The 118,399-nt window shown below is 41.6% G+C and overlaps 21 protein-coding genes across 21 annotated transcripts; 9 read left to right on the top strand and 12 right to left on the bottom strand.

Annotated features, from left to right (window-relative positions):
• Positions 1-197: 197 nt before the first annotated feature.
• On the top strand, positions 198-2,407 carry MELLADRAFT_85402 (uncharacterized protein; the record flags this gene model as incomplete). Its single annotated transcript, XM_007409094.1, has 5 exons — positions 198-631; positions 716-795; positions 878-1,245; positions 1,433-1,739; positions 1,809-2,407. 5 exons carry the CDS (start codon positions 198-200, stop codon positions 2,405-2,407), a joined length of 1,788 nt encoding a protein of 595 aa, XP_007409156.1.
• Positions 2,408-10,145: 7,738 nt separating this feature from the next.
• MELLADRAFT_62323 (uncharacterized protein) lies at positions 10,146-11,125 on the bottom strand (the record flags this gene model as incomplete). The annotated part of the gene is made up of 2 exons (XM_007408849.1): positions 10,146-10,765; positions 10,816-11,125. The coding sequence occupies 2 exons, from the start codon at positions 11,123-11,125 to the stop codon at positions 10,146-10,148; spliced, it is 930 nt and encodes a 309-aa protein (XP_007408911.1).
• An 833-nt stretch (positions 11,126-11,958) lies between these two features.
• On the bottom strand, positions 11,959-13,113 carry MELLADRAFT_105537 (uncharacterized protein; the record flags this gene model as incomplete). Its single annotated transcript, XM_007408848.1, has 5 exons — positions 11,959-12,026; positions 12,093-12,227; positions 12,306-12,482; positions 12,578-12,715; positions 12,765-13,113. The coding sequence occupies 5 exons, from the start codon at positions 13,111-13,113 to the stop codon at positions 11,959-11,961; spliced, it is 867 nt and encodes a 288-aa protein (XP_007408910.1).
• Positions 13,114-13,311: 198 nt separating this feature from the next.
• MELLADRAFT_71610 (uncharacterized protein) lies at positions 13,312-14,309 on the bottom strand (the record flags this gene model as incomplete). Its single annotated transcript, XM_007408847.1, has 3 exons — positions 13,312-13,769; positions 13,838-14,106; positions 14,163-14,309. The coding sequence occupies 3 exons, from the start codon at positions 14,268-14,270 to the stop codon at positions 13,643-13,645; spliced, it is 504 nt and encodes a 167-aa protein (XP_007408909.1).
• Positions 14,310-15,780: 1,471 nt separating this feature from the next.
• On the top strand, positions 15,781-16,615 carry MELLADRAFT_71609 (uncharacterized protein; the record flags this gene model as incomplete). The annotated part of the gene is made up of 2 exons (XM_007409095.1): positions 15,781-16,125; positions 16,270-16,615. 2 exons carry the CDS (start codon positions 15,967-15,969, stop codon positions 16,381-16,383), a joined length of 273 nt encoding a protein of 90 aa, XP_007409157.1.
• A 3,075-nt stretch (positions 16,616-19,690) lies between these two features.
• MELLADRAFT_71608 (uncharacterized protein) lies at positions 19,691-22,330 on the bottom strand (the record flags this gene model as incomplete). The annotated part of the gene is made up of 6 exons (XM_007408846.1): positions 19,691-20,207; positions 20,274-21,029; positions 21,112-21,264; positions 21,349-21,702; positions 21,784-22,071; positions 22,140-22,330. The coding sequence occupies 5 exons, from the start codon at positions 21,895-21,897 to the stop codon at positions 19,938-19,940; spliced, it is 1,647 nt and encodes a 548-aa protein (XP_007408908.1).
• Positions 22,331-27,018: 4,688 nt separating this feature from the next.
• On the top strand, positions 27,019-28,201 carry MELLADRAFT_85397 (uncharacterized protein; the record flags this gene model as incomplete). Its single annotated transcript, XM_007409096.1, has 3 exons — positions 27,019-27,466; positions 27,530-27,692; positions 27,850-28,201. The coding sequence occupies 3 exons, from the start codon at positions 27,019-27,021 to the stop codon at positions 28,199-28,201; spliced, it is 963 nt and encodes a 320-aa protein (XP_007409158.1).
• A 1,560-nt stretch (positions 28,202-29,761) lies between these two features.
• On the bottom strand, positions 29,762-30,666 carry MELLADRAFT_105533 (uncharacterized protein; the record flags this gene model as incomplete). The annotated part of the gene is made up of 4 exons (XM_007408845.1): positions 29,762-29,791; positions 29,880-30,032; positions 30,086-30,475; positions 30,568-30,666. 4 exons carry the CDS (start codon positions 30,664-30,666, stop codon positions 29,762-29,764), a joined length of 672 nt encoding a protein of 223 aa, XP_007408907.1.
• A 405-nt stretch (positions 30,667-31,071) lies between these two features.
• On the bottom strand, positions 31,072-33,443 carry MELLADRAFT_62318 (uncharacterized protein; the record flags this gene model as incomplete). Its single annotated transcript, XM_007408844.1, has 6 exons — positions 31,072-31,416; positions 31,503-31,985; positions 32,061-32,213; positions 32,301-32,678; positions 32,873-33,193; positions 33,288-33,443. 6 exons carry the CDS (start codon positions 33,441-33,443, stop codon positions 31,072-31,074), a joined length of 1,836 nt encoding a protein of 611 aa, XP_007408906.1.
• Positions 33,444-35,257: 1,814 nt separating this feature from the next.
• On the bottom strand, positions 35,258-39,748 carry MELLADRAFT_85394 (uncharacterized protein; the record flags this gene model as incomplete). Its single annotated transcript, XM_007408843.1, has 10 exons — positions 35,258-35,685; positions 35,758-35,807; positions 35,868-35,993; positions 36,071-36,293; positions 36,376-36,783; positions 36,878-37,859; positions 37,934-38,158; positions 38,252-38,999; positions 39,103-39,588; positions 39,669-39,748. The coding sequence occupies 10 exons, from the start codon at positions 39,746-39,748 to the stop codon at positions 35,258-35,260; spliced, it is 3,756 nt and encodes a 1,251-aa protein (XP_007408905.1).
• A 3,547-nt stretch (positions 39,749-43,295) lies between these two features.
• MELLADRAFT_85393 (uncharacterized protein) lies at positions 43,296-46,533 on the bottom strand (the record flags this gene model as incomplete). Its single annotated transcript, XM_007408842.1, has 7 exons — positions 43,296-43,828; positions 43,904-44,312; positions 44,401-44,646; positions 44,717-45,659; positions 45,743-46,061; positions 46,134-46,307; positions 46,374-46,533. 7 exons carry the CDS (start codon positions 46,531-46,533, stop codon positions 43,296-43,298), a joined length of 2,784 nt encoding a protein of 927 aa, XP_007408904.1.
• Positions 46,534-48,205: 1,672 nt separating this feature from the next.
• MELLADRAFT_71607 (uncharacterized protein) lies at positions 48,206-49,561 on the bottom strand (the record flags this gene model as incomplete). The annotated part of the gene is made up of 1 exon (XM_007408841.1): positions 48,206-49,561. One exon carries the CDS (start codon positions 49,428-49,430, stop codon positions 49,086-49,088), a length of 345 nt encoding a protein of 114 aa, XP_007408903.1.
• Positions 49,562-50,418: 857 nt separating this feature from the next.
• MELLADRAFT_35435 (uncharacterized protein) lies at positions 50,419-51,392 on the top strand (the record flags this gene model as incomplete). Its single annotated transcript, XM_007409097.1, has 3 exons — positions 50,419-50,516; positions 50,600-50,722; positions 50,810-51,392. 3 exons carry the CDS (start codon positions 50,419-50,421, stop codon positions 51,390-51,392), a joined length of 804 nt encoding a protein of 267 aa, XP_007409159.1.
• Positions 51,393-59,421: 8,029 nt separating this feature from the next.
• Positions 59,422-60,268, top strand: MELLADRAFT_85390 (uncharacterized protein; the record flags this gene model as incomplete). Its single annotated transcript, XM_007409098.1, has 2 exons — positions 59,422-59,805; positions 60,203-60,268. 2 exons carry the CDS (start codon positions 59,422-59,424, stop codon positions 60,266-60,268), a joined length of 450 nt encoding a protein of 149 aa, XP_007409160.1.
• Positions 60,269-64,548: 4,280 nt separating this feature from the next.
• On the bottom strand, positions 64,549-64,957 carry MELLADRAFT_85389 (uncharacterized protein; the record flags this gene model as incomplete). The annotated part of the gene is made up of 2 exons (XM_007408840.1): positions 64,549-64,721; positions 64,876-64,957. The coding sequence occupies 2 exons, from the start codon at positions 64,955-64,957 to the stop codon at positions 64,549-64,551; spliced, it is 255 nt and encodes an 84-aa protein (XP_007408902.1).
• An 11,521-nt stretch (positions 64,958-76,478) lies between these two features.
• MELLADRAFT_85388 (uncharacterized protein) lies at positions 76,479-76,954 on the bottom strand (the record flags this gene model as incomplete). Its single annotated transcript, XM_007408839.1, has 4 exons — positions 76,479-76,514; positions 76,628-76,672; positions 76,759-76,793; positions 76,873-76,954. 4 exons carry the CDS (start codon positions 76,952-76,954, stop codon positions 76,479-76,481), a joined length of 198 nt encoding a protein of 65 aa, XP_007408901.1.
• Positions 76,955-91,466: 14,512 nt separating this feature from the next.
• On the bottom strand, positions 91,467-94,781 carry MELLADRAFT_47978 (gamma-tubulin complex; the record flags this gene model as incomplete). The annotated part of the gene is made up of 7 exons (XM_007408838.1): positions 91,467-91,796; positions 91,891-91,918; positions 92,005-92,226; positions 92,326-92,747; positions 92,968-94,288; positions 94,359-94,504; positions 94,604-94,781. The coding sequence occupies 7 exons, from the start codon at positions 94,704-94,706 to the stop codon at positions 91,750-91,752; spliced, it is 2,289 nt and encodes a 762-aa protein (XP_007408900.1).
• Positions 94,782-101,354: 6,573 nt separating this feature from the next.
• MELLADRAFT_85386 (uncharacterized protein) lies at positions 101,355-102,685 on the top strand (the record flags this gene model as incomplete). Its single annotated transcript, XM_007409099.1, has 2 exons — positions 101,355-102,584; positions 102,647-102,685. The coding sequence occupies 2 exons, from the start codon at positions 101,355-101,357 to the stop codon at positions 102,683-102,685; spliced, it is 1,269 nt and encodes a 422-aa protein (XP_007409161.1).
• A 2,186-nt stretch (positions 102,686-104,871) lies between these two features.
• On the top strand, positions 104,872-106,010 carry MELLADRAFT_85385 (uncharacterized protein; the record flags this gene model as incomplete). Its single annotated transcript, XM_007409100.1, has 4 exons — positions 104,872-105,300; positions 105,370-105,522; positions 105,578-105,687; positions 105,752-106,010. The coding sequence occupies 4 exons, from the start codon at positions 104,872-104,874 to the stop codon at positions 106,008-106,010; spliced, it is 951 nt and encodes a 316-aa protein (XP_007409162.1).
• Positions 106,011-114,483: 8,473 nt separating this feature from the next.
• On the top strand, positions 114,484-115,029 carry MELLADRAFT_85384 (uncharacterized protein; the record flags this gene model as incomplete). Its single annotated transcript, XM_007409101.1, has 1 exon — positions 114,484-115,029. One exon carries the CDS (start codon positions 114,484-114,486, stop codon positions 115,027-115,029), a length of 546 nt encoding a protein of 181 aa, XP_007409163.1.
• A 1,099-nt stretch (positions 115,030-116,128) lies between these two features.
• On the top strand, positions 116,129-117,586 carry MELLADRAFT_85383 (uncharacterized protein; the record flags this gene model as incomplete). Its single annotated transcript, XM_007409102.1, has 5 exons — positions 116,129-116,178; positions 116,245-116,324; positions 116,543-116,748; positions 116,818-117,133; positions 117,198-117,586. The coding sequence occupies 5 exons, from the start codon at positions 116,129-116,131 to the stop codon at positions 117,584-117,586; spliced, it is 1,041 nt and encodes a 346-aa protein (XP_007409164.1).
• Positions 117,587-118,399: the final 813 nt, after the last annotated feature.

Genomic DNA, 118,399 nt, shown 5'->3' with positions numbered 1-118,399 from the left:
TACTCAGGTTTCAGTATTCCATTCCACCTTTCTGGTTATTCTCGTTGTTCTTCTTTTTTACTCGTTAGTGAGTTCAAGATCATACGTACATAGTGGTTTCCAGTTTTCCAATCCACCTTTGCGGTTATTTCAAGTTCTCATCGTCATTTATTTTTCCTTGTTAGTTCAAGTCCTTACGTACATCGCTAGCGCCCTCCATGCCCGTCAATACTCGAAGCCGCAAAAAGACCCCACCTGGAGTAATCAACCTCCGCGGACTCAAACGGCGTCAGCAGCTGGAAGCTGAACGAGATCAAGCTGACACTCGCCGCCGTAGGCTAGAGACTCAAACTTCAAATCAAACTCAACCGAACAACCAATCATCCAATCAGCCCCAAAATCAGTCCCAACAATCACCTTCAGAAGCGCTTGAATTGGAAGAAATTACTGTCCATAACTATGGAGATCAGAAGAAATTCTGGACGTTGCAACAAATTGAGGAGCAATTGAAGTCACAGACCGCTGATAATAACTCTCGTCCTAATCCCCTCATCCTGGCCGAAGCAAAAGCGCTTCACGATGCTTTTCAACACTCGCTTCACATGCTTGCAATGATTGGACAAATTCACCTCAACACACTGAAATCACATCTGTAAGTACATCATTTGCAACATCTTCATTCATCACTTTTTCATCATTTAAACTTTTGTATCTGTTGTATCATCTATCTTGATAGCGGTATCGCAGGCAGAACTCGGGCTACGCATCCATGGAATCGATTCCTAGCCTTTGCAAAGTTGGCTTACAAAAACCCTAGTAAGTCCGAGCTCAATTTAGCACTGAATGTACATATGATTGTTTAAAAGTAACTAATTACTGGATAATTCTTTCTTTCCAGTGCCCCTGCGGGGCGCTCCTGACGCAGGTCCGGTTCTAGCCATGCGAAACCAAGCCAACCGTAAAGCATACGACAAGTTGAACGATGACGAATACGCCATATTCACTTCGCGCATCTTCCACGCCTTGGGAGGCTATCCCGACTATTCAGCAATCAATGTAGAAGATCATGAGACTGCCGGGGACTGCGAAGTCCTGATCCCCGAGGTGCCCGCGCTTTCACCGGAAGAGGAAGCGCTGTATCGTCCTATATACGACAAGCTAGTCGATTCGGCAAAAGTTGCAAAAGATCGGGAAAGATTCAAGGCTGATTCACCCGAAAAAAAAGAAAGGCTCTCCCTCCGAGCGTTCAAGAAGAGGGTTCAACAGGTATGTCTCATTTGAAACTCTTTGACCTAGACCATTTATGCTCTTTATCTTCAATCTCTCTCCTCTTTCTGATTCATCTCATGTTACTTGTCGTCCGGATTATCTTCTATTTATCTGATTTATAATATCAAACAACAAATCTGACACGTCTTTGACTGACTATGTCTTCATTTACCATTTCACAAAGCTTCACCATGATGCCGCTCTCGCCGACTTCGACTACTACGCAATTGGGTGTAGCAAGACCTTGGGAACCGGTTGGTGTGAAGAATTCACCTCTTTACCTGAGATCAGCACCTGGATGGACGAGCGAATCAAATTTCAGACAATCTTTCCAATCTACTCCCAAGCCAGACCCAAAATCAAGGAAATTGAAGCGGCTGGCGCAGCTGCCGCGGCAGGCAACAACACCAATACCAACAAATTCACTCGTCCTCCAAATAAGTCAGACCGCGAAAGTACTGAGCTCACAAGTTTGTTGCTAGCACAGACCAGTCAGTTGAACGATATCAGATGATACTACTTTTTAATTTTGACTGACACAACCTTTTTTAACTTTTTAGAGGCACTTGACATTACTCTCCCTACTAGAGGTTTTCCACGAGGTCCAGATCTACCGGCTGTGTTTGATAAACATAAAATTAATCTCAAATTTCTCCGCCATACACAATCAGCGATGTCTATCAGCGAGTTCATGCTAGGATTTGATGGCATGAAAACTCTTGGTCGGCGACATTGGCTTCAGGACATCAAGGATCAGAAATTTATGATGGTCACAAAGGACTCTCCTGTGAATGAGCCTTGGTCGGTCCTGGGAGGCGAAATTCAAGAGGGTGATGATGGTAATGGAGGTAATGGAGCTGCACCTGGTGGCGATGGTGGCGATGTTGGAACTGGTGGAGGAGTTGGCTCCGGTGGTGATAGCAATGGAGTTGGAGCTGGTGGAGGAGTCGGACCCGGCGATGGTGGCGATGTTGGAACTGGTGGTGGAGTTGGATCCGGTGGTGATAGCAATGGAGTTGGAACTGGTGGTGGAGTCGGACCCGGTGGTGATAGTGATGGAGTTGGAACTGGTGGTGGAGTCGGACCCGGTGGTGATAGTGATGGAGTTGGAACTGGTGGTGGTGATGGTGAAATAGGTGATCAATGTGTTCACTTATAACTTCCTCTTATGTTGTTTCTTCTTTCTCTTGAATTGCAACACAATATACACAGTATATTACAAAGTAAACTGATGTCATAAAAAGAGCTCAAGTGAGTAGTGTATTCTGGAGCGTAGCATATCGGATTGATCTGACAACCTATCCAGATACATCTGGGTAAATTAACTACATATACCAGATGGATCTGGATAGATGGCTCAAAAGGGCCATTCAACCTGAGTAGTGTATTCTGGAACGTACCATATCAGATGAATCTGAGTAGAGGCATCACATATAGATATGATTAGTTGAATTACATGCATCTGATAGTCTGATACCTCCTTCATAAGACCAAAATCAATCGTTTTTTTATTTTCACTTTTTTTCACAAAGATACGATACGTAGAGATATATGCTAAGAATTGTATCAATTATAAAAAGTTAATCAATTACAACGTAATATATGGACAAAGTACTCAATTGACAAGGATGACCACCACCTCGAAATAAACAGATCGTATGTCAAACTTAACAAGCTTGTCAGATCTTTCTTTGATTGATCGCTCAATTTAAATTGAAATATTTTCCTTTCTTTTCTTTTTAACGACTTGTTCTTCTTCCGTTGAATCTTGAAGTGGAACGGGGTATACAAATTGAAGAGATTTCTGGCAGTTGTGTATCTCATCTCACGTACTCATCTATCAAGTTGTATTACAGAATGCGAGTTCTTTGTTTTTGTTGAATCTTGAAGTGAAGGTGTTATATACAAATTGAACATGTGTAAACTTCGGGCAGTGATCTCATCTCAGTTATCTCATCTAAGCCATTTAGTTCGCATTTAGTTCGAAGGTCTTCGATTTAGTTTTTGTGAATTATATACTGATCTCTATTCAGCTCTTTGTTTTTTTAATTCATTTAAATTTCTTATTAACATCGATTCACACCTATTCTTATCCAAGTTTCAAGGAAAATCTTATTTTTTGATAACATCAACATAGCAAGAGGCAGGCAAAATGGTTCACAGAAAACCTGTCTTTGCCAAATGTATCAATTTAACAAACAGTTTGTCCGAGACGTCCGAGAGGTGCTTTGTCAAGTCAGCAAAACATATTGAATTCAAGCAAAGAGCATCAAAGGTATTTGATGAGAAGCCAGATGAATGTTGAGATTGGAGGGAAGGATGAGCAGATGTGTATCTCATGTTGAGGAGCGTTGGTTTGCATATGCATCTGTCTCACACGGATGCCGTGGAGGACACGAAAATTCTGTGGAGATGAGTCAGATACATCTGTGGTTCATTGCTTTGAAGTTGATAGTGTGTAGAGAACGTTGCCAGATGCATCTGGATAACTTTAGATCAGGTGAAGCAGATCAATCCAGATGCATCTGGTGTTGTAGTGTGCAGTGTGTGTAGAGAATCAGGTGCATCTGGTTGAATTCAGATGAGGCGTGCCGATGTAACCAGATGTGTCTGGTTAGTTTGACCTCGAATGTGTTGTTGTGTAGGCCGACGTGTCTGGTGTAGTGCGTACATACCCAGATCCATCGGGCATTGCACTTGTCATGTACATAGTGTGAAAACACAGATGAATCTGCTGGTGGAGATTCATCTGTGTTTGGGATCAGATGAGTCCGATTGTGAAGATGTGCATAAGTACATATCCAGATTCATCTGGTATTGTACTTGCTGTGCAGTGTACACATACAGATGAATCTGGTTGTGAAGATGTGTATATGGCGTGTAAAGTCAGATGCATCTGCCTCTGCATCTGAATTTTGGCGCTTGGATCCTGAAATCTTTCAACTGAACGTAAAACATGTTTCCCGCATACTTGAGTGGTTCAAAATCAGAAAATAGACGAATTTGAGAGTGAGAAACAAAAATCTAAAAGTACAACTTGATGTTGTGCCTTTAAGGTGATCGTCTGACTCGCCTGCAAGCATCTGGCAGGTTTCATCGGCAACTAGCCGACCGTACAGTATACGGTTAGGGTCGGCTACATACCGAAGCATCTGTACTTCTCAGGTGGCCCTCAATATGAGCGATGACTACTGAGATAGCTGCATAGGTCTCAGCAGCGGTTGGAACTGGGGCCGGTTCAGGTTCATTCATTTCGGGTTCATTCGGTTCATTGAATTGATCGAGGATGTCTTCAGCAGATGGCTGCTGAGATAAATGGGATGGAGTTTCATCTTCCGGATTGAGGAGTTCAGAGAGCGACATTCGATTTCTGGATGACAGAAGCCCAACATCTTGAAGACGTTGCAGTTGGCCTTCGAGATCCAAACCATCTGGAATCGGAAGGTTATGTCGATCGATCTCGGCCATCCTATGTACAGATGATAACAAAGGTTAGTGTCAGTCAGCACACTTGCAAAAAATAAGCAACAGACCACTTACACAACATCATCTTTGAAATTGATTATACCAGCGTGCCTCCAACAGTTCTTGATCGATTCGGGACTGACACTCTCCCAAGCCCATTTCGCAAGGCGCATAGCAGTAAGGATATCGATGTCATAGACGTTGCTAGCCTTATCATCGGCATTCAGAAGTCGAAAGGCGCGGTTGAGATAACGTTTGCGATAATGACATTTGAAGGCGTGGATTATTCCAGCATCAAGTGGTTGGACATGAGCTGTAAGGTTTGGCCGAAAGAAGTGGAGTCTGATGTTGGTAATTAAGTTGGCTGGGACTGTGTGACCAGCAAAGTTGTCAAGTAACAAGAGGATTTTCCTCCCTTTTGTTCGAAGTTCTCGATCCCAAGAAGAAAGCCACATCTCAAAGATGACAGAAGTCATCCATGAGGTAGCGTTGCTGTAGTAATCAATTCCAAGTTGAGTTGTGGTCTTCTTATTGAAGGCTCGAGGGGATTTCCATCGGCCAATGAAGGAAAGATGTCTTCGATCGGTCCCATTGGCGTTTGTAACGCACACCACAGTTAATCGAGCCTTACTTCCTTTCACACCAGCAGTGCTGGAGGTCGCTAAGCCACGGTCTGGGGGCATCCTGAATCAAATTGTTGTACATACAGAAAGTTTCAATACCAAATTGGTGTAAAAGAAAAGGCAAAGACTAGACCTACGCATAGAAAAGTCCGGTCTCGTCCATATTGTAGACATCAGCTGGTTCAAACTCAGCAGTGATTTCAAGGACACGCTTCCTCTCGTCTTGAACCGTCTCAGGTTTTGCTGAAGCAGCCTCACCATGCCGTTTCATTTCCCGGAGGTTGTGTCTGATTTTAAATGAGTCGAGCCATCCGTTAGTAAGACTAAGCCATTCGGAGCTTTTGATGTTTTCTAGTCGTGCAAAATCTTTCCATTTTTGAATAATTTGATCTCCATCAATAAACCGACCACCCTTCTCGCACGCTCGGATCCAAGTAACAAGTAATTCTTCAATCTTAGGAAATTTAACTTCGGCAATTCGTTTTGTTTGACTACTGACGGTTAAGGCTTTCTCTTTAATATTTGCTTCGTCTTTGACCCATCGACTGATGTTTGGCTGACTAATTGCCAAGTTGGGGTACAGAGCAGAGAAATGGCGAAAGGTTGCTGATTGACTTTTGCTGTTGGCGTGGTACCATTCAATGACTTCGAGTCGTTGGTTATAAGTGAGACTTTGCTTGGAAGATGAGTTCTTGCGTTTGGTTCTTTTGGAATCAACCGGTTTTGAGAGGGAAGGGCAAAATTTCTTTCCAGAAGTGAGGGAATCTTGTGAGTTATCATTATGGCGTTTTTTTTTCAGACATTTTTTTTTCAGAAGCTGCAGTGAGTTCAGACTGATAGGATTGAATCATAGATTGGAAGGAATCAAAGTAGTCTGATTCAAGTTTGTAAGGATAATTGTCTTCAAGTTCGAGAAGGGTGTCAATGAGAAGTTGTTCCGTGATCAAGTTTCCGCCGTTATCAAGCCACTCATCGTCCTCTGCAGACAGTGTTTGTCCAAGATCTCGAAGGGATTCAAGCTGGTCTTTACGTGCCTGATAATCCTTTTTAAGTTTTTCAAGTCCTTTCTCCAATTGATGTAGTTCGTGCTCTTCGGAAGCAATGTGTGGTGGTAAAAGGGTTGGTTTGAGGTCTGAAGCTGCAAGGTATATGATATTTCCGATCCGTGTGGCATGAATAGGATTAGAGTTGTCAAAACTAAGGGCAACCACACCCAAAGAAGGTATTAAAGCGGGCATGATGCTGATTGAGTTGAGCAATGATAGAATGGACCCAAAAACAAACAGTTTGGCTTTCAGAGCCCCAAGATCCCGGGGCCGGCCCCGGGGCTCTATGCATTATTGCCACCAAGATCCGCTTTTTTTCTCTAAGGGCTATGCATTATTCAATTATGCAATAATTTCAAATATGGCCTGCACCGGCTTGGTGGAACCCACACCCTATGCAATTTGGCCAATTATGCATTTGCGCGGGTATGCATTTGCGCGGGTTTGACTGTAACTACTTAAGGAATGTAGTTCCCAGGCTGTTTTCGTACAAATGAAATTTAGATACACACCGCATACGTGTGACATTCTCTCACATACAGACACCCTTCCCAATTGATCTATGCCTATGCCGTCCCTTATATTTAGTACCTCTACTACATGACATGACAAATAAAAATAAAAAAAGTAAAGTTGATCAGATTCAGATCAAATCATTACACCTCACCAATACTCCTCACCAACCATACTAACTATCAATGCGCTTATCCGACATACTTGAGCAGTTATCCAACTTCCCGTCAGTAATGGCATCTGTTGATGCCGACGACGTGTTTCGATTTGTCACGGTCGCCAGTCACTTCGTAAATATCAATCAAGGATCCATACAAATTGATGAGAACAACGCGCCGTATGATTATCTCAACGCTGCACTACCTCAACCAGCAGTACCTGGCACATGGGAGGTTCTATGGAACGTGTTGTACCCAACACTCTCATCATCATACGTCGAACCGGCAGCCCTCATTTGAGACAAAGGCCTCAGTCGCCAAGCGGGCGCGCCGCTGATTCCAGAACGCATTTTCTGGCCACCGTACGAAGACGAATGTCCAAACGACACGTGCAGGGAATCTGGACGGCGAGTTCTGGAAAGAAGACCGGCACTAAGCGGCTATCTTTTCAACCTAGACAGGGTCCGGTCGATTCGTCACCATACAACATATTGCCGACGTGAGCAATTTTTACATATTATCGTCGCATCAAATCAACTTATTAAATCATTGAACATTTTTAGAATGTAAGACCAGTTATAGAGCCACGTACTTTTCGAAGAAGAAAGGACCTCGCACCTACTATTTGGACACGGTTCGAAAAGATGCAGACTGCATTCAGGTTAATATACATTATTTCATGACTATTCGACTCCTTGAGTATTTCAACCATACCCAATCCCTAGCTCAGTACGTGACAGTCGCAGATTGAAGAATACCGAAGTTGAAAGCTGACTCACCATGACGCTTTGTTATCGCTCATCAGTGTTTCCATATATAACTTGGTAACTATATACAACAGTAGCCACAAGCTTTCAGCCGAGGCCCCCAATCATTATTACGCGGAGTCATTCAAGCCAGCCCTATCAGACCACTGTTGCAATACGGCGTTGGATGTACATCGACTTCTACGCCAGTTCAATCTCCGCAATCGCATGATGATTGTCTCCAACACTGGAGGTTCTTGCCACAGGTTCCGAGAACCAAAAATGACTGTCATGACATGGACTGAACTCAAAGGCAGTCCTTACATCGATCATATGTGCTCAGAATGCACAGAAATAATCGACGACCCTAATGTGGAAGGCGGAGGTTTGGGTAAGCCATCGAGAAAACAATTAATAATAAATACTGACTCATTTCCTATACAAACAGCGATTCGTGCAATCGCCATGGATGGCATAACCATTGGACATCCACGATGTAGTGCTACAAAAGACCAACTCGTCTCACTCAACCCCTCGGATAACAACCCCCCACCGTGCACTGTCATGCTGGAAACACCCAAGGACCGCTACTGTCCAGTCCACACTCCGTTGCTTGGCAAACTTTGCCATGCACAGCCATGCACACGAGATGCCATAGGTAAAACTAAGGCCTGCGACTTACCCGAGCACCAAGAGGCCATACAAATACGATCCGAGAAGACACGCCGATCACTGGCTGCGCTCGCGTTCAATCAGAGGACGGGTGCCAAATTGCCAGAGGATCCGACTGCTGCACTGAATGCCGACACCGACGATTTCAACGTGGAAGCTTTGATCGAGGTAGATGAGACTGATCGGGCGCACGAAGCTGGACAAGACGGAGAAGAGGCCTCTCGACCAGCTGGCAAAAAACCTTTCTGCTCAAACGCGAAAACGCACAACAACATGCTGTTCGTTGCTACATGTGGTATAACGCTGGCTAGAGAGACAATGTATCGTGCGGAGTCCGTAATTTTGGTCAGAGTAAGTTCGCCAAAATACTCATTACACGAATATTCATTTAATCCATTGATCTCCCTTTGGCCAAACAGGAAATATTAGAAAGAAAATTCCCTGTCCTTCCACCTGTGCAATTCTTCGATAATTCATGCACTTTTGACAAATCTCTCAGAAAGGATCTAGCCGCGGCGGAACGGCTCCATGGGACAATAAGACCGGTGGACCCTTTTCATATGCGAACCCACTCAGAAAAAGATGCTCACTGTCGCACTTACAATGATCCAAAGCGATGGCCATTCCTCAAGAAGGCCGATGGAACTTGGCGATTTAATGGTTCAGCCGCCAAGATTACCAACGCATGGTATGGAGGATTTCTCTCAATATGTCGTGGAATGCATGAAATAAACTACAGATTTTTTTTGGAGGAGATGATACGGGTGAGAAATGAATCACTCCTCACAAAGCTTGTACGGAAAACCCATTTCTGCTGTAATATACCTTCACACCTTGCTCCCCAAAGTCCCTTTCCCCTCATCTAGTGTTATATCTTTGCCTCAATTATGTTTGTAGTCCTAATTAATAATGGAGCTTTGTTATATTTTCAAGTCTTTGATTTTGTAAACTCAAATTAAATAGAAATGCAATCGTTCTATTTGGAGTCATGTTCTGATAAAAAATTAATGGTAAGATGAGTCGCAAACCTCACGCGAAGCAATGAAAATACAAACCACTACCAAACCAACACTAACATGACATGTGAGGATTGAAGAGAGACAAACGGAAGCTGTGGATACAAGGAATATAACACATAACGAACGTGTAATCAATATTAAAAACTTTGAAGTTCACCTAATCAAATTGACATCAAGGGCTCCTACATCATATTGTAAATGATTCACAAAGTCAAAGGTACAAGTCCAATCTCTCGGCAAATTTGGTTACAGCCACCGGCATGCCCCCCCCTAAAATCAAAAAATGGCTGATCCATTCCGTCGCTGTTCTCCAAGTAGTACGATCTGTGCACAAATAATATGTTACATTTATTTGATGGAATGACGGTAAGGTAAAATTTGTAGTAAAGTAATATGACATACGATTTATTAAAGCACAAAACGTTAGATATTGTACCCCAATGATCACAGTCTATTTGACCGATAAGAGTAACACCCCCACTCTGTTGGTAAACGTAATGTAAAAAAGCAAATATCAGATCCTTCCAAGGATCTGAAAGCGGCATGGTGTCCCTGAAGAACGATGCATAAATGTATTGATGACTGCTGGCGTCGCGGGCGGTTTCACATAAGACCCATCGAGGAACATCATCGTCAAGTGACCCAATGGTTTGCATCAAATAAACACGAGGCACCTGAGGAAATCACGGAGCAAGCAGTCAGTTCTCCATGTATATATATACATATCCAAAGAAAGAAACATTAGAATTACATGTAATGCAGCTGCACTTAAAAACCAATCACAGAACTCCATAGCTAATACGCCATCTGGCAACTTTTGCTGCTGCCACAACTTGAGTAACCTATCTTTGAATAATTGAAGCATGCTTGACACGTACGAGTGAGCGTTGACAACTTCAACCGCCCTCTCTCTACCGGACCTAGCCATAGACAACCATGACATGTGAAACCTCGCTATACCTCGAAAAGGGAGGTCAACACCGTCACCTTGCAACTCCCGAACTTGCCATTCATTGATATCTCTTGTTTTTGATAAATCAACTTTGCGACCCATTTCGTAGATTACAACGGACTCCGAGAAACCAGAGCTGTTCTCCGGACAGTATGTCGGTTTGGAACCGTGCTCGTAGAAGCCATCCAGGCGGTAAAGAAATGCCGCTCTTTTGGATGGTAAGTCTATACGTAAGGACGAGACACGATTCGGAATGGTTACACATATAACACTCCCTGCATCACCATTCTCGACTTCAAACGTACGAACACATCGATAAACATCTATTCAAATAATATTACCAATGATATTTGAAGATGAGATCATTGTGTACCTTCAGACGGGGCGTGTCTCACAGCCGGGCGAGCTCTGAGTTTGTAGATTGCACGTGGATTTTGATTTGATTGACCTGCTTTGGTAGCTGCTCGTTCGGTTTCGTTAGAAGGTTTAACCGCGGGTTCAACAGAACCCTGGCCAGATAACGTTCCACGTGAAGAGCTTCTGGTCGTTGGGATTTCAACCAAAGAGCTGGTTGATGTCGATCTTGGTGATGTTATGGCAGAAGGGCTATCACCACTAGGAGTAACTTCAGATAGGGATAGGGTAACATCATCCGACTTGTCTACGTTGGTGCGTGATGGCATAATATATAATAATAAAATGATTATTGTTTGTAGTCAAACAAAGCAAGTGATGCAAAATAGTTTGTTTGACTTAATTTGAAAGAGGACTATACAACGAACTCGAAATGTTAGTTAGTCATTGATGAAGAAGCCATTCTTATATATTTAATATCGCCAATTGTGACACACAGAAAACTACCAGCAATTAAATCAATTACTGGAAGATAGCATCAACGCAAGCAATCGCGTGCGTTGATATAATATAATGTATATCTCAAAAAATGATTTGATTATTTATTGGTCATTAGGAAGCGTGAATTACTTATAAATAATTAACATTGATCAACTTAGCACGGAGTCAGGAGATATATACTACATTGAGGACCCCAACTAGATATCACTCCATGCCCTGTCACTGCCGATTATCTTCGATCAGTGCCGATCACCTTCGATCGCAGCCGATCATCTTCAATCACGAACATTATCTTCAATCATGAACATTGTCTTCAACCTACATAAATGTAGCAAGAGACCGGTTTCGCGCGAATTCGTCTTATCATATACTGAAGCCAATCTAAGTATATTATTGAAAGCAAGTTGTGATATTTACCATGCCTGTTGTAAAACATGTATCTAACATGATGTTGTAAGTGTATGATGGTTTAGACATTTAAAAAATACATGGGAAATATTCAACAGAGGCAAAGATTCAACATAGGTAAAACTGACAGTCAACTCGATTTTCTATGGGAAGGGAAGGCCATTTAATTATACCACACTAAACGACCAAATCTTGTTACTTTATATATGCAAGTAGCTCTGAACTGAGTAGGCTAATTGATGTATCTACGCATTCAACGTCTTTCGCTCGACGCCTTTCGCTTGCAAATGGAAGTTTTCAAGATACTTGCGCGTTTCGCACCTAGAAAAGGCAAAGACCAAATGTCAGATGATACATAAGTTATTAAACCAGCATCGTAATACTGACCAGATAACGACCAAGCGCGGCCTTTGGCAAAGCCCCTGTTGAAACAATGATAGCATGTATTACCTGCGTTGTGTTTATGCCTAGGAGCCGCTCCTTGGTCGCCATTGGCCGATTTGTTTGGGTTTACAACCAGGCCTAATGTCAAAGTCACATATATCCATCAATACAAACGTGAAACCAAAATAGTAAGTATGGATTTCATAAAATACTTACTACCTCCGACCCGTTCCACGTTGGAGGTACCTTCATGTTGATCCTCACTAGCTTTTCTGTCAATCTGTTCTAATATGGGACACATACTTAGTTGTGATCTTAACCTCAGATGGAGGCACATATTATCTACCTTCAACTTGGACCGAGGAGGAGGTGGGTTCAAGAAATTTGACACCACTTTGATCCGCACCAGCATAGTTGGTATCTAATATATTACAGCGTGATCAATTGCCATTGGAATAAGTGATTCGGTGAAGTCGTAAGTGACTTACCAGCTAAATGTTCGACAATTTCCACATTACCTTGACCTTCACTGGCGGACGAAGCTGCAGCTTTTTCAATGGCGTCCAATTTAGACACGTCTTCATCAGTCAAGATGAAAGATGTTACATCGTCATTGTCGTTTTCATCTAAAATATCAAACATGTCATGTGTGAGCGTTGTTAAAGTTTCACAAACTTGATAAGTTAGCGTATAGTATACCAGGCTCAAATTGAGAATTTGCGGTGGCCAGTGCTTCATCGGTCAGATTAAACATATCCATACTGTAAGAAATGCCATTAGTCGCGCGTCGCCAATGTTGGAACGCCATCGCGCCTATTTTGACTTTGCATGAGTTGTAACGGTGTCCGAACTTGCCACAAAGGAAACATTGATCCAAACCTGCCCTCACGCAAGGATGAGCACGGTCCGTGATAACCCAATTGAATACCTCCGACTGAGAGCGGAGATCGAGACTATTGAACCACGCTAAGTCTGCGGCGCTGGGAATCGGATTATTTCTGAACTCGCTAATGTTAGGAGCCATTATGAGTTTTCACAAAAGATAGTTAGACGTGGAGATTTAGACAGATGAAAAAACAAATCACTACAAATGATTAATGGATTGACTGTCCTACACATTAACTAAGGCGAGCTTATATAGTGTGACGCTCAACTCACCAACGTTGGTTACGCCAAATAAGTGTGATACGTTGTGAATCTTATTCATATCTCATGATATCCTAAGTTGAGAAAAAGGAAATAACATTACGTTCCTTTTGGATATGGTCTACATGCATAACCTATGTTGTTATTTGTTTAGGAAACAAATAAGAGGCTGTAGGTAAATATCTACCTACACCCAACACACTATACACAGAAGGAAAATCACAACAAAGGTTGGGTTCGACAAACTATAAAGGATAACATTTTAAACATTGATCGTGTGCATGCCGATCATTTGATAAATATGCTGAGTTCATTAACAATATCGATAATATCTGTAGGGTAGCAATACTTATACTACCCAATAAACAATGGCTACTATAAAGCGGAAAAACATTGGCACCTTGCTATCACATCTTAACGTTTCCAAGCAGTTCACAAATATCATTGCAAACGTGTTGCTCCGCAAACAATTTGAAGGCACATTCAACTATACCTGCCATTTCCGCATTATTTCGGCTGTGGTATGGCGGGCTACTGTGTTTGTATGATGTATTAGCTGTAGCTACCGCTTACGACATCCGTGCAGTGGAGTTCAAACTTACTTTCTAACATAGCAGGTCACGTTGCTAATTTTACCGTGATCGTCACAATCCAGGTTGGAAATTAAAGTTTGGTCTCCACTAAGGTCGTATGTATAGTGAATGAACGCGTGTATGAGTCGAGTCCAGGCATTATGTTCTTTTGGAGGTTTGTTGAAGTTAGTTTCGGTAACAAAGGAGTGGCTGTTATCGGTTGCGGCCTCAAATATCATCCACCGAGGTTCCCCCTCATAAGGAGTACCAGCTGACTGCAGGACGTAACATGGCTGAATCTATATGATAACAACAAAGTTATTATCATTAATACTGGCATATTAAAAAAACTCACCACCATTGAGCACGAATCCGTGTACCATTGTTGATACACCGGCTGAAGCGGGCCTGTATCATTTCTTCCTTTAATGAATAACGAGTGTTGAAAATGTTTCAATGCCATGGCAGAGTGTCGACTGCTTTCCGCGCGGGCAAAGCAGTGTGCCCTCCCTTGAGAGGCCAAATCGTGCCAAGAATGGTGGAATTTGATAAAGTAAAAACCGCGAATAAAACCACGTAGTTGCTTGTGATCGACATAGATCCTGCAAACACTCCAGCCTTTGGGAATCGACTCCATATTGACTAGTTGATAGCTCACGTATGTGATGTGGTCATTGTAGTATTCAACATCATCGTCTTGATTGTACGTCGCTTCATAATGCATATTTCGAAAACCCTTTGCCTTCAACCGGTAAAGGCATCCCTCTTCTTTACGGCCTAGATTTTCAATCAATTCGTAGTACGGGGTACCTAAAACTGTGTGTGGGCTTGATTGTTCGGGTGAAGATTTGTTATCTGGAAAGTTGGATCATCCGAGCATTTATGAGATTATAGCATCTTCAACAACAAGGTGATTATCACTTTACCTGCATGATTGGACATATTGTCCTCTGGCTGTCCAAACCATGTTGAATGGGTCTGATACCGCAGTGCGTCATCGATGAAATAGATGCGGGTGTTTCTTGGTGTTCTTCTACTTCATTCATATTGCTATCCAAATCAATGATCATTTGATGAGACATCAGTGTGAAGAAAGTTGAACAAGTTACAATATAAAGGAGCACTTTGTATCGCAATAGATGTGAATCAAATGATTAAATATATAATATGTTTGAGTTACTGAAGTAATGTAAGATTCCTTACCTTGTGCTGATCGTGTCAATTTGTCAGAATGACATCATCAAACGATGCCACGAGTAATTACGATGAGTCATATTCATTATATGCAAGGGCTTAAAGTTGGCGGAGCTGCCAATTGTGACGGTATGACCGTGGTTAATATAATAAGGATGCGTGTTATCATTCACTTACCAAGATAGTCAAAACCCACTTAATGGTGGGTACTTCGATTTTTTTGATCCAAGTTTGGTCCAACAATCAATACAAAAAATCTTTTTAAAATTACTTGAATGAGTGTGCAGAAATCATTATTACTATATATATCAAGGTGGTGTAAAATTAGATAGATTTGTAAGAAGTAGAGGAAAAACTATAAACAACTGTTTAAAAATACTTGAATGAGTGTGCTGAATTGAATAAATCTAACAAGGTAGTGTGAAATCAGGTGGATTTGTAAGGAGTAGAGGAAAAACTATAAACAACCGTTTGAATTTACTTGAATGAGTGTGCTGAATGGAATAAAACTATAACAAGGTAGTGTGAAATCTAAGAATAAGGAAACTGAAAGTATAGCAAAACTATAATCATTCAAGTTAAAGGTAAACCGTGTTCGGCGGCAAAACTTGATTAAACTGTCAATCCCTACTACAATTTCAGGGTTTACACGTCCTAACCATTGGATTTTACTCTCACGTGTTTCAGAATTCACCATCACCTACCATCAATACTTCACTTTCCTCATGATCATCAAGGACCCTTGGACCCACATACTTTGTCTTCTCAACTATGGCAGTTCTCGACTTGATAGTAGAGTTGCTACTCACCAGTGCGGCCATCAGTACCATCAACCTTCTTTCCAGCAATCCACAAAATCAACCAATCTTCAGTCCGGCAATTCATCAAATCATCCGATCCTCAGTCTTACAACAACCTCAAGCAGACCATCTTATGGTAATGCCTGATTTAATCCAAATAGACAGATGATTCACACAAGACGATACATGGTAATTAGAAGACGCTGCTGTATATATCAGGCTATTATCATTTTACTCGATATCATCAAGGTGCTAGAGAAAGCTGAAGGAGCTACAGATACCAATTGTGCCACTGAAAAACGCTTGATAATCAAAATCTATTGTGTACGTCTTGATCTTTGTCTCAATATAACCATGACTCCTCTGCAATCTTATTTTGATCGATCGTATCTCTCAGACTGATTGTATGTGTGATTGTCCCTTTTTGTTTGTGACCTGTCCCTTGACATATCATATGCATCTTAAAAGGCTTACACTACCTTACAAAACTACTACTTTCCCGAGTTCCAATGTACCATGAAGTTATCTCATTCAGCTGACCCTACAGCACATCCAAAACCATCCATCAAGATCTGTTTATAAGTCAAGTTCTTACCACCCGATATCACTCCTGGACAATGATACTCCCTTTTTCGACCTTTCGGACTGATCTACGGTGTCGCTTTAAATTATATACGCCCTGAGACCAAACCACCCGCCTTTTTGGTACGGCTCTGATCACATACAACAATAAAAACTAGGCTCCTTTGACTCAAATCAAGATGCATTGTAGGGATCTACTGAATCATACAATCGCAGTAGAATAGTACAATAATAAGAGGATCGGAATGGGCAAGCTACTGCTTTGATAAACATTTCACCTTCTGGTCTTGCATCTCAGTGGGCACAAGCCACTCCATTCATACCTGTCTCCAATTTCTTCTAAGTCCTTGGCTGATCAACTTCTAATTCCATCTTGATAGTGTCAGGTAAGTTGTACATTCTGTTGGAAACCAAGAGACAAGTAACATCAATGTTTATCGAGTAAATTCTCACTACTCGAGCTCAAGATCACTACTCCCGTTCTTCTAGGCACCATTGTCAATTTTACATCGGATCAAATACTGTGCGATCATGGTTTGCTGTTATCTCTTCTGATCATCACCAGACAGAATTGAGATGGAGAACAAGGTGAGAAGCTGTCACCTGGAAATATTATCACAATGACAGTCGTACTGATTGTTTTTCTTAGAATATATATATGTAGATTATTGTCCCCCTTTGAACCTGATCGATCAGTGAGGTTTAATCATGATGAGGTGATGTGCATTATAGAATTGAAATCTCCTTGTAACTAAATTGCTCACCGAAATTGGGATGTTTTAACAGTTTTACAAGCTCATTTGAATCATAACCTAAAAACGAGTTCATCTGATTATCCTTGATCTAATCCAAATCAAATAACATAATGGCACATGTTGATTCTGCTCAAGGATATTCAGATTTCACAATCATATTCAAATATCATCAGAAAAAGGTGTCAATCATTCTAGAACAACTGAATTTGATTGAATCATTTGATCACTACACTTTGAATTCAGAGATCTACCACGAACCACCTTTAATTGATTTTCAGTATCTTTGCTTCCACAAATTCAATGGTGACATCAAGTGTTGACCAAATCACCATCACATCCAATCAAGTTGTCTGATAAGTGAATCAACATGTAAATCAAGTGAAATGCATTCAATTACTGATAATACTTCCACTGTATTCAATACTCCCAGAGCACTATGCAAATTCCACGGTCCATTCAACATGTTCACTTATTCACAACTTATTGATCAAAGCCTCCTTGAAACTGATATATGAATTTATTAGGAAAAATTCTGGATCTGAAAAAAACTCAGCTGATTGCTACACCAGGGGAACAATATTGTTTTAATATCTTTGATTACAATTTCCCACTATGTTGGAGTAGTTTTGATTGCAATTAAATTCTGAGAAAAAACAATGAATCTGTTTGAAAACTCACTTTCTGAGTTCTTGATTCTCTCACATTGGGTGTTTTCTGAGTGGACACATTACCATTGTATATAGATAGATTTTGATGTTTTGGAGATACCTTGGGATCTGTCAGACTATGAAATCATTTTGCTCCTCAATTAATACACAGACTAAGTTGATCCTCTTTTCCACCTTGCTCTCTTATAATGACAAGAGTGTGTTTGTACAAACTCAAGATCAAAGCTCCAATTTTCTTTAGAGTTGCCATCAGGGGGTATATCCAAATGTTTCTTTTTGTCAAGATCACCTGAAATTGGATCTATCCTTCACCCTCAATCTTGGTCTCAAGTCATCAGCATCATGATTTTGAGTAAATAATCACAAGATTATCAAACTACATGTTTATTTGGTCTTGTGAATATTGAACAATCAATTGAACCACCAATCTTTTCCTCTGGAGCGCATAAATTTGAAGTTGTACATAAGTGGTACACAAATTTGAAAACCACATGAAAAACCCACATGAAACCGCATGGTTTTTTTGGCTTTCCCTGCAAAAACCAGAAAATCCATGCGGTTTTTTCATACAGTTTTCTCATGCAGTTTTCAATTTTGTGTACCACTATAGATGATTTTGTTGGTATTTTCCCCAAGTTTTTTTGCAAGTTTGAGTGATTACATGCTTACGTCTAGGAAAACTGCATCTTGGTGCCTTCTTTCTCCGGATTGACAGGTTGGTTTTGTGTCATTCTGAGCAGATTCATATCAATCAGTTTCCATCCTTGTGGATTTGTGTATAATTTATAGTTTCCTCCTTGAATCACAGGGCTATCAAGTGGAATGCTTCATCATAGGCAGATTGATTATCAGTCTTTGATAGAGAAAGGTACTTCTGTATGTGAAGACAGATTGAAAGCTCTTCCAGATCCTTCATCAGCTTGCAAGCAATCAGTTATAACACCTTATTGACAATGATATCAGTGCAACAGTTGAGAACATTGAAGTTGTACACTCTTTTTACAACACAATCATGTGAGGCAAATTCATTTTTAAGCTTGACTTTCTGAAAGAAAGATCAGAACACCAGATCAGAGCATATGTATTCTAGGAGTATATCAAACCTATCCTACTTCAAACTCTGGAAAAGGTAAATGTGTGTTCCAAATGGTTGGACTTCAAATAATGATTGATCTAGGATGAACAAGGTACCTTGACAATAAAACAAGATCAAACAGGCAATACAATATGTTATACTTAATCCATAAAAGAAAACTAAATGAATAATTGAAAATCAATCAATAATTATCAAACATAAGTTCAGATAAAACTGTTCCCAATGGTATTGGAATTAAATCTATCACTTTAAATCGGGGTCATCAATTGAAGTTTGAGTTGGAAATGGTTGGTTTAATACAATCAGAGAAACTTTAAAGGTTTGGGAAATTGGTTGGAAGGGATTATTTGATGTCATTAAACTTTTACCTTTAGAAAATAGTTTCATAATCAACATGAAAAGAGATGGTGTATTATTGAATCTTGGGAAGTTGGATTTGATGAGGAAAATTGAGGACTATGAAATTATGAGAAAAAGTTACAAAAAACAAAGACAGACTCTCCATGGTTATTGTTGATTTTGGATGTAAAATACTTTGACCCAATTGGTATGTACACAATATTGTGTTTCTTGTGAACCAGGTTTAGGGGTTTGCGTTAATCTGTTTCAAGTGTCTTCTGCTCTGTGTCAAAATTCTTGAGCTTAATGGTGAGCTATGATCATGTATTGGAGTGTTTTAGTAGGTCATAAGAAATTGAATGTGTGATGCATGTCCACTTAGAGATATTTGGAAGCTTGCATGGAATTATTCCAGGGTGGGTGGTGGATGCGATGTATGCCCACAAGAAAACAGTTTCCAATTGGTTATTCAATTGCATATGATTCAATGACGCGGCGCCCGCCGCCGATGAGGCTAGTACACTTGTTAAAAACTTATTGCAATACATGACAATATATATAAGCTGTGACCAAATATCGGAATTTGTTATAAGAAGTTGAACAATTATTGAACACAAAAGTTTAATAAATTGAAAAGAGAATAAGGAATCAAACACTTTCGTGAACTCATAAAACGAATGTTTCCAATTATATCAGTTACCACACTTCCGCCAATTCACCACTGAAAGAAAACTTGGCTGTTGCAAACGTAGGCGAAACCTGTTCCCGAGTGCACTTTGCAAACCATTCCTCCCATCTCGCCTCAGTTACGATGGTAATCCATCGTATATATCGATACATCGCAGTGCGATCCCACATATATGGAGGCGAAAAAAAACTCTCCCATACTTGCCTCTTCCCCTTGGTAGTCAAATGTTTTAAATGCCACTGAATCATAACCTGCATTGACATATCCGGTGGTGGCCACTGGATAAATTATGCGTCAAATGTTATATAATTTTGCAATCAGAAAATACAACAAATGAGACTCACTAAACCTGTTTTGCGAGTCCTCCTTTTACTCTTGACCCCAACGATATCTGGTTGGTCATCAAGCGGTTGTTGCGGTGGTCGGGGTTGACGAGGTGTTGAGCCTTGGAAAAATCCACTGTCTACTTGATCGCTGATAGTCTCACTGTTACCATCTAAATTGCCATTTTGAAAGCTATCAGTAGGTAAATTGTCAGTCAGATCAATAATTGGAGACAATGAATTGTCGTTCGCATGTTGGGTAGAATTGATTTCGGGATTGCTTTTGGGCTCGTTGAAGATGTTACGTGAAAATCTAGGTCCCCTGGGAGGGATCACGACTTGAGGCTCTTCGAAAGGATTTGGTTCGTCACCGGAAGAAGAGTTGGAAGAATATTGAGGCGAAATGCGCGGTGACTTGTCAACCCGGTCGGTGTGGCGTTTGCTTTTGTCTTTGAGGTCTTTGTTTTTCCCCAATTGGACCGGTGTAAATTCTGGCGTGGATGAATGTGGAGTACAGTTGTAAGACGATTCTGTTGATACTGACGATGATCGAGCCAAGTTACTTGCTGAAGGGCCGCGTTTGGTAGGTGTAGGTGTTCTAGCAGGTGTCGCTCGTAGCAATTCCAAAGTGTGTTTGAGCAACATACAAGTGGGAACGAGCCTTTCTTGCAATTCCTTCAGCCCACAGCACAGCTTCGGCTCCACTGACGTCATGCACACCAACGCTTCGCGAATAGGTGTCAACATGGGGATGGATGTCCCGACTAATGCTACATTCTACATATAAAGACATAGAGATTGAATTTGGTGGAGTTAGCCATATTGGATGTCTGCCAAACATATTTAATAACATACTTACCCATCTGTCCGCTTTCACGTCGTATACGCGCAGGCACTGATTCCAATGTGGCTCACTAGCCTTGATGAAAAGCATCAAAGGTTCGCATTCCGATATCGCAAAGTGCTTCATTGATTTAGAAGCAAACAAGAAAGGTATTGGATCACTGTCCGCCTGTATCGAAGTAATTGGATTTAACATAAGTCGACCGGTTGTTGTCTTCTTACTTTGGGTTAACTAAATCGCACAAGCACGTACTTTGAGCCATAGCGAAATTGATATGTTTTTGTCGCAACTTGCCTCAGCTGCCTCTTCGGCACGCTTTGCTTCTTCTTCATTGGAGCGATTGAGATGGTAAAGTCGCATGGTCGATCGTGACAAAGCCAAAGGATGCATCGGAGGTGGAGGTACTAGTAGCGACTGAGATTGAACATTCTCGGATTCTTGCATGTTTGATTCCATTGGTGATGCTAGGTTGCCGCTGCTTCCTGCTGCTTCTATGACACTTTTGAGAAAAGGTTGAGTATTGGGAACGACGGTGGCCTTCGCGCGCTCGGCAGTCTCATGAGTGTAACATGTTGTTCCTGTGGCGATACGCTGAGGACGGCAGCACTAATTACAAAAGTGTTTGCAAATAAAATCGATTTCTCAGTTTAGATATTCATATTTTCATATCAAGAGTAACACACGTACGTCAGGACACACTTGCCATGTACATTTGCGATTACCTGGCTTGCCTTTACCGACGTGGGTACTGACACCGTGGATTCCTGCGCAAGGTAAGCGTGATCGTTTCGGTTCAGTCATATTAGAGGGAAGGTGGTTGGCGTGTCTTTTGCTAATATGTGCTGTTGGACTGGATGAAACAGCGGCGGCAGGTACAATAGAGGCGGATAGGTTATTCAATGTGCATATATCTTGAAGGTACTCGAGTCGACTGTACGTCCGAAATGCTGCTTGGTTTGCTTTGTCAAGCGGACACTGGTATTAATCATTGCTCACTATCAGCATCTATTTATAATGGGTCTATAGATCATTGAAAATCGTACCTTAAGGCCTATTAACGGCTTGTTTGGTTGGTGACGAGGATTGTAGTAATGAGACGTGTGAGTAGGTCGATGTCTACAGCGCGGGCCGGCGCAATGAAATCCTGTTGGTTGATTGAGTGCGACTGTTAACACACGGTGGGGATGGATCCGACGAGCATAAAATAGTTTAGGATAATGTAATTGAGGAGTGGACATTGAAACAAACAGAAACCAGAGAGGAGGATGAAAATAGCTAACATCAGAAATATTATATATATATACGTATATATCTTGAAACATCTGGTTCGTGTTGTTTGTTCTAATTCATTGGATAGATCCCGGCTTTACCAGAGGTAGGTTCGTTCATTTGTTGATGCTTTTGGATCAAATGAGATCAAAACCCATGGGCAATTTATCACCGTCATGGTTTTTACTACTCAAACGGGGTTTGATAAGTTACTCGGTATTACCTTCTTGGATTGAGTGAGAGTGATCCGATGCAAAAAGGACGATATTAACAGGGAATGCCGCGAAGGTGCTGGTGATGCGAGGACTGGCTGTGGCCGCGGTCATGGTGCCTTGGCCGAATGGGTTTATTTAAATTTAGATGTCACTGAACTTGCATGTGTAAATTTAGCTATCTCACTGCGTCTACCGAATCCGGCTATGTTCTGACACATCGTGTATCAGATGTGTATGACACTTATTTAGGAATGTTCCTAAGTAGTTAAGGAACCTTTTTTTTGGGAACGTTCCCAAACTTCCGCGAGTCCGACCATGCCCTCGGCGTGAGCACTATGTACAAGGATTAAGTGTCCTTGCGCAGTTTTTCACATTTTTATGCTTCCCTCACAAGCCAACCTCACTTTACTGCGCAGGCAAAGTTGTTCAAAACAAATTTCTACATGATCTTGTAGCCTAACATGATAGGCACTCTGAATAATGCAGCCAAAAAAGTGGTGTGAAAATTTGTATAACAATTGTTGATTCAAAAATTGGGTAGGGTGTGAATACACCCCCTTTACAAATGGGACATAAGGCTCAAAAATGTGCCTCAAGAACAGCATTATAGAGTGGTTTTCCCCATGTAGAAAATGATGATGAACAACTTTCCCTGTAGGGTAAAGTGATGTTTGTCAGTGAGGGAAGCCAAAAAACAACAAAAACTCCTTAAGGACACTTGGCCCTTGTGGTACTCACACCAGGAATCCATGATTAGTCATAAGCCCCTCTGCAAGGGCACGGACACGGCTGCACAGAGAGTGCTTTGTTAAGCTAAGGCATTGTTGAAGATTCAAGCTCTACATAGGTTTCCTCACAGTCAGAGAATCCGGAGCTTCATGAAATCTGTGTGTCCCATTGTATGGTGAGTTCTGAGCATTGCACAGCACCACAAGTCAGTGTACATCTGACTGACTGCCTGACAGGTCAAGTCACCCCCCTATCTATTGGGCTGTGAGAAAACAGTGTGAGAGACACAGTGTTATCAAGGACAGCACTGCCCAGCACTAGCCTTGGTGAACACAATATCAGCATGTAGTGTTCTACAATATTGCTTGCAATGCTTCAAAAGTTTCAAAATCAAGCAAATAAATTGAACTTAGGAGAATATCAAACATTGCCCTTGACACAGATGGAGCAAGCATGACCCCTTCATACAACCCTTGGTATAACAACAATCAGTCTTTGTGACCTCCTACAAAACAGAGTGATGAGAATCTCATCACAACTTTTGCAAGAAGATACTGTAAGAGTGAACCTGTTGGGTTTTAGCAACCATCAGTTTGCATTAAGAGAAATACACTGTCCAAGCTAGCCATAATTGGGCCAATGTCTTATTCCTTTTGTGAAGAAACTCATCAAAGAACTATGGGACACGGTAGAGCTCAAGCTCCACTGGGCACCAGGCCAGGATGTGAAGGCATCACACTGAGCAAGATGATAGATAAAACAGCTGGGTATGCCTTCAAGAATTGAGCACACCCTAAAGTATCTGGAAATATTCATCAGCTTCGGTGAGAATCAATATGTAGATGATGAATGGATGACTATGACTGGGTATGCATACGGGGCTTCTACAAGTGCATCCGTAAAAGATACGTCACATTTACTCTGCCGGCCCCGACTAATGTGTTGTATCTTTTCCGGATGCACATGTACAGTATAGATGTGGCCATTGCTGAGATTGTCATTACAGAAAGGCATGTAAGGACCAATTTTGTGCAGTCAACTCTTGATATAAGCAAGCCCTTTGTATGGATATTGCCAGTGATGCAAGGGATTGTGTGCAACAAGTGTCCTGCTAAAACAAAATTGCTTGAATCATAATGGTTAGAGCATGAGATTGACAAGAACCAGCCCTGAATATACCTTTATGTTGAGAATTTTCCCATGTAGTTAAGCATATTTCCCAGGAGAGAGAGAATATGCTTTTGTGGGGATTTTTGGTGTAATAAGGCCAACTGATGAGCAGTACCACTGTGTTCTGATGGGACGGGACATGACCCCAATCAGCAAGATTACCTCTCATATCTGTTCATCTGCAGTTAATTCTCACCTGATGTATGATTCAAGATAAAAAGGTAGCCAAAGTTGAATTATGCTTACTTCACAATTATTCATTGCTGAATGTTAGCACATCATATTTCTCCACAGTTGACATGCTTATATCAAGATATTGCATATAACAAACGGGGTACAATGTACTGGCCACCTGTCACTGTGTTAGAGGTGTGGCAAGCTCACCACTCTCAACCCCCATATGTGAAGCTCTTGAATTCCATGAATCTACTTTTACTCTTCTCACAATTCAGATTTTACTTAAGTAATCCAGATGAGGATTACTACACTATGATGAGAAGCAAATGAGGAGTGAATGTTTCAAACAGTACTGGAGAATTCATGTTGATGCCAAGAGACTTTCCCCAGGGGTGTCTGATTTAAAATTTTAGTGAAAACATCCACAGGCAGCTAAATTTGAGCCAAGCGTCAAAAACTGAGCACAGCTCTTCCCCAGAAATACCTGTTATTCAAACTCTGGCCTTGACTCCAAGAACTTGAGAGCTTTGGTGACAATTCACTGGCAAGGCAAGGCAAGATTGGATTGGTGATGTGAGCTCCAAGATACATTCTTCACTCAGATCTACAACTCATTACCATTCTTCCTACCTACTTATACAAAGAGTTGACTAACCCTTAACAAGAGATGAGGTCAGTGATTATTGATGTAAAAGGTTCTGATGATGTTTTTTGCTATGAAAAACAAGGCTTGATTGCTTTTCCCATGGAAGTGCAAAGTGACCCTGCCAAGATGAAAGACGTATTTACCTAGGCAATCATTCTCACTCATCACGTGTATAATTAAACTTTGAGTACAATTCTTGTGATGCACGCGGGTTTTGAATTGATGGCGCCCCCATAGCGTACAAGAGTAATCCAAAGAATTGGAGCCTGCGCGAAGCGCGGATATGGAAAGTGCGGAATTTATACAGACCTATACAGGCTGCTCTCAACGAGCATTGTCCGATTTGGGAAGCTAGCCTTTGCACATGTTACTACATCATCTGACAAGGCGAATAGGTGAATCAACATGATTGAAAGAGGCAGGGCATGAGGAGAAACAAGGCCTACCAACTCCCCACTAGTCAATCATCAATAAATTCTTAAAAACGTTGATTGAAACTCACCTTTTTGAATTATGAATTATTACATATCAACATCTTGGCATGATTGAGCGATTTGATTTGCTACTCCATGCTCTGTGAATGTCCTTCATATTCATCCCACTTTGTCAATCACATCTGGTAAGGGAAACAGGATCAAGCTCACCAATAAATTAGTGTTATATCTTCAACATTTGGGTCAAAGTCAAACACTGGTAGGATGTGAGATCGATGTTGAAAGACGCAAAAATTTGTTCCTTATCGACCAACTCATTTTTTAAAATAGAACGTTTCGCACTTAAGATTTCGACTCCATATGATCTACAACACCATGATCAACTTCTTGCTCCTTTTAGAGTTTGTATTATTACTCTTAGTAAACTTGAACAATATCAAGTCAGTGTTTTTCTTTGGAAAACAATGTTCTTTTCTTTAATTAAAATCACTAGTTCTACTTGAGTAGTATAACTGAAAGATTGTGTTTATTCTGTGATAAATTCTCAAAGAACATCCTCTGTCATTTTTTTAATTCCAAATCTGATCTTTATGACTCCTGGGTCCTTACTTGTACCCATCGATCTTATCTACTCGGATCCGGATCCATACCAAAAATTGTAATACATATCTTATTGTATCACTTGCTTCCTGATAGCACTATATATATGATCTAGCTCGTTGTTCGGATGCCGATGATTGGTGAACAGCTGGTGAGCCGTGCTGGAAATCCGTTCTCGTTTTTTGAGAAGTACGCCTTGACATCTTTTGCTTGATAATGATATGTGTGTTTAAAACAGCCACATTGGCTGCTTTCGGATTCTGAAACAATTGTGCTCTATACAGGGCTTCCAGAGTAGCCCTGTATCTACACTGTATTTTCCGCGGTTTCTGCACTTTCCGCACTTTCCACCTTGCCTCCGGTAGACTACAGGATCCGGGGGCCCCCTGAGAATTCTCTGAGAATCCGAGAATTTGAGAATGACCCGCCATAAGCCATGAGTGTATGGGCTGTATGGGCTTATACGCCCCTCGTTCCACTTTTGGACATACCGACATACCGTATGGCTTTTGGCCACGTACTCTGCTTCACACGTGTGCTACACACGTGTGATTCCTTGCTCACAAAATCACGTCTGTGACAAATCAACCAACCCGCCCTCCGATGTGATCACCTCACCTCAACTTCACCGATCGATTGCACCTACCTCACCAAAACGACATCGCTCACTCCCATTTGCACTATGCTACTCATCGACTTTATAGGTCAGATGTCGGAAACCAGTCCTCATCTAATCGCCACCCTCACAGTCACTGATTTCGTACAGTTCTTCACCTTGGCGTCCGAGGTCAACCATGTTGCTGGACAAGCCATCAGTCTAACAGCCCACCGACCCACGGTGCTACCCTTCCTCACAACAGCCCTTTCCACCCAGGTTCCTGAGCACCTCATGAATGATTTATGGACTCTAGTCTTTCCGTTGTTACCTTTGGCACCGTTCGATCCAAAAAGCGCCATACGCACGTTTGGCCTCCAGTTCAAGCTCCCTGAAAAATTTATACGACCACCGGTATCCCAATGTCTTGTTTGCCCAGCTTCACGCAACCTACACGTTCATACCCGCCTGAACGGGTACCTTTTCGACACCGATGGTGTGCACCCAGTTCAGACAGTCATACTCGATTGCCCAGGTGAGGCTACTAAAGTGTTCGATTGTTATTGGAAAAATTGTAACTTAATGACTCAATCAATAGGATGTGGAGCAACGTATCGGCCTAGTTACTACACAACCGCTAAAACTCGACACTATTATACTTTGAACCAGGGACGTGACGTCAACATACTCCATGTCCATTGTCACTATTACCTCACAAATCGTTTGGGCCACCTTTTCCGCGTTATACAAATGCTAGCTCAGTAAGTGCACGGTTCCAATGTCTCTGTATTGATTCTTATCACCTTTTGATCGATTATTCACTCTTATGGCTCTGCGCACACTTTGCTGATACTGATATTCTCTCCTCATAATGTTCTATTTCTATCAATTACGTCTATCAATTACGCTTGAACCTAGCATCTCGCACTTCAACCTTACGAACTGGTACAACGAAATATACGTTGAAGATTCTCGTGTACCTCAGTTCGACTCAGCACAGACGTGTACGCCGACTATGTCAGAACGTGTGTGTCTAGACGGTCTTGAACTCTGTGACCTGCTGGCCCACGAAGATTGCAGGGGAAACCAAGTGCTACTTCCTGCGACAGGAACGGACGACCTTCGTTTCGACGACGCTATCCGCTCCCATCTGGAGCGGCTGGACGTTGAAGGCACCAGCTTCCGCGATCACTATTGCAGCAGCTGTGTGCGCGTAAAATCGGGTGGGGTGGATCCCGAGACGGGCAAAGAAGTGTTTTACGGTACATAACATTCATATTTCTTTGGATGCAGCACCGTGTCTGTACTATCTAACAAACTAACATCCAATGCCTTTCAGGAATTCGCGCGGTGGTGACCAATGGGTTGACCATCGGACACTGGCGTTGCAGTGCATCCTCAGAGCAACTTGAGGAAATCACTAGAGAATCCGGACAACCACGGCCTGAAGGACCTTGCACCAATCCCTTGGAGAAAATCAACGACCGATTCTGTGCTTTGCATCACTCGCTGTTGGGGAACCGCTGTCATGTACAACCTTGCCAAAGAAACGCTATCCCCGAATCAAAAACGTGTGACCTGAATGCCCACATAGAGGCGTGGGCTAGGTTCACAGAACGTGTCAAAACCAATTTCTCACTCACTGCCATCCTTAATCGACCTGGGAGCAATCTTCCATCTGATCCGACCGTGCACATGGACGCCGAAACAGGAGAGATCAATGATATCAAGGCCTTACGGGAAGCTGACGAGTCCAACCGTGCCCACGAGGGCGCCCGTGATGGTGGTGAATTGCAAGCTCATACCAAACTGGTGGTATCAAGGTGCCGTACACACAACGATCAACTTGTAGTGGGCTGTTGTGGTATAATCTTGGCAAGAAAGACATTCTACCACTCTGAATCTGTGAGTGCCGTCAAGGTGAGTTGAATAAACACTATACACCGCTTCTTCTGTTTGTTATTGTTGTTATTGAAACAGTTTTGACGTGGTATCAGTGTTTTTTGGAAGAGACTTTTCCTCAAGGCATCCCGGAAGTAGTTTTTTACGACAACGCTTGTCGCCTCACGGAACACATCTACCACGGTAATGGCGACACAACCAGATTCCAAGGCAAAGTCATACCAGTCGACCCTTTCCACCACCGGTCTCATGCGGAAAGTGACGAATTTTGTAAACTTTTCACGGACCCAAAGCTGTTCCCAGATATACAAGAAAATGGTAAGTGGGTGTTCAATGCATCAGCTGCAGAACTCACCAATATTTGGTACGGTGGGTTCGCTTCTATGTGCCGCAGCATGCATTCCCTTAGGTACAACTTCTTTTTGGAACAGATGGTGCATTTAAGGAATGTTTGGCTTTCAAAAAAATTGAGCAAGCGCAAAAACATGGAATTCATGGGTAACGGTTTTTTTTAGAGTGTGTAGTGTGTGAGTGTGTGGTTGGGCAAGGGCTGTTTGTTATGGTTTTTGTTGGTGATCATCGGGATTTCATACTTATTTTAAGAACTAAAATAATTAGTTTGTAGCTTTGACATTACATACACGAATACACGAAGCTTTTCGATTTTTTGCTTTTAAGTTGATTAGTCTTGATTTTTGTAAGAAACAAACACGCAACTCATCTGAAAAAACTCCGGGGTATGTTCAAAGAAATGAATGTTTTCTTTGATTCCCTTTTCAATCATGGGGCCAAGACCAAGACTGGTCACAAAACAAGAGCATGTTATGATCCCATTGCAGCACTTGATTGAAACGAACGTAATGTGAGAAGGTACAACGATGACATTGATCAAAAATCATCGAATCACACGCGATTAGACAAGACAACCTTAGACCACGACGAAACCATGACTGAGAACCTGAAGAAATATAATGATTCACCAAAACAACTCAAAATAACGTGAGAAAAATGGCGTTATAATGGCAGTAGACAATCAAAACACGCACTTGAACAATGAGTTCATTAGACTCCGGGTGTTTGGACGTTACCAACCCTTCGAAGCGCATCACGGTGTTCACTTGGATGTTGTCCATCTCGGACAACTCAGGAGAAAAGTGTCCAAAGCAATAAGTTATTGCGAAATGTAAAGTGGTTCTCTTCTAAAGAGAAGTAGTCAGTATCAGGTTTTGAAAGAGTCGGTTGAGTAGCTTACTTCCGGGTCAAATATTTCATGTTCTGCTTGAACAGTAAGGTGCCATTCACCTTCTTCACTGACATTATCCCAAGCAACTTGAATAACCTTGCCGGTTGAAGAGATCCAGGCTTTCCCCGCTATATGGGCTTCTTGAGGCTTGACGGTGGCCACCAAACTCTGCGTGATGTAGCTGTGTTTGATGAAGGCTCCGCTATCGGGATCTACACCTACCGGACCATGGATGTGGTACGTGTAATCTCGTGTGAGCACGTCGTCCGCCATGAGCAGGCCATAGGCTGTGAGGTTGCAGACCAAGGGTTGGCCTCGTTGATCTTTCAAGATCAACTCGGTTTCGGTCTGGTGCCAGGCAGCACCACCGTCGGGCAAGCGGAGGCGCAAAAACATGGCCTAGGAAGCGTTCGTAATAGTAATAGGTCAGAACTTCCTGTATATCGTGGTAGTATTCAGGATAAAGAGATTGGATACAAAGTTTGCCGTACATCGCTGGTCGCGGTAATAATCGCTGAGATCTTCGCAGTAAGTGGGGTCATGCTGTTGTCTGCAACGGATGCTGATGGTGGTCGAGCCTTGGGGGGCATTGGGTGGGTGATATCTTTATATCATCCGCCTTTTTTCAATCATAGCTTCCAGCGTCTCTAGCTGGAAGGAATGACTGTATCTCTTGGGTCGGAAACCTCCCAAAGAGAGTGTACATCTGGCAGCAGGGTTAGGGCAATTGAGAAGGGTCCACCCATCGGTCGGTATTGTTTCCAATCAAGAACGTTCGACAATGTTGCGTAGCGTATGCAATTGGGAAAGGGTCTCTAAAAACGGGGTTTTCACGTCAATCATGCAAAACCAAGGAAAGTGTTGTTATCGTGATTTCACAACTACAACTTGTTTCAGCAACTTGTCTAGATCTAGACTAACGGTTAAGGCATTGAAGATCAAAGCCTTTTCAAAAATGAAATACATAATTCATGAAATGAAATCCCTTTGTTTTTCTATTCTTTCGTTGAAGCGTCCCTCCCGTTTACGATAGCTTGAAACTCCTTCTTATACATCACTCGGGCTTCATCCACAGTGGCACGGGGATACTTGCGGTAATGACCGTAAAAACGGTCGTAATCGACCTTGGTGATCCACGCCCTGTACCTATACACAGTCGAAACCGCCAAACCCCATTCCTCGCCCCACACGTCCTTCCATGCCTGTAGTGGTGGTCGAGTCTCACATTGCTTGTACCACGCAAGCAGCGTGGAAACAAGCACCATGGCTGGCTTCCCAGGCCACTTTCGCTTCAATTCTCTCGAAGTAGAAGTACAAGTCGAAGTAGTCGTGCCTGATACCTAAGATCATAATGATATACGATTACATACTTATGTCAACTCTTATGTCAACCGGACAGAAACACGAGCGTTTGTCATTTACTCACAGTGTCGCGGTCACCTTCACCTTCACCTTCCAGAACAAGAGGTGATTCATCGGTAGGGTCGAATATAGGTAGGTCTTCAGAGGTCTCGCGTTTGACTGAGCGGGCCCCTGCCGTAGTGACAAAGTTGCTCTTCACCACCTCGATTTCGTCGGAATCGTCGGAATTTTCGGGGTCTGCTGTGCTGGCCCGTTTATTAGCATCGGCACGATCTGTCAAATATGATCTCACCACCGTCACTTCATCATCGGAATCTGATTCAGGAGGAGGGCTGGTTCTTGCAGGACGCGAAGGAGAGCGGCCTCGTACTAAGGTGTCTTTTGGTTGGGAGGTTTCCGGCGAGTTGGCGAGCGCAGGGGTGGGAATTAATTTGCGGGCCTTGGGTTGTGGCAAGCCGGGGGACCCAGGATCCACGTGTGGCGACCGTACTACGACAACTTTCACATCTTTGGGGTACCTGTGAGGGAATGTCACCATCGTCTCATGCTGACAGCAACAGAAAAATAATCAGCTATGGAAATGCCATTGCGTTGTACAAGAAATACTGAGCAAAGTCCTTACCCATGAGTCGATCTTGTCGTCCCAGAAACACAGCGCTCGATTCCAAGTAGGTCCCAGGCTCTGCGTGCAAGCTTGCATGAGCAGTGTTGATTCTTCGAGCTTGGCCTTCGGCCATTGGTCAAAATGCGCAGAAATGACCTTGGGTTGGTCTCCCTGCTTGTGTTGAGGCGGTTAGTGGTGAAAGACAGTTGAGGCGGTTAGTGGTGAAAGACAGAGTAGTTAATTTGAATGGTAACCCACATTGAGCCATAGTAGGATTGTGACTACTTTGGCCTCATCATACTTGTTGGCTATCTGACGTTCGGCAGTTTCATATCGCTCGCGGCGGTCGTTATGGATGTTCATCACCGTTCGCAAACCCAGGATGTGTCCAAGTGATCCAGGTGATTGGGCCCATTGATGAATGCGGCCACCGGGCCGTGGTCGTGCGACGTCAGGGGTTGGTTGAGTACATGTAGTAGCTGCAGAGGAGGTGCTGGTGCTTGCGCTCGCGGGTACCACCACCAGTTGAGAAGGCAGACGTGCTGGAGGCGGTTGATCATGGAGGTTGTGGACGCGCCGTTGGCCAGCGGGTCGAGTATGCTTTGAACAAGGGCCCAAACCATATTGAATGCAACACTAAAAACAAGTTATATGCGAAATCAAGGTTAATGCCTCTGCAAGAAGTGCGTGATTGGGATCAGGTGGAAATGCGAGAAACTTGCCGATTGACAGTACTGGTGAGGACATCCCTTGTTGCCAGTCGTACGATGATTACGTGCGACGGGCCCTCGGGAGGGTCGCTGACAAGGGTACTTCACACCCTCACGTACGGGGCCTGCAAGAGACTCGAGCTGAGGTGTTTCGAGTTGGGGGACGGGTTGAGGTCGACCTAAGAAAGGGTGGGCTTTGGCCTCTATCGGGTTGAGCAGTTCAGCAAGCTGATTGGTTGCCCGGCGGGTCTTTGCTCGTGTGGTTGTCACAGTTGGTTTGGGTCCAAGAACGACACCAAAAGGTGATATCCTTGGGCCCCAGTCTTTTTCGGATGAAATGATGGGAAGGGGGGCTCCTGCGTTGATCAGAGCGCGTTCGTGGTTGAATTGATCACACCGCCACGTTCGCCAGTTATGTTCATTCCTGGGACGTTGTGGACACTAAATGAACAAATTGAAAATCCAGTAAGAGGACGATAAATATACTATCAGTACTTATTAATACGGTTCGAAATGATGGGTTACGACTTCTTACATAGATTGTCCAAGAGTCCTCTCTGGCGGCAAAGTAACGGAGAGCCGTCGAACATTCAGGGCAAAGTATGCCAACTAGGCCACCTTTATGCGGCTCGGGCAAGTAACCTGGGTTGATGAACCGGTAATGCTCGTGGACAAGAGTAGCGACAACCATGATTGAAAATGTGATCGAAATGGTGATCGAAACGGTGAATGTTTATGGCAGGCGCTTCCACATTGTCGCCAGGGGTTTGGGATCATTGTACTGAATGTCTTTGTTGAGTGAAAATTTTCGTGATGTCCCTTTTGGGCGTGGTGAAACAGTATGGAATTGAAGATGGAAAGAGGTATGAGGAGAACTGGAGGGCCAGGTGTGGAGGTGTGACAGGCCGGGAATATGGTAGAACTAACATAAGGTAGGGTTTTGGACTTTTGTCAATATGCTATTGGATATGCTAATACAGAGGGCCTGTATTCTCAAATTCTCTCGAAATTCTCAGTCTCATATTCTCAGCAACCAAACCCGGATCCTGACGTGCTCCCCTTGCCTCGGGGAGGCTCCGATGCTCTCGAGAGATAAGCCAATTAAATACGCGAAGTTCCAGAAAAAAAGGCGCAAAGAAGAAAAGCTAAAACAAAAGTTAAAATGGGGACCACATTGTAATAGGGAATTGTATTTTGGCACAAGACATTGGGACCCGACCGTCAACTCACAGGACTGAGATTATAGATGTTGAAGACTGCTAAAAAAATAACGTAGGATGGTCTCAAGGGGTCTGACTCAAAAGTACAGAAGAAACCAGCAAGGCCGGTCACTAAACTAACAATTAGACGCACTCCGCGCACTCCTCTTTAGTGGTAAAAGGGAAAATCTCACATTGTGGATTAACGGAACGAGTTCAGATCTGAAAGGCTCAAATTATATGCCATCCATCAATGAAGATGTACAATGAGCTTCCAACACAACCCGATTCATGACCATAAAAAACAGGGCAATTGACAAACCTACTACTCAAATCTTTCCTTTAATGTACCCTTTGATCTTTCAATCTTTCAATCACTTTCTCTCTCTCTCTCTCTCCCGGTCTCTCTAATCTTGAAGTCTCTCTAGTAAGAAAAAAAATCGGCCAAAGAGAAAATGAAAATAATCTTTGATTTTATGAATCCCATAAACCAAAGTATAAAAATGGGTTGATAAAAGAAATATATGTAGATATATATATATATATATGTACTAAATAAAAAAAACGGAAGAAAAAAAAGAAAAGGAAAAAGATAATTCAAAAATTCAAAAATTGGGAAGTAAAAAAAAAGAAAATCTCTATTTCTTTCCATTTTATTGTTTAAGTCTATGGACAGAAGAGAGAGAAGAAGAAAAACATACACACGCATACACAAAAGAAGAAAGAAAAAGTTTTTACACACCGAAAGCGAAAAGAAAAAAAAACATGTAAATGTAAAAGAGAAACACACATAAGATCATAAAGACAAACACACACACACACACACATACCCATAAATAATCCAAACATTCCAAAATAAAAGAAAATTGAAGATAAATGATAAAAGAAAATAAGAAAAATAACTATATGATGAACGACTACTTCACAATCAGAAAAGAAACTGAGATGATCCTCCTCCTGAGACGAAGAAGGAAAAAAATCTAAACAATCCAGAAAAAAAAGCCAAATCACACCATAATGCTTGAATGAAAGAAAAAAAGAAGAAAGAAACTACTTATCCTCAAAATTTATTGAGAACAGGGCGAGAGAGATATGTAGATAGAGGAGATAGAAGAAAAAAATGCTACCCAGATTTAGAATTTGAACAAAACCAAAAAAAATGAATAAATGATAACCTAGAGAGAGAGAGAGAGGAGATTTGACTATTTTCTTTTCTCGAGAAAATAAAAAAATGTAGAATAAAAAGAAGAGATAAAGGAAATCCAAAGTTTGAACAAAAGTTCCTTCCATTCGATTGATTCAATTTTTAAGCTCCAGCTGTCTTTGGTCTAGGTGATTTAGAACGTGCTGTAGGACTACGAGAGACACCCAATGCATGATGTCCAGATACATGTGCTCTAATGTTAGGTAAACGATGATGTTGTTGAAGATGATTAGGAGATGGTGTAGGAGATGGAATGATTTGATTTGGATCTGGACTCTGTCCACGTAATGATAAACCTTCAGCCGATGCTCTACGTCTCAAGGGATTTGAATCAGGTGTATTTTGAGGTGAATTTGGTAGATGTCGTGAATGGGGTTGATGTCTTTGTGTCTCATTATTATGATTTTGAGCTTGTCGTTTTGTTGCAGATTCTGTTGGTTTTGATGGCGCTGAACTGTCTTCATCTGGATCAGATGCTGAATCATAATCAACCTCCGAGTCGGACTCTTCTTCCAATGCTGCTTTGTCTCCTGATGATCAAAGTGTAACAACGATCAGTAATTTGTGCGAGTGATGGGAGAGTCAAGAGCTGAAAGACAGACTTGGTAGTTTTGTATGCTCCATCAAAACATCTGCACCAGTGGCCGAATAGCTGTTCAAAGGAATCCATGTCAGGCGCAGGGGTAGTGGACATACTACAAGAACTACTCACAGCATGGAATTGCGACTCATACGCTTGTTTTTAATGGACGTATCAGTAGCCAATGGAAGTGAGGGCTGCTCAGTAGTTCCTGGAAGGCGTATAGGTGCTCGGTTATCGCCCTCGATATTAAAGACTCTAAAGATGACGACAATCAAAAATACTTTTTTAACAATCTCACAAAATCATTAGTAAAGGTCAACGGATGGACTCACAAGTCAAATTCCTTTAAGAGTAAAGCAAACAGTGGTGCAGGCATGCCCAAAGTAGGACTAAAGACGATTCCTACATTACGCATACTCATCTTGTTGACCTTTTCATTTTGAACGATATGGATCAAGTGCGCAGATAGAAATCGAAGCAAGGTGTAGTTCGGTAAGGGTAACTCAGCGCACAGACGACCAAGTTCGTTTACTTTGTCACTTCTTTGGGTTAGATCTAAAAGTATTGGAAGACAATATGAGATCTCATGAGTAAAAGTCTGTAGCACAAAAGACCTAAAGCAGAAAATCAAACTCACCAATAACTTTAAGGAATTCAGGATGAAGGTCTCTAGTGAGAATTGGAGAAACCAACTCTCTCAAGAATTGTTTCAATAATCCTGCTACAGCATGTACATCATGGAACTCAGTCTTGGAAGATTCGAGTAAATTGTAATCTCCTTCAGTATTGAAGCGCTCTTTGAATGCCTTGATGTGAACTGAGCTACCACTAAGCCTGTAAATGCCTTCTTCCTCAATCGCTCCCTTCGCCTCTAAGAATTCAACACACCGGAATACTACAGCAGGAAGATCCAATCCCTCATGAACACGAGCCACAGAAACAGCTTCTTGTAAGGAAACACCAAACACGGGGCGAGGTGCTGGTGCGAATAGAGTACCCTGATTGGATCCGACAGAATTATGCAGCTCTCGTGAATCTTTTCGATCTAAATTTCATGAGATCGTTGCAAGGGATAAAAGATGATCAGCACGTCTAAATCAGGACCAAGATGTTACTGTTTTTGGTGAGCAAGAGCTTACCAGTCACACCATTCCTACCAGTGAAGCCCCAAAATGCAGACCGGAACTTGGCCTTTTTCTCTTCGGGTGGTTTGATGCGATAACCACCGGTGATCGGAGCACCATTCATAGGTCCGGAGATTTTAGGACGTTGTTGAGATTCAGGGGTAGGGGGTCTTTCAGCTGAAGTGACAATTGAATCGGCATCAGAAGCGGCTTGCTCCTGCTGTGGAGAAGAATGTGAGTGAGATTGATTGAGTCGGGGATTCAATACTGGTCGAGGCGTTGTAGGTCCAGGAGGATTCGATGGATGGTGATAAGTGGAATGACGCGAATCTAAAGTAGGGGGTCGATGTCTATCTTTGGAATCCACATTAGCATTCATAGAACGATGACCATCGTAAGAATCATTCTTTGATGTCTGTTCGACGCTAGGAATAGATACATCAGCGGTCAAGGCGTGCTCTTCGATAACTGCAGGAGCTGGGCCACGACCAATCACCCCATCAGATGCCGAAGACATATGACCCATAGACTCGACTTTTGAATGAGAATTTGTTCGACGGCCTCGGGCGTCCGGACGATGATCAGTTGAAGAAGACGAGTGATGATGTGAATTATGTGGATGTGATGATTCAGCTCTAACGGTGGTATCCAAAGATGTTTGTCTCTTAGAAGAGCCAGTATCGGTCTGGTGTACATTACCCGAACTATCTCCTCGGGGAATGTCGTTCATATGCGTGGATGTGGAAGGAGCAGTGGGTTGATCGGCAGAGATGTAGCGTCCGGTTACATAGCATGTCAAGGCCTCTACCCATGCATCACGTTCTTCATCACTTTCTGCACACAAGATGTGATCAATTTCGCCTTCCTTCTCTCGTTTATGCATCCGTATCAGGAACGCATGACGATATGAGTCGTCAGTAGTTTCTTGTGATCTTTGCTGCTGACGACCAATTTGAGCTCCGGTAATGACGATATGACCTAAGCGATTACCACCACGCTGTGTGAAGGACAATCACAAGAACCTATTAGACAGCATACTAGATTTGGGACAATAAGATAAGTACAACGCACCGTGTCAAAGTATTCCAAGATAGGACCTTCCAAGACATAAAACCTAGTCTGCCATCCACCAAAGTTCCTACCCTTCTTCGTAAGATAGCCTTGCATGAAGCCTGGACGGGTCGATGTCGAATTTCGCTCACTAACAACGATATTTGAGTTGAAGAACTCGCATACATCGCTCTTTTCAGTTAGCTGAGCAGCACAGAGGCTTTGAAGATACTTCTGTAGCACAGCCTATTGAAAGATAAAGAGATGAGAAAGAGCAGGAGGGAATTGAGTTGAGATCTGGTTGGCAAAAAACTAGTCAGATCCGGCGGGATAACTTACCTTACGGGCATCGACCTTACTGGGTGCGTGATCCTTGAAAAGAGCTCGATCGGGGAGTTGAGCCAAACTACGGTTCTGGACTTTAGAATGTTTCGACTTGACTATATGGTCAAGGGAGAGGACATCCGAATAAAGTTTCTCTACGACCCAACTTGCTTTCGCACCTTTACCTTCAGGATCACTTGTAGGTGGGATGACTACACTGATGGCGATTGAAAATGAGATGACTTCCTTGCTTTTGTCATTTGCCCTTATATGTGAATTGGCTACTTTGATATGCGTGAATGGCAAAAAGGTTGGTGTCAGCATTCTCCGTTTGGTCATAGGTTGAGCAGCATAGACAGTTTCAGTGGGTGGGGCCGACGTTCCACCAAGGTTGGGTATTGATGCTTGTTGGGGTAGAAGCGGACTAGTCGGGGTTTTCGTGGGCCGATGCGAATATGGTGGTGCAGCGGAGTGTGCCACGCCAGACGATGGACCAAAGCCTTGATTGGATGAATCAAATTCGGGATGAATGGCTTTTGAGTGGACCAAGGGTTGATCTGATGATGAGGATGCGTACTGGTGAGAATCTTGTAGGGCCTGAGAAGACAACAAGGTAGAGGTTGGGAATGAGGCTGAAGAGATATGTGATGGCATAGGAGTCGCTTCGGCAAACGTGGGTGGCTCGGTGGGAGCGATCGGGTCGCAAGATGACGAATGAGTTGGGGTAAGCGGGCTGATTGGTAATTGGTTGCCAAGCATGTATCTAAACACGAGCAATAGAGAGGGAATGGAAATGGAAATGGAAATCAAGACTGGTGGTCAATGAAGAGGATCTGAAGAGCAGGAGAATGAGTGAGTGTACGTACTCTCTCACTTCGGGAGGAATAACACTATGGATGGTAGAGGGAGAATTGAGGGCGGGCGAATCTGGGTTGTAGTGACACTGCCCCGGGTGATTGTTCAGGCTGCCAACCGAGGAAGATGTATCAGATCGGTGAACTTTCCCAGGCTGTTCTTTAGCGTGGGTGACCAAAGTAGTCGGTGTAGAAACCGAGGCAGTTGAAATTGAAAGGTGAGGGAAATGAGCTTGTGGGGAAAGCTTTCGACCCATATCAACAGAAGAAGCTCGACGTCTGATTATAGATGGCACCGTGGTGGTATGATCTTGAACGATAACAGGTGATCCAGAATCGGGAACTGTTTGACTTGGAAAAGATGTGAAACGGTTTGGGGCAGGTCTGGTTTGATTAGACTGATTGGGTGTGGAATCTTCTGGTGTTGAAGTTGAGTTTGATAGAGAGTTAATAGGCAAGTTTGGATCTGATAGATTCGAAGAAGAAGTCTTGAGAGGACTGTGAGGTGGATCGATTGCAAGCTCAGAAGAAGACTGTTTAGATGGCCTACGAGGAGATAATGGAAGGATGGCTTTGACTCGGTTTCCATTGAGATCAGCTTCACGTCGAGAATGATTAGACTTTTGACGATCTGGAGTTGCTCGGGTGTCAGGTTCATTACTAGAGTTGAGATGAGCTTGAGGAGTGACCCGACCAGAAGGTTGACCAGAGACTATACTAAGACGATATTCGAGATCGGCCAACTTGTGTTTTAATTCTTTATTTTCGGCCTTTAAATCTTTAACTTCTGATTTTGATTTCGTCACCAATGCCCAAACTTGTCTGTTTTCATCTAGAGCTTTATTACGCGATCTAAAGAGTTCTTGTTGTTCGTTTAAGGTGATGGATGATTCGTATTGTGATAGACGAGTTTGAGAGATAGATAGTTGAGTTGTGATTCGATTGAATTCTGAGATGAGAGCTGATAATGCTGAGTTTGGTTGATTAGCATGTTGAGCTAGTATAGATTGAAGTGTGATGAGAGGTGGATTTGGATTTGGATTTGCATTCTGAGTTTGACTTTGGTTTAGACTTTGGTTTTGGTTTTGGTTTTGATTTCGATGTTGATTTTGATTTTGATGGTTGTTGTTGTTGTTGTTGTTGTTGTTGTTGTTGTTGTTATGATTGAGATGATGATGATGATGAGATTGAATTGGATTTGAGTTACTAATCATAGCATTTGACATTTTGATGATTTGAGTTTTACCAGTTGATGATGATGATCGTTTGAAGTGTTTGCTGTGAGTAGAGTGAGTTTTGTTTGACCATCAAGCTGAGTCAGAGTGGTTCGATTTGATTGGATTTGATTAGATTTGCTTGAGAAGTTGTAAAAGTCAAAAGTGAAAGTGAAAGTGTGTGAGTGTGTGTGCACCAGAGTGAGAGTGTCAGTGAATCAGAGGTGAGGTGTTGATTGAAAATTCCAAATTTCTGTCTGTACAATCGATTTACCGAAAATCATTTTACCCGTCCTGTATGTCACTTTAACTATACACTCCACATCATCCTTCACTTGATCACACTCATCTGGATTGAAAATTCGGAACTTCTCTTTTCCTTTTCCTTCAAAGATTCCTTTACGGTTTGAGTCCGTCAAATCGCTACATACATATTATGTACTCGGCATCTTTGTGGAGGCAATCTGACATCGGCTCCTTTACTCAAGAAATTGGCTCCGCTTTCTACACCTTCTCTCCAGCATTCTCGCCCTATCTATTCTCGGCAATCTTCCTTTGAACAACTTCTTTTCAATCTTGATGGAAATTTCGTATGTAGAATCTATGTACTTATTTGGATCTCAAGTTGTAAAGTAGAGAAAGGAATTTCAGATACAAAATATGTAAGTTCAGTACATACCAGTTATTATTCAACTTTGGTTTCCTTAACTCCGAAGAGAGAAAAACAAAAGATGAAGAAAGCTTTCAAACAAGGTTTATATACTTATGAGGATGGTAGCCCGAAGCTTCGCTCGCATTCATCACCAATTCACTTGGAGTTTGCGGGCAAAATTATGTAAGTAAGCTAGTTAAAGCTTTGTCAACATCTTATGCATATACGGTCGATTCTCAAAAGGTTGACCGAGGTTTATTTACCCGTAAAGCAAAAGGCTCAAGTGATTTGGATTGAAACTCTCATCAAGCTTTGTGAGATTGACTTTACTTTTTAACTTTGGTTATCATTGTTTGGGTATGAATCTTCTTTTTACCTTGGCACATTGAACTTTGAAATTGTAAAATCATTTCCCGTTTTCAAGCTTAAAGAGCTAAATTTTATTCTTCTATTTAGATGCATACATACAAATAGAAGAGTGGTGCCAGTGGGTAAATCCTACAATTCCATCTCCTTGAACGTTTTTAAACAGTCTTTTGATTTCATATTTGGATCTCTTGGCCTATCACTCGTCGTTTCGCATCCTAGTAAACAAGTTTCAATAACTCTTTTACACATATGGTTTCTTTCTTCCCTATTTGATCCGAATGTTTGAATTTCTTTTGATTCTAGGCTGGAACTTACATATATGTCTCTTAATACCATCATCAACTTTTTTGATTTCTTTCAACTTCTTTCACCGGACTAGGCAAGCTTTCAGTTATCAATTGCTTTTCAACGTCTTTTCTAAAGAGCTTTAGACCCGATTATGAGCTTGATTTTATACTTCAAAGTGGTTCTTCTTCCTTCGTCTGATCATTTTTTCCGCATCGAAGTCCTTCATCTTTTGAATTTCATCGATTGAAGATTGTATATGTGTTATTGTAGTATCGGCTTCTCTTTGTATCTTTTGATACAAACTTCAAATAGCTTTACACTTGATTTCCTATCTTGATAATCACTTTTTGTTTGGTATCATTTTTCTTTTGTAAATGTGAATATGAACCAGGTGAAAGATTTCCCATCCATAATTTCTAATATCATCGTTTATCTTCTCTTTGCCATTCTTGATGATTTCTCTCTCACTTCTATTTTGGGGTCTATCTCATTGAATTAATTTTTCTCGATCTCAAACTCATAGCTACAAGGAAGGATATCTCAATTTGAAAACCCCTGATAAATGGTAAACTAGAGTGATATTACATGCTTTGACATGATTTGAGTCATTGAGCCTGGCTGGTACATATTATTATTACGTTAGAGAGCATGAGGGATAGTATTACAGTATGTGGAAACAATGAGAGGGATATAGGCCACTTGATGGTCTTGCTGACTCAGATGACTTGAGCGTCACCAATGGCCTTGCCACACATTTTGACATAAAAACTTTGGGAAGCTGATATATTTGAGTTTTGGCAAGGCTGTCTCTCCAGGTGTCAAAGTTTTCAGATTGTACCCGTGGAGGCGCAAGCATTTGAGGTTGAGATGAACGTCAAGAAGATCAGAAAGCGCTTGGGTATCATAACCACCGTCTAGTTGATAATCGTGTCTTTCTTCAATACCAAGTACATTTTGAAACCTTTGATGTACTTCACGGCTTCCACAAGTGGATGAGGTCGGTGGCATGTCTAACCTATCTGGGTAGTGGAGTAGCGGGTTGCAATTTTTCTTGGCTGTGACCCTCATCAAGTTTTATATATATCAAGCTTTTGGTGAGAACAATAAGTTGAAACCAAGAAAGGAAAATCATTGCTCGCTTCAAAAGTACAAGAATGTAAGCAGTTACTGAGTCCAAATGCATCATTTTTGCAATATTTCTGCATTTTACTCAGTAACTGCATTAAATGTGATCAGTTCTCCAACGGGAAGATGGATCTTTGTTCCCTGTGTGAATTGGATCGTGATAGGAAAGAAAATCAGTTTGCACTTCATGGTCTTTTGACTTTAAACATGTCATATATCAATGCACATGATGGTTTCATACAAAATCAAACATATTTTTTATAAAAATAATCTTCATCGGAAACAAAATTGATATTCTTTTTACATTGAGATATTGAAGTATATAGATGGAAATTTTGCAAGAAAGAGAAAATCAACAAAAAAAATTGGATTGGCGATTTTTTACATCAAGAGAAGATATGATCATGTCAGTATCTTTGAATAAGGTTTGAGTCAATAAATAAATCAAATTAGAAGTGGAATATTCGGTTTAGATAAATAAGATGATTTGAGATTATGAAGAAGAAGAAAAAAATGTGCGCAGGAAAAAAAAGAGTAAGGTTTAAGAAAAGAAAAGTTTATCGTTTTTTAAAACTTGACCAAACTCCCACTTCTCCACTAAAAAGTTCTTCTAAAAATTCTTTTGTTAAACTAGGTTGATGATTTCCTTCAATTAATTCAAATCTTAAATTAGCTCCGATTTCATTATGATTCGAAGGGATTTGAGAAGTTTGATCAGATTCGTAATCGTTGATTAAGTTTTGATTGATGTGACGTATTGATCGAGAAGAAGTAGGCGATGAGAGTGAAGTTAAAGAGTCGGGATCAATCGGCATTGACGATAAGTCGAAGGGTGTACCTATTTGATAATCAATTACAGGAACGGATGGAGATGGATGTGACTTGGTAGGAGAATCGGCACAACCAGATCTATCAGAAGTGTTATTATTCATTGACATTGAAGAACATCCTGATGGGGCATTCGAGAAGATGGGTTGTGAAAGATCTGGACATTCAATTGGAGTAGTAGTGAACGGTTTTGCTTGATGAAGAAGTGAAAGTCGACCACTAGCTGGCTCGTGAAAAGTACCAGAGGCGGTGAGCCCAACAACTGTGCCATACAAACAAACTCAATCCTTTATACACTTCAAATGTTACCACTTTTTTGAAATAGGATATGACTTACGATGCGGAACAAGTGCTTCATGACGAATCCTCGAAAGTCGTAAAACGTCGCTACTTTTCTCGACCAATTTATTCATTAAACTATTATCACAAGTACTGACTTCTGCACCACCAGTTGTAGAAAGATCCACATCTGTTTCATAACTCGCTCTACTATTCAATGTAGAAACGAGCCAACTAACACCACGCCAACGTGGTTGCATATTACGCAGAGCAGTTGCGCAGATATCGAAATTTCTCAGGTCTGATGGAGTGATTGATACATTCAAAGATGAATCGTTCTCTAGAGATCCATTTGGATCATGCGATAATTTGTTTGGTATACTCGCGCATGCTGCGATCATGATCGGCTGACTCGCAAAAGGCACGCTCAAGAAGATGTCAGGATCGAAAAGGTTTCCAAAGGCGAGCTGTTGGTAAGCTGAAGGATCAGTTCACAATTTTTAAAAGAATAGTCATATGATCATCGTAACAGGTTGCTTAAATAGATTCTCTTACCATATCGCTAATGGTTCGAACACTGCCTCGACTCCATTCAAGCATCATTGGGTCCACCGGTCCGACATCCAGACAACTCCACGCGGGACCGACATTGGCAGTGTGAGTGATGATAACCAAGGTATGAAACCATAGATGAGTAAGTAGGAAGGCTTGACCGTGTTTTGCATTGATATATCTGCGTGCGTTATCAACCGTGAAATGTAAGATCGGTGGCAAACTAGCATGGAATTCGTGTAGTTCAAGCTGTTTGTATCAAGCATCAAGGAGAATCAGTGGAATTGACATTGCTCGAACAAAGAAAAAATGTTGTAACTGGAGTAATCACCCTAAATGTTTGTAATACTTCTGCGTGGCTTTCTCTTGTGGATCTATCTTTTAATTTACTTCGATTGAAAGCATCAGAGATTTTTCCCAATAGTATCAAGATTCGAGTTAAATAATGGAATGGGGCTAAGAGTGGTTCATCTGATATTATTTTAGAATTTTCTGGAATAGCTATAGTTGGTGGTAAATCAATTTCTACTTCTGAATCCAAAAAAGTTGCTACTCGTCCTGTACCAGAAGAAATCAATCTATCAAGATGGTAACAGCTCCAAAAGATACTTTCTCTCATTCTTAATTCTGATTCATCCCATGTAACTGTTTTACGGTCATATGAAGTTGATAATCCACTTGTCGTAGATTTATAGAGTCCAAGATCAATAGCCATTCGAAAGGCCAATCCACTCCACATCCAAAGTCCTGAATCTTTATCTCTGGAAAATTCAAGATAAGCTAATAAAAGTAAAGTATAAGTAGTATCTAGACTTGGTAGAGATAAATGTGGGATTACTAATGATTTGGCTCTTTGTGACCAAAGCTCTGTATAGTCTAAGATGGTAGATGAGGGTTGAATACATTCTGCTAAAGCAGAAATAGCTAATTTCAAAGCTTCACTAATCTTTCCTTGATATAAACTGATCAATAAATCCTCTTTGTTGATATAAGAGATAAATGATCCCATGTGATCATAGAATACTTCCACATGTTTACAGAAGTCTTGTTGTGAGATGGTAGTTGGGTCTGAGAGACTCATACTATTGGAGAGACGCGATTTTGAGTTTGATGAGATTGGTGCTAGATTTGTATTGACCATTCGATCAAATCCAGACATGTTTTCATTTGCTTGGTGACTAACTAACTTCATGCTGATTTCTCTAAAGGGCGCACCGGGCGCAATAGCTGTTGGTCCCAAAAATCGAAAGTATGGAATTCTACTCTCAGAAAACAAACGAGTCATATGAGAAAATTGAGCAACACTAGAGGATGAGGATAGGTTTCATAAATTAAACATACGAACCTCGTAGGGGGCGAGGACTGGGTTGAGATATCATCTTCAGATGAACAACGAGGTGAGCTAGTGAAGTTGAGATGAGTGTCTAACGAGTTTTGATGCAAAGTGAGCGGATTTCGAGCGGTCGATTGTTCACTGTCATGTCGAGTAGAATCAGACGTAGGGTTTAATGGAGAGGAAAGAAGAGGCGGGAAGCAATTTCTTCTTGAATCGGGAGAAATTGTGTGGGGTTGGAATGTTGCGCTAGGTGGTCGATCCGGCTTGAGATTCTGATGTTCAACTACGCGGGCCTTTCTCTTACGTTTTGTTTTTGCTTGATCGAAAACTGTTTTGGATAGAGCGGGTGATTTTAATGAGGCATTACAATCACAATTAAGTGAATATTCTAAAAACGTACTACATTCCCGGTTTGAAGAGACGCATGAAGCACATGGTGATTTGCCGTTACAACGCACCTTACGAGAGCTGCAGAACAAAGAAGAACAAGGCAATCCGTCAAGCCATCCGGTAGAATCAGAGACGTCAGACGAGGAATAAAAGACAGAAACATGATTGACGAATTCAGTAGGTACTAGGTGCTACCAACGGCTATGCTAGAAAAGTCAAACATCGTTAAAGGGAAGGAATTCGCACCGACAAGTCAAGCATGCTAGGCTTATCCTAGCAGAAGTGTCACTTTTTGAATGAAGATTAACATTCGGATTGAAGTTGGTATTCTGAAGATCCTTGTTAATGTTGGACGTTGAGGTCGAGGGTGTAGACCAACAACGTTCGACAGAAATATTGTTAGATGCCATTAGGATGTACTACAAATAGCACGGAAGAAGGCACACAAAAATGAGCACAGCTATATAAAATTGGGAGTTTTAAATGGAGTAACCAAGCAGTGGAAATATCATAAGTAACCCTGTGCCCAAATTAACAATCAAGAAGATCGTCGAGAGTGGCCCGTGGGTAAGCTTTTGGGCTAAGTAATCAAACCCCAAGCAGGGAAGTAGGGCAATCAGTCGAGAAGGAAATCAAATTCTTGTTGATATAGATGATATAGAAAGTCTTGAACCTGAATGGGAATCAAGTATGTGTAGGTGAAGAAATCGAGTGGACGCAGAAGGATTGGGAAGATGAGAACTCAGGCTCGATCAAATGCGCGGTAGGCTTTTGTTGATTTCAACCAATCGAACTTAATTTCTTGCTGAACTTGGGGAAATCAAGAGTCTATATATGCCTCTCGGGATTGGTCCGGAAGTTCTATAGGATGATGATAAGAAAGTATTGAATCTGGAATCTAATGTATGGTGTGATGAGCACTTACTGACCAAAATGCTGATGTTGAGAAATTGATTGTATGTATCCCGCTTGATGGATGGTCTTTGGAAGACTAGATTGTAGTGAAGAAAGACAAAGTAGAAAGTGAGAAGTGAAGCAATCAAACCCACTTCAAGATGAGAGTGATATTACTAATACAATTTCAAATCAACATTTCAGAATGAAGAAGACCTTCAAGTTGATTAACCAATCAGGTCAAGTGATGAGGTGCAGACTGGCAGTGGAAAAAGAAAGGAAATCTTTTGAAAACTCTAAAAACTTAAACTTCAATCTCAATCTCAATCCAACTTCAACTTCAACAAGATGAGCTTTTTAATTTTAGTTCAATCACTTCGTAGTTTCATGAATCTAATAAGTATGTATGAAGATGGTGTAGTCATACTCATCAAAGACAAAGCGGACCCAGTCTTCCTTGAACAAAATCAAACTGCAATTTCACTGTTCGTGTTTTCAAACAAGAAACTTTGATGCATACAAGATCTCATGATAATTTTATTGTAAATCATCAATTGAATACAGAACTCTCGTCCCACTGCGCTATATATCAAGCTTCTACTATGCAATTCACTTTTGCCACACCAAGCACCTCAAAATCCAGATAGATCACTTTCAATAAAGACTTCCTTCTCCAGCTTTCAATTTCAAAGTTGAATTCATTTTAACAGCGAGAGAAGCATTACTACGCTTCCCATATGCGGCGCTAAAAGTGATTCTGACTTGAGCTTAGGAGTCAGGGCTCAATTCAAGTCTTCTCAACCATAGTTTCAAAGTCTCCGGGGGTTTGATTGCGGGGTGCCGGCCGTATTGTGAAATATGTTCGTGATGAACTCCTTCATAGCTGATCAGAGGCATTCTGCGAATTCACCTTAACAGACACCCTGCTTAATGATAGCAGGGGTGAAACATGTTCTTGTTCATGATGAAGCACAGTTACATAAGAAAGGCATGCGTCAAGCTGATCACACTCCGAGGAAAGGAAAACCGGATCGTATCTCCACCAAATATACCCGGCCCAGCGCCGAGATCTTATGGTTCCTCTGGCCCTTCGTTGTCGCAGTGATTCATCTCATAAGATACCATAACTCAAACAGTTATCAACTTTGAAACTCGACTCAATCTCACCATCGCGTGACAATGTCGAACAAGTCAAAAAGGCAACCTTAAACAAATGAGCTTTCCATCTACATGTTTCGCGGCCTTTCGCCATGGTTTACAGTGCGGATTTCTTGACTGCGCATGTAGGATTTGTCACAAAGACAAACCGAGCGCACATTTTTGACGTTGAATCCATAACAAAATTGAAACGTGGCTTTTATGGTCAACACGACATCCCATCCGACACTCTCGTACATCTATCTACTTGTGAAACAACCTTTTTATATTTTTTGTGGACCTCGAACGTTTGACCGTAGGTACCCCATTATGAGACATCGAGACATACTCGCATCCTATTTTCTTGAGTGATCCCCATCGCAGAAAATAGGTGGTAATCCTGACCTTTGCAGTCTTGGCGGTGGTATCTAGCATTTACCGTGGAGGCATAAAACTGTAGACGAAATTTCAGTCAATCGCTGTTGGCAAAGGTTTCAGAGCTACGTAGGGTACGCACCCAGGGGGACCAGGAAACTGTTGACCAGAGGGGAATCCGGGTGGTGGTCCTTGTCCTTGAGCACCAAACCCAGGTGGAGGGCCGCCCATATATCCACCAGGCCCTGGATTGAAACCTGCAGACATTATGAACGAGATGAGTATAGTTCAAGAGTTTCAAATGAACTAAACTTACCAGGAGGTGGCATACCGAGCCCAGGAGGAGCTCCAGGAGGTCCACCGGGGCGGGAAAAGGGCATGGGCTGCCCTCGCATCATAGGTGGAGGCACTCCGGCTGTAGTAGAGGAAATCAATACGAGTCTCCAACGTGAATGAAGTATGTATGCTCACATGGAGGAGCCAAACCGACACCACGTCCTGCAGGAAGACCTGTACCACGTCCAGGAGCCAGCTATCGAAGGATTCGAAACGACCGTCAAGGACTATCAAGCTCAAAATGTGCTACTCTTTGGAATGCCTTGCTTACCATGGGACCTTTTTCGTCTGCAACCGCTGGAGGTGGACCTTCCACACTTAAACTGACAATAGTTTCACCACGTAAGATGACGAGTCCCAAAGCTCTCTTCATCTCCAATTCTTCGCTTTCGTCAGGTGTCGGTCCGGTGGAGAGACCTTTACGTTTCTTTTGTTTGATGAATCGAAACTCTTCACAATCAGCTAAAACTAAATTCAAGTGACGATCGAAGGCAAGCATCTGTCCGGTCAGAGTTCGAGAATCGTTCAACGTCACTCGTAACCGATAGTTGATAAGTGCCAACATCTTGCTTTGCTTGGGAGCCTGTTAGATGGACTCATGACATCAGACACGGATATTTGTTCGTTCATCTTGAAGAAAAGAGTTTGATTACGTACCATGTTGAACCGAATGAATCTGTGGCGTTGGCCTCAGAATTTGAAAGATCGAAGCGCGTTTGTAGATGAGTTCTTGATCAGTTTGACTTTCACTTGTTCCCATGAGCCTTGTATCGGTATGCGCCCTCCTCAGATAAGCATATTACAGTCACTAGTGTAACAGTAGCTGTGCTGCGTACCCAGTGCTGTGGTCGAGCCAAATTTAAAAAATATCAAAAAACTTCCTTCAGACTGTTGACGATTTTGAAAAACAATCCAAGTCAACTTCTCATTCAGATTTGATCATCACTTCAACATTCAACATGGGAGCTCAAAAAAGACGATCATCTAACGCTCAAACTGAAGCTTCTGTCACTCCAAAACCTGATCAAACCAACACTGAATCGAAAAAGAAGAAAAGCAAGTCAAATGCTGAGTCGAAGAAAGTAGATCAGCAAGATGATGAAGTACCAAAGCAATCTTTAATCGAACCAACCCCTCAAGACGCTGGATCTGCTTCAAAGTCAAAGCCACGTCAACGAAAGAATTCCAAACCTTCGAAACCCAATTCCTCTCTGGATGAAACCCCTTCAAAGGCTAATGACAAGAAATCTAAAGAGTCCCCAAAGGTGACTAAAGAAGATCAAGATTCTCAGAAAAAAGTTTCGAAGGAGGAAGCCGTACAACCGAAAAACAAAGAGAAATCCAATTCGTCCTCGAAAAAGCAATCTGAATCTTCTCGACCCGAAAAATTACCATCAACTGCTAAATCATCTAATGAAAAAGTTACCACAGAAGTTAGCTTCAGACCTACCTACGAGTCACCTATAATTAAACCCGAACAGCTCACTTTAGCGATCAAGACCTTGATTGAGTATTCCAATAAGACTATGAAGCGAAATCTCGATGATGGAAAAATGTTTGCGGATGATGTTGGATCGAATGATCAATTTATAAGTCTTGTCATCACATTGAAGCGAATTCCCAATAAGGATAAACATAAACCTATCAGAATGTCAGTTTCATTCTCACCAGATGTATTTGGCATCGCAGTTTATTGACTACTCTTTTGCGCTGCGATGTTGATCATTCTAATAGTGCACTAGACCATCCGCTACTTGATCCGAAATCCACTCCAGTATGCCTTATCGTCAAAGATCCTCAAAGTGAATATAAAGCTTTGCTAGAAGAGAGGAAGATCACATTCATTTCCAAAGTAGTGTAAGTCACCTTGATATTCTGAATCACTTCCCCAAGAAACTAGCCATCTCGTGTGATCTGAGTATTAAAGGAATCTCTTTCGAACAGTGGTGTCGAAAAACTGAAAGGAAAACACGCCTCATTCGAAGCTCGACGCCAGCTTATGAACTCTCACGGTTTATTTCTGGCTGATGCACGAGTGATTCCGATGCTACCGAAGCTCTTGGGGAGCAAGTTCTTTCAAACTAAGAAGCTTCCAGTCCCTGTCAACATCACCGAACCGAATAAGGTCAAGGCAGAACTGGAGCGAGGAATTTCTAGCACCTATTTACGATTGAGTACAGGAACTTGTGTTTCGATCAAGATTGCCGATTTAAGTCGACATAACGAAACTGAAGTGAAAGAAAATCTTCAAAAGGTCATTGATCAAGTTGGTAAACGAATTCCATTAGGTGGATGGACAAATGTTCAAGGTCTTCATCTCAAGACAGGTACTAGTACTAGTCTACCAGTTTGGTTAGCTGCATTAACTACAGATCAATTTGGTCGATTTGGATTAGATCCATCTCAAGATGAAGTGGAAACGAAGAAAGGTGCAGAAGAAAAGAAAAGGCAAGCAGTCGATGAGAAGAGTCAAAGAAAGAAACGAAGGTTATCGACGATTTCGACTGAAACAGCTGTTTCTGAATGATTGAGTGGATACTCAACGCATCGATCAATCTAAAACAATAGCGCGATGAGATTGATGCTGGAGTTTAACTTCAACTTCATTTGTAAATGGTGGACATCTTAAGTTGAAGCTCATACCTTAGAACTTTTATATGAATAGTCGATGCAATTGGATATCATGTTTAAGCGATGATCGTGTTTCTCTACTTTGTTTTTGCAATCTTCATTGGATCATGAACGTAAAAGTAAATATATATCATGACTTGAAGATGATGTCTACCAATGACCGAAAGACTTGCTTCGATTTTCCAACGTTCCTCTCCTGCGAGATACCTTCTGATGAGTATTTACGAACAGCTTGATAAGAATCAGGCCTTGAAGTCTACGTCATGATCATTGGAGTTATGGTTTATGGTTGATTTGATCATTGTGAGATCGGAAAAGTCCCGCTTTTGGAGAAACAGAGTTGAACATCTGAGTCCTTCAGAAAATGTGTTGCCCATATTGTATTTTGATTTGACATGGTTTTGAATGAATTTTGTTTTTGTAGAACAACGATGACGCAAAACCAGTTTTTGGTTCAAACATTAGGTTTGAACTCAAGGATGGATTTTCCAATTGGTACGAGCTCGGATGTTATCTAGGTGATTGCAATGCTTGAGAATAACAAACTTTGAATAGAAAGAAGAGTTTTTTGGGGTCAAGAATATTGATGGAAGACTTCTGGAGTTCAAATCATCTACAAAGTGTTTGTGAATTCAGGATAGGAAGGGGAGAAAGTATGGTATGACTTAGGGCCCGTTCGGCTGGGTTCCAAATATCGTATTTGGCCAAATACCCCACCAAAGCCAAATACGATATTTGGGTCAAATACGTATTTGGGTTTGGCCAAATACACCGGTGTTCGGAAACCGTATTTGATCAAAGCCCAAATACGGTATTTGGTCAAATACCGATCCGATCTGAAAAACAGCCTCAAGGGTGTTTTTCAGATCCAAATATCGTATTTGCCCCTCAATCAACTTCCATCTCCGTCATGAAACACCCACCCTTTCGTTTCCTTCACCCACCCTTTTATTTCCTTCACTCTTCTTTTCTATCCCGTTTCATTGATCACAACTCTCTCCATCTCTCTTCTATCTCTTACATTGCCAGTCTCCAATGAGGACCTTCGTCAGGGTCTTCTTCTACCATCTATCCCATCTTATCGTCTTCTTTTCAAGACATTCACTCCTATTGTCGTCCTTCCAAGCTATCCAAGCTATCTTTACTATCTTTACTATCTTCAACCTAACTCACCATCTTCCTATCGTCGTTTCAAGCTATCTTTACTTTAGTATCTTTACTATCTTCAACCTAACTCACCATTTTCCTATCGTCGTTTAAGTTATTTCACCGTCCTGCTATCGTCGTTTCAAACTATCTTTACTTTAGTATCTCGTTTCAAGCTTTCTTTACTTTATTATCTTTACTATCTTCAACCTATGGGTACCGCCGCTCGACCACGTGCTCCTAGAGCAATTCGAGATCAACGAGTTCTTCCATCTTGTATTGAACCGACCTTGTTGCCATCTACCGTTCCGAACCCTCCGCCAATCACCGAAACGCCAAAGACCTCCAGAGTCAAGGCTGAATGGGACGACGAAGATGACTTGTTGATGATTGAGGTTCTCACGGCTGATCGACACTGTTGTTGAACAGCAAGGAGCTGTTTAAGAAATTGTAGTTTGAGCAGCTTTTGATGTTTGGCACGTTTCTCAGGTGTGAGAGATTGAATTGAAGCACGTGGACGATGCTCCATGATGTTTTAAATGGCGTGATGTGAAATGTTACGATGATACAAAAAAAATGAAGAGTTTGGTCGTTGATGACCTAGATGGATGGATGAGTGGATGAGTGGATGAGTGGAAACGAAAAAGAAAACGAAAACGAAACGAAACGATTGATTTTCAAGTTTCAATCAAGTTTCGTTTGAAAAAATGGTTTCATTTCTTGTTTACCAAACAGTTGAACGCTGATCAAATGGTCAACGACGATTATTTCGATCTTTCGTTGACCAATTTGGTCAACTGTTCGGTAAACGAAAAAGCCGAAATTCGGTATTTCAATCTGCCCCTTTTTCAAGGGGCAGATCGAAAAATCGTTTTTGGGTAACGATTATTTCGAAATCCAGCCGAACGGGCCCTTAGCTTCTTGTAAATTGAAATGTTTTGAATCCAGTACTGCTATTTTGTTATATGTTGGTCCTTGAGAAAAAATGGAAAAAGTTACAGCTTGTATTTTTAACCGGATTTAACACAGCAAACACTGTATTTTTTTGTTTTCAGTGGTGAATCTTGAGGTTTAATCTTTTTTGGGTAGCAAAAAACTTTCTTTTTTTTCTCAATGTCCAACATATAATGGAATAGCTGTAACACTCACAAACAAGTGAAATGAAAACAGTTAGAATGTGTGTGGCTAAAAGTCCCTTGATATGTAACCAAGGGATGGTAAATTTCACATTCCTAAAAACCCTAACACCCCACGGACAGAGGAACACTTTAAAAAGAAAACGTGAGGAACTGAACAACAAAACTATCACTATAAGATAATAAATGTTTAACAAAAACTTCTTCATAAAATAACCTTTAATAAAAATATATATATCAAACACAACCAAATCAATATCATAATTAAACCAAAAAACCGCCATAAAAACGACTAAAATGATTAATTAGATAACAATGGGTCAATAGATTTTTACACTCAATGGAATTTACACTCAATATTGAGTGTAAGTTGTTGAGTGTAAAAATCAACTTACATGGGGGTGAATCACAATTTTACACTCAATCCGGCCAAAATTTTGGAGTGTAATCATTTATGGTACTCAAAACCACTAGGTTCAAGCCACCTTTTTCAAAAAATGTGAAAAACATAGACTCAAAGTTGATCTTTTTGCAGGGTAATTCCTGGGAATTCTCTGGAACTTTTTTTGGAGCTCTGTACGGTTCATTTTCTCCAAAAAACAACATTTTGAAAGCAGGTTTTCAAGAAAGGTAGCACGGACCTAGTGGTTTTGAGTACCGTAATTGATGTGTAATTAATTGAGTGTAAAAAGCTAAATGAGCTAGCTTAACAACAAGCCCACTGTGCCAGGTGATTTTTCTCGGACTCGTCCGCCCCTGGCACAGGGGGCTTGCATATTAAACAACAATCTTTGCGTGACTAATAGCCTCCTTTTGGTGGGCATTTTTTAACTTCGCTTTTCCACCACAAGTCACAAGTGGGTTTTTTCCAAAAAAACAGTCAGATGAGCTCTGTCAAGCTCTGAAGGAAATGGCCTCTTCAGAATCTCAACAGAGCTCATGATCGTGTTGATTCATTGAGGCTCCTTGTTTTGAGATTTGGAATTGTGACCCCTAAGATTGTTATGTGTGACCTCAGAAAGGCTTGAGAGATGGTCAATTGACTCCCTGTAATGTCTTTGAACAAACTTGTTACTCGTTTCCCAGCTGGATTCTTGTGAGCTGGCACATTTTGATTCTCTTTTTTTTCTAATAGACGTTAAGTACAAGATGCTGAACTCATACCAACCAGTTTCAGAAATAAGATCAAAGTAATATTGACTGAGATAGGATCGATTGTATCCAAAAGTGACCCAGATTTCACTTTTTGGGGCTATTGGTCACGCCAGAGATGTTCTTTAATGTGCACGTCCCTTGTGCCTTGGCTTTGGGTTACCATGAGCTTTTGCACAATTGGACTTGGGTTAAGTTAGAAAGGACTGTTGTCAACTTACAATTTTACACCTGACATTTTAACACTCCATTTGTAGTGTAAAAACCATCAGTGCAAATATGTATTTTCAGGGGCCAAAATCCATTTTTGCATTCAAAAGCCTTTACACTCAAAAAGCAGTGCAAGTGCTTGGAGTGCAGAATTATAAAGCTCTACCCAAAATTTACAATTTTACACATTATTTCCCAGGCACTTCCTTGCACACAATACAATTTTGGACCAAGGATTTTCCGCAGCCGAATCTCATCAGATTCACCCCGGTGCTGCTCCCCACCACATCACGCCCACCCCTCACTGCAACAGTGCACTGCAAATCCAAATTGATCATTATACTGAGCAAAAGCCTTCATTGAGAAATAACTCAACTTTCTCATAATTCTTACTCTTTTTCACCAGCTCATCATAAGATCATTATCAAACTTGTTTTTCTTGCTGATCTCGCAGTTATGATGACTCTCATATTCAGTTATATTTCATTTCATTCACAAATGATGGTAAAATATAAAACAAAACCATTCAATTATTTACAAATGATAAAAGCAAACAATTCACAGCCCCCATCTACTAGGCTCTGGCAGGCCAGAGCCTACCACCAACTCCATGAAAGATTCATGAAAGATTCAGAAAGATTTCAAAAAGACTTCAACATAATATCATGTGGGGCCATTTGCCTGTCTGACCACCAAAATTCCGATGTCATCATATGATGTCATAAATCTGTACGCACCTGCTCCTGTATTCACAGATCAAGAATATATAGTCTATTAAACTTTATCATGTAAATTGACTGAGTTATTGCGGTTTGAAAAAAAATCACGGATAAGGCTGTGATGTTTGGTTTGCTGCTTTACATCAAATAGAGTTTGTTGTACATTGGGCATTGAGCCTCTTTCTTATGGTTGGGGTTTATGAATCCATCAGCTTTGTCTTTATTGCACAATCCTTGACCAGTACCCTTCCAATGTTACTTGGCATCAGTGTATCTTTTTTTGATACAAGTCCATTGTTTTGCTAATTCACCACCATTGAGATTCAACTTTTCTGGACTAGAAGTGTTGGTGAGTCCAAGACAATCTTTGTGCATATTGTTGACTATAGCAGCAAGTACGTTTCATTCAGCATCAAGACTAAGTCCACCAACACTAGTCTTTGCTCCAGAAGCCAACAACTTTGCGTGATTGGCTGGCTGGCTGAGATGATTAATAAGGGCCTGTTCAGACACTGCGAGCAGATACGATGTGGCCAAAATTTACACCAGAAAAATTACATGTGGCCACATCGTATCTCGGCCCAATCTCAACCAGATAGCCGGAATCTGATCGGCGTTTGTTTCAACAATCTGGGGTCAATATCTGATGGGGCACATTGAGATATTGGTCCATATCAAGATACAGCCTTTTTGCTGTATCTTGCCCCAATATCTTGATGTGCCCCATCCCCAAATCCCAACCTCCCATCCTTTCATCCATCATATTCTCCTTTTCTTGTTACCCACACACCACCAATAAGCTATTTCCAGATACATATGGTAGTCTTTCCACCTAGGCTTCCTTTTGTCTCTTTTCCACTCTCTCCAAGCACTCTTTGATTTCATGACATCCCATTACTTGATTTCACTGTTCCATCTATCATCTCTTTGTATTGAAACTATCTGTTTCAGCTCTTTATTGCTCCTCTTATTTCCTCAAGTCTGTCAGTTTTTTACTTGGTCAAGTCTCAAGTAATTTTACTCGTTCAAGTCTGCTATCCTTCTATTTTTACTTGGTCTGCTAGTTTTTTATCAAATCTCAAGCTATTTTACTTGTTCAAGTCTGCTATTTTCACTCGGTCTACTAGTTTTTTTACCAAGTCTCAAGTTATTCTACTTGTTCAAGTCTCAAGCTATTCTTTCACTCGGTCTGCTAGTTTTTTACTAAGTCTCAAGTTATTTTACTAGGTCTGCTGATTATTTTAATTGATCAGGTCTCAATTTCTTTTACTTGGTCAATCATCAAGTTCCTTTTATATTTGTCTTATTTTTATCTGCTCAAGATTCTGCTAGTTATTTTACTTGGTCAATTCTCAAGTAGCTTTACATTGGTCAATCCCAAGTTCTTTTTATAATTGCTGTATTTTTATTTGCTCAAGACTCAAAATTTCATTTACATTGCCTATAGTGAGTTTCCTTTTCTTTTCCTTGTTGTCATAACCACTATCGCTCCAGCTGGGGAGCTCAGAGGCGCCACTGACAGGTTCAGGCTGCTACCTCCCCAGCTCACGGTTCATGTGGCTGGGGATTGGCAGGTTCAAGTCTATTCCACCGTGTCTCTCAACTTCTGCTCCCTCTACAATCTCACTCAATTCATTGATTGACCTATCTATCCCTTTACCCAGGAACTGAAACTTCTTTCTAGTTCTTTCAATTCTTTTTTATTAGATCAAGCCTTGAGTTTGTTTTACATAGTATTCAACTATTGTCTACAGTGAGTTTTTTTTCTTTCAATGTAATCATGGTTGTCATCACAAGCTGATTATCATTGATGATTTCAGTGTTTTTCTCAATGGCTAACGACAAAAAGCCAGCTAGACCTTGGGCAAAACGAGCCATCAGAACAGCTCCCTCTGCCACCAATCCTACCACCCAACTTGCAATCAATCCTACCACCCAACCTGCCACCCAACCTGACAAGAAGAAGTGGGACTCTGCTAAATGGGACAATGAGGACAGTCATGTTCTAATCAATGTCCTCCTTGATGAACGTTGCTCAGGGGATGGCAAACCCATTGGGCCCCAAAATGCTACCAGTGCCCATGGATTCAAGGTGCCAGTCTGGAATGCTGCGGTTGAAAAGCTTAAAGGTAGTGAAAAGAAGCTTATCAATGGTAAAACTAGCTTACCCAAAACAGCTGACAACTGCAAGTCAAGGTGGTACACTGTAAGCACATCTTTTATTTTCTTTCAATCTCATTTCAACATCTTCTGCTTGCTTTACTAACATTGATCTATCCATCAAATCAACTCTGTAGTTACGAGGTCTTTATAACGACTATAAACACCTTTCCTAACTTAGTGGGGCAGGATGGTCTGATGGATGCATTGTTCTTCCAGATGAAGTCTGGGATCCAATCCTAAATGGAAAGGTAGGTTTTTATTATTATCATTTTCTTCTTGATATTGTTTTGATTTAACTAATTTTCTTGCGTTTCCTCTCAGGATAAGGACAGCAGGAAGTCTAAAGACTATGCCCAATGTAAGGGCTGACCGTTTCCCTTTTTTGACAATTTGGCTCCGCTTGTGGAGGGCCATCAAGCAACTGCAAAGTACGTCAAGACAGCCATTGTCAAAAAGAAAGACCCCCCTCAAGATCATCCTCCAACACCCTCAACCTCGGCTTCCAAATCAAGTTTGACTCATCCCCACACCCTTTCACCCAACTCATCCGGATCTGACTTACCGGATGCAGGTCAAACACTCCAGCCAATCTCAGCTCATGATTCCTCTAGCTCTGATCACAAATATGCCACCAACAGACATGGTAAGTTTGCCTCCTACGAAAGGCACGCATCGTGGGACTGGTCCATGGAAAAGAAAGTGCGCGCTCTCTATGAAGATACAATTCCTAGAAAGTGAAATTATGTGGAAAGAGACAACTTATAGAGAACTCTCTAACCCAATCAGGTTAAATGATCTAGGACCTATGACCTTCAGAGGAGGATGAGTCACAGCTCAATTCCTGCTGTCCTCAGATCACGTCCTAGAGAAGAGTTGTATAACAAGCTATTCGTATTTGACTTTGTTCTCTAGTCCAATTTATTTATTTCACTGATTTATCATCATCTCTTTAGTTTCCATCTCCTAATCTACAATCCATTCTAGAGTTTTAATACTCCAAATAGTTATCTATTTTATTTTTGAATTTTATACAAACAAATCTTATACAAACTTATCACTACTATCTACCTTACTTCAATCACTTCGCATTCACTCTGAATTAACAATAACACCCAGAGACACTACCTTAACTACATCTGTACTTAACCTGTAAACAACATGGCGATTACCGAGTCCAGAGCTATCAGGGCTAACAGAAGAGCACAAGGTCTCGAAAACCAGTCAAGTGCCAACATCAACGACGAACCGACAACCTCATCCCTAGACGGTGAAAACCTCCCTCCAGATCCAGAGAAGGATGTAGGCGACGACTCTGACTCATCGGGGGAATCGATGAACCCCACCGGGAGAGTAACCAACTCGAACCCAAACAACAGCAACACCAGCAACAGGAATCAAGATGGCAAAAGACAAGTTGAAGAAGACCCAAATCAAGCACAGCAAATGCAGATTGATGCAGAAAATGAAGATGAAAACAGAATTGAATCAGAAGAAGAGTCGAAATCAGAATCCGAAGATGAAAGTCTGTCAGGCGACTTTCGCGATTCAAGCAGTTCAAGTTCTTCAAGCGAAGAGTCAAACTCGGATCAATCCTCCGATTCAGAAGAAGACGAGAGCGAATCAGAGTCGAATCAGTCAACAAGCGAATCAGACTCAGAAAGCTCAAGCACTGACTCGATCTCCTCAGGATCACCTTCGTATTCAGATTCTTCAGAATCAAGCAATAACTCCAGCTCCTCTTCTGAAGAAGATGGTAGAAGACATAGGAAAGAGAAGAAAAAACGTAAGCAGCATTGGAAGATTTACCCCAACTATTTCCTTCTTATTATTTCCATCGATGTCAATATCATCGGCTACACAAATCCTACCACACACATCAACCCTCCCATCTATCACTCATTCCATTCTATCACTCATTCTCTTCTATCAACCATACGAAACATCCTGGCCCTGGCATAACATGCACAGAGGACTCGAAATAAGAAAAAAAAAATCAAAGCAACTCATGGCCCTGGTCATAAGACTTCAGAGGACTCGAGTATTAATCGCTCGCTTCTAGCTAGAGTATGAAAAATCCCAGAAAGAATACGATCTGCTTTATTCTTCTTAGAACCAACCCTTAGTCACCATAAATTTACGAGTGAAACAATTCTAACGGGAAACTCACTTCTATGTTACAGACTCGAGTAAGAAAGTCAAGAAAAACAAGAAGCATAAGTCGAAATCAAAATCCAAAAAGATATTGAAAGGGAAAGATAAAGCTAGAAGTTCCAAGAACAAGAAGTTAAAGAAGAAGAAGAACAAATCGAAGTCATCCAAAAAGAAAGTCGAGATAGAGATAGAGATAGGATCAGTCCCGACAGGAGATTTAGTTGCACTGCAACCTTTCTGGAGTGACCAAATGACGGACTTACATTCATCCATCCCATTAACCGTATTCGACCAAACTTTCGCCAGAGCAGACAGAGAAGAATACAACAAGAATCATCATTCATCATCTTTGAAGAACAAGTCGAATAAAGGCCTGGACGCACCTTCAGAGTACAAATTAACGTTTGGTGAATGGGCGGAATGTATGAGTTTATTTAGAAGATATTTGGCAGGATACTATGGTCAAAAATTGCTAGCAAAAAGATTGAAATTACACATAGAAAACGTGAAGACCATAAAGTAAGCAGCATCTCACAACCCAGATTGTAAAGTGAATCTTAACAGAAAAAACAATAACTGATTTAGTGATGAGCAGGCGTTCTACAGAATGCTGGATGACAGCATTAAGGTATGACATTTTATGTAGATCGCAAGTGTTCGTTAAAAGAGTAGGGAAGACCCCAATGAAAGACATCGGTATCTTAATGACGAAATACAAAAACCAAGCGAAAGACAAGTCTTTAAGAGCGGGCGAAGCAAATGGAGGTGATTCAAACCCGTACGCCAAAGGCGGGAGAATGGAGTTCCGTCATCCAGAGACCGGTCTTTACAAGTAAGAAATTGAATCCTTCTGTATAATACATACCTTCATATGCTAATGAAGATTCGAACAAACTTCATTCAGCAATCCCAATCATACAAATAGCAACCTAAGATCTACAAGAATGAATTAAGAAAGTCAACCTTTGAAAAGGAAAAGAGGGAAGAGAAGCAACCACCAGACGACTCACCAAACGTCACATCTACCCACAGTGGTTCAGCCATTACCTAAGAATTTAAACCACCCGTTACCGGTAAACCCTTCAACCTACCAAAATAACCACCAACCACTTCAACAAGGCCCTAGCTCATTCAATAGAGCACCAAATAGAGGTGGGAGAGGTAGTTGGAGAGGAGGAAGAGGCGGTTTTCATAACGGTAGAAATGAGGGGTAAGCAAATTACAGAGATATAACGCCTATTCCATCACAGACCCACCCCACAACCCCCTGATCTTTTCATTACTGTCTCTGTTCAATCTTTCCTTCCAAATTTTGCATACACGTTTCGGATTTATTATGTCTTTTCCACATCCCTCTTGATTAACAACCGATATGTCAGAGATTAATTTACCAATCGACAATGAAGCTCTTTTCCTTTTCTCCCAGTTTTTGTCACTCCTTTGTTCCTTTTATACACTCATGCTTCAGTCTTAAATCTACACACTCCTTATGCCATATATGTCTGCAATGAATAATATTAATAATTGATTACGAAAACAAGAAGAGCTTACAAAACTTTGTGTGATCCGCACCCTTAATAAGTAGGAAAGAAAGTCACAAGCATAAACCCGAGATGACAACAACCGAAGGAAAGAGAACTCCTGCGGAGACAAAAGGAAACGATGAGGCAAGAAAGCCTGTATGGCCAAAAGGCACAAAATGCAACATGAAAATAAAAGAATGGAGGAAGGCATTAGAAAAACATAACCTACTACCACGATTGCAATTCATACTAGACGGTTTCAAGCACGGATTCAACCAAGGGATACCTAACCACACGATAGAAGGGTTCCAATTTTTCTGCCCACCCAACCACCAGTCCGCTCTTTCGGCTAGAGAAGACATAGAAAAGAACATAAGGCAGGAAGTCGAAGCAGGTCGGATGTATGGTCCGTACACCAAGGAAGAAATGTCACGAAAGTATAAGTTCTTTCGCTCTAGCCCATTAGGAGCAGTGGTGAATGGAGACGGGTCATTTAGACCAATCAATGATCTATCTTTTCCGAAAAATAACCCCCAGATACCAAGCGTCAACTCTTTCGTCAACAAAGAAGACTTCAAAACGACCTGGGACAATTTCGAAAAGGTAGCTCTACATATAGCGAACGCCTCGGTACCTCTACAGATCGCACTATTTGACTGGTTAAAGGCCTACCGCCAAATAGGCACTCACCATAGTCGATGGCCATATTTACTCATTCAAGACTTTAACAAACTTCTTTACATAGACCTGTGCATCTCATTTGGGGGAGTAGCAGGCTGCGGAAGTTTCGGTGGCCCGGCAGATGCGTGGAAGGAACTAGTCGAATTGGAGTTTGGTCTCAACAAGGTGTTTCGCTGGGTTGATGACAACCTAGTCATCAAAGAAAAGTCAGACAACCTGAGCATGGATGACATTGTCTCCTACAGTACCAACCTCGGCGTTAGAACCAACGACACTAAATTCACTCATTTCAGCGACGAGCAGAAATATATAGGCTTCCTATGGAACGTGGCCAACAAGACAGTTTGCTTACCTCAAAAGAAATTAGACGAAAGAATCCAACAACTAGAAGAATTCCTAGAGAAGGTAGACTACACATATAAAGAGGTAGAAAAATTATACGGGCGCTTGTGCCACGTTTCATACGTTGCACCACAGCTGAGGTGCTACCTAAGAAGCGGATTTTGTTGGAAGTGTGAATGGGTGAAGAAGGAGGCGAAGAGAAAGATGCCGCAGCAGGTGAGAGACGACCTAGCAGTCTGGAGCAAGGCCTTAGATGCCTTCCCAAACCGCCTTCTGTTAAAGACCAGAAACATCAACAATGTCGGTTGGGTGGGCGACGCGTCAACCTCATTCGGGATAGGAGTCATAGTAGGTAAAAACTGGGCTCAATTCAAATTACAACCGAACTGGGAAAGACCTCTCGGAAAGCCAACTCGAGGTATAGCGTGGCTCGAAACTGTAACAGTTCGCTTAGGACTGCTGGTAGTACAAAAAATTAGACCTTTGGAAGGCGAGCGCTTACTTGTGTTGACAGACAATACGACCACGGAAGGCGTCCTTCGGAACGAATCCTCCCGTGATTTTTGGGTAAACAAGGAGTGGAAGAGTATTTCAACTTTGCTTTTTCAGCACGATTGCCAACTAGAGCAAAGACACGTATCTACTTTGGATAACGCTGTGGACGAACTGTCCCGCAGTTTGACCTCATCGAAACCATGGTACCTCCAAGTGCATATTGAAATTCCAGAGGACTTGACACCTTGGCTACAAGATATAGAACGACTACCACCCCTCCAATCAATATAAAAACCACTCATCGAGCCCCTCAACATTTCCTCTACTCCCTTTCCTCACAACTCTTCCTTATACCTCTTTACGCGCAGAAATAATTTCCTCTACGCCGCCAGCATACCATTCCAACACGCGTATCACGACCCCTCTTAAGTTCGAATACCCACGTTTTAGACGCTCACAGACAAGACTCGTTCGACGTAGCTCTCTTTCCGATTGACCTTTGAACGATACCTTATTACACGTAAGCCCAGGGATTACTGGAGACCCCACACGTCTTCGTAGGTAACTGAACCTCCTCTTCGCGATGGCCGTTATTCTCCTTAGGTACCATCATGAAGTGCATCAAATCCTTTCTTCGAATCAAAGACGACAAGAAGACCCCCTTAACTCGAGCCCAGCGTCATATGATCAGAGCTGGCTGGGCCCGATCCACGATAGAGGCTTACGCTTCTGGAGTCAAGAAGTTTAAATTATTCACATCCTTGAAACACCTTCAGGCGTTCCCGGCATCCTGCGATACCGTCGAAAGGTTCATCATATGGGCAGGCCATAACGTCAACCCGAACGCTACTAACAAACCAGTCAAAGTGTCTACGATCACCAAGTATTTAACCGCCTTACGCACGTGGCACGCCTTTCATGGCTACAACTTCCCTAACATCCACCTCACCCGCCTAAAGACGCTCCTTCGAGCATTGAAGAACCTGGAAGTCAGAGCACCTGTACAGAAGCTTAATCAACAACCGATAACCCCCAAAGCCTTGCTAGCCCTGGTTGCGAACATAGCGGAATTTGAAGTCGACCCAAAAGGCCTGACCGCACTAGTCCTCACAGCCTATTGGGGACTCGGCCGGTTAGGGGAACTCGTCTATAAGTCAACCTTGTATGATCGACACGACCATCGCGCTATCTTGCGTTCCGACATTCGCTTCTACAAAGACAACAACTTAAGCTGCGCTGAAATCACCTTACGCGAATCTAAGACCGCCGCCCCAGGTGTGACTCAACCCCTAACTCTTCGAGCGACAGGCGGAGTACTTTGCCCAGTGGAGGCCTTAAAGAACCTGGTAGCCTGTTTGGAAAGAGTCAAAGACCCCAGGTTGTTCATGACCTGGGGAAAAGACGGCACTACTGCGATCACGAGGAACTTGGTGGTGAGCGCCATGGAGCGTACTTGGGGTAAGAACTCGAGTATGACTGGTCACTCCTTCAGGATAGGCGGAGCGACCTTATTGACGAAGGCAGGAGTCAGCTTAGCGGCGATTAAGAAATTGGGAAGATGGGAGTCCTCTTGTCATGCGTTGTACCAGCGAGAATGGAACGAGCACGACTGGGAATCAGCAAAGCGGATCTTGTTGATAACAGAAGATGTAATTCCTCACTTCTCGGCTTGACCTCTGACCGTTGCACACACCCCATTACTGGCTGAACCCACACCCCATGCTCTGTATCTAGATATTCCATATTTTTCTATCTCTCTATTCTCCTATTTCTTGAAATTCTATCAAAGTTTTTTATCGTCCTTCAATGAGACGTCCGTTCGGCTTAAAAACCCACCTCAGCGCTATGGAAGGGTAACGACTAGAAGTGTCGGCGACAGGGATGGGAGAAGCCCAGCTAGGCTCAGGCCTGTCACCTGAGTTTAGGGAGATCAGGCCTTCTCCTTCATCCTTTAAAAACGTACTAATACTGGTTTCGCACGACTTAGAGAAGGGTTCACACTAGTGGTTTGAACTCTCCCCTAAGAGAAACCTACTAACACGTTTCTATTTTTACTCCAGGTTTCAGGGGAAGGGGAAACTTCCCCTGGAGCCTACCACCCACTTCTACTTCCTTACCTCACTTAGTAAAAAAACTAAGCAAGGTAAGGAATAACTTTATTAAGAAATGTAAGAGTTACTGTTTGAGAATGGACTGAGGTGGCCCTCAAGCAACGTACTCCTGCTCCGCCTTGCAAGAAAAAAAGAACTGGTGTTGAAATTGTTGACAGATTATCAACCAACCTACACAATATGAGTACCTTTTTCAAATCTTCTATCTCTTTGACTGAGAGTGCTGTCAAATCAACTGCTCAAGCCATCAACGCTGCTAAGCCTTCAGTCTATGCTCAAACTGTCAGCCTCATATATAAATCTGAGTTGACTCGCCCACAATGTTTTTCAGCGGTCAAGTTATTTACCGATGAGCCTGTAATGGCTGAGACTTATCTCAGCACTCCAGCTGAGATTTGTGATGAATGGGTTTTATCTGTCCTTGCTGTTTAGGTGAGAAAATTTGTCTACAATTTATTTTGTGAAGATCACTGATGTGTCGTCTTTTCCTTTTCCTTTTTGTCTCATTTGTCTTTATCTTCTTGTTTTATTTATCTTTAATCTTTTATCTTTCCATTCCGTTCCATTTCTTTACTTTCAGTGTCAATTTCATTTCTCTTTCATGTGCACAGCCTTGTGTCTTCAAGCACAAACTTATATTGATCTTCTCACAGTGTCATTTGACTAGTCACTGGCAGGCCAGTGAGTTCCAATCACCTTGATCCAATCTCAATTCAATCTCAGTTAAATATCAGTTTGACCTCCAATCATGTTTGAGTGGGGGATATACATGGGCTGCATAATCACTCAAACCTTCCAGAAATTCTGACACCTTTATGTGTGGACATGCAACCAAACTTTATTCCAGTTAATTCTGGAAGGTTGTTTGTCTGCTAATCTAGGCCAAACATTGAGATTGGATTGATATTGAACTGACAGGGATTTGAGATTGGATTGAGATTGGATTGAGGTGGACGTACTCACTGGCCTGCCAGTGAGTAGCAAAATGACACTGTGTCTCTTACCTGGGTTATCATGTAAACATTATTATTATATACACAATGTTATCTACTTGTAATTGGTTTAAAACTCATAAATGTGAAAACAATTACAAGTAATCTTTGCTTCTAGATAAGTGAACATAGTGAGAGAAGATACATTAAATGAGAGTATTAGTCAACTCTGAGTAATACATGTAAGATAGTAAAAATTAAGTGTAATGATGTAATATAATTGAGGTAACCTACAAATACCAGCATACTTGGGAGGTTTTCCATGTCTTTGTCTACTTCAATTTACGTCTCTTCTTCTTTCTGTGTCTTTCTGATAATCCTCCCACATATCAGCTGCAATTGAAGCTTGAAGTCTTTTAGCATTGTTATTACGTTCAGCTGTACTACTGTAATGTTCTAAGTTATCATCTTGATCTTGAGTGACAGGTGCAGTTGAATCTTGAGGATCAGGAATGAAATCGTCTCTAAACAGCGGGAATTCTTCATTTAAACCATTTGGATCTTTTGCGCGGATGAATTTGTGAATAAAACACATAACTGTGACCATAGATATTTGAATCTCAATAGTATATTGACATCCGCGTGCCATGATCTTCAAGTGCTTCTTGCGGACTCCAAAAATGCACTCAATGACGTTACAAGCACTAGCATGCCAGAGATTGAAAAGTTCTTCTGCATTTTGAGGTCTGAGATGAAAGGATGGAAAAGGTGGGAAAGAATAAAAAGGAGAAAAGGATGATAAAAAAGAATGCTGACCTGAAGGCTCTTTTTTCCCACTCTCGTAAATGATAACGCACTTTTTGAAATGGAACAAGACAAGTTTTGGTGAGAGCAAAACCTGTGTCACCAAGATAGTACTTTCCTGCTGGAATTGCAAGGTCACGATCTCGAGCCATATTCCAAAGAGCCCCATCAGCCACACTACCTTCAGCTCCAACCAATAAATATATAAACTCCGTGTTGAAATTACACGCAGCAAGGACATTTTGGGATGTATAGCTTTTACGATTAGAGAAAGGAACATATTCAGAAGCTGGTGGAGTGACTGGAATGTGTGTACCGTCAATTGCACCAATGCAGTCTTTGAAATAAGGCATGAATTTGGGATTTGTAGAGAAGTCTTCAGGGAGTGGTGTTTGAGCATCAGGAAGAGAAATATATTTTTTAAGTAACTCTCCATTCCCAGAAATCCCTTTAACGAGTTGATTAATTATTCTAGTCAAAAGGAAACATATTAGAACAAATTAATAAGAAAACTCGGAAAGAAAAACGAACTTAGAAACACTATCAGCAGATTGTTGAAAGTGGTTCTGAAGTTTGCGATTTGAGAGACCAGTTGAAATAGTATAGAGTAGAAGAGCTAATTTCTCAATTGCAGTTATAAAACGTGAGTTGTACAGAATTCCAGTTTCTTCAAGCACAGAGCGTAGTTCAAAGAAAACATGTTTGTGCATGCTGAGATTCTCATGAAAAACTGAATTGTTTGGATTATTGATGAGTTCATCAATCCAAGCTTGACCACTGAGGATAGAGGTGAGGTGTGGTGTTTTGTAGAGCTGCGGAAGAAGTTGTCTAATGCAGATTTGACTACCAATGCTCAAATAGGTGAACATGGCAAAATGTTGCTTTTGAATAGCAAGAACTTGTTTGATAAATTTTAATTTTAATAACTTCTCATTTTGAGTGTGATCATGAGTGTGTAGTGATCTTGAAAACGGGTGAGTACAACACTGTATTTTGTTTGAGCCCGTGTTGTGTGATGACATTACAAGGTAGTCGGTTTAATTTTGTACAGGTGGTTTGGTTTTGTAGAGAGAAGTTTGAGAACAATGATGATGAACAAAGAAGATGGAAGAAGAACAAATTCAATGATTGAACATGATGAACAAAGAAAACAAAGGTCTGGATGACCTTTTCACCAGGGAGAGTCAAACAAAAACATGAGATACCACCTGGTTGTCACCAAACAGCAATATGATCCTCTCAAGGTCAACAGACGTCTGTTGACCTCTTTTGGTTCGCTGTTTGGTAATCACAATTTCCAAATTCCAACAATCTCGATGTGCCCCTTGAGATAGGGGCAAACTGAATTTCGGTTTTCAGGTCATATAATACTTGAAAAGGAACCAAACGGGCCCTAAGGAAAGCTAAGTTGATATTGTCCAAGGGAGGTTCTCTGAATTTGGATTCTGTTTCATCTTTTTCTTTCTTTTGGGATTCTGCTTCTTTTTTCTTTTTAGCTGTAACTGATGAGTAAGTCATACGTGGTTGGGTTGGTACAGGAGGTGCTGGTGATGGTAGTGGGCAAGTTATTAGAGGAGCTTTGCTTGTTGAACTCTTTGGGTTCATTAAAATTGATATTGCTTCAGACTTGTGGATGATTGCAGCTGTTATCGGTGTGTTAGGTAGAAGGTTTTGGGTGTTCAGAATCTTGGCGTCATCCACTGCAATTGTGGTGTTGCTGCCGTGGTTCCGAGTGATGGTAGGCTTTGATGATGATGGTTTCATCATTGCTGATCAGATGGAGTTAAGGGTTAGTAGACAATGATGATGGATTAGTACACTTGAAACTCACCAAAACTGATTTTGAGTTCAAAGTTTAGAGACTGGTGATGTGACCAGACTGTAGATAAGATCAAATCCTGTTGATGCTAACTCACAGTCACAGCTGATAGCAGAGCTTGAATCCTGTCAAGGTTGCAATCAGTTGCTTGGTTTAGAGTTGAATAAGCAAAAAGAAGAGTTGATTGATGGTCAAGAGGCAATTTGATTGATACTTGGTGGATAAATGGATTGATAATTGGAAGATGGAAAGGGGAATGTGAGAACAAAAAGAGAGAAAGGGACTGAGACAATTAATGTGGTAAGAGATAATGCAAGGATGTGAAGCGCTGTTTACCCTCATTTGTTGGCTAGTGAAAACCCACGGGTTCTCTTTGGGTTTCCCGGTGTAGTCGTATTTTGTTGTAAGTTTATGTTTTTACAAGAACAGGATACATAAAACTTTCCCATTCTTGTAAATTTTAAGTAAATTTATGCTATGACGGCAAAGTTTTTTACGGTTTTTACTGTAAAAAATTTAAACTTGACATCCCCTAATAACAACAAACAAATACTCTCTGCTTGTCTTCTCTTTTTTTATAAACAGACATAAGGGAGGAGAGGGTGGGTAATAAAAAATCACTAGAGAATCAAACCGTACTATGATGAATGAGTTTGTGAGAACTAGTGAAGTTGAGATGGATGAGTAAAGAGAAATCAGTAACAATGATGTGGTAAACATTTGATGATGTCAGAGTTAAACCACCTCTTTACTAAAAAGTCCGACCCGTCGGAAACAAAATGTAAGTCCTGTTATTTAACATTCCTATCTGTTAATAACAAGTGACCAACTTCAAGAAACGTTTTAAATCCAGTAACACTCACAAACAAGTGAAATGAAAACAGTTAGAATTATGGGATACAAAGTTGAATTGGGGAATGGTCCCGGATTTTTTCCCAATTAATTCCCAAATCCTGTTTTTAGCGGTAGTTTGGATTTTGGGAAAAAATCCAGATTTTTTTAACTTTGAATCCCCGGTTGCTCCATCAGCCATTACACCTCTTTTTTCCCAAATTTCAACTCAATTTGGGAATTTGGAAATTTGGAAAAAGATCCGGGACCGTTCCTGGATTCAACTTTGTATCCCATAAATGTGTGTGGCTAAAAGTCCCTTGATATGTAACCAAGGGACGGTAAATTTCACATTCCTAAAAACCCTAACACCCTCTCCTTATAATTGCCTATAGAAAAGCGTAAAATCAGAGTGGCGAAGTAGGGAGGAGAAATGAAAAACCACAAAAACAGGTCAGTTTCCGCAAGAAACCAAACCAAAGAACAGAACTTTTGAAATAGACATGGGTCATGGACCTAAAACCCCCCCCAGTCTAAAATAAAGACTTACTAAACAAAAGTAACATTCACCCTCACATGAGAAGCTTTCCCTACTGCATGATTTTGAGATTCAGGAAGACAAAGAGCTGTGTGACCACAAATATAGATTAGGAAAGCCTCAGAGGACCAGCACCCTGCATTTTGAATGTAATCTAAAGAAAACCCTGATTGTGCCAGTGTAGTAGCACCTCCCAAACATAAAGAATGTCCTGGAAATGATTTGTTGAAAAATTTGTGGAACCTGTTTAGAAAACAGATCTGGATGGGTACTTCCCTTCAGATGTTAAGAATAGAGCTGGGAGAGAAATAAATAATTCATCTCTTGACCACAAATAAGATTTCAATAATGCCACTGGACAAGCAATCGTTTCCTCAAATTGTTTGATAATTACTGGAGCACCTAAGAATGCAGTGTCACCCGTTGAATACAGTAAACACTGCCAGCATTGAAGAGGTTCCCAGATGGGAATATGGGTTGTAGGGATCAGACCGCCATTGTGATATCTGTTGTCACAACGGCTGTCCGATTCCTACAAACCATATACCCATCTGGGGAACCTCTTTAATGCTAGGCAGTGTATCATCATGAGAAGAACCAGATTTAGAGACCATCAATTCAATGTGAGCTACTGTTAACAGGTTTTTTCTTTTGACTGGGTTTTGAAAAATCTTTAATACAACCCTTCATAACCTTCTTTACCAACGCTGAATCTGCTTCACAAACCATATGAAGAAATTTTATTTTGAAATTATACTTGATTCTTATCAAGTAAACTTGAACAGATCAAGGAGAAATTGGTCAACTTAAATAAGGAATGTACTATGTTAATGTTTTTTTGTTGGCATGGAACAGAGTTTCAAACATTTCACAAAATTGAAAGAAACTTCTAAAACCACTTTTGTACTAATAGATGAAAAACAATCTTCGATTGATAATAATTTTAAGTCATTTAATGTAATAATTTGAGGAGACTTCATCTTCTTATTATGAGAAATCTTCTTATTTCCTTTGGAGGTTAACATAATCAAAGTGAATGTTTCTCCACAGAGATGTTAGAATCCTTCCCACCGTCCAACAGTGATAATGGAATATCTGAAGGATCAATTGAAACACACTTCAAACACCTTATAAACTGATAAAAATTGAAATTTTGACAACACATCAGCACATCTGTTCAACTCTCTTGGAATATATGCTAATCTGACTTCAGCTTTTGCTTCCACCAAACAAGAAACACAATGACGGAAAAGAGGTCAAAAATTATATTTGGGTTGTGACAATTGAATAGATGGAAGGAGATATTGGCATCAGTGTGAATAAAAATCTGTTTCCAACCTTTATCAATGGAAATGTCAATGGCACATACAATTCCTAAAAGCTTGGCCCAGAAAATATTCCTGGAAGGAAGTGGAAGCCTGAAGTAAGAACCGAGTTTTGGAATTGGTTCCAATATACCAATACCCGTAGGACATGCGTTGGTGAAAAACACAGTGTCGGCTTCTGCAATTGACAATTTCAAAGCTTCAATCATGCAAATACCATCACAACTTGAAAAGGATTTGATTAGCCATCTTAGGTCATCCTGATTCTCCTTATTGAGGTAAATTGGAAGAAAGTGTTCCAACTTTCCCCCTGTCTTTTCATATAGAATCTGTAGTGCAAATCAACCAAATGGCATTGAGTTACAACCCCAATCAAGCCATTGTTCTGAAGATTGCATCCACATAACAGTTGCTTTGGTCAAGAAACAAAGTCCTTGATTGCGACAATCATTGACTGCTTTTTGTCATGTGCAAGATAAATCAGCATTTTTTCTGAATTGACCACATGCCCAATTACTTCCAGGACAGGACCATGTATCCGTTTCTTCCATCTCCAAGGCACTCCTAAGATGTCAAAAATCATTAAAAGTTTTGCCTGAACCAATGTAATTCAATGGTCCTTAAAAACCACAAAGTTGTTTGCAGAAGCAACTCCCCATACATCATCCATCGTGCAACTGAGATTCTTAATGTGAAACACTTGTTCAGCAATCCACAAAACTAATGAAAAAACACCACCCCAGATGTGTGGACTAGCAGATGAACCAAATGTTAAATTATGGTCCACTCCATACTTTTTCTTAATCCTGATTATTTGTTGTATTTGATATTGATAATGAAGTGGGTTTGTTCTGAAAGCACCTTCTACATCAGATTTGAATATTGCTACATCACCTTTCTCTTTTTTCATTTCAATCAGATAAGGTGTGAAAGATTTTAATGAATCATAAGACACTGCTATGTTGTTTTGGTCTACTAAAACATTAGGTGAAGGTTGACCAAAGCTCATGTTGGAGCAGACCCTCATCTTTTTCAGATCTTTCTTAGATGTCATCAACAGCGGTATTACTTTCATGCCGGGTAACAAAATTGAAAACTCTTCAGAATATCTACCCTTCTGAATTTCTTCTTCAAATTGTTCTTCAAGCAGAGATTGATTTTTGATGCAGGTTTGATGATTTGGCGTATTGATAATTTTGGATGATGGTAAAAACAATGATGGCCAAAAGCCTATCCTTAAACCTTTCATAGCAGAACTAACAAATTTTTGATTAGGATGGTGTCTCAAAAGTTCTTCCATTTTATCCACGTTGAAGGGATTGCTGATGTTAAACAAAGTAAGATATTGTTTTGTGATAAATTTTGCATTGATATCCACTTCCAAAGAAGGTGCGTCAGGAAAGGGCCTTGCAAATTGAATTGATTCAATTGCTGATGAGAACCCCGTCACTGAAATCCCATCCCATTGGTATCCCCAAAGAAATTTTGCTGATGTGTATTCTTCAGGGGTGGTCACATCCTCTGTGCGCAACACAACATTTGCAAACATTCTAGAGAGATAACTCAAAAATCAGCCTCAGGCTATGAACAAACGCCAAACCAATACTGGCTAACTGATGAATCGACTGTTATAACACACGACAAAAATGATTTAAGAATAAAAAAAAGGACCAACACATTTATGGATCCGAGGACATGAAGCTCCTGCCTTACATTCTTTCCTCAAATTCCACAAAAAACAAAATTGTTCCTTGACTCAAAGTCCTTTTGCCTCCTCAATTTCATATAGATCCTTGTGTTTGAAGCTCAATTGATAAGGAGGGTCCATAGGGTCTCTTCTTTGATCCCTATACCTTGAAGGACCTGCTCCAAAATTTTGCTGGTAATTTTGTTGATTTGAGGTTCTTTGTCTTGTTGGAACTGGAAAAACTGTTTTTGCATAAACAGGAGATGAAGAGTGAGCATGCTGGTACAAAGCGTTTGAAATGAATCTGCTATTGAGAGACTGTACATCAGGATGATTCCAGTCAGTGAAGCTAATACCCTTCCTCTTGGCCACCTGCTCCCTAAACGCTGTATTGTAAGCCACAATGTTTTTCCAATGTGATTCAATACCGTGAGACCATAATTGATTTTTGATGTATTTAGAATAAGCCTTAATGAGATTGATACAATCTGGAAAAGCTTCTTTGATTGTGTTTTTGAAGATTTTGAAATAATAAAGCCATTCCGCATGACTGTGGATATTTTGAGAATAAGATTTTGCAGAAACCTCCAATTTTTGCTCTTTTCCTTCAACCGCAAAAGCAAAAGCAGCAGCATCATCTCTTCTAATGTTAAGTAATTCACCTTTAATACAACGAAGATCAATTAAATTTCCTTGTAAAAGCTCTTTTGATAACACTCCAGGAGATTTTGAAATCCCACTATTATAACCTTTGACATCTGTGTTAAACAACTTTTCACCAGGAGATTCTTAAAGTATATGGTCTCTGTCTTTTCTTTGTGATACAAATGCCATCTTTTTATCAAACTTTTTCACTTTAGCAAATCCATTCTTTGAGTTCCTTACATGTTAGGTAAGGCATTTGTAAGTTCATAAATTATTATGTATATTATTAATTGGAAGTACTTGTTTCTTACATAGATACTATTTATTGATACAGATCTCGTTCTTTGTTTGTTGGTCTGACCTTGGCCTATTATCATGGCTGAGGTCAAACAGCGTTTGGGGGAGCCCAGGCAGGGGATTGGCTCTCATTTGTGTCACAGTTTAATTTCCCGCTGAAGCCATGCTGATCACTCTTGTGATTTTTGTTGATCCTTGTGGGTTCCTCACACCTCCTATTCAGGTGGGGCTTGTGAGAGTCTCAACTTGTTGAGGAACCCACAACTTGCACGAGCTCCCAGGATGTATAGTTTGGCTCTGCTAGTTGTAATATTCTGTGAATTGCTTACTATACATCTTGCTTCTCGGTTCATGTATTTAAGTCACTTAATGATTATGCATAATAGAGTAACCAGAAATAAAGTTTGCTCATCTTATTGTTTACTTTGTTCTTTCCTCAATTTCCGGGAACCTCTCTCTTGCCATTCCCTTTCCTCTTTCCTCTTCTGAGCATTTTTTCAAATAGCAATCTACTGCCTCTGACTTCCACCTTCCCGCTTCCATAATCCTCTCTTTGTCCCATCCCATATTGAACCTTAAAGATGCCCCTCCCACTCTGAATGAGTGTCCGGACCATCTACCACTCTTCACACTGCTTGATCCCCATACAGATTCCGTCATCCTTATGAAACTTGCCTTTGATATTGTTACTCTCTCACCTTCTACCAGATTAGAGAATAAAATATCCATCTTCCTTCTTGTGGGGTGTTCTTGCGCCAAGAACCTTACCAAGGCCAATACCGGGTCTAGGACTGAGTACTGTTTGTGCATCCTGTTCATCTTTTTCATAAGTCAGTTCCTCTTCTTCTATCTACTTACCTTATGTACTGAGCTTCTCCCGGCCTTGCCGTCTTTGCCGTCTTTGCCGTCTTTGCCTTCATCAACTTTATCACTGCTACTCTTCCACTTTTCCCTCTTTCAAAACTAAGACTATCATATGTGCGGCGGGCGCCGCTCTCAAAATATTGACTTCCATTGATGCACGCTATGCTCAATCTGCAAACACTCAATTCATTGATGTTAGCCCAAAGGAGAATTTGTTGAGACTGTCAATGTATCCTTCTCAAGGCTGAATTCTAGAGACTTCTTGGCATGTGGACCTAAGTTTTGGAGTAATGGCAAATCTGTTATGAGCATCTCCTTCTGTTAGAAATATCTGACAATACTACCCTAAGTTTAATTCCTTCACCTGCACATTACTCTTATGACTCAAACTTCATGGGATAAGAACAGTACTTCCTGTCTAGTCATAAGTACAACAGTGACTTTGATGTGAGGTCCATCATTGTCACTGAAAGAGTTGTCCAGATGCTTCAGTCCTTGTGTCCTAATCATCCCCTTCTTGATCTGATTTGGAAATTAGTTTCAGGGATTCCCGGTACTCCTACATAAGTTCAAATGCTCCAATTCATCATCTCTCACCACCAACATATTTACCTCGGATTACAAAATCCGAGGTATCCTTGGATGCAAAACCTCGGACAGAAGCTTCCCAAGGTTTTGATCCGAGGTAATTCTCAGGGCAAAAAAATACCTTGGGCAAATACCTCGGACAAGGTTTGTCTGAGGATTTGCCTCCAATGATGCCTCGGATTTCTCAACCCGAAGCATCTATGCTGGCAGTGTCTTCTGCTACTTTTTTACTCACTTATCATTGGTGAAATAAACCCTTCACCATCTTTGAGAATACTTGCCATGTTTTTAGATCTCAAATTTCTGTTTCCAGTTGAAAATTTTCCCTTCATTGATATATTTTTTCTTTGCAATTGTGATTCTATCTGAAATATTTCATAACTACTTGTCCTATTGATAGATTTTAGAGAGTCAATAATCAAGTTTCACTCACCAGTAGATATTGGTATCTGATTTATTCAAGTGTTTAATCAATGTGAAAGTCATTCAAAATCATATCTGGCTTTGATGGAACCACAAATGAATGTTCTCTGGATCTATGGAGTTGATTTGAATTGAACATGGCAATATTTAAGTCAAGGCATCAATTTTTACTTACATCTTTGAAAATCACTAAATGATTGTGACGTCAGCCTGAGGTAAGAAATTTGTAACATCAAGATTTGAATTGGTCATAGGATCAAAGAAGACCTCAATCGGATCAACTCTGTCAGAACTTGCTGTTAAATAATGTCCCATTATTGAGTGTCAAGTATTGTATGCTAAACCTGAAGATTGTGGAATGACCAAGATGATCATGTGATCATGTGATCTCTAACTGAAATCATTTCATAGATTGTTCTTGACCTGCAATATCCCACTGATTTAATAGATGTCTTGAATGGATCAGGATTGATTCCAATCAGGAATTAAAGATGAGATATCAATTGTCTGATGTAAATCATAAACAGTTGAGAAACAGGATCTGCTTACGATTTGTAGTTTGATGACCTTGCCTTGTAGTTTGATTGCACAGATCTTAAAATTGACTCCTATTGAACACAGATTGAAATCAAACCGATTAAATGACACAAATCTGACACAGAAAAGAAATGATCACTTACAAATGTAGAGATGTAGCTTTCAGTGTATGTATCATCTAGATCAAATCAGAGAAGAATTCATGATTTTAAACCCCTACATATGTGAGTATCTGAATGAAAATGAAGATATCTTACCAGCGAATTTCAAGAGAAGACAGGATTTTCCAACTCCAGAGTCACCAATTAACAAAAGTTTTAAAAAGAAGTTTAAAACCATGTCAGTGAAGATGAACACGAATCAATTGTAAAAGAGTTGAATCAATTCTGATGAAGACTCACTGAACCAAAAGCTGATTCAAAGATTGATCGATAAGAGGTTCAATGGTAAGATGAGAGTGATTGATTGAGGTCTTTTGATCATTAGTAATTCGAAGTTGAAAAGGCTTGAACATCAAGGGAATTGTATCATACCAAGAAATCGTCTTTGAAAGAAATCAAATATATAAGGTAGAATGAATGATAATTTTGATAAGTCAAACTGCATGAGATTGATTGGTATATGAATCAATTGACTTACACTCTGGGTTCATGATTGAGATAGGAAAGCTGATGATAAGTTTGAATTGAAAGCTAGTATGATCAAAATTGATCGTCTGATGGATTGGTTTAGTTTAGTAGAGCCTGGGTAGGTTTGTGTCAATTATTTGCTCCAGCGACTGATCAAATTTGCCGAACTGTTTTGACCAAATTATTGAGAAAGTTAAGAGTGGATCCCTTCAGATGTTATCTTCTTTCTTGGCAGGAATAAAACGACTTCACCTTTATGATCTCATTTCATTTGCCGTGAATGAAATCAATGTGCTTTGGAAATGATTTGTTCAGAATTGTCCACAGAAATTTATAGGCAGCCTGAAAAAATGATGACACACCCATTAAAAATGCCCTTCTTTGCTTGAAATTGAAGATCATAGACTACTTGTGTTCATGATTTGTATGTTTTCTCTTACACATTGTTTGAATTTACACCTTGTGTAGGTCACTGCAAAAAATAAGAAAGTCCTTAGACCAAAACAATTCAATATTGACCAAAGAGTCTTATAATGAATACAAAAACTCACCACCTGGAAACAGCGATCTTTTGATTTCCTTTGATGATGGTATAATGATGATATCATTTGTTGGAGTGCAATTGGCTTGTGATAAGGTACATAGTCAATTTGACATTCTGATTGGATCTAGTAGTTTTCAATTGGCTTGAAATGTTGATAAATTGAAGTTCCTATGTAGAATTGATGCCGGATGTTGATGAGTTTAGTTTGAAGTTAGTTTGAAGAGGATTGGCAATGAGAGAACTTGAGTTGAGTTTATTTGATGGATGGTAATTGGGTGACATTAGGCCATTTTCAATAGGCTTGAAAACAGACAGATAAACAGAGTATCAGATTATCTAATGTTTATCTGTTTTAACAAAATCAAGATACAAAAAACAGTTAGAAAAGAACATACCACATGGTCAATGCTGGAAATGAATTGTTTGGTGGCCTCCAATTTTTGAATTGAATTGAATTGTATGAATGATGAATGGTGATGCATCCACGAGATGCTGTGATGCATGAGGATGATCCAAGGTTCAACAAAAAACAACCTAAAACAACACGTCGGGACTCGGGTACTTAATTTGAAAATGAGAATATTTTTCAATTTTCTGATTGATGGTAACGAGAGGCTGAAATTGGTTGAAGATTCCTGAATCAACACTAAAAAGTCAAATCTTGATAAACCGTGTGGTATTAGAGCTAACACTCAGTTCTGAAATATGTTGTTGATGTGAGTGGAGCCAAAAAAGATGGCTCTGTTAGGCACTGTGAGATTGAGTGCAGTTCACAATGGATTTCATGATTGTTTCAGATCCGTTTTGATATGAGCAAAGCAATACGGCATGTATGTACATGATATTCATGACTGATTTCCAGTGGGTGCAGATTGATTTGCAGTGAAAGGTTTCTGACCATGGACAAAACTCAAAAATCACACTAATGGTGGATTTTGTCGAGTTTTGTAAGCGAACCCGGTTTACGATTAAATGTTATGATCTTCCACCTTAATCGCACCTTCTTCTACCTTATCCCTCAAAAGTTGCCCTAGTCTCGCCATCCCCCAAAAGGCTACAAGACCTATCACCATTGCCAATTTGTGTTGAGGTGACTTCTCATTCAGCTCCGTTCCCATCTCAAAAAGGTCCTTCACACTCATTGGCTTCTTTTCCCTACTGGATTTCCCCTCCTTCGTAAGTTCTTTCTTTTCCTCTGACCTTTCCATTGATTTTATTAACCAGTCCACCATCTGTTTGTCTAGTTTTGGTTCCTCATGGTGTTTTGCCATATGCCAAGCTTTCAGTCCTGCTAGATGTTTTGATATCGTTTTTGGTTCCAATTCCCTTCCTGGTGCAGCTTTCTTTCCCACCTCTGACGGGCCTGCCCACACAATAAACCCATAAACATCTTCTGTCACCATTGGTTCATCACTCTTGAATTCTCTCCCCGTGCTCTCTATGTGACTCTTAAGTTTTTGTACTGTGCTGCTGTAAGGTCGACGAAACTCAACCTTCACTGAAGCTCAGACTGAAAGGCCAAAACCAAACAGAACTAGCACCCAATTGTATTTCTAGCAAACTGTTATCACGAGTCTATCAGTCTAGAGCTTCTAAGTAAGAGAAAAGGAGGTAAAGAGAAATCCTCAAAGAAAAGAAAAAGAGAAATAGATAAATGAAATCTAAACAAGTATGTAACTATCATCTACTAATCCATGTTTATACCCATAATTAACTCCAACCTGTAATCTATATCCATAACCACTCCTTACACCTGCTGTACACCTTCAGGGTTCCTGGTGTCCAAGCTCCTTTCACCAAGTGCTCTGTCAGTTTCTCTTTCTGCTCTTCTGTTCTATCTTTATCAATTGGTCAAAACTGATTTTTACTTTCTTTCCTGAGTTTGGCTTTGCTCTTTGCTTCATATTTTAGGAATTGTATTAGCTCTCTTGGTAGGTCAGGCTGCATGTAAAAGTGAATCGGTTTCTTTCCTCTCTTCCCTCTTGATAGTGCATCTGCATTATTATTGCCTGACGCAACATGTTTCTCTTCTAGCTCTCAGCCTAAGTAAGTCAAACATTTGTACAACTTTTTCCATTCTTCGTTCACTAACCAATCTCTTGATTTCTGATTCCTAATCACAGCTTTAGTCCCTGTATTTTTGGTAATTGCTAGGAACCTTCTCCCTTTTGTCTTGTGCAGTAGATGTACCATCTCTAAGCCTACTTGTATCGCGACCCCACACTATCCCATGCTTCAAACCTTTCTCATCTTTCTTGTTACACCCTTCTTTGAGCTTCAGCTGCGTCCAGTATTTACATACTATTACCCCTATTCCGTACCCTGTTGAGGCATCTCGGACCCATCCTACATTCTCCACTCCCTTCTTTGGTATCAACTTGTGGTTCTCAAAATTTGTTAGGACTTCTTCCCACTCCAACAAGTCTGTTCTCACCGTCTCCGTCAGCCTCCTTATTGCCAGTTTATTCTTCCAGGACGCCTTCAAACTATGTAAGCTCATGCAGAAACATCTCATGTGTGGTAGCATGTACATTACATGCACTAGTCTTCCTGTCAACTTCTCAATTTGTTTGAAGGTATGTGGTCCGGTTTTCTCTAGTGTTTCTCTTATCTGAGCTAAATGTTCTATCTTCTTTGACTCTGGCAAGCTTACTGATCTCTCTCGTCCATTCCAGACAAAATTTTACACCTAGTCTTGCGCTTCCTTCAACTACCTCCTCCATCAATATCTTTGTTTGCTCTTGTTTCAGTCTCACAAATAGATTATTGTCTACCCACCAAAAGACTTCCAGGAATCCCAACCTTATCCTCATAATTTCTCTCCAAGCATCCGCCGGGCCTCCAAAGTGGTCACATCCAGCAACTCCACCAAATGTTACTCTTGAGTCTATCGGAATCCATCCATCTGCTGTTCTTATCATCAGGTATCTCCATTGGTTTGGCTTTTTTGGGATCTGCCTATAGGTCTTCTCCCAGTCAAAGATCCCTAATTCTACCCATAAGTTTGCTAAAGAATTCTGCTACCCTCTTAAAATTGTCCCAAATAGTTTCAAACTCATGTTTGTCTACCATAGAATTTACTGACATCACTTCTATACTCCGCTTTGGATATGACAGGTCATTGATTATCCGTGTCGTTCCATCACCATTTGTTACCATCCCCATTGGACTTGTCCTGAAGAAGCCAACCCGTTCCAAAACCTTGTCTTCTGTGAAAGGTCCTTGCATCCTCCCAGAAAGTAATTCTTTCTTCAGTTTTTCTTTTATTTTGTCTCTGCTTTCATTTGATGTCTCATGGTTAGGTGGTGAGTAAAACTTCATCCCTTCTAATCTGTGTTCAGGTATGCCTTGTGTGAATCCCTCTTGAAATCCTTTGATAACATCACTGCCAACATACTTGCCTCGGGTTGAGAAATCCGAGGCATCATTGGATGCATATCCTCGGATAAATCCTGTCCGAGGTTTCAATCCGAGGCAATCTTATGCGTCGTGAATTGGCTCGGATCAAATCCTCAGACAAGAGCTGTCCGAGGGCATAGACCCGAGAATACCTCGGATTGTGAGATCCGAGATAAAAATGTTGGCAGTGCATGTCTATGCTCTTACATCAGGACAAGCGCTTCTAGCTCTTCTTTCCACCTTTCTATATCCATTTCACACTCAAATTTATCCGGCCACTCTTGTATTATTGGGTAATCATGAGCTCTTGTCCTTGTTTCTTTTTCTTCCGTTATCTCTTCCCCCGCCAACTCTGTCCCGTCTTCATATTCCAAGTTAAACTCTTCTGTAATTTGCTCCTCTCCAGAACTTTTGTCGCCTTTCCGTTTCTTCTTTGCCCTTTTGTTCACTATCAGACCCAGCCTCCTCTGCTCCATTTCTTTTTGTTCTTGGAAAGCTGAAAATAATGGTCTCATTCTGATGGCTCTGGGCAAGGCAAGTTTTTGGAAAGGGGAATTTGTGGTATGTATTTCATTTCATTGCACACCCTTTCACACACTACAAAACAGCTTTCTAACGCTAACTATTCTTCTAGTTATGTCTTTACACTTGCTCTTTGGATCTTGCTTCGCCTTTTACTCCTCCTTTGGTACCCCCGCTTGCCCCTCTTTGCTTAGCTCACCAACCAGCTCCTCAACCTTGAACCCATCCACCCCCCTCAATCCATTTCCTCTGCTTGCCATTCCTCTTGGGTTATAGTGGTTTCCTCTTGCTATTGCTCTTCCTCAACATCTTCCGTAGCTTGTTCCCGTACATCCTTGCCTCCAAAACATCAGTACCTCCTTCTCCTCTAGTGAGTGTTCTTTTTTATACTACGACTCACCTCTGTTGTCTCCTCCCTCACTATTTGTGTATCCTATCCATGCCACGTTTGTGCTTCCACCTGCCACACCTCTTGTTGAGCTCTGCCCTGTAGCTGTGTCTATGTGTTCTCTTCCTTTCCCTACCACATACGGGTTATCCGTGTACTTCCGCTCACCAGCTGTTTCTGCGTCCCCCTTTGCTTCTCTTAAGAGTTCTTTGTGCATGTACCCGGCGTCTTCCATCAACCTCTTCCCATCCACTTTCATCACGATCAACCTCACTTTCATATCATACCTCAAGGCTATCATCCAGCACTTTGTCATTCTTTTGATTTTCACTACATTCTCCTTGTGTTTCTTGAACATCTTTGCTGCTACCAGGCAATCATACTCCTCCCCCAATTATCTTATGAACAAGTCCATGGCATTGATCCAAAACCCGTAGGTGTAATTCTTGATTCGGGGCTAGCCCGGAGTGTGTTGCTGATAAGTCATCTTCTTGTAACTCTTTTAGAGTTTTCACCCTCTTCTTTCCAGCTACCCTCTGGTCTCTTTCACTACATCCTACTTCAAAGATTGTCAGAGGTACGTATACCTTCAAGGTTTTAACCCGGTTTTTGAAATATGGGGTCAGGGGCATTAGTGTCGAATTGCTTAGTTCCGCCTTCTGTCTCTGTTGGTAATGTATGTCAGATTGGTTTTGTGACACTTCTTCTTCTCGTTCTACTCACCTTCATCTTCCTGTTTCCTTCTTATCACCTCTTTCCTTGTCTCTTGATTCTCCTTTTCAACTTGTTGCCTTCTTCCTCTTCTGCTCTATCATCCGTCCCTTTCAATCCATCTACTTCATTGTTGTTGTCTTCTCCTACTACCAAGGACTCCGTTCTCGGTCTCTTGCTGCATCTCCTCAACGATGAACAACCTCTCTTCAACGGGATCTGACATCTTTGCTGTTCTGGTCGTTTTTGCCATACAATGAATTGAACCCCTTCAGCATATTTCTGGCTAGCTCATCTTGCTCCGTATCAAAAGCAAAATTGATAGTGTTCCACCATTGCTCTTTTGGCGTCATATCCTCATAACGTTCTGTGGGGTTCAGACATAGCTTCATTAGGTCGGTACTTCTCTCCTCTTTCTTTCTCCCCTTCTTATTATTCTCTCTCTTTTCTGCTTTGTTTTGTATTCTTTTCTGTCTCATCCATCGCTGGTCAGGGTTGTCCCTTGTTCCACACAGCTCTCTTTCTTCCTCCCTAGGCCTTGGCCCTCAGGATACAAAGGTATGTCTCCTCTGCACCTTGTCACCCACACGTGACTACTTTTGCTCATGGTATAACAATGAATTATGGATATGTCCCAAAAAGGCAAAGGTGTATGAGGACCCCAAAAGATGGGAGAGCTGGAGAGTGTATTGGGTTTATGGAGAGAGTTTATTGGATTTATATATAGTGAGGGGAATGAGATGAAGATGAAATTGAAATGGAGATGGATGAAACCAAAGTGGAGATGAAAGGCCTTCAAACAAGAGATGGAAATTGGATAGAGAAGATGATTTTCCTGTTATATAAGGTGTGTTTCTTTCTTACTCACTTTTGACTCCTTTCCATTTATCTACTTGTGACATTTCTTCTCCTCAGCTCTCCTCCCCATTTCAACCAGTTGCTTCACCTCCTTCTTCAGCTTTGCCCTCTTGGTCTGCCGGATCTTCTGCTCCATTGCCTTCCCCTTCTCCCGTTCCACTGCCGCTTGCTTCTCCTTTGTTTCCTTGTCCTGTTCCGTTTGTTTCTCCGCTTCCTCCCCCTCTTTTTGCCAATTGACTCCTTGTAGTTGCTTTGCTAGATCCCTCACCTTGATTCTTCTTCAATTTGATTCCTGCTGCTTTAATTTTATCTTGTGTTGATTTGAGATCACTTGTGAATGAAGTCATGCTGCCTAAATCAAAGCTCTTCTGAGATTTGTTACCAAATTTAAAAATTCTTGACCTTAAGAATGGATTGTTCAAATTGAGTTTGAGTCTTTGTGAGGGGTTGTGGGAGATTTTGGGGAAGTGTATCCTTCCAATCTCCTCAGTTTGAAAACCTCTGTTTCTGAGTTATGTGTTTACCCTCTTACATCTCAACTCAATCATGGAACTATGCCTTAAGTTGTCCCTTTATTAAGACTGGCAATCTGACATTTTCTCAGGCCACATATGAAACTTTTGATATTCATGGGAATGGAGACTGAATGAGAGCTGGTGATAGCATCAAGTCAATAAGCTTTATGAATGAAGGGTCTGTACTATGATTTCTTATTACAAACCTGCATACAGCTCAATATCATGACACCACTCTCAACTCAATTCATTTGAAATATGTACATACAAACTCCAAGCTACATTATGTTCTTTTAGACAATTCTCTATAAAGCTGTCTTTGATTTTGTGTTTTATGAATGAGATGATGAGTGATTTTACAACAGAGGTTGGTTGAAGGGTTTGCTAATTGTTGGAATGATTGAAATTTGGTTCAATTGTTGGGCCAAGCTGACGTGCCAAACGGCAAAGCCGCCAAGTGTGTATAGCACCTTTCAAGTAATTTGTCCGGGAGCATATCATTTTGGTTCATTTGAATTGTGACGGTGTGTGCATTGATGATCAGAAACCAGAACAGACCAGTCTGGTGTGTTGTGAATTGAGACCAGACTGGGCTGGACTCAGGTTAATGAGTGTGTATACTGAGTTCCATATCAGTCTGGCTGGTGTGGTGGGTGCAACTTGTCTGGCTCATGAAGCCCGCAGACAAGTCTGATCCAGATCAGTCTGGCTGGTGTGGTGTGTATAATATGGCAACTTGTCTGGCTCATGAAGCCCACAGACAAGTCTGATGAGTTACAGACTGGTCTGAGTGAGACTTTGAAATTTCCAAGTCCACCCAAGCCAGATCAGTCTACAATGATACGTCTGGGAGCTCTGGGAAGTCTGTCTATTCTGTACATTACAGTAGCAAACCGTTTGCTTGTGTCTTTTTTCCTTCAGTGTTTTGCCAAGGAATCTGTACCTTACAGGTGCCAGTGGGAACCCTGGGGCGCAGTGCGCCTTTAATGTACATATATCTAACATAGCCCTTTCTGGGTGTTTGATGTCAGCCTATTCTCACTTTTCATAGGAATTTTTAATTAATTATGAATCATCTTGTTTGATTTTAGCAAGTGGTCAACACATCAACATTGTGATACTTATGCATCCATCATTGGTCATCCAGATGCTCTTGTTTAGCTATAGCTGAAGGAGAACTATTACATAGCAGAAAATTTGATATTTGTGAGGTCAGTCATTATGATCCTTATTGGAACATGTTTGTCTATCTTTATCAATCATATCATTTAATGTCTATGTTTTGTTTTCTGTGATTCATAGCAAATGTGTCTCATTCTTTGCTACCTGGATCACAATTGAGTCAATAAGCAGTTTGTGAGGTGGTGAGAAGTACTGAACAAGACATAGATGATCCTGTTACCAATCTTAGCCTTCAATACTTGAGGGTGAATGTCCTACATGAGTCTTTTAAATGGCTATCTCATGTCCACAATAAGATACTCTTTGTGAACAACTTGATAGTGTATTCATGTTTTCTTTTGCTTGAAATCTAAATTATTATTTTTTCTTGTTGAGTTATCCAAGGCTTGTTTTGCCTGCAAAATAAGGGGACTGTGGTGTGCTGTGCCCCATTTGAGCATGTAGAAGGGTATACACTGTACCCTCACTACAAGGATAAGACCCAGACCAAACCCTAACTAGGAACACCATGGCACCGCTTATTATCTGAAACAGCACAAGCCATACTATCATTTGTACCCTGAACCAGTTGTTATCAAGGCACAAGCCTAGTTTACACTTATGAAGAATGTTGTTCATTTATCTTATCAGATATAAGAGGAAGGAACTATCACCTCTTGCAACACTGGGTAAGCTGCGCTGCAACGCGCTAACACTAGTTAACCGCGGGCACAGCTGATTTTCAAATGAAAGCGCCGCGTCACGCTGTTAACGTAGCTCTTTTGAGGCAAAACCCTAGAGCAAATCCTCGTAGCGCAGCTGCAAAGAGCTGCGTTACGGGCGTTAACAGCTCCGCTTGCCGTATGCAGGAGGCACGCTGCGTTGCACCTTGCAGCTACAGCTCCACAGCCAATTCTGTAGCTTGAAGTCAAAAGAAAAAACAAAAAACTAAATTGATCGAATTTAAATGTTGAATGAGCATAAAGAAAGAAGGAATTAAACAATAATTAATGATAGTAAAGAATAAGATAACATCAAATAAAAAAATTAACGTAAAAGTAGAAATGCAACAAATTGTTCAAGTCATGGGAATTCCCATTATCTTGAAGACCTTCACGAGCTCTTCAAAACCAACACCAAGCTCCACACCTTCTCTCAACCAGAGTTTGCTTGACACAAGCATCTCAATGGTCTGAGCTATTAAGCTTCCTTGACTTGAACTGCAGACGTCCGACGCGCAAGAAAAAATGCGTTCGGCAGCGCAGGATGATCCAGACACTGCCATGTAATCCTTTGCCATACGCGCAAGAACTCGATAATTCCTTTCATGTGCCTATCAAACAGGTTAAGTTCAGCTGATGATCCCAAATTGAAATGACTGAAATTGGGAGAGAGGAACTTACTTTCCACCATTCCAGACTCGCTTTGGGATCTTGTATATTATAATCTTCGGCCTTCATCTTGTCACCGCCTCGTAAATAATTCTTTAAACTTAAATCTTCAGACTGTTCAAGCTCAGGTTCCTCTTCCGAGTCGCTGTCAAAGATATCGGGCTTTGAGGAGGATGTTGCAGGATTTTTCGAAGGTTTGGATGGTTGGGAGGAAGTCGGTTTGTTGTTAACAGGGCCAGCCAGCTTGTACTCCCGATGTAGACGTCGGAAGGTCGCCTCAGCTGACATAGCGACAGTAGAATCAGCCCCAAACCATTTCGTAAAGAACTTTAATCTGAAAAAAGGATGTGACACTGTGGCCATAACTAAGGTCTCGCACTGGAGTGCTTCATTGAGATACTCTACTGTCTTTTCTTTCATCTTTGCAAGCATCGGATAGAGGGCATCGGTTGTGCTCAAGGGCTGAATCTTCTTTTTGAGGGTATTTCGCAGCTCGACATATTTTGGAATGACCATACATCCCATTGGTCCATCGCCCTTCATTGCAAGGGTCACCTTCAAGAAGGGCTGGAGAGAGAGACCATGTCAGATAAGAATGGAAAGGTGATGATAGAATGAAATAAGACACAATGATCACTGACCTCAAGCTCGTTGTTGATCTTACGAACATGTGCCCATTCGGTGGTAGTCATTTCCATTTCGTGGAAATAGCCATGTGGCTTCTTATTCTTCCGAGCTGGGAGATTCTTAGCATGGACGACATTCAAGTCGTCTCGACAAAGCTGATCGATGACCTTGAGAGAAAAGGATGGTCAGTCCAAGTGATTCAATTAATATGTGTATGATAGTCGAACTAACCTCTCTGGCCAACCACGCTTTGTGCCGGCTAATATACTTGATGTTCCATCTGATTCCGTAGCCCGCAATGAGAGAGCCACTGAAACCCTTCTGCTCACTCACCCGTTCAAATTCCTTGCGCCAGGCCGCAGACCGAGTTATTCGACGCACGATGAAGTCCACCTGGTTTTGAAGTCAACAAAAGCCAATCAATATTTTGTATGAAAGATAATCACAACATACACTTACCTTGCGCAAGATAAAGTCAACATGGTTTGCTTCTCGGCAATGCGTCGGTTGCACTTCGTTATCTTCAATCAGAGGCTCCGGACATGCCTCATCTTCAGCGTCAGCCGCATCCCACTTGCCCTCGTCATCAAGTTCAGCGATGACCTCCGGCGGTGATTCAAGTTCTTGTAAGTCATGTTTGGCTTGATCTTCTACTGCAAAGAGGTCGACATTTGAGGCAGCTTGAGGCTCTTCAACTCCTGATACTTCAACTTTGTCCCCTTCAGCAATAGTTTCAAACAATGGAAAATGTCCACGATCCAATGCCTTCGCCTTTAAAGGTGGAGGTGCTTTGACACCCAAGGCAGCCAAGCCGGCGTTGACAATCAACGCGATCTTGTGACAAAAACAAAACACGTGCATTGTGTTTGGGTCCCACGTGTATGAGGTGGTGTCATCCTGGTCCTGGAACTGTCGGTGCATTTCACGAGCCATGGTCTTGTTATTTGACCCGGAATCGGTGGTCTGGCGAAGCATGTGAGACAATAACGAAAAGATGTTAGTAAAGTTAGTAAAAGCGTAATGGTCTTCGAATTGAAAGGACTTATCTTTCGAAAAAGGCCACGCTTAACCAAGATGTTCACCATCGGCTCGGCAAGCCAAGGGCCGTGGTGATGCCAGATAATCAATTTGAGGGTGAGGTGACGGCTTCGGTAGTTCCAGTTGTCGTCTATAAATGTCACAGCCGCACCGATGAAGGCGTGACGGTTTCCCTTAGTGGTCCAGCCGTCATGTACGAGGTTAAACTTGGACTTGAGATTCTGAAATATATCACAAACACAATTAGAATCTGAAACCAAAGAAACAAACATCCAAGTACTTTCTCACCTTTAATTCTGAGAATACGTTTGCCTTGAGAGAAATGTTAACTTGCTTGGCCTTGTCGGCAGCCCAGCGTCGACCATACAGGTGGGCATCCTTTCGGAGGTAGCGGACCATACCTCGAAGGATTGGGTCCTCAATCCTATTCCACGGTTGAGCTTGTCGGATGAGCCAAACGCATGTCATTTGGTTAAGAGTCAGGTTAGAGAACGAGGTGGAAGGTGTGGTGACGACATAAGAATCCAGTGGTCCCTTGGACTTTGCAAGCGCCTGACGAGTTTCGGCAACTGAGGGGGGTGCAAGGGTTGGATCTTGAGCTTGAGCTTTGAGTCGACCAGGGCAGCCAATGTCTGATCAACCATCTTGAGTGGAGCCATCTCGATGGACACGGAGATTTCCGGTCAGGTTGCTTAAACTGACCCGCACTGGATCACTCTTGTCTCTGGGGCAAAAGAGACAAGGGTATGACAGAGGGGCCTTTGTCGGATCCTGACCAATACAAAGATGAGGGTAAATATAAGAGGAGAGCAATTGAGATGAATGATTGAAGTCAAAAAGAAAAGAAACTCACATCTGGATTGCCCTTTTTGTCATATCCGTGGAACGGTGTGTCATAGTAACATTTGAGCTTTGAAGCGTCACTTTCAGGATTGGCAACCTTGCGCTTCTTGGCCAAAATTTTCGAATTATCATCGTCGGAATCAGCTCGCATCATGTCTCTCGTGACTTTCCCGGGGGCAGGCTATTGGATGAAGAAGTATCAGCTCGTTTGTGAATATGATTTGATTGAATATTGTGATTTTGTACTAACTTGATTGCTCTTTGTCTTCGATGATGAGGCTTTCACGGCTTTCTTCTTCCGGGTCGGAGAAGCTTGCAAGCTTCCTTTGGATTCAGCCACTCCAGCCACAGATTCCTCATCAGTGGTGATGAGGGTGACTGAATCGGTTGATTTGTTCTTTCGTTTGTTAGACTTGTTGTGTTGAATGATGTTGGATTGGATGAGGCTTTCGATTGAAGTTTGACGTCGTAAGTCAGGACTCTGGGGTACCATTCCAGGGTTGCTGGTCTGTGTGCAAAAGCGCAATGGACGTTCGGAGGTAACTGAGGACATGTTATTACGAGTGAGCTAGTGAGTTTATGAAGTGAATGGACAGTGATAAGATGGAAAGTGATAAGGAGTAAAAGAATAGATAATAGTTTGTAAGTACGAGTGAGATTCAGATGTTATGAAAAAGAAAAAAGGTGAGACAAGCTGAAGGAAAGAGAGAGAGCACCAACCAAGCTTGCCTTCATAACCATCAAATACATCGCCATCGAGTTCCTGGGCCGTGTATTACGCCGCATGCGTCGAAATGGCATCCAGTAAGGGGTAGATTGTATGGTGGCGTATAAGTGCCAGATTAGGAAAGATCAAGTATGATGGTGATTCATACCCGATTGGGGATTTTGGACTCGGCACGGAGCTAACGGTGCCGGATAACGGTGCTATCCGTGCCGCAGCGTAGCTTTTTCAAAAAATTGACTTTTCCCCGGTTCCCATAGCTCTGCGCTGTACACCCAGAAAGAGCTACGCTCCGGCGGAGCGGAGCGGATCACAATAACTGCTCCGCTCTGCTGCAGCTACGGCGAGTCCAGCTTACCCAGTGTTGCCTCTTGTAATAGTTCCCCAGTTAGGAATTACTTTGTATCTTGTAGGCTCTGTTCACCCTTACTTTGTTCATATTCTCTTCTGGTTTGTATCTTTGATATATTTCATAACCTTGGTAAAAGCAATTTGATCAACATACTATAGCAGTTCAATTCCATCACAGTTCTTGTACAACAAGTATACTCAACCGCTCCCCTTTTGAAGCTATACCAGTTATTCTCTTCTTGCCTTAGACTCCAAGGACATACTCTTTTGCTCTTTCCGTTATCTTCCGTCAAGCTTGTTTTAAGTTAAAGAACCTAAGTATGTAACATGGGTATAACCGTCCCTGTTACAAGCGCACAGCTCTCTCAGGGCAATTTTCTGCACTGCGATAGCGCTGTGGTGAGGCTACATAGCCACTGCAATAAATCCCAGCGCTGTCTCAGTTGACCAAAAATGTGGTGCGCTGCGGCGGGGTTTGCATGTTGCTCCAAGTGATTTACATAATCATTCAAGTTTTGCAGTGGTGGAACCAGGGTTTGTCCCAAACCCAATCATCATGATTCCTAGGCGTGGGGACATGTACATGCTCAAGTCATGCAGTGTCATGCAGTGATGTGTATCTGCTGTTGTCTCTTCCATTTTTGATTTTCCACTTTGCATGATGTCATCCATCAAGGCAAGTTCTGGATTCAGTAAAAGCAGTTGAATTGTAATTGCCCCCTGGAGGAAATCCTATCCATTTCTCTTCAGCATCCAAATTTGTAGATTTTACCCAACTGCACCCAACTGCTACTGTTGAAGTATGGGCTAGCATGCTTAGGTGTGCACAAGAGCCAGTTTACAGTTGCCTGGCTTACTTTGAATTGTGAACTCGGATTGGACTCACGAAGTCACCAGCTTCCCCAACCCATACTTGGCCCAGATCCACATCATTGATAAGAACTGAGTTTTAGGTCTTGGTGTATGTTGGCTCCTTGGGCATGGAGTGCTGGTAAAAGTAATTCTTGGTCATGTCAGAAGGAATTCACCGTTTCCTTGTGGACATTCCAAATTTGTAGTCAAATCTTGTGACCCTTTGCATATCTCAGACTTTGAGAGATCAACAAAATCTGGACAATCAAGGACTCAAGGGGGCTGGAGGCTCAAGGTTGCAAGTATCATTTTTATATATTTCCCTTCTATACTGTCAGTCTCTGGTCCTGGATTATAACTCAAGGGCAGGCAGTCGAACAGGTTGGAAGTTTTCAGCTGACCTATCTTAATGTTCTTGCTTGGCATACAAACCAGTTGGCTCTCTGATGTTACAGCAACAAGACAAACAGAGATAGGGAATACTGACGGTTAGGGTTCAATCACTTTTATCCAGCAGACAATGTTGATGGAGCCATCTGATCAAGATGAGTATAAGAGTTTTGTCCATCTCCAGACACTGATCAATGAGTCGATCGGACATTTGTCAACCTGACAGCCAAAGCAAGCACTAAACATCCATGGATTGTATGTAGAGCAGTATAATAGATCTCAGTTTGGCATAACTCATCTCAGAGCAGGCATACGCAGGGATGTAGACTCACGCGCAAGGTTTTCAGATGAAGCAAAATACTAATTCAAGACGAGAATAGTCATCAGTGGTCATTAGTATCAAGATCATCTGCTTTGTCGGTCCCCCAGAGAAGCATATACTCAACAGTGACCATGTCGACGTGCACTTTGGAGTGATGATTGAAGTTTTGTTCGAATTTGTTCAAAGCCAATTCAGCCATGGATATTTTGTTTTGTATATCATTCGGTATTGCCTCCCAATCTCCTTCTGAATTTTCAAAGGCAAGATTGAAAGTGGAAGCCGATTTGGTGAAATGAGCCGTATAACTTGCAAACATGGAACATGCTGTTGTAAGCTTTTGATGAATCTGGCACAGAGTAAAAGCGGCGATCAACTAGGAGTTGGCTGAAAATGGACCCCTGCCATAAATCCTGGAAACTGAAAAGGCGGATCGTTCGGGGCTTACCTTTAACAACTTGGAATTAGTCAACATGCACTCCTTCAAGCACGTATCTAAAAAGTCGACGTGTTCACGGAGGAGACCATCTACGGTATCAACTTTTCTTAGCTTCAATTGTAGCTTCCGGTAATTTTTTTCTAAAACTTCGAAACAGATGAAATTGTACAACGATTGTACAAAGCTGAGCATCTTAGCCCTCAGATTGAAGATCCGACGTTTCCAACATTCAAGTCGGGGATAGGATTTTGTTGATGATCTCCAAGCTGATGATTTGATGTGATCGGTCCATGATAGAGTTAAGGATTGCTCAAGGTGTTTCAAATGGAGTAAGTAGCGAAAAATCAACTGATAGCGAAGAATGGTCTTTCGAGATATTACAAGGGAAAGTGGAAACCGGACGGTATAATCTAGCTGTAGCGCATCAATTCCTGTAAACAATGTGATGATGAGCAACCCGATTGATGGGTTTATAGTTGAAGGCGTGAATCAAAACCTTACCAGTCAAGGCATCTCTCCTTGTTTCGGAGCTGATCGTGGTAGCTGCATCACTCGCGCTGTGGCCAGAGGCCGCCAGTTTGGCCAGACCAACACCCACGGCATCGATCACCTCGCCAGACTCTGAAGCCGTCATCGCCACTCCCATGGCACTCTCAGCATGGTTACCGTGTTGGCTTTCACTGGCTAGAAAGCCGTGTTGTCGGGTGGCACTTGTCGATTGCCCTCCGTCAATGGCACCTGTTACACCCACGATCCGTAGCAGCCAATCGGTTAAGCTTGTAGTAGCCATAGTCACTTTGACATCTTCTTTGTACGGATCGCTACTACTTGAGCTACTCGGATTTCGAATTGCCAGGTCAAATTGGTTTTGAAGTCGAGAAACGTTGACATGCTTCAATTTTTTTGCCAGCTCATAATTTGCTGTGTCTAGAAAGGTCGTGAAGCTATCTCCCTGAGAGAGGAAGAAGTGATGTTTGAGTGATTGCAGTCGTCCGAGAAGATCTTCAGATTTCATCAACAGATTTAATAAAGATCTGTTGGCCGAGATATATGCGCGATCTATCAATTCAAAAAAAGCTTCATTGTTCATTTTGATCAAAGTATGTGAGTCTATCTTGGTAGAGAGTTGAAATTGCACGTGATCATCAGACCCTTCGCTGGAATTGAGGCCGTTTGTTTCGACCCCGCATTCACGCATAACGTTGACATATTTGCCTGCTAGTAAAATTTTCACTTCCCACACTTCCAGAAACCTAGGCAGTACCGCGCCACCGGCTACGCCACCTTCTCGCCGCCATACCGCGTGCCCACTGTCCGATCGACGATGTCGAGCTGACTGGCTTGCATGTGGTGTTGACAACGTAACAGATGCGGAAGTGGCTGGCGATCGATTCCGGAGCACATACTTGCGTTCCCAATACTCGTCGGTGAAATCCATGTCTAAGGTTCCTCGAGTGATACTTTTGCTCTCTTTGATGATAAATTCCTCATAGGGATCAGCTAGAATACCCTGTGTAACCCATTGAATTAGCATCTTACAATACGGCTGAGACGCTTTCAGCAAGAGATCAGAATACAACTCGGATGCAACCGGGTCTCCCAAGGTATTCATTACTCGATCTTCTAGAACCGCTAAGACCTCTCCACCTTTGACAACCATTCCTTCTATGTTGTTCTCAGGAGTCACTCCGGCTTTCGCGGCCTTACGACGGCCACCAGAGTTGAACTCTTTCAAAACCGCCTTCAAAGCTTCGTCCTGCTCTGAGTCATCGTCCAAGTCAGGGTCATCTCCTGAATCCTCATCGGAGGACGGAATATTCGGTGAATAGATAGAAACCAGTTCTATCGTCAGCGAATGGAGCAGCTTGAGTAGATGTAACACGTCGTGAACATAGAACCAGAATCGCTGAAGAGTAAATTCCGGGGAAGTGTTGTATTGATGTTCTAGCTGTACTATCAGGGTTACATATCTCTTGAGGGGTGAGGGAGAAGAGGTATTTCAGGACAAGATCCGTCGCATAGATACTGAAGAAGTTACTAACTTTCAACACATCTCTGATAGCAGCACAGAGTGCATGATTGACTAAGCCGTAATCTAGATGACTGTGAGCCTCGACAAAGGCATCGATTGACGTATAATACGAGGCGAGGGGTAGGATGCGCTCCACCAGTTCTCGAAGTGAAGGGTCTACAGCATGGAAAGAGGACACGGCAGTAGGGTCAGTTTAGAGTAGAGCGAGGGCACGAGGTGTGGGCTTTCAGGACGCAGTGCAGAGAGGGAACGCACCCAGATCATTGTCGACCACGAAATGCGCGCCTTGTAGGCGCTCGAAGGGGTCGTCAGGTGAGTAATTTGGATCAAACTCGATGAAATTGCCCTCGATGCCCATGAGAACAAAGAGCAAATCTTCAATGATTAAGGCTTCTTGCCACTCAGTGTCAATTTCCTTGAGAGTTTCTCGTTGGCGGCGTTCCAAATCTTTAGCATGCTGATGCTTCTGGTTACCCGCAGAGCGTAGATTGTCTAAGAATTCGTGGGTTTTCTCCACGTCAGGCTCTTCATCGGATGCCAGATCGAATGGGCTTCGAGGCGGATGATGTTGAGCAGACGCGAGCTTAGAACTGTACTTTCTAGGCGAAAAAAAAGGTAGGCGAGAATTGAGTGGGGCCCCTGAAAAACATCCGCTTGGTGGCTTGGGCGAGGTAGTGGTTCCTTCGTAAACCAAACACAAAAGTAAATGACAGAGGATCACACGTGATCGAATGGTGTTGAAGAACTATACCCTTTAGTCTGGTAAGAACGGTATGCTGCGCTGCAGGATGACGTAGGGGTTGAAGCTCCTTGGAAACGTGAGGAGGTTCTCGACGGGAAGGATTTCTGACGCTAGCGATGGCTGAGGAGATCTACTGAGTAAATTCACAATCAGTGTACACTACGTCCTGGACATGATATATACTGACTTTGTCGACTTGTTTAGCGGATAGACCACCGAAACGAGTGGCTGAATGCTGGGGTAAAGAGGAGGGCGTTTGGTGAGCAAAAGCCGGAGTACGAAGCGCTGTGGATGAGGAAGAAAGTGGAGGCAAGACTGGGGTCGACGGCACAGGTGGAGGACGAGCTTGATGAGCGCGTTGTCGTTGAGCGGCCATGGTCTGAGATCCTGATTTCCTTGTATTCAATAAAGTCACTGCCAGAGGGAAACGGGCGAGCTTGGGAGACGGGGCCCGGATAGAGTCAGGTGAGCTCCGCTGTCTGAGACCAGTCCCGGACCCGGGTGTCACGACTGGCCCAGACTGAAACTCAAAAGTCCGATCATGATTCATTACGGTGGCCGTGGACAGCCAAATCGGACAAAACGTCAAACATGCAAAATTCTCGAAGAAACACCCCTTGAAAGCCCCGTTGAGCTAATCCCAAGCTCAAGTCCGATGCCCCGATCATGAGGATCACACTTGGGCCTTGGTCATTTTTACTCAACATTGTTTGTTTGTTCATCTTTCTTCTCACATCCATTTTTGAATCATTTTTGCTCTATCAGTCCGTGCCAAATTTTGCCTCCCCAGATCACGGTAAATCAGTTGCTTTAGCGGCCCTTTCATAAGAATTGGAGTTGTTTCACTCCTGACCTACACACATTGGATTTGAAGAGCTGTGATGTTCCAGAATATGTGATACAGTCTTCCAAAGACATCATTATTTATCAGTTGTCCAGTAGATACAACAGTGTAATTCAAGACGATAATTTTTTGTTGTCAAACAATTGATTCGTCACAACTCGGGATTTCTACAGTAATTGCTTGAAGATTGATCTTTGTGAATCAAGATGGTGATACAATGGTATCTACAATGATCTAACATTGGCACTCATCTTGGCTATGGGTTGATCAGGATCTGAAAAAACAATGCAATGCATATAGATTGTAGAGTCAGAAGCCGTGTGCTGAGCATAGTACTTGGGCAACAGGGACTAAGTAGGGTGCGAGAGCGGGCAGAGTGCTGTCCGGCGCAGCGGACTTGAGCTTGGGACAGGTTCCACGGGGCCTTCAAAGGGTGTTTCATCAAGATTTTTGCATATTTTATGTTTTGTCCGATTTGGCCGTCCACGGCCACCGTAAAAAAGCCCAATGAAACACCCCTTGAAACCCCGTTGAGCATATCCCAAGCTCATGTCCGTTGCCCCGATCACGAGGATCACACTTGGGCCTCGGTCATTTTTGCTCGACATTGTTTGTTTGTTCATCTTTCTTCTCACATCCATTTTTGAATCATTTTTGCTCTATCAGTCCCTGCCAAACTTTGCCTCCCCAGATCACGGTAAATCAGGTGCTTTAGTGGCCCTTTCATAGGAATCAGAGTTGTTTCACTCATGACCTACACACGTTGGATTTGAAGAGCTGTGATGTTCCAGAATATGTGATATAGTCTTCCAAAGACATCATTATTTATCATTTGTCCAGTAGATACAACATTAACAGTGTGATTGAAGACGATGATTTTTGTTGTCAAACAATCAATTTGTCACAACTTGGGATTAATTGCTTAAAGATCAATCTTTGTTTATTGAGATGGTGATACAATAATATCTACAATGATCCAACATTGGCACTCATCTTGGCTATGGGTTGATCAAGATCTGAAAAAATAATGTGATACATATAGAATCTAGATTTAGGGTATACAAAGTTGTTCTGGAAATTTCCCAAAGGTTTTTTCCAGAACACCAGAAGTTTTTCTTTGGTGTGTTCTGTCTTTCTGGCATTTGGCAAATTTGAATGCACCACACTTCCAGAATTCCAGAAGCCAAGGTACACAACCCAACTCAACCAGCTTGACCCTCATCCCCACTCGCATCACATCTCTCACATCAGCACCTGATCACATCACCATCAGCTACTTCATCTCATAACTACATTCACCTTCAATCCTTGAGTCAACCATTTGACATACAACATTTTTGAACGAGTTGAATTGATTTATATTGGCACAAGATGTTTGAGTTGATTAGACAATTGAATCACACTTTGTTAACAGTTTGATTAAACTTTAACTTCTTTGGAAGCTCCACAATTTGTGAAATTTGGTGCTTCCAAAAACATGAGTTTACTCTGATAATCAGGGTAAGTTCCAAAGAAGCAAGATGTCTATTGAGATAAAAGGAGAACTTCTTAAAGTGAGGTTTTCTCTACTAAATGTAGTCAATTTTTGTTTATGAGACTCATGTGGAGACAAATCACAGGGGCAAAAATTGATGCTCACAACTATGTGAGCGTTGAAATTTTCCTGTTTTGTTCCCATTCGTTTCCCATTTGTTTCCCTTTTCTTTCTGTTTGTCAGCTGATTACGTGATCATCAGGAACTGAGCAGACAAACTAAGCCTTCCTCAGCATTTATTCCTGAGCAAAGAAGTCTGAAGAAGGGCTGATCCATCTGCTCAGCTGATCCTGAGCGGCATTCCCTGGTTCAGTAAGTTCCAAGGGATGCCACCAATGTATAGCTTAGGGGCTGAGCTGAACTGAGTATTTCCTTAGCTAAGTCTCTGAAGTATCCCCCAGATGGATCACAGAGCGCCAAGCTTGCCTCAAGCTTCATGGCTCCGGAATGAAGCCTGAGGCCTGTCTGCTTGTTCAACTGAGCTGCTCAGTTATTCCTCAGGGGCATCCCTGAGATCAGGAGGATCCGGAGGATTTCACTGCTCATTGGATGAGGGGCTGCTCAGTTATTCCTCAGGGGCATCCCTGAGATCAGGAGGATCCGGAGGATTTCACTGCTCATTGGATGAGGGGCTGCTCAGTTATTCCTCAGGGGCATCCCTGAGATCAGGAGGATCCGGAGGATTTCACTGCTCATTGGATGAGGGGCTGCTCAGTTATTCCTCAGGGGCATCCCTGAGATCAGGAGGATCCGGAGGATTTCACTGCTCATTGGATGAGGGGCTGCTCAGTTATTCCTCAGGGGCATCCCTGAGATCAGGAGGATCCGGAGGATTTCACTGCTCATTGGATGAGGGGCTGCTCAGTTATTCCTCAGGGGCATCCCTGAGATCAGGAGGATCCGGAGGATTTCACTGCCATTGGATGAGGGGCTGCTCAGTTATTCCTCAGGGGCATCCCTGAGATCAAGAGGATCCGGAGGATTTCACTGCTCATTGGATGAGGGCCTGCTCAGCTATTCCTCAGGGACATTCCTGGCCGGATCAGAAGGATCCAAAGGATGTCACTGAGTATTGGCTGAGGGGCTGCTCAGTTGATCTCAGCCCCTCAGTGTGAAAAACTTTATCCGGGGATATCACTGAGGATTAGCTGAGCAATGAGCAGATAGGATGACGCTTTTATCAGGCTTCATTCCTTAGCAAGGAAGTCTGAGAAAAGTCCGGCCCATCAGTGATCCAGTCAGGGGATGCTACTGAGTATTTGCTGAGCAGCTCAAATGGGACGCCCCTGGGCAGGCTTCTTCACTGAAAAATGAAGCCTCAGGAAGGTATAGTTCATGTGCTCATCTTCATTTTGAACAAATTGCTGAGTATTCAGTGCCTCATGAGCTGATCCTGAGTACTCATCGGGAATCAGTTATTGCTCATCCAAGATGGAAATGAGCCTTCTCAATAAATGTCAAGTAAAATATGAGAACCACAGGATGATCACCTGAACACATACAAGATTGTGAATTGAATCAATCTGAAAGAAAATGAATCTTTTTTGGAGAATTCCAAAAAGTCTATAACGCTCACATGTATGTGAGTATCTATTTTGGCCCCTGTGAATTCCGTCGGCTTTTAGCCAAATCACAAAGACAGTAGACACAGAGTAGATTTCAAAACGACCAAAGCTTGTAAGTATGTAACATGATTCAAACAAGATTGTTCCGGAAACAACAATCACATCAATTTGAAAAGGTAACTACAAATAAAATGAGACTAAAAATGATCGTCTCTAAAAAGCAAAATGAGACTTGTGTATTGATCAATTCAAATTTTGCAGTGAATAACACATCTTGTCTCCTTTGGAGAGGGATTTGGAGAGAGGCATTTGGAGACCTACAAGAGCAAGTACAAAGTGGAACCAATGAAATTTTTCCAAAATGAATATAAGTATAAAAAACCTGCTTTGAATCTTGAGAGCCAAGGTTCTGAAAGGCCAAAGTGAAAGTTCCGACGATTGGATTGTTGTGAGGGTGGCTTGGTTGGCTGGAGGTGGGGGTATCATTCGATCACTTGATCAGGACGGCTGCAAGTTTTGATTTGTGTTTACCCAAATGCCAGAAGGGTTCTGACGTTCTGGAAAAACCCTTCTGGAAATTTCCAGACCAACTTTGTATACGTTAATTGCAGAGTCAGAAGCCGTATGCTGAGCATAGTACTTGAGGACTAGGGTGTGATTGTGGGCAGAGTGTTGTCCAGCGCAGCATACTTGAGCTCGGGACATGCTCCACAGGGCTTTCAAAGGGTGTTTCATCAAGATTTTTGCATATTTGATGTTTTGTCCGATTTGGCTGTCCACAGCCACCGTAGCAGACTGCCAAATCTACGGTGGCCAAGGAGCGCCAGTTGCACCAAAACGACAAAATGTCAAATCACCCCATTTGTACCCCAATTGAGGCCCCGTCCAGCCTGTTTGGGCTGTCACTTCCCGACTCTGGTTGCCCTCTCACTTACCAGGGTATCCCATGGTATCCCACATAAGAGCATCCGCAGCCGTTTGCGTTAAAATTGGAGTTAGTTAAGCTAAAGTTGACAATTGTTAGCCGGGGTGAACCAAACTCACGCCAAATCCCACAGTCGTTGTCTTTAATTTGGAGTTTAGATATATTTAACTCCAAATTGAAGACTCAGACCACAATTGTATGCTTCAAGTCAAGAGCTAAGTTGTCTTCAAATCTCAAACAACCAACAAATTTCTTGATCATTCCTCACTTTACTTCTTCATAACAATATTTATCTGCCTTTTACTTATTAGCTCATTGTCTGCTGGTTCAAACAACCAACAGCTCTATTTTCTAATTCCTCAAACTCTCATGTTGTATCACTCACACAATGTGAAGTCAATTTTTGCCTTTCATTGTCTATATATTTGATGTTGGATGATGTGTTGATGCTAGTAAACAATGGAATAAAATATCTAAAGACCAATTACAAATTGAATCATCCAAACAAGAAATTCATACAATCTCAAGCCAAGAGATCAATTTCAAGTTATATACAATCAAGTATTGAATACATAGATCAAGTTGAGATTTGACTGGAGTATCATAACACTAAAAGCACGACCCAGTTTCTCGGCGAAACTGGATTAAACCCCTGAGTTATGATTCCCTAAGCACTTAACAGCCCTTAATCTCTACCACCAAGTATTTAGGTACCATCGGGCCCTGACCACTGCACACTGCTTCACCTCGTGTACCCTTCACTTTGAGTACCTTGCACAACCTCCCTTTTCTGCACTTTCTTGACTCTCCGCACTCTTCTACATTTCTTCATTCTCAAACTTTTCAGCCGCGACCGCATCTGAACCTCTCTTGACCTTTGGCCCCTCTTTTGATCGCACTCAAGCCAGTAAACCGACACATTTCGTCAGCCATGAACCTTACCAAGACTTTCATCCCTCGCCACCTTGTTGCTTCGCCAGCAACACCAGCTTTCCAACTGCTTATCTATGTCACCGCGATGTCCGATGTCTTATCGACCCCCACACTGGCAGATCCCGCCCGCGGCTAGGCTAATCCTAACTCGTAACCACATGGGCCAATCCTTCAAGTTTCCACGGGCACCTTGGACTCAATACACCCACTTCTGGGTCACTTTCACGTATTGTTTTCACTAACAAGACTCCACCAAGTAAGGTATAACTACACTTACCTATTACGTCTTTCTCTCTGTCCGTCTCCCAAACTCGAAGAAAGGTCTTGACCTCAAACAGTTTACCATCCATTGGTTTTTCCGGTTTTCATATAAGGCGTCAGTTTGAGTGCTTTATTTCCTACACACCAATAGTGGGAATTCAAGAGCTGACTTGGCCCATTGCTTTCATTCCCCAGCTCAGAGATGCAAACGGATCAGGCATTGCCCGACCCTGTGGTGCCTCCAAACCATCTGCCACCCGAGATCCTGGGTCTGATTCTTAATCATGTCGTTCCCACAATTCCAGTTGTACCATACAATTCAACTTGTAGCACCGAAATCTTTTACTTTCGACACGACTACGTTTTCTGGCTCTTGCGATTGCGCTTATTGAATCGGTTTTGGAACAGTGCCATACTTCCAATCGTTTTCGACACTGTTTGCCTAACGCGGAACAACATGAGCATTAGCCTGGCTCGTATGTGGACAAAGTGCTCCGTTGATATGCACTGCCCTCGGGTGACAAATCTTTATCTTGATGGAATATGGTATTCGAAGCTTTCCACCCCATCTTTGGACCAACCTGACCTCACTTATTCAACCACTCCATATCCATTCTCCATCCTACTTGAGGACGCAGTAGAAATCGTGGCTTTGTGTGGCTCGACTTTGGTCAATCTGAAATTAAGGTTCATGGATTCAGTCGGATTCCCGCCCGTGATGTCAGACGCAATTCAAGGTATCACCAGGCTCAAGGTCCTTAGCATTCAAGGCCCCACCTCGCCACAAATTAAACATGACTCCGAATCTTTGAAAACTTTACTCGAAGGTATTCCATCGCTCGAATCACTATCAATCAGCCTCCCTTCCTTGCGAAAAATGCATTTAAAGCCGGGCTCCCTACCTCTACTTACTCATTTCTGGATAGCCAACCACCGACAGAACCGCCGCGCAGCCATGGAAATCTGCCAAGAAGGAGAAAGGTCAATTGATTGCTTGGAATTATTCACCCAAGAGAAGGCCTCTACGGCAACTGGTGTCGCTTCGGGCCTCACCAACAGCCTCAAGGTGTTATTCATACTCTCTGTCCCCGACCGAGTTCCTCATGATTTACGTAACCTTATCTTTCCTAACCTTCGAGTGCTACGTGGGGAATATTGTAATCCAACCTCGAGGGGTTTGTCATGGTTAGAATGGCCTGTCCTCAAGACGGTTGAAGTTTTCATTACTACCTATTGGCACGGAAGTCAATACTGGCGAGCAATGTTTGAACATGACCTTTTCGCCAGCGTCATCCTCCCTGAGAACTTGAAACACTTTGTGTTCATAAGGTCTGAAGGTCATGGCCCGACAGATGAATTCCTGGTCAACTTGTTCGAAGCCATTGGAATAAAATGTCATTTTATGGGTCGCTTGACCCGTGCTCAAACCACGGTAAATCTAATTTATTACCTCAATTGACTTTTCTTGCATATTGAAACCTTTGATCTTCCCAGGGCCTGGCGGACCAACTTCGATGTGATATTGCCAAGTGATACAGATTTTGTATACATTTTCTATGATCAGGAAGCAGATTTGTCTCACTTTTGTCCATACCGCCACATATGTCGCAATTGAGGCTTTTTTTATGTATTTCAGTTGGCAGTAAATATCAACAGAGGTCTCAATACACGATTATAACCTTATATGTATGGCTGTCTTTGATTCATGTGTATTAGAAAAGTTTTCTTTAAAATATGATTTCAAAGTTTTGCTCTTTTTTGTTGCAATCTTCAAGCAAATCAAATTGGTTTTGTGCGTTGCGCGGCCTCCCATTTAACCAAAGAATATGTTATAATTGACTGGGAAGCAAGGATTGTGCTTCACGTGAAGATCCAGGCATGGGCCTGGTCATATTAAAATAAGTACATTCATAAACTTTTATGTAGGTTTGGTCCAATGTTCTTCATAACCGAAATTAGAACCACTACTCGGTCATTTTGGTTTTTTGTGACTTGTCGATGAAATAGACACTCTGGCTCTGTTTTAAATTCCTTAATTCAACCTCTTTAATCGCGCATTCCGTGGTACACCCATTATTCGTAATGTTGTCATCGGGACTTTGGTTACAACACATCTTGCCAATTTCGGGTATGAATTTGGGGCCGTCCAAGCATCAAGTCACCGGAAATTTAACAAGGCCCCGTGAATACATATTTGCCTGAATCAGGGCGACCCAATCTTGCCTTTGACATAGAAAACATAGTTTTGTAACTCATCCAGTTTTCAGTCGTTTTCCTTTGCTCAATACCCGTCCTGCTTTACCCATAAGGCAGCACTTGTTTAACGGCAAAGTATCAGAGCCCGAGCATGTGTCTTACCTTTGCTTTGCGGCCTGTCATCTCGATACACACGTAGACAATATTTTCGTGATAGTTTTGAAAGAAATTTCGTCATGAACTGCGCATACCATACCTTATGTTATTGACGGTGATATCCCGCCTCTCAATCGTTCTTCAAGTCATATTATGGGTAAATTGCATGCTTATCATTTTCGCTCCAAGACGATAAGGACATTGACCATAAACTCACCATCAAATTTGGTCCTCGGTTGCAAATGGCAGGTTCACAATCGCAATTTTGGAAATCAACCCACCACAGGATTCCGGGTAATTCATACATTGCTCGGGTGTAACCCTGATCCCTTCTCTCTGTGCGGCGAAATTCTGTGGCTCTGATCTGAATTAATTAATTATACTTCAATTTCCAAAACATGTGTAACATTACCTTGCTTTCAACCGATGTCGGTATCTTCACTCAGATCCTCATCTCGCCACGTCTCATTTGTCGCATCAGTTTTCGATATTCAAATCTTCCTTAGAGTATGATGCTTTAACGATTGGAGCATTTTTCACATAGGTAGGCCCATTTCTCCTGGCCTATTTTCCAAATTCACCCCGAGTCTTATTCCGCTAATCGGCGTGTATTCAACCGAACTCGTGAATTTGGATTGTGACAAGCTGTGTTTATTGCTACCGTTCATGTTTTTCAGCAAACCGATGTCGTATCTGAATTGATTGGCCAATTGTCGATGCCAATTGCCCACCTTACGGCAATATTGGAGAACTGTTCAACAATGCCAGGCTTTCACCCGAGGAAGAACCACAATCCATCACGTATGACTCGTTCCGAACTCGTATCCTATATCCAAATAGGCGGACGATTCAGACTTTAGGATGTCTTGGGACTCGCAGAGTTTGATAGCGCTACGGATTCAAATGGGGTACGAACAGAGATATTCCAACGGCAGGTAAACTTCCCCATTTAACCAGCGAACAATATAACCATATATATATGGTCCTTTGAGGAGGCATATAAAAAAGTCGTCGTTCTTCAAATTCAAATTCATATCTCCTTGGCCACAAACGTTGTCTACGCACATTGGAGTAATTGCCTAAGTAATTTGTATACCTTGTTAAATTTCCACGCGCATACTCTGAATAATTATTCTTCCATGAATATTTAAATTGTTTTTGTAATTTTGACTGGAACTGATTTATGTTATTTGTTTGAACTCTTGACTTAACGCCGTGCATTTTAGCAATGCCCAAAGACAATTTCAACAAACCAACGGGGCACGGGGTTTACTTCTCAGGAAATTTTGAGGTTGAAGGCAAGGTATGAGGCCTCTCCCCAGCCGTGGTTCCAATTTTGCATAAAACCTGATTTGTACCCTGTTTTAATGGAGCAGGTTCCTTCGGAGCTAGGAAGAAAATCTGGATATCGCAGCTATGTTGTATTCATTAATTGTGGAGGGGCCGACCACATTGAAGAAACCAGATACGAAATCAAGGCCATTGGTTACAGCTCGGGCGCTTTGGCACTTGAGGACAACAAAATCTATTTTCTTCGAGGCCTATTCTTTCCCACTAACACAATCCAAACGACCATGGATCAATTTTACTTCGAAGGATCTGACTACACTGTCGTTGGGTCCGCTGAAGATTTCAAAGGCGACTTTATTGACGGTGTGGGCGTCAGCGGTCTCGGAATTGTAACAAAACTTGAGCTGATCATTGAAGAATGTTGCAAGAACTTACGTGACAAGGACAACACTGAGGACCCAAAAACTCTTGTGGTCACCGTGAAACACACGGACTATCACCCAACAGTAAGTACATGGGCCTATAGCTATTTTGTTTCTTTCATCCAAATTAATATGATCTATGTATTCCCAAAGATTAAACCCGCGCCAACTTTTTATGTTGAATATCGTGTGCGACCCCATAAATACCTTGCGGGTATTCCAAGATTGCTCAAGCTTGGTCGCGAGACCATGTTTCACGGGTATCTCAAAGATTTTAACGAAGAAACACGTTGCTACGTAGTCATTGTAAGTGACTTTGTTCTCGGCTGAGTTGATCTTGCTGATAATGTTTCAAAACCAGGCAAACCGAGTTTCAACTACTTCGGGGCACCGTGACCCTAGCGAATTTGAGAAAAAGGTTGTCAAAGCGGAGGATATGATTGGTGGGTCAGGCCGTCCCAAGCCAAAAACGTAGGCCCAACCAATGACCTTTAGCATGACTCAAGTTCCGTGTCTGACATTGAACTTGCTTAAGATTCACTCCAAAACCGGTCACGGCGCCTTTCAAGTCCCCAATTATCACACCAACCCCTGGAGCAAATTTCCAATCTGCCCCCGCGGACCACCCTACTGCCCCTATGTCGGCTTCAGCTTCGAGCGGTGAATCAGATGAGGCTCTATCCCAGGCCATACCAAAGAAAAAGCGAGCAGCCCCCCCTGCTTCTAAAAAGCGGCCTCGGGCTCGTCCAGCAAGACAAACATCCAGCAGCACTACTCTTGACTTAACGACTTGAATTTAAAAATCAGTTCGTTATCACTTCGTGGTAAGTTCATGGGATTATTTTATTACTTACGCAACAAACCCTGTATTTTGCCCTTTACTCATCATGTTCTGCGGGGTTTTCTCTACATAACCCAGCTTCGAAAACACTGTCAAGCCTTGTGCAATATTTAGGTTGCTTATCTTGAAAAAACAGGTTATAAAAAATTATTAGGCCATATCTTTCAAATAGTTATTTGTCATCCAATAATGTTGTAATTTCTTTCTTTCTCAGACATGTTCATGTGATATTCCTCAACATATGAACAAATCTTGATTCACCCAAAGTTGCCAACACTATCAATTTGGCGGTCAGAGTATTTCAAGCCAAATCTCACAAATGTCCTGACCAAAAAATCTGTACTCTATTGATTGGAGCAGGTTGCCCATTAAACATCAGAATGTTGTTTGGACATTACCTTGATATAATAATGTTTAGACCAATCATGATTGCAATTTCATCAAAGACTTGTACCATTGATGTGTAACTTAAGGATTGATTAAACATCATTGAGGCAGAGCAGTCTTTCAACTGTGCCATATCAAGAACTCGAAATGAAGAATGACATTGTACAAATGAAGCACATCTTATTGAAAACAACCTTGGGACTTTTCCAAATGACCTCGCGGTCAAGGAAAAACCATGGTGCTGCCTGAGATTTAACCATGTACATTGTGTACTAAGCTCTTGTGAGTGCGCTCACCCCTGTTCAACGGGTAGTAACTTGGTTACTCACGGTACGACCAAGTTAATCTGTACTCGATTCGGCGTGTAATTAGTAACACGTGTGTGAAATTTGAAGGGACTGGCAACGTGCAATTCAAGACCCTCGGTTCTAAATCTATCCCTGCATATTTTTAAAACATGCCTTGATTCCGCGTGGTCAGGGCCAAGGGTTCAGAATTCATAACAGGTAACCTGTCCTCCTAATTCAACATTGACTTTGAAAAATTGATTTGTAGGCATTTCAGGCGCCTTTTTAAAACTGGAACTTCAATACTCTGAGCAACGTACGTGCCAATACCCGGTATCTATCCGCTTTCAAACTGAAAAAAACCTCGATTAATTAATTGCACATTGCATCTTTGTTTATGTGATTCCGTTTTAACACTGTTACAAAGTACTCAGATTGTCCTACTAAGTGTGGTCCAGTTTTTCAACTTTTGGCACGGTAGGTCATCAACCACCGGACAGACCAGTATGATCGTATTGGCTGTATCTTCTTGCAAGTTGGCCTTTCATGGTAATGAAAACCGCTTGCAAATGTTCAAAGACACCTTATAACTGATCTTCTTCATTCTCTTATGAAATAGCCGGCATGCATCCGAATTGAATGAATGAGCCCGGGATACTGGAGCACCTTTGCAGATTTTATCATTCCATATAACTAAAATGATCTCAAGGGGACGAAGGAGTACGGCGCTCAGAATTTGTTAGGTTCTACCCGGACGATATGTGCCATTTCTTAATTTACACCAAGGCAAGTTTGCATCCTTTTTCATAAGAACATGTATTCAGAAAATGAATTATACTCATTGTTGAATCTACTTTTCAGGTCATGAAAAGGAGAACCTCTTTGAACCTGGAATTCAAAACTTGATTCAATTTTAATCACCTGCTTGGGTGCAACCTCGGACTTAGCAATTCAAGATAACAGATCTATTGAAAGTGTTCCAGAGAGCAGATCATGATACGATTTAGATGTTGATTCAAGCTGATCAATGCTCATTTCAATATTGACAGGTGCTCACTTTGTACAAGGGGGAAAAAACGAGCAAAGTATGGAAATCGAATGAGGAATGGGTAGTGAAAAAGTATGGCAATGAAGTTGATTTCGGACTAAGGGAATTTGAATTTTTGGTAATAAGCACCCAAGTCCTTGAAATCCCTGTATCAAACGGTGCGCTCTTGAATTCAACTCTTTGTTACGAACCGACTTGTACAATTTAGCTTCGCTTTGACTTCACTTCTCATATATCTTATTTAAGTCTTAACCTGTGGTACGAGAAACTGAAAGATCTGAATGATTTAACTAGAACTATACAAAGATGTTGCCAAACCCTGCACTACTGAAATTTTCTGAAAACAAAATCACGGTATCGTCAGGTCCGTGGGGTGCAGAACAACGCCTAAAGTGAAGAACCCTCGTACCCTCAGTTTGACAAGATCCTGCTTTGCTACGTGACCATGGAGGTAATAATTCATTTGTCACAGTTCACATTGGAAAAGTGGTAGGTAGGATTTGATGTAGTTGCCACAAAACACATGTGAGGCGGCCCACGTTTCTGATACTCAATGCCCCCATACCAAACACTAAAATTTTGGATTTGACTACGGTTCTCGGTGATTTCAGGGCATGGTTCGAAATGGAAGAGCGATTCAGAATCTACAGATAGAAAGATTGTTGGTTCGTATCAACAAATGAAGTACTCCCAGAATAATACATACGACATGGCCCTAAGACAGTTCCTCACCTGTGTCTACTAGACGCTTCGGATATTATCCGTTGAAAAATGTGTATTTCCTATCCGACATTGTCCGGAATGCCCCCTACCGACGCGCCGACGCCCCCGACGCGTCGGATCAAAGAGTCAGCTCCAACGTAGATGAAGAACAAGCTGGACACACGTGTTGATCTACTACCATGTGTATACCATTTTGTATGAAAAACATTTGGTATAATCACGGCAGTGGAAATTCAATTGACCCAAACGTGATGCAAATCACTCAAGTGTGATTTCAATTCACCCGAGTGTGATTTCAATTCACATGTGCAGGAAATATTTTTAACAAATCCCACAGTCACAATTATAGATCACACAAGTGTGATTATATATGTGATTTACCAATATGAAAAGTGTAATCACTATTCACACTTGGGTGAACCCATTCACCCCGATGTGATATTGAATTTCATATGGTGAACCCATTCACCCCGATGTGATATCGAATTTTGTATGGTGAACCCATTCACCCCGATGTGATATCAAATTTCATATGGTGAACCCATTCACCCCGATGTGATATCAAATTTCATATGTGGAAATACTTTCACCGGGGCACTTATCAGTATGATCAACAGCTAGTCTGACCTTGAATCCCATGATGGTGGTTACCAATATCAGAAGGGTGATTAACAATCACACTTGGGTGAATCCATTCAACTCAATGACTACATGTGTTTTACCAATTCGTGGAGTGATCAAGTTACATGAGGTGAAATCATTCACCTCAGGGTGAATCATGATGTCAAATTCATTCACCCCGAGGTGATTCTATACAAGAGGTGAATTGATTCACCTCAGGGTGAAATGAGGTGAATTCATTCACCTTAGGGTGAAATATGATGTCGAATCCATTCACCCTGAGGTGATTCTATATACCCTTGTGTGATACACTTTCACATTGGGGTGAATGAATTCACCCTGATGTGACATAGAATCAAATATGTGGAAGTCAAATTGTCACTCGTGGTACTCAATACTCAACACTCATACCAAATACTAGGTGTAATAAAAATTAATCTGTAATATTTCTACCTTTACCAAACCCACAAACAACCAACAAATTCATTTTTAATTTAAACCACTTTCATCAAAGTCTTCCTCCATGTCAGCATCATCCTCTTCATCATGAATGAACAGTTCATTCACTTCATCTGCTAAGTCACCCACCTGCCCTATGTAATCCTCCCCATGAAACATAACTTGCTCAAACATTTCCAGCTCATCCAGAGCTGTTGATGCTATATTCTGAGCTTTCACAATACGCTCCCAGGTTGTTTTACCCCTATTTACCAATCCTTCCCAGCGCTTAATCAATGAGTTAATTTCTTGTGCTGTTGATGTTGTGTGTTGATAGGTTCTACGAAGCAATCCCACAAGATTTGCATCCCATATCATCCAGGTTCTGCAATGCTTCTGACGCAGATCATCATGCAAAGATCTCAACACTCCCACATTCTCTTCCCAAACATCTTTTGATATACGCTGGCCAGGCTGAACCAATTCAATGAGGCGCCTGCCACCTTCTTCTGGATCATAATCTGAGAGAAAGAATAAAAACCTCAGGACAATCAAAAGACAAATCAATCAAACAAACTCCTACTGACCACTACTACACAACGCAAGTAAGCCATCAAGCTTCTCCTCAGTCTTCAAAGCTTCATACACCATCTGCTGTGTTTCCCGGCCAATTCTTCGTAGTTCTTCACTGCAACTTCTATGCTGTAGAAAAGCCTGAATACCTTCAATTGTTGGCGGATCTACAGCCCACTTCTCTGTAGGATGAGAAAGTGCGCCCACATTCCAGAAGACATCCTCAAATGGTAGCTTTTTGGCTTCATCAAGAGATGGACAAGCCATCCTTGTTACTGGACGGATGGAATTGTAATCTGCCACTTGAGATTCATAAGATGTCCATTTCCGTCGAAACATCAATTGCTTCTTTGTCATTAAAGTCTTAAGTCCTTGCTGCGCTTTAGTTCCTACAATCATCCAAATCAAAAACAACAAAAGCAAAATTCATTCATCATCAGGTTGTGTTGTGCTCCACGTTTTTCCCACTGGTAAACTAAAAACACTTGCCTTGACCACCCTTATCCCACTTTTTTTGCGCTTCTACTATGCCCACCTTAGCCTCATATAGCTTCATCTTGGCCAGCCGCACACGTATCAGTGCCTCCGCTTTTGCCCCTTTATAAATTAAATTCACATTTAAAATCAAATTGCAGACAAATGGGTTAATAACTCTAGCACCGGACTCACCAGTAGCTGCCCGAAGTTGATTGAATTCAGGGGTTCCCAACTCCAAAGTAATATCAGCAACCGCCTTCTCAAGTGCAACAATTGATGATGGCAATGTTAAAAACTGGTCCATCTCAGCTTCTGTCCGATTTCTTCTGCGCTTCCTTCGCATACGTGAAAGCTCATTTCTGCCCAAAAACAAACAAAAACAAATCAACAAAACATCTATCCAACTAAAAATTGACGTAATTTACTGAGCATCTTTCACCTGCCCTTCCAGGTCAAGAAGCTTCACCAAATATTCCTCTAGCTTCTCTTGTATTCCACGTTCTTCTATGGCAGCCAGCTGTACCTCTCTCTGCCGCTTCCACTGATCAGAAAAATAGCCATACGTAAAACTGGCATCTTGAGATTCTAGGCTGAGGAGGGTCTGAGATGCCTTATGAAACCTATATTCTGCCGTCTTTAGTTTTGCCTGAGTTGAGAAAGCTAAAGCCAGTTGTCAGCATGGTATTGTCATATCATGTACAAAAAACACACCTGCGTTTTTGCATCGTGTGTCATTTCCATGACTAGACTTCAAATCTATGGCATCAACTCAATGTTGCTTTGTGGCACATCTATTCGGTGCTATCAGAGGAGAATTCTCCCCCCATATCCGCTCACAACCTTCGCCATCTGACAATCCGTTTCCCTCGTTCAGTCTTGGATTATATTTGAGCTGACAAGACCACTCGTGGGCATATGCATGGAAAGCACTAGTTGCAAAACGGAGATCCCCACGATTGTATTCTGCCTCGAAATATTTACGCTGTCAAATCAAATCAAGAAGCAATGTAAGAACCATTATATTATATGAGCCTCTGAGAGCGCAGAAATAAAATTACATTCTGAACACTCTTCTCAAATGTACAACCAATATCATAGAAAACCGTAAAACTTTTACCAGGTTTGTCTGGCTCCGCTGTATCTATCAACAGCTGATCAAGCAATGCCAATACAAAGTACTGACTAAGTATTGCAAGAATTATTAGAATTGTAAAACATCCCTCATATGCAGTGGAAGTGGATCCCTCACCGCTCGCCACTCTGAACCACATTCACAAATTTCAGGACGTGATCATGCCTACAAGCCAATCCAATAAGGCCTGTTTCATCACACCCTTTCCATGTAGATTTTCCTTGTATGTCTGAAGCTGCTGTGTGAGATGCTGAACACGGATCCTGAGGAAAAAAAGAAAACATATATATCAGATCAGATAAAGCCAAAAACTCATTCACCCCAGTGTGATCCACATGTGAATGTCTTTCACATATGTGTGAATATATAGCACATATGTGTGAATGCAATTCACATAAAAGTGATTGAAATTCACGTATGAGTGAATTTCATTCACATATAGGTGAATTCTATTCACCCATACGTGATCACATATAGGTGAATTCTATTCACCCATACGTGAATGAAATTCACCTGTAGGTGAATGAAATTCACTCATACGTGAATTTCAATCACTTTGAGGTGAATTTCATTCACCTACAGGTGAATTTCAATTACTTTTATGTGAATTGCATTTACGTATGGGTGAATTTCATTCACGTATGGGTGAATAGAATTCACTCATACGTGAATTGTATTCACCTATATGTGAATTTTATTCACCCATACGTAAATGCAATCCACATAAAAGTAATTGAAATTCACGTATGAGTGAATAACATTCACCTACATGTGAATCTCATTCACGTATGGGTCAATAGAATTCACCTATATGTGAATTTTATTCACCCACATGTGAATCAAAATCACACATATGTGAATTCCATTCACATATGTATCAGCTGTGCATTTCTTGATTGCAGATGATGATGATAGTGTACATACCCCAACTCCACGAGGATCTTTGCCACCAGTTCGTGTCCTCCACTCTGCAACCTTCTTATCGTCAAGGAAGAGAGGAGGATTCTCCATTTCCATTTCCTCATACTCCCGGCTTGCAGAAAGGTGACGACGATGTTGAAAGTTTCCATCTGTGCAGACATGATAATCACTCTCACCTGCCTCTGGTTTTGCTTGAAGCGGCCCAAAACATCTTGGGCAATTCATAGCAAGTTGATCCAATGCGGTGAGATACAATGCACATATGGTAAGTTCCTTCTGCTTCCGTAGGATATATCGATAGGCATCAATTGCCGAAGACAGGGTTTTGCGCCAACGTCGAGGCTTAAAAACAAACACGGGTAAGCTGAGCATACTCACCATCCAAAAGGTATTTAGTGGACTTGCCTGATTGGTTTTTGCAACCAAGATTAGCGGATTTGCTGCGTCCAGGAATTCATCCAATCCAAGCGCAAAACCTTGAGTTCTGACGGTGCAATACTTCCAGAAGGAATGATGCATCCTAAGCAGCCTGATTGAGTATGCTGCTTGCGGATGTACCGGAGATCCTCCAATATATCCCATCCTGACCAGTCTTACTTGATCCAAGGTACATTTACAGAATACAATTTCGAGTCGTTTTCGCTCTGTTATCATGATATATTAAACAAAATATTAACACTACAAGTAAATGTGATATTATCAAGACGAGTACTCACCCAAGATATCTACCATATCAACCTTGCGCGTCCTTAGGTCCCCGACACCGCAACAACATTCTTTGTTGTGATCGTAGTTCCACTGCTGAGTATCGCCCCATTGTGAAGTCTTTTGCGAAAGTGCCATGTAGGTGATGAACATTTCGGGCAGAGCCTTTTTCCAGTTCTTATTTTCAGTCATTTTTTGGCTTTTGTAGAATGCTCCTTGTATATAGTTCTCAAATGTGACGTTTAAATCAGGTGCTACTGCAGGATCCTGAGCCGCCTGAATGTCTTCAAATAGGTTATAAGCATCCCCATAGAGCACGTCAATTTGCTCGTCGTTGTGGTTGTTGTTGTCCAGGTTTGCTTGACCATCCACGGGTGTTGGATCCTGAACGGCCTTAAGTGCTTTTTCAATTTCAATGAGACGGTTCTTGACATACCGAGCTTCACTCGCATCAATCTGGTTAACCATGTTTGTAGAGCCTTCAGCGTCCTCAATGGTCCGTCTCTTTTTTTTGCCTACTCCCAGTGGGCAAAAAACTGCCGTTCCTTTCTTGCCCATATTTGAATCGATTGAGATAGAAAAATTGAAGAGATACGACAATTGATTTAAGTAGATAATGATTCAGGATGATTTAAAGTAATAGTGCTTCTGAGGAGTTCAATCTTGAACGGTAAGTTTGTTTAAAAAATGACTGGGAGCTGATTTGATTTTTTAAATCACTCTCCCTTGTTTCCTTTGACAAAACGACAGCCATGTGGACAGACCCTGTCTTCCAAATGGGGTTATACAAACTTACAGTCCCATCGCTCAGATATTGATGGGATAAACCACCCCAATTTGGGCGTGGCACCCATTTGCGACTTCTAGACTAGCCTGGGATCACTGTATGTATGTACTGTACATACACACCTTGATTATGAATCATTACCCCATATCCAAAGCTGTACATATAGTACAAAAACCTATTAGTTCTTTCGTGTCCACGTCTACTCCGGCCCGGCTTCATAAAAAAAAACACCCATATCTCATTTTGTTTCATCGTCACCTCACTTCTATCGACCTCCACAGCTTTCATCGAATACCATCATCAACTCTTCAAAATACTTACTAAACTATGCCCTCCTACTCCCGGTATCTTCGCTCTTGTGGTGCTCAACCCCCTACTGCCCTAGCTCAGGCACGGCGCCCAACTGGTAGGAACTTGCGTTCCAACCGCACAGTTTCCTTCGAAAATTCCCACTCGATTTCAACTTCGAACCGTGGACGTAATGCCCAAACAAGTTTTAATCCTCAAAGTCCAGCCCAGAATCCAACTACACGGAAAAGAAGTTGTCGATCCATTCCAGATGATGACGATACTCCTACCGATGTCGATGAAGATGATGAAGTTGCGGACCTGTTGCGACAACTAGAAAAACATATTCAGCACAGTCCAGACCCGAGCAATCAGCGGACTTCTAATCGTAACCAGAGACAAAGGATTGGTCACACTGCTGATCGGGACAAACAAGCTACCGATCATGTTGAAGACCAAGCCAATGAAAATGATGAGGATGAAGAGGAAGTCGATGAAGAAGAAGACGAGGAAGAGGAAGACGATGAAGAAGATGATGATGACGATGAAGAGCAAGATGATGACGATGATCCCAACCTGTTTTGACTTCCTGAAATTCCCCAACCAATGCATCGCCGTACTTCTAATTGCATTGAGAGTCAACGTCCTCACACTGCGGACACATTCGAACAAGCACAAGCTTCAAATGACCGAGAACGAGTCATCTTACCGACTCTTGATGATTATAAGACCAAACTGGACAAATGGCCACCTCATCGTATAGCTGTACAAGAACGATCACAGAAAAGAAACACTACAAGAAAGATAATATTTTCTGGGCAGAAAATTAAATTATTGATACACAAAAATATTGAGAGGCCAGGAGAAGGGCAAAAAATAAATAAAAATATGCATCTTGTTCCCTGCGGTGAGAGCTTCACTCTCCATATTTTTCCATATTTTTACAGTCCGTATTGATAAGTGTACTAACAATAAACCTTCACAATCATCCAATTACAACCTGTAACAAGCACTGAGATTTGGCTCATTAGTGTTTAGAGAAACTTTTGATTTCTGAAAATACTCATAACTTTTTCAATTCCGGTCCAATACGCTCGATTTTGGGTGCATTGGTAAGCTGGAATTGTCCTCCTAGATAGTTCATAATAGGACCACACAGCATGCTGGTCTGCTAAAAAAGATATAATCTTTTTTGTACATTTGTACATACAGATCCATAGAATGATTGTCATACTAGCTACATAGTTCTTGACCTTATGAAAGTTTGAGAGGAAGAGTTCAGCTTTCTAATGCACTTAAAATCGAGTGTTTTGAGGCAGATTTGACAAAGTTATAGGTGTTTTCAGAAATCAAAAGTTTCTCTAAACACTAATGAGCCAAATTTCAGTGCTTGTTACAGGTTGTAATTGGATGATTATGAAGGTTTATTGTTAGTACACTTATCAATACGGACTGTAAAAATATGGAAAAATATGGAGAGTGAAGCTCTCACAGCAGGGAACAAGATGCATATTTTTATTTATTTTTTGCCCTTCTCCTGGCCTCTCAATATTTTTGTGTATCAATAATTTAATTTTCTGCCCAGAAAATATTATATTTTGTGTAGTGAAAGGGTACAGCGGTTCCACCGAAGATATTGAAGGAAGCTCGGGCTATTTGTAAATTATACAAACACCAAAAGGCGATGCTTGCACTGATGGGAAATGTCAGTAAATTTACCCTTGAAAAAGCACTGTGAGTACAAACCCTTTCATTCCACACATATTCAAAATGTCTAATTCAAATCTCTCTAAAATACAGGGGTGAGCTTGGAGGACGGCGAAAATCTGGAGGATATCAACTATGGAAAAAGTACAGTAAGGAGATTGATAACCATCCAAGTAAGTACATTATCAACCTCAATATCTATCATGATCTTTGAACCAATCTTCATGATTTCAATGACTTCTGGTAGTGCCACCGAAAGGAGTCAAAGGAATTCTTGCAAAAAGAAACCGTGACCTCGGGAAGATCTGGACTTCACTCCCGGACGAACAACACACACTCTTTGATCCTGTAGTATTTTACCGACTTTCTGGTCTCTCTCCACCTCGTAAAGATCCCGACAACGGAGATGAAGAAGAAGACATGTTTCCTCTGAATCCTACCGAACTAGCTGAAGCTCAAGTTTTGTACGATGAGGTTGTAAATAAAGCAAAGGTGGCAAAAGAATTCGCCAAGGCTTCCGCTGGCATACCTCAAGGCCCCAGCTTGCCAGATTACAATTGTCAATCTCTCAAATGCATAGAGCGTCTTTATACTGAGGTCAGTATAAAGACATCTCCATCTTTGTATTCTTCCTGTAACTTACTAGGTCTTTTATGTCTTTCACAGTTAGAAATCGAATCCAACAATATGAATTTCTCGTATTATCTCCTGGCTTGTAGCACTTATGCTTCAAGTGAGAGTTCTAACGCCACCCCAGGGTGGTGCCGAGAGTACACCACCCACGAGGAAATGGCAATCTATGTCAATAAGAAAGCCAATTTCTCAACGGTATTTGGAGCAAGAGCTCAAGGACTTTCGGTTTCGGAGGTAGTAGCTCAAACTATCGGAGGAAACGTTATGTTGTCCAGCGAAAACGCTCGAAAAACCGACCCGGGTGATAAAGTTAAGAGCGAGCTTGCCGGTTTGCTACGAGGCTTTTTCAGTAAGCATGGTGTCATGATCTTTTTCCTTGATTTATTCTAACTTGGGTCATCTATCATCCTCAGGTAAGGTAACCGGGAAGGAACAAGGATTCCCTCGTTGTCCCGACCCAGAATCCGTCTTACTTGAAACTTACAACATCAAAATTATCCAATTGCCAGGTTCTACCCTTCCAAAAGCCGTTTTGAAGCTAGGTTTTAATGGAATGAACAGCCGTAGGAGTCTGTGGCTCAGTGATGTTCAGAAGAACCTATTCAGATTGCAAAAGGTATCAGCTAGCTCTGATGTTGCGGAATCAGACAGCGGAGGTATTGAGATGAATGAAGAAGCTGATGCAAAAGTTACGATGACACAGGATAATCATGGCGATCTTGGAAATGATATGATGGAGACTTTGGAGGGGGAGGAGGAGGAGGAGTGGAATGGCTTCGGTGATATTGAGGTGGACGAATGAAAATCCATGATTTTCATTCATAATTTAAGATCCTACAACCTACAATATATATGTTTCAATATTCAAATTCACCCTACTGTGCATTGAGATTCACCTGGGTGTGAAATTATTTGATTAGAAAATTTGACAACATGAGCCTGTCGCAGATAACCTTAACCGGTTTATGTTACAGGTTGGACACCAAATCAAAGTCACCCTATTGTGAATTGGGATTCACCTGGGTGTGAAATTAGTTGATTAGATATTTTGACGACATGAGCCTTTTCCAGAGGTCTGATGGGTTGCCCACAGTATGTATATATGAAAATCTCATTATATATATATACTGAGATTGGCATTTTGTAAGAGTTATAGTCTGATCATGCCTCAAATTATGTTGATTACTCATATCCAGAAAGCAGCCTTTTCCGTATCATGTGCAAGGTGTGTCATAGTATAACTGAAGGTGGAGTATTCCAAATCTCCAACATTTGCTTGGCAGGTGCACAATTTGAAAACTTGAGCTGGAAACATACATTTGGAAAAGGGTATACATCAAAATATGTTGATTAGGCCTTTGCCCAAAGACATCCTGTCCCGGATTGTGTGAAACAGTAACCTTCAAAGGGTAAATGAAGGTTCCTGATTACAAAAATACACTTACTCTAAATGAAGGTTACTGATTTCAAAAATACACTGACTTTTTACGTGATGTGCCAATTGGAAAATTTGTGGAGGAAACATACTTTTCCAAACAGCTATGCGTGTAAGTGTGTCCAAAAGTTGCTGAATACACAATTTCCCCTTCACAACCTTTCCGGATTATGTGAGTGG

This window comes from Melampsora larici-populina (genome assembly GCF_000204055.1).
Source record: "Melampsora larici-populina 98AG31 unplaced genomic scaffold MELLAscaffold_14, whole genome shotgun sequence".
Classification (NCBI taxonomy): Eukaryota; Fungi; Basidiomycota; class Pucciniomycetes; order Pucciniales; family Melampsoraceae; genus Melampsora; species Melampsora laricis-populina.
The sequence above is the reverse complement of the archived record's forward strand: the minus strand, read 5'-3'. Positions and strand labels throughout refer to the sequence as shown.